This window comes from Alligator mississippiensis, chromosome 10, assembly GCF_030867095.1.
Source record: "Alligator mississippiensis isolate rAllMis1 chromosome 10, rAllMis1, whole genome shotgun sequence".
Classification (NCBI taxonomy): domain Eukaryota; kingdom Metazoa; phylum Chordata; order Crocodylia; family Alligatoridae; genus Alligator; species Alligator mississippiensis.
Window position 1 is genome coordinate 53,152,394 of NC_081833.1, and position 144,179 is coordinate 53,296,572.

Sequence of the window (144,179 nt, forward strand, 5' to 3'; positions counted from 1 at the left end):
AACTTTCAGAACTTTTCTTCACCTTCTGACTTTTTTGAGCCTTGGGATAATATTTAAAAAAAAATATTTGGAACAATTTGGGATAGAAACTTATTTTAAGAAAAAATCTTATATTGTCACATATTTGCATGACTCCAGAAACTGAGGCCTTAAGAACACCACCAAGTATCACAAAAGCAGGCAATACTGAATAGATTATAAATGTTCCTAGACAATTTTGTAATAAAACTTTTATATAATAGTGAAGAAACTCTCTGAAATATCTTTATGGCATCCTCTTTTTTGACTTTGTTATGAACTGGTAGAGTAGCTCATTAGAAACAAACAATTGCAGTCACCAGCAGGATATTGTTCATAGCCAGAAATCAAAATACATTTAATATAGCCTAGAAAACAAAGACTACATGAGCCCTGGATAAAAGCTTCTTAATATATGCAGGGGTGTACTTGGTAGCCATGTTGGTCTGAGACAAAAAGACATACAAAAAACTAGAACTCTTGGTTCCAAAATGATACCTTTTATTAGACCAACTGGAAAATGACAAGAAAAAGGACAATTTTCTTGCCATTTTCCAGTCGGTCTAATAAAAGGTATCATTTTGGAACCAAGAGTTCTAGTTTTTTGTATGTCCTAATATATGTTGCATTTAAGAATATAAACCCACTGTAACAGTACATTGGACCCTGGGCACATGTCCATAGCCCACTGCCTGCTACGGGTTCTCTTAAACTGGGATTTGTGGCTGCAGGACACATGAGCAGAAGCATGAAACCTACTGTACACATACTATTAAGCTTCTCATTGTTCAGACATAGAAGAAACCCAGGGTCCCATCTCCATCTTGGAGGTGGAAAGAGCTCTCCATGGGGCCAGATGGATCATCTGTGATAGAGGCCAGAAACTGGGAATGCCTTACCTTGGGTCTCTTAATTGTAAACCAACAGTCCTGTCCCTGGCTACTGTGCCAAAAGGTGGCTCTGCTGAAAGACCTAGGAGGCAGGCTGAAGAGAATGCTGCACTAGTAAGAGACTATGGGCATTTCTGTACCATAAGCTGACTGTAAGCTGACTGTGCTAGACAGTACTACTTAAACATGTTGTGTTGGTTTGTGTGGACTACCTCCTAAACCAGAAGCAGCACAACATACGTTTTGGGTGACCATGCCTACTTGCAGGGTTGCTTGGATGGGGCTACACTGGGCTGTTTCATAAACCAGACGTGTCCGCAGCAGCACAGTGTGTTTTGAGGGTACCACTGCTTGGCACAGTCAATTTACCATGTAGGTCTGGCTTGAGCCAGACAGAAGACTGAATTATAAAACCTAGAGGAGGCTCTGAGACTCTTTTTCAATGAGTGAGCGAAAGGATGAAGACCCAAATCCTTAAAGATACGTAAGTGACTAACTCCTATTTATGCACCTTAATCCCACTGAACACAATGGAAGTTAAGCACCTAAATTCATCTGAGGATCTGAGTGTGAATTTCCAAGGGCAAAAAAATCTCTTTTTATTTATGAACCCTTCCTGCTGCTCCAGTATAAGGCATGATTATGCTTGTGTGTGTTTGTTAAACAAGCAGCAAGCAGGTGATGTTAGCTGAATTATGAAGGTGAGTGTGCATTCCCCAGGGAACTACCAGAGGAGTATGAGGCACCAGGCACAAGGCTGAAGGCCACAATGGCTAGCACACCCACACAAAGGATATGAGCATGATTTCAAACAAAAAACCTTTCAGTAATGAATAAAGGTCATTGGTGATTAATTCTGTTTTATGTATTGAGACTACATATAAAGTTTAGTTCATGTATGGTTTCATTTGTTACTACATAAGGTCAGAGAGAAACATCTCTTTTCTTTACAAAATTAAAAAGCCATACTGAATAAAATCCATATTGAAGTCATGCAATCAAAATGAATTGCAGCATTATAAACAACTGCTACCTTCAGGGTGCAAAGTGAAGTTGTAGCAACAAAATATTCCCATGAAGTTGCTACCATCAACATCTTTATCCCCTGCTCACCAGTTCAGGATGTTTGTGAAAAGAAGGGCTTCTCTGAAACACAGATTAAATTACATATCACTGATGATGTCAGTTATAGCTCTTGATGGTAACACTTGCAAGACAGCTTAGAGCACTCCTTACAAATGGGCCCTGTGAAAAAAATAAATATTTTAAACAGAAGCAGACATTAGAAATATTGAAGTAGGTTTCATGGCTGCATGCATGGCGTGCATAATGGGACATGGGGAAACATCCACGAGGTAACAACATGGCTGTGAATTCCAAAGTGCTACCCATTGAGATCTATAGGAATGCAGGGGTCCAATACATGTACTCTTCCGGCAGGGTCCTCCCTTTTTACCCACAGTAGCCTGACTCCCTTAGGAACTAGGTTCTTGCAGGTATAATTCTGTGTGACTGTGCCCTTTTCTGGCTCAGAGATAGGATGGAAGCTACAAAAGGCTGTTAGCAGGGGGAGGCCTACAGGAGTTCACTAGTAAAAATCCATCAGATCTTGGAAAGAATGAGTCAGAAAGTGTAGTTTTCAAATGCATAAAAAATCAGCATAGCTCTATATACACAGATTTGGTGTGGATACACTCTGAGGGGTTCTAAGTGGGCAGGAAGGGAAACCAGGAAAAAAACAGGGATGCTGAATACAGTAGCTGTTCTCCTCTGCTGCCCCATTTTTGTCTTCTTTTATATCCCTTTGCTAGCGGGTAGGATGTCAAGAATAGGACTTATTTTTTCCCCTAACAAAACAGGACCAAAAGCATCACACTAAAAATCAAGTGAATGTTATGGTTTTAAACTAGAGATCCACTTCTTAACTGTGTCTAGTTCCTTGGAGCCTGATTCAGCTACAATTACAGTCAGTACAAGTACAGCGTGAAATTCTGTTTGGAATCTCACCCTAAGCACCATTCTTCATGTGTACCATTACCAGGTCCCACGAAAGTGGGGCTTCTCACAGCTCTATTTATATGGGTCTTACTGTAAAACTGGGGCCTTAATATATGAGATTTTTTTCCCCCTCAACATGATAAATAATTGTATACAGTTGATTAACTTAGGCAAATAATCTTCACCTTTGAAGGGCCTTGTTTATATAAACTTTAATACAAATCTCACATTACTTATTTGTGCAATTTACTGGATGAAAATTCTGTGTCAGTAATCTGCACATGGAAGCTGAGAATTGCATGGCATTTTAATTCATTTGCATATTGAAGTAACTTTCATTTTGAATCCAGTGTAAAGCTACAAACAATATAAAAAAAACAAGATTGTTTAAAAGATTTAACGCCTACTTGGCAAAACATTCACAAGCATTTTAAAAGCACTTTCGTAAGCCAAAAATTCTAGTTTTAGTTTATTTTCTCAATAGCTTGACAAATGATACTTCAGTTACCTGTGGAGAATAAATATGATCTTTTCCAGGCATTGCCAAATTAACAGTTCCGAAGAGTAATTAGGAATATCCAGAAGTAGCTACTGATGTATGGCATTAAGTTAGTAAAACATGTACCAAGGATTACAGCAGTAGATTGTGATCTGATAAGAGGCCTAATTTGCACTTTGATTTACATGTCTTATCACTAGTGAAGTGAAAACAAACAAATAGAACTGACAACACACAGCACAGAATTGTTGCAATTATCCCTACAATAACCACCATGCACCAAAGCATATTAGAAAGAATGAATTCAGCAGCCCCCTCCCTTCCGCTGCTGCTCCTGTGGTGTCCATTCACTTGTTCATCTCTACTTATGCTCCTGAATATACCCGTGCTTTCATTCAGCACTAAATCATCACGGTTCAGCTTTCACTTACCACAGGGCAAAAGTGGGCACTTTCTGTCATGAGATGAAAAATAGAGAGTATTTCATTGATTTACATGCTTAATGATCTTATAATTAAATTGTACAGACTTGATGAGTATTACATACCAGACCTCAAAGCTAACTTAATTGTAACCACCTACAGATCTTATTTTAGTTTGCTTGTAAAAGTATCATACCAGCAAAGTTCCACGTCATTGCAAATGGCTTATTTCAATAATAACTGGCTGATGCTCAAAATTACTGAAAGTTGTGCTTGATTACAGCTGCCAAACCCAATAATGATTTCTTAACAGCAAAAATACTTTATAAAAAATGACTTTCCCAGTGTGGTGAAGAATGCTAGGATCCAAATAGACTACCCTTAGCTTGCCAGAATTTTTTTTTTTTCAAAAACAGAGTGTTTTTATTACATTTCACTCGTATGTGCATAATTAAACTGTGTCATTGCCCATAATTCAAAACAGTAAGTTGGAGGAAAGAAAGAGAACTGAAGTTGGTAAGATCCGGTCATAAGAATGATGATGCATAAGATGTAAGTACACTTTATTCATACTACATTTCAATGTGTTATATGTTAAGAGTTGTCTTTATGATTTGGGGCCACATAACTCATGCCACTGTTTATGCAATATGCAAGTGTAAAAAAGGAAAAAGCCTCTAAAGCTTTACTCATTTGACTGACTCACTCCAAAGCAATGCTATAGCTTGTAAGTATTTGTTAAAGTAAAATAACAGAAACATAATACTTTGAGCTTTTCACCCATAAAACCTCAGATGGTTCATTTACTCTCAGAGATGAGCATATGACATGTATCCCTATTTTGGGATAAAGACATAAAGAAGTTAGGTAACTGGGCCAAGATCATACAGCAAGTCAGTGGGAAAAATTAGAAATAGCACTCACAGTCCAGCGTCCTCTCCACAAGACTGCCCTGTTACACAGCTGCTTCCAGATCCCTTTGATCAAGTAGTACAAAAGGACTTGCATGCAAGTAAGAATCGAGCACATAAATACATTGTGTTACTTGTATCTCCTTCTGAAATCCCTAGAATCATAGAAAATAAGGGTTGAAAGGAACCTGAGGAGGTCATCTATTCCAACCCCCTGCTCAAAGCAGGATCATCCCCACCTAAATCATCCCAGCCATAGATTTGTCTACCCCGGTCTTAAAAACCTCCAAGGATTAAGAATCCATAACCCCTCTGGGTAATCTGTTCCAGCGTTTTACTACCCTCCTAGTGAGAAAATTCTTCCTAACAGCTAACCTAAATTTCTCTGGCTGCAACTTGAGACCATTGGTTCTGATCTGTCACCATTGAGAACAGTTTAGCTCTATACTCTTTCAAACCCCACTTCAGGTAGTTGAAGGCTGCTATTAAATCCCCCCTCAGTCTTCTCTTCTCTAGACTAAATAAGTCCAATTGCCTCAGCCTCTACTCATAAGTCATGTGCCCCAGCCCTCTCACCATTTTTGTTGCCACTCTCTCCACCTCCTTTGTATAGTGGGGCCCCCAAAACTAAACGCAGTATTCCGGGTGTGGCTTCACCAGTGCTGAATAGAGGGGAATAATCACTTCCCTTGACCTACTGGCAACACTCCTACCAATGCAACCCAGTATGCCATTAGCCTTCTTTGCAACAATGGCACACTACTGGCTTATATCCAGCTTATTCTCCATTGTAACCCCCAGATCCTTTTCTACAGAGCTGCTGTGCAGCCAGTCAGCTCCCAGCCTGTACAGGTGCATGGAACTGTTCTGTCCTAAGTGCAGGACTTTGCACTCATCCTTGTTGAATCTCAGGGGATTTTTTTTGGCCCAATCCTCCAATTTGCCTAGGTTGCACTAATTCTAACCCTACCCTCCAGCATATCTACTACTCCCTCCATCTTGATGTTGTCTATAGACTTGCTGGGGGTGAACTCTATGCCATCTTCCAGGTCATTGATGAAAACATTGAATGAAACCGGCCCCAGGACTGACCTCTGGGGCACTCCACTTGATACTGGCTGCCAACTAGACATCGAGCCATTGATTACTACCCTCTGAGCCTGATGCTCCAGCCAGTTTTCTGTCCACCTTACAGTCCATTCATCCAGCCCATCCTTCCTTAGCTTGCCCGCAAGAATGTTGTGGGAGACCATATCAAAAGCCTTGCTAAAATTAAGGTACACCATATCCACTGGTCTCCCCATATCCAGAGCCAGTCAGCTCATCATAGAATGCAATCACAGATTCAGAGAAGTTCAAATAACCCCAACAAGGTTGATCAGGCATAACTTCATAGAATCATAGAAGTAGGGTCGGAAGGGACCTTGTAGATCTTCAGGTCCGACCCCCTGCCTGGGCAGGAGGGAAACTGGGCTCACGTGACCCCAGCCAGGTAGGCATCGAGCCGCTTCTTAAAGACCCCCAGGGTAGGAGCCAGCACCACTTCCCTTGGAAGTTGGTTCCAGATCCTAGCCGCCCTAACTGTGAAGTAGTTCATACGGATGTCTAATCTAAACCTACTCTCTAACAACTTGTGGCCGTTATTCCTTGTTATCCCGGGGGGCGCTAGGGGAAACAAGATGTCCCCCAAACCCTTCTGGTCCCCCCTAGTGAGTTTATAGACAGTCACAAGGTCCCCCCTCAGCCTTCTCTTGTGAAGGCTGAACAGGTTCAGGTCCCGTAGCCTCTCATTGTAGGGTCTGCCCTGCTGTCCCCGGATCATGCGGGTGGCCCTCCTTTGGACCCTCTCAATGTTGTCCACATCCCTCTTGAAGTGGGGTGCCCAGAACTGGACACAGTACTCCAGCTGTGGCCTGACCAGTGTCACGTAGAGGGGGAGGATCACCTCCTTGTCCCTACTTGAGATGCACCTGTGGATGCACGATAGGGTCCGGTTAACCCTGCCGACCACGACCTCGCATTGTCGGCCCATGTTCATCTTGGAGTCAACGATGACTCCAGGATCCCTTTCTGCCTCCGTGCTCTCAAGAAGGGAGTTTCCCATCTTATAAGTGTGCTGTCGGTTACTACTGCCCAAGTGCAGTACCCTACACTTGTCCGTATTGAAACGCATCCTGTTTTTGTTAGCCCACCCTTGCAACCTATCCAGGTCTTTCTGCAGCCTTTCCCTCCCTACTAGCATGCCCACCTCACCCCAAATTTTTGTATCATCAGGAAATTTGAACAGGTTGCTTTTCACCCTGTTGTCCAAATTGCTGATAAAGAAACTGAACAGTGCGGGCCCAAGGACCGAGCCCTGGGGGACTCTGCTGCCCACTTCCCCCCAGGTCGAATATGACCCATCCACCACCACCCTCTGAGTATGATCCTTCAGCCAATTAGCAATCCATCTGACTGTGTAGGCATCAGTGCCACAGTTGCCTAGTTTTTTAATGAGGATGGGGTGGGAGACAGTGTCAAAGGCCTTGCTGAAGTCCAGAACTTGCCCTTGGTGAATCCATGCTGACTTCCTAATGACCTTCTTCTCCTCCAAGTGTTTAGAAATGGATTCCTTGAGGATCTGTTCTGTGATTTTTCTAGGGACTGAGGTGAGGCTGACTGGTCTGTAGTTCCCTGGATCCTCCTTTTTCCCTTTCTTAAAAATGGGCACTATGGTTGCCCTTTTCCAAACATCTGGGACCTCTGCTGACTGTCATGAATTTTCAAAGATGATGGCCAGCAGCTCTGCAATCACATCAGCAACTCCCTCAGCACTTGGGTGCATCCCATCTGGTCCCATGACTTGTACATGTCCAGCTTTTTTAAATAGTCCCTAACCTGTTCTTTTACCACTGTTGGCTGCTCATGTCTTCCCCACACTGTGCTGCCAGGTATAGTAGTCTAGGAGCTGACCTGTTGCCTGTGAAAACTGAGGTGAAAAAGGCATTGAGCACTTCAGCCTTTTTTGCATCCTCTATCACTAGGTTGCCTTTCCCAATTAGTAAGGGACCCACACTTTCTCTGATCTTCTTCTTGTTGCTGACATGCTTCTAAAAACTCTTGTTCTCCTTCACATACCTTGCTAGCTGCAACTCCAGTTATGCTTTGGCCTTCCTGTCTTCATCCCTGAATGCCTGAGTACTACTTTTATACTCCTCCCCAATTGTTTGTCCAAGTTTCCAATTCTCATAAGCTTCTTTTTTGTAGTTTTGTAGTTTAGTTTACCTAAGAGTTTCATGCTAAGCCAAGCTGGTCTTCTGCCATACTTGCTAGTCTTCCTGCACATTGGGATGGCTTGTTCCTGCACTCTCAGTAAGCTTCTTTAAAGTACAGCCAGCTATCCTGGATTCCTCTCTCCCTCAAACATGACCTTCCAGGGGATCCTGCCCTTGAGTTCCCCGAGGGAGTCAAAGTCTGCTTTTCTAAAGTTTAGGGTCCTTAATCTGCTGCTCTCCATCCTTCCTTTCCTCAGGATCCTAAAGTCAATCTTCTCATGGTCACTGCTGCCCAAGTTGCCAACCACTACTACATTCCCCACCAACTCACCCCTGTTTGTAAGCAGCAGGTCAAAAAGAGCATGCCCCCTAACTGACTGCTCCAGCATTTGTACCAGGAAGTTGTCCCCAACATTCTCCAAAAACTTCCTGGGTTGCTTGTGCACTGCTGTATTGCCCTCCCAGCAGATGTCAACGTGATTGAAGTCCCCCATGAGAACCAGGGCTTGTGATTGGGAAGCTTCTGCTAGCTGTTTGAAGAAAGCCTCATCCACCACTTCCTCTTGGTCTGCTGGTCTATAGCAGACACCCATGACAACATCACCCTTGTTGCACTCCCCTCTAAGCTTAACCCAGGGACTTAATGTGCAGCCACAGTTCTGAAAATTAGTAGTCTGAATCACTGTACTAGTTATAGATTTAACGGTGTCTCTTAGCTATTTTATGTTCAGATTTGTACCCTAATTTTCTTTTCAGGTTTTGAGTTTTAACTGTAACATCTACTCTAAAGAATCAGTACAGTCAAAGTATTTTGTATACATGATATCTTGAACAGATGGCAAACATATGCAGTATGCAAAGCAGCCAACTGGATTGTACCTTGGGATTCAGGTCTTTAAAGAATGTACATTTTGCAACAAAAAGATTGTAGCACTTTGCTCCCACTTTGCAAATAAAAGCTGGTATGCAAGTGTGATATATGCTGTAATGCAGATGGGATTTAGGCAAGAGATGTGGATTTCCATGGGTAAAGAAATGGGCCTATATGAACGTAGTGTAACAATAGTTTTCATGTCTAGCATTCCTTATTTATGATGGCCATACAGTTCCAAGAAAGAATACAGTATAATGGGAAGGTAAGCATGATTCTATAGTCATGAAACAGTTACAATTCTCCATTGGCTAACATTTTATACAATCCAAGCAACAAAGAAATCCCTGCTCACTTGAAAAGCTTGAGAATGCAGTCACTCATTCAAATGCAAGAGCAAAAATAAAAACTTTTTGTTTAAAACCATGAAATGTAATAAATGTTTCTATGTCCTAAAACATGCTGAATGCTGCTAACAAAGTGTGGGTCATTCTAAACATAGACATGTGACTGAAGAATGACTCACAAAAAGGGCAATATTTCCCCTCTCAGCCTGCTTCTGACCTTCAAATGATCCCTGTTATAAATACCCAAGTCCACCTCAAAGTGATGTGTATCTTAGTTTTAAAATAAGCTGGTAACATGTATGAAGGGCATTTATGAAGAACTTCCCTAAATATAATAAGCAGGGATCCTGGTTTTCTCTGATTTAAAAAAATCCCCAATTTTTGGTTTAAAAAAAGTAACCCCAAATCCACATTTTTTGTGATTAAAATGAACACCACTATATACATCTATATATTATTATTGAAGATCTCCAGCACCTACCCTGGAGATCTCCAAAAGGAGACTGGATACACTGGTTATTTGACACCAGCAGTCTTTTCTGACCAGAACAGGGGGCTGGACTCAATGATCTCACAAGGACCCTTCCAGCCCTAAGCTCCTGTGAATCTGTGAAAACCCTGATAATAAGTAGGGATCTACTTAAAGCATGCAGAGGGAAAGGAAAAACTACAGGCTGTTCGTGCTGACAGGTGCCATTTTCACAGTCTTTTCACAGTGAGCCCTCCCCACTGCTCCCCCTGCCACTGATTGGACATACCGACCTGGTGGTCCTGCCCCTTGCTGCTGATTGGCCAAGAGGGTGGCCCTTCATGCAGCCCCACCCCTTGCTGCTGATTGGTGGAGAAATGTGGGGCCACATGAAAGTCAGCCCTCTTGACAAATCAGTGAAAGAAGGAGGAGGCAGTTGCCATTTTGGCTGCTCCCCTTTGTACTGGCAACTTCCCTTCCCTGCCCCTCCTGCAGGCTGCAAGGCCATGCTGCAGCAACTGTTGGGCCCTACTGCAGACCTATCATTTTACTTTAAGCCCCCCCCTCCCCCTCCAATGCATAACTGCAGGGAACTCCAGTTTTTTCAATGATCACAGAAGCTGCCATTTTTTTTGCAGTTTCTGCAAAAATCACAAAGTTGCAAACTGAATAGATCTCTAATACTAAATAAGACCTTTCTCAATTCTCATTGAAGCAGGAACCGCAAGTACCTCTGATTCCTTTTTTTCCAGGTTTGTAGATTCCGGGGTGAGAGAAAATGAATTAACAGAGTGAAGACCACAGGTTGGGGGATCCAGTTCTATAGCTGATTACTGGGCAAATCACTGAACTCCTCTGTGACTCAGTCTTTGCCCCCCGCAGTAAAATCAAAACGACAATTATCATCTTTTTAGCTTCAAGATCATCAGGTTGTGTTGCCAAAGTAACAAAGACTTTAGGTAAACGTTATGGGTATATTTATAGGAACATTAAACATGTTTTATTTTTGTGAGTGCCCTAGCCTGAAACTCTTTTTTTCAGAACACAGAATTTGTATCAATATAGGTACAAGTCCCATGTACAGGGCCTGATTCCTGTGTACATAAAGACATCTCCACACTAATTTGATTTGGTGTAATTCACACCCATTGTACAAACCCTTATCATGTAACTGTGGAAGAGCCTTCACGTAAGCAAAAAGAGTCCTAAAGAGTAGTAAGAATATACATTAAGTGCCACTTGCGCCACCTCTTAAAGACTGAATGCAGCCAGTTTTGAAAAAAATGTAGACTAAATATTTTGGAATTTATTTTAATTGGGTTTTTTTGCTCAAATGTAGAAAGTAAGTGTTCATATTTTCTTAGTAGTTTACTATAACATTGCATATTAATAGAACTCCAGTCTCTCTAGGTTGTAGCAAGAGTATTTTCTCTTACAGCGTCACTACATTGTGCAGGTTTAAGCCACTGCTTGCCTGAGGGCCCAGGGGGGAGTGCAGTCACTCAGAAGCATTGTGTACAATGTACTTTGGATGCTACTTTCAGGAAGCCTGTGGGAGAAAGGATGAGAGTGATCCCTTCTGTCATTAAAATCAGGGAATAATGATTAAGGACTGAAGGAGTCAGCCCCTATTTTTGGGCTGAAGACAATATTGTAAAATACTAGATGTGCTTATACTTTAGAATCTGGAACATAATAAATCAAATACAATTTCCTTGGCAAGTGCCTTTGTTTTGGAGTTGGATAAATACTGCGTATTATGACATTAAAAGAAAAAAAATCAGAATTATATCACATTCTTAATGGCTATCATGGTGCTTTTAAACCTAAGCACAAGGTGAAGTATGAACAAGTTGGTATCTACACAGATGGGGCATTTTTATATGTGCATGGGGAGCGCTTTAATTAGTGAGTCTCACTAATTAAAAGCACCCCATTGTCCTGTGTATCAGCATCCCCATGTTGAAAAAGTGGTGGTGGGGCACTTTGAACTAAAGCTCATTTAGTGCCCCGCTGCCATTTTTCAGCATGGGGATGATACATGTGAGGCTCGAGTCTGCTGGAGCGTATTAATTTCTGTGCTCCAGTAGACTCATTAATTGAGTCTGTTCCTGTTAGCACTCAATTTATGACCCAGATACCTTGTTCTGGGCAGACCCAAACCCTCAGGCTGACTGTGACCTCTCCATTCGTAAATATACAAATTTTATTGCTACACAGTGATAGCAGATAGGAATAATGCAAACAATTCTGTATCTACCAGTCCCAGGGTTCACAGAGTCAAGGTACATCTGGCCAGTATGTGAGCTTTACTCTGAGGTTCTCTCTTGAATGCCAGATGTCAACAGCTTGGAGGTTGGAGGCAAAGGCCCAAGGCTGCTTATATGACCTCTGACCATGGTGCTGTCGGGTTCTCCTCTTGAGGACACTTTGCTGCTCTGCAATCCCTCTTTTTATATTCTTTCCCTCTCCTGATGTCTCTTCATCTCTGGACATCACTGATTGGTTTCCCTGTGGTTGTCATATTGTCCACGTTCTGTCCTGTCAACATATTCCTTTGTTTCAGAAACCCGTCACATGCACACATCCTAATTTGTGTTTTTTCTGTTTCTCCTAATTTGGTCTGTTCCCCAAAACTGGAAATCCCAAGGGCACTGTGACCTGGTGTCACCTTATCTCATGTTATGGAACATGTCTTCAATTTCCCAGGAATATGGTACGTCTTCAGTTTCCCAGCCTGCGTGTTAGCTTGCTGCTTGCCTGTGTCAGACAGTGGGTCTTGAAAACACAAATAGGTTTTCAGAAATCAGTTAGCTCTTGCTGTTGCCCTGGACCATTGTTCTAATACATATCTACTTTACCTACAAGCTAGTTCTCAAAAGCAGACCTGTAAATAGCATTTTTCTAGCCATCAGCTCTGATTCATTGTATTTCCAGTGCATCAGAGTAGGCTCCTTGCATGTGTATAGGAGCCTCAGGTGTTTGTCTTGTTCATTTGAATGTACTATAACAAGAGAAATATATCACGTTAGTAAGAAAGTAGCACAAAAAAATAGAGTGGAGTCTATGACGTATACTGTAGGGCTGTGCTAAACAGCTCTGTTCCATTTTGACTTGTATTTCGAGGTTTCAACGGAACAGCATTTTGTTTAAAATTTTGTTTCGATTCAAAACCACCGTTCCATTTTGTTTAATCAAAACAGTGACACTGTTTTGATGCTGTTTCAATGTTTTGCCCATAAACTATAATGGGGAAGCTTGAAACAGCCTTCCTCCTCTGGCAGGTAGATTGGGGCCCAACCTTGGGAGGGCTGCAGGGGCTGTGTCCTTCTGGGGTTACAGGCCCCCAATCTGCCTGCCAGATGGAGGGAAGCTGGGTGCTGCCGCCTGGGACTGGGGAGCTGGGAAAGGGAATTGAGCCTAATCACTCAGTTCCCCTCCCCAGCCTCATTGTATCACTGGTGAGGGGAACTCAGCTCAGCTGGGCTGAGTTGCCTTCCCCAGCCTGATCATAGGGCTGGGGAGGGGAACTGAGTGATTGGGCTTAGTTCCCTTTCCCTTTCTGATCATAGTCCTGGGGAGGGGAACTGAGCTCGGGCTCAGTTCCCTTCCCCTGTGCTGCGATCGGTTTCCCATAGCTCAGCCACGGGAGGCAGGGAGAGCCAGGGCTGCACTACGTGCCTGTCTGAGCGACACGGGGCTGCGGAGCTGCTGGGAGTGCAGCCCTGGTTCTCCCCTGTCTCCCATCACCTGGCTGCTGGCTTCTTCAAAACTAAAAACATTTCAAAATTTTGAAATGTTTCAGCTAGCTTCATTTTGTTTCAAGGCTGTTTTAAAGCCCTTTATTTCAATTTCACTGTTTTGAGCTCAAAATGAGTTGAAACAGTGTTGAAACAAAACAGCTGGCGAAATTTCGCACAGCCCTAGTATATTGCATACACATATTCAAATGACTTGGGAGACTTCTCCTGCATTTGTTCTCTTGGTAGAAAAATTTATTCAGAGACACCTGAACAGACATTTGAATGCTAAGCCCCCAAAGAGCAGAGAGCTTGGAGTGTTGATGCTGCACAGCCAGGAGGCCACTGTGCACACATCTCAGCATGCTCTGCAGACTTCCTCAGTCTGCCTTGTCACAGATGGCAATGGGGCATAGGGCAGCCCCTGGTTGGTTGACTGAGACTGCTCAGAGTCAGCCTGTGTCTCCATGAAGCACAATGTGAAATTGTGAAGGGGCCATGTTCTGATTCCTGCTTGGATGAAGTAGTAGAATCCATCCCAAATGACACACTGCCTCCCAGGGGTGACAGGGTTGAGGAGAGAACAAAGCATTCTGGGATACTAGAGAGCTGTGCTGTGCCATGGATTCTCTTGGTAGGGTAAAGACATTTGCTGTCTCAGGGGAAACTCTCCTGGGAGTGATTTAACTCTAGTTGTTCCCAGGTTATTTTTCTCTAGGTGTGGCCATTTTTGCTGTGGGAGAAAAGTCATGAACATCTACACACTCGTGGTTTTTCTTAGGAAAGCAACAACTCTCTCAGAAAAATGGAATATCTGTACATGGCCTTAGTTCAAGTTCAAGTTGCTTTACAGACATAAGAACTTAGGGTGTAAACAGATGTCACCAATGAAATGGATCAGCTGTTGTGGGATTGCCAGGGATACATCTCTACAGATGGGAAACCTCAGCTTTCCTCTCTCATAGAGAGATGTCCCAGAGATTATCTGGGATGTATCTCTTTCAGAGGGGAAAGCTGGGCAGGTTTCCAGGGGCTAACAGGCCCGATTCTGCTCAGGAATTCACAGGGCATACTGGATCAGCCTCAAGTCCCAAGAGCACCTACCCAAGGCAACTGGAAAGCACAGGCATCTCTGGACTGCCTACACTGTTGAACTTTAAACTAAACAACTGTATGCTGCAATAAAGCAGAAGAAACTATTACCAGCTTTGTCACAGCCACATATTTTGGGTATTTGTGGTATGAAAAGGGGAATGGGACATTTGTTTGCTTGGCCTTTGTGCCACTATAAATTTGTTTTTATATGGTGGCACAAAGGCAATGACTTTTTCTATCCTTAGATAATTGGTTCCCAACCAGCATTATCCAGCCAGACTCTTACGGCTGGTACTCTAAGTCCCTTCTAGCCAAAGTCCTGTTCCTCTACATCCAGTTCAGCAGGGCTTTTGCCATCATCTTTAGTGGAAACACAATCAGGCCTTTAATGTTTCTGCTGCCTTTTGGAAGTTATGGTAGGGAGGACATTTCCCAAAGCCAGCACTGGAGATCCTAGAGTAACTCTATAACTTATGGGTCCAGTTCTAGTGCGATGCTTTACTGAAAAATACTAATGTCTTATTTGCAGCAATTTAATATACATGCTTTTATTGTGTATCATAAATAATGGACCATACCATGGCTTTTTTTGGCAGCTGCCCATCCTTTTATTTAGCACTAGCTTTTTCCCCCATGACAACCGCTCAGATAAGTTATAAATGCCCATTAGAGAGGCTGTCTCTCTCACCCCTCATATGCACTTCCTGCCCAGGTTCTGATTCTCAGAAGACATAGATAGCTACAATGTTAACAGACAAGAGAAGTATAATATAATAACTACTTCTTTCCAGACATAGATCTGCTGCCCTCTGCTCATCTTTGCTTGTAAGAGCAGAAGGTTATATTTTGCCAACTCTGTGGATTAAATTCCTCCATCAATGTATTATGAAGAAAAACAGCCTGCTCGGTATCAGAGGAAAATTGCTGACTTGAAATCTGAGGTGAGGCTCCATCATTTATACTAATGAGCTCACTGGTGAGGAATTTGTAAAATGTTACCATAAAAAACCAGCTGCAGTCAGTGTTGGATGGAACATATAACTCACAATTTTTTGCTGAAAATATATAAAACTACTGATAATTTTCCCATTCAAACAGAGGAGAGGAATCAGTACAATGAAAAGTGACCTCAGTGCAACCCAAAGGACTAGCAAAAAATTGAGTACTTAAAAGTGTCCCTGTAACCAGGGGCTGATCTGACTTCTTTTGGGAAAGTTGCAAATAACTGGCTGAAGAATCGATACATTATTTATTGGAATGACCTCTATGAAATGGTATTAGCTATATTTTAATTGTCTTTATAGTCAGTAGTTAGACCTTCAGAAACGGTGGTGATTTACTTAGTGAAAGAGTTTGAAATACAATGGAAGTTTTAATTCTGTCCTGGACTAGAGCCAGATTCTAGTCTTGCAACCATGTCATACAGGAATAATTCCATTGTGGCCAATAGGCCAGACTGAGGTCTACTCTGACTTCTTTGCCCAGCTGCTGCAGCATAAAGCAGCTATAAAACCAGCCAAACTAGCTTCCTGGATTTCCCCTGCAGTTGCTCCTATGCTGATTAGTGTAAATAAGGGGATGGGGGGTAACTAGGACAGTAGCCCCAGGCACAGACTTTTGGAGGGTGCAAAAAACAAATAGCAGCTGACACTGCTGCACTGACAGCCTGGCTATGGCTGCTGCTCCATGCACTGCTGTTGTCCAGGGCATAGAACAGTCCAACAATGCTTCTGCCTATGTCACCCTTGGCCTCTAATGCAGACTTCTGGCACCATGAGAAATAGTATGTTAGAGAAGTTCCCTGCTTGCTGTAATTTACATAGGAATCTGGACCAATATTCACTTCTCCCCAGAATCAGAAGAATAAAATAATAATTTTGAGCCACTTCTGCTCTACTTCTTCCAGTCTTGAGCTGAGCAGAGCTCATTCGGACCATATGATCTGGCCCAATATCTGAACCATGATCCTCCAAGAGAAAGGAAAAGGGAATAAGATTTACTAAGGGAGGATGGAACAGCCTCCAAGGTAAGAGAGAGAGGGGAAAAAAGAGAAAATGCCACCAGGCAAGCAGGTGTTGAATGGAACAGGTGAAATATCTGCTTTCAGTTTAGCCCCGCCCAATTCCATTCCCATTTGTCCGTACCTTATGACGCAGAAGGATAGAAAAATGGCAGCAAACTTAAGAAAGAACAAAAGCTACTTGAGGGGGAAGAAGCAGAAACTAGTCTTATTGCCACCTGTGGTGCAGTCAAATAGGCATCTCAGTATGGAGGGTGACCAGAATGTTATCCATCATTTGTAAACCAACTTGAGATCCTTCAGGCAAAATATGCTAAACAAGTACTAGTAGCAGTAGCAGTTTTGTATCCATAGTTCATGAGATGCCCATCTTGAAAAAGTCAAAAATAGGATGTAGAAAGAAATAAGTCTAAATTACACAGAAAAATAAAATTATATTGGTAATAAATGTTTTCAAATAAAACTTTATTTTGCATGTAATTATAATCTTCAAGTATTATGAATGTATAGGGGAGGAACCAACCCAACAACAGTCCCTGCACTTGCTCATCACTACCGTTAGAACTTAGATTGAATGCACATTACATAAAGCGCATTAATGAATGTGTAGACGTGCCCACGATGTCTTAGGTACAGCCACTAGGAAGATGATGTTTGAAAGTATTCCTGCAGTTCTTAGCAAAAAGTGGCAGCTTGGTTTCATATTACAATGTAACTATGTGTTTGAAGTACAACAAATTTCCTCTTTGAGTTAAGTTATTTTTAACAATACACTTGCATGTTTTAAAAGAGACATGAGACAAGAAAGAAGCTCAAGCTACTGGTTTCATTATCAACACTCATTAATGAAGTTATTTTTATTTAGAAGCATGGCAGCCTTAAATTACATCAAAGCCATGCAATAAGTTCCAAGTTATCAGTAAATCCAGGAGAGGATATCCAGGGATCAGACAAATCAGAGGTTAGAAGGTAAGGTAGGACAGGTCAGGTTGCTTTCTCATAGGAGTTAAACCCTGACACTGAAAGAACCAAACATCTTAGAAGGCACATTCAGCCCATTTAACTACCTAATTTTGAGTGTGTTTTTCTATAGACTTCAGCCCTGGTCTGTTTTACCCCTATACTGAAGTGCTTTCAAAATTCTCACCTGAATTTTTAAAAGTAGATTGCCAGTGTAACATATTATTTTTAGAATCACAATGTTTTTAAAAACTAACAAAAAGCAAGTAAAAAAATGAATCCAATGATACCTACACCTGGAAAGTTTAATATTAAAAATACTTCTACAGTATTATAATAGTAGCTCTCAAATTAGCTGCATAAAAAAAAAAAAAAAAAAATTCCCTTCTAACCATCCCGGGGTAATTGCTCATAAGTTTCTTGAACTTTCACTTTTGAAACTGAAGGCTCAAATTAGGCATTAAGGTGAATTTTTATTCTAGAGTTTTGACATTTATATTTAACATTTCTATTTAATGTTTGCTCAGACATTTGCAAACATTAAATATATTTGGAAGAATTTTTCCAGCCAAAAAATGGCTGAGAGTTGAAAACTGAAAATCACGGTGATGTGGAAATATCCTTCATCAGGAATCAGTATGTGATGATGTTCTGGAGGTAATCTGTTTTGACCAGACTAAATAATAAGAGTCTGAAGGTCAGGTTCTGAACATACATAGAAGATAACTTTAGCCATGTTTCTTAGAAAGGATCCATTTGCATAGGCTACACATCTATATTATTGGCTGGATCCTAAATTCAGTTATGGTTACAGCCACAGTTTATAAGCTGTAATTCCCTGGCCTAGGACAATTCCCTACTAGCATTTGTGTTGGTCTATGCCACTTACAGGCTCATCACCTGTTATGTACCAACCTGGATATGCTGATCTACTGCACAGCAAGCATCTCTGGTCTTACTTATTCTTTAGAGCATGGAATGCTGTAGATAATTTCTACTGGATAGGACCCTAACAGTTCATTTGCTCCTGCTGTGTCCTTCCTCCCTGAAGTCAATCTGGTTTTTAAGATATTATAATTGTTCACTGTGGAAATGAACCTGATGTCATAAACACATCATAAATTAATGCAAGCATTTCTGATAACAGTAAATGAGGGAAGTTGTAGGTAACTCACAGTGTGGATCTGCAAGAGCATTTTGGTTTAAATCTAATTCTTATATACCTTCAAACTTTTGCACAAAACTCAAACAGATGTTTGGATGAAAAATGAGACTTGTTTACATGGACATTTATCGTTCCTAAATCAGAGGCTTAAGATTTTAAAATTCTATTGAAGAATTGCTTATTGCTTTTTATCCTTGATAATGCAACAGTAAGCAAACTGCATTTCATATCAGTGAACAAATGGTATCATGCATGCTATCCAGTTATGGTCCAAATCTTGTAGTTCTTACTCAGGAAGGAACAAACTAGGAAAAAGATAGCCACTAGGAACTTTCCCCCCACTTCAAACTGAATAATTTGCCAACAGATAAAGCTATCTGGCTCTAGTCAGATAGAATTAAAATTTCCATTGTACTTCAAACTCTTTAGCTATGTGGAACACTACAATTTCTGATTCACTGGCAGAGTGAAGCAGTGAAGCTAGTACTGCAGCTGCCTGTGATTAATTTTCTTTGTGACTAAACTGAATTTTGCTTTCTAGAGATCTGCCTGGCACTTCTAATTAAACTCACTACAAAAGAGTGAAACATGACTTTTTGGCCTCTGGCATTTTTATAAACAAAATAAACAACACATTCATGGTCCAAGTGGCACAGTAATCACTCTTGAAGTGGTTCTTCATGGGTCCAAGAGACTCACTCAATTGCAAATATATTTTTTAAGATTCTTGTCAAAGTGTTTTATAGTTGTAGGCGGGGGTGGCGGGGGGGGAGGAACTGTAGAAGTTCTAAAGACCAACAGCCAGCAGCTATTTCCCCAAAGGGCTCTTTGTGGCTAGATGCAGCACAATGTGTCATGCTTAATTTTACTTTGCTCTCAGGAGTATGGTTTCCAGAGGGAAAGTTTTCAGTGAAAAGTAACAAATGTAGATCAATTTCCATATCCAGTGCAGCTCATGGCCCCTCTGCCGAGAGTCAATTTCATGCAAAGTGTAATGGTGTGTTTATGATGCTAGACATGGAATGGAGACCCTCTAAACTCACCTCATGTAGGGACCCACCAAATATCCATTAGGTGGAAACAGCTGTTGGTCCCTACCAAGCCAAGTTACATTCAGACTGGGAAGCTGCAAATGAAAGGCTTTGTAGCTCACTAGCCATTATCAAAGTCACTTTTCCCCAGTAATGTTACATAACCAGTCAAACAAACTCATGTTGAGAGAATGTCAAGGTCACGAAGTTAAGTACTTAAAAGTTAGGAAAGGTCAGAATGAAGGCATCTTTAATAGTTCTTGACATTTTGCCAAGACTGGTAGCTGTGACAAGTTGTGAGTGTCATGCAAGATATAAGATACTTGGCAGATCTGTTTCAGTTGATGCCAGTTAAGTGATCAACAGCAGAGTTACTTTAGGCATGTTGGTTCCCTACAAAAATATTGCTGTGCTAACATCCATTCTCAGTCAAGAGGGTCAATAATACTGACAGCATATTTGAAACAGGGTTTCCTCTTAAGCATAGCCAACACATTAAAAAATACTGTACATAATACAACCATTCTAGCTCCTCTCCACCCTTATCATGTACTCTTCAGTGTCTTAGGGATTTTTTTTCTCTCCACATTATTTTATTATTCCCCCTCCTTTCTGTCCAATTTCTCTTCCCTTTTATCCCTCAATCAAAGAGGAACTTACAAGTTTCTCAGCTGTTCTTGTTCTTACTCTCTGCAATGGGATATGAGTGCTTCAGACTCTCTTGCAAAATGATGCTATATAGACTGCCATGTCCTGGAGCCAGAACTCTCAACTTTAGGCCCTGCAAATATTTACATGTATCTGAGCAATTTTGCTGACAGGAACTGTTGCACACAGATCAACAGGACTACTCTTTACAGGATCTTATCCTTCATATTTAAAAAAAAGACTACACAATCATGGCATAGGCATAAGTGGGTCAAAATCAAGAGTCCTAAAAACTCATAATTTTCTACACAGAGGTATATTCCCTCCCCATAAATATCTTCAATTCTCTAAAGAATATACTGGGTATACTAAACCGAACTCCATATTTTACATGTTAATATCAGATTATCAGGCCTGGGGCCTAGGGTCGAGAGCGGGGGTCCTGTTTCCCAGGATGTATGATAGTACAGTTATACAGATAATAAAAGGTCTTGACCTCATAGTTCACTTTTGATATTCATCTATACCCATTTTTCTTCTGCTCTTCTAATTGCAGTTTTGTGACATCCATGCAAAATTAATTCTGGTAACATGCCCATTTGGCAAAGGCAACCTTTCATTTTACCAAATATGATCCATTCTATGATTTCTAAAAGATGTGATTTCCTTGGATGGTACTTCAGCTTCAGACAGTAGTAGGTTGCTAATGCTTTGAAGGAGGGTACTAGAGTGCCAACAACTAGAAGCCTCCTTAAGATCCATTTCCTGAGCAGAAGGATGGTTTGAAAAGCATGAAAGTCTCAATATGCTTTTAAAATTTCTTGCTGCAAAAAGCTTCATTGAGAGACAGCACCTACAGCTGGTGAAGTCCTGTTCCTCCCCTACAATTTTCTGCAAGGGTTGACTGAAGTACCAGGAGATCAAGTAACCTAGGAACTGGAACTTCTTGGATCCCACGCCTCTGCTCTGCTCTCCACAGAGCAAACCTTAAAAGGGGACCCAACTGCATCCGTAGTTGAGAGGGAGCAGAGGTTGCCAGTCCTGTTCTGTGCGTATTGTGAGGAGCTGCGCGTGGGTCTGGCAGCACTGCTCATACCACCTCTTTTAGGTTTTCCTCTTCCCTAAAGAAAGGCTGAGGACAGGTGAAGGGGCCTGAGCTCTGTTGAAGCCCCTGGCCCCTGCACTCTCTGCTTTGAATGGTTTAATAAACTCGTGAGGGGTTAACTCCCGCAAGCCCGGCCCGCTTCAGGGATTCTTTCCCCTCAAAACTGGACTCCCAAGTCGGAGACCTCTGGGCTGCGCCTCCGGCCGCACCGCTTCCCTCCGCCGGCAACGCAGGGCCCGGACCGCCAGCTGCCCGCAGCACAGAGCCGGGCGGGGAGGGGGCTTTCCCCTCCTCCCTCCCCCCCACCCAGGCCCGAGTCCCGGCGGCCCCGCAGAGAAGCGGGCGGGCACCCGCACAGCGGGGAAAGCCCCAGTGCCTGCAGCCGCCGCGGGCACCGGCCCCGCCCCGCCCCGCCCGCCACCAGGCCCCTGCGCCCCGCAGCCGCCGCTCCCCGCCGGGCAGCGGCTCCGACGTGCAGTGTCGCAGCCCGGCCCCGCATCCCTTCTGGCGGCCCCGCGCCCGCAGTGTCGGCAGCGGCGTCCCGCTGCCCCCGCCCCCGCCCCTGCCGCGGCCGCGGCCCCTACCTGTCCCGCGCGGCCCGACGGCGGAGCAGGCCGCCCCGTGCAGACTCGGGCGAGCCCGGCTGCGGCGGCACCTGCCTCGCGCACCTAATAACAAAAGCCCCGACGTCAGGTGGCAATAGACGGACTGGCCGCTCATTGGCTGCGGCGGCGAGCGCTCGCGGCCCATTGGCCCGGCGGCGCGGGGGGCGGGCGAGGGAGCGCTGACGCCAGCCGCGGGTTGGTGGGGAGGCGGGGGGAGCACCGCGCTTCGCCTTTGTGTTGCTCGGCGGCTGCGGGGATCTCGGCCACAGCCTGCACCGGGGCGGCGGCGGCGCGGGCGGCCGTGCTGTGCCGCGCTATGTCTGCGAGCGCTGCCGCGCCTGGGCACGGGCCGCTTCCCGCACGTCGGGGGGCCTCGCGCCGCGCTCCCAAATAGGAGCCCGAGCCGAGCCCGAGCGCAGCGCAGCCGCAGCCGCAGCCGGAGCCGCAGCCGCAGCCGCAGCCGGAGCCGGAGCCGGAGCCCCCGCCCAGGACGCTGGCTCTGCGGGGCAGGTAGAGCCGGGCGGCGCAGCGATGCGGGCGCTGGAGCTGGTGGTGCTGGGCGTGGCGTGGCTGGCGGGGCTGGCGCGCGGGCAGAACGAGACGGAGCCCATCGTGCTGGAGGGCAAGTGCCTGGTGGTGTGCGACTCCAACCCCACCTCCGACCCCACCGGCACTGCGCTCGGCATCTCCGTGCGCTCGGGCAGCGCCAAGGTGGCCTTCTCGGCCATCCGCAGCACCAACCACGAGCCCTCCGAGATGAGCAACCGCACCATGATCATCTACTTCGACCAGGTAGCGGCCGCGGCGGGGCGGGGCGGGGCTGGGCGGGGGGCTCCGAGCCTGGCAGCGGGTGCGGGACGGGGCGGCGGGAGGAGGTGACGGGGGGAAGGCGACACCGGCCGGGGAGGCCCGCCCTGCCCTGCCCTGCCCTGCCCCGCTCCAAGGGAGGGGGTCCCCAGCCGGTCCCCTGGGCACGGCGCCGCTGGCCGAAGCGGGCCCTGGGGGCGGAGGGCGGAGGCCGTCGGGGGCCGGGCCGGGCCGGGCCGGGCCGCGCTGCCCTCACGCCCCTTGTCCTTGCAGGTACTAGTGAATGTCGGCAGCAACTTCGACTCGGAGCGGAGCACGTTCATCGCGCCGCGGAAGGGGATTTACAGCTTTAACTTTCACGTGGTGAAGGTCTACAACCGGCAAACCATCCAGGTCAGCTCGGCCCCGCGGGGCTGCCCGGTCCCGAAGGCGCCAGACTTGTGCGGGGAAAGAGCCGAGCTCGGCCCGTGGCGCCTCCCTGAGTCCAGTCACCTGGGATCCGGGGCACCCTCCCCACGACGCCTCCCCGGGAGCCCCACGCACCGCCCGCGGCAGCTTCCCTGCTCCACCCCCGGACGCCTGGGGCCTAGGGTCGGGCGGGGTCCCGTTTCCCAGTGGCGGGAGGCTTGGCCGTGATCTGAGGACTGCGGTGTTAAGCCCCGACGCCCAGGCCGGCGGGTCCGGGGCCTTGTGTCTGTCTCTGCCCCTGCACGGCCGCCTTTGTGCCGCTGGGCAGGCGACCTGCCGGGCATCAAGGGGCACCGCCCCATCGGGGGCCTGTGCCCGCCTGGTCGATGGACGGCACTGGTGGGATTTGCAGTCCGCGCCGAGGTCAGGCAGGGAAGAGCCCACGGAGAAGAGGGAGGCAGCGCTGTGTTTTTCCGGGAGGTGCCCAGCGGGGGGAGAGTCTGGGCTCAGGGCTCATTGTCTGTACTATCTAACAAAGGGGAGCCGAGTCCTGAAAACACTTCAAATGCCCTGCCCGTATCTGCAGCGGCTGCCCCTCTCTATCCAGCCGGCTCGCGAGCAGCGGCTCTTTCTCCACCCTGAGAGCAGGATCGACCTCCCCTGTTATTCGCAGCCTGGGTTTTGCTGGGGCTGTCAATCGCAGGCTTCGCTGAAAGATTTCCTGCCTCTAGTCCATGCCCCTCGCTGTTTTCAGCCTCCTATTCCACTGCTCAACGCTTCTTGTGCCAAAATGACCCGAGCTTTTCCTCCCCTCCCCCACCCAACCCGGCGATTCATCCGCTAGGTGAGCCTGGGAGAGGCCGGGCAGTTTTGGCTCCTGCCGGGGTCTGACTTCGACTGACCGAGAGCTTTGTTTTTGTCTTGCTCTTTAGGTGAGTTTGATGCTAAATGGGTGGCCAGTGATTTCTGCCTTTGCAGGGGACCAGGATGTGACCCGAGAAGCTGCCAGCAATGGAGTCCTGATTCAAATGGAGAAAGGCGACAGAGCTTATCTAAAACTGGAGAGGGGAAACTTGATGGGCGGCTGGAAGTACTCGACATTCTCTGGATTTCTAGTATTCCCCCTTTAAACGACGGATCCCCCGAAGCGAGAGCGCGGGCAGCGAGCCAGAGCAATTTCTTACACGTCCCCCAATTGTAGCTGGGTGTAAAGAGCCTTGGAAAGCAAACTTTGTACGGTCAAATAGGAAAGAGGCTAAATCCTGCTTAGGTTTGTGTCCATCTGCTTTGAAGAATTCTTTTTTGTTGTCGTGGTTGCAGCCGACAGACAGGAGACGCTGCAATCGCTCCCACCGCCGTGTCCGCCTCTTTCTCCCCCACATCAATTCAGCTGAACGTGGCCCTCGTGCCCTCGCCACCTCCCCCCGGTTCTCCAGGCCGCTTCTACCTTCAGTATTTGCATTGTCCCTCACCACGTTTTGTGGGTTTGTTTTTAAAACATGTCATTCTCGACTCTTCCTCTGAGTTTAAAAAAAAAAGCGAAAAAAAAAACCAAACAAAAAACAAAAAAAGAAGTATTTTTTTGAATCCGTGGGTGCCACGACGAGAGAGAAAATGCAAATCTTGCTGTAACCTGGCTGACAAACGTAAACCGAAGAACTATTCCCAGCCAAGGCTGACTAGAGTACTTAAATATTTCTATGTAATTCTGAGTGATTGTGAAATTTAAGGCTGCTAAATGTTTTGATGCTTGTTTTGCTCTTGTACAATGTGGCCCGACTAAACGCCAGGAAGTATATTGAACTTTTACTATTACTCTGTAATATATGTGTGAATATCGGAAATTAATTTTTGCTTTAATTGAATAAAGTTTAAATGGGACTTTTATTTTTTTTAAACAGAAATAGGGTTTTTCTCAATGCAGTTATTGGCCCTTTATCAGGCGTAGGACCAGGTGGGGAAGCTGCAGGAGCAACCAGGTGCGCGGGGCTGCTGGCCATCGGGACCCTAGGTGCGGGACAATGGAAGCGGGAAAGCTAGAGCAGCGTGTGACATGGCCCCGGTGCAAGTGAGTCCCGCCTTGTTGGCGCCTCTCGAGCTCCGTTACGCGCTCTCTAAACAGAAGCGAGTCGCCCCGGGCTGGCGCGGCGGAGCCGGGTCCCGGCGAGGAACCGGCGGAGATGAACGCAGCTCCCGCTGGCAGCCCTCGCCCCCAGGCTTACACTATCGCCTAGAAAACAAAGCGCATCTATGCAGCCCTCAAGCCACTGCCGGCGTAGGCTGCCCTGCTAGGAGCAATCGGTTTCGCTAGGGTTAGGGTGTTTACAGCCTTTAAAAGATGGAAATGCGGGAATGGGGCAGCGCTCCAGGACATTGCGGCTGGTGTTGCAGGAAGGAAGGCGGGTGTGACCAAGCCCAGAGCTCACTACAGCGGTGGCAGAAACCCCGACTGGCGGGTCCCCAGGGCAGCTGGGACACAGCGACCCGGGCGGAGCGGGGCTGGCCCCGGGCACCGGAGCGTCCTTCTCCGGCCCGCTCTCAGCTCGCCCGGCTGCCACACGAGTAACATCTTGTGGCTCTTTTAAACCCCAGGTTCCAGGAAGGGATTTAATTAGCTCCTAGGGGGAAAATTACTAGTAGCATAATAAGCAAAGCTGCTTCATTTATTCACAGTTTTTGTCTTGGTAATAGTCTGCTAGAAGGGGTGGGGGAGCTCTGCGGAACCTTCCCCGAGTGCAGGTAGCACCTGCTTGTTTTCAGGTCGCTTGTTTTTCTAGAGGCCTTGAACCCAGCCCAGAGATGTGTCTTCTCCTTGTAAGGAGGGCAAGCGAGTTCACAGCGGAGAAAGCCTCCCGCTGAGCACGGAGGGGGGTGGGGGTGGGGGGCTGGTTATAGGAGATGGGTCATGAATTTGCTTTCTGAATGTCGATAGTATGATGGTATCTGTGGTCTCTTCTTTTCAAATAAAACACACCGATGACTTGACAGCACCTGGTCTTCTTTTTTCTGGAGCTGCTTGTGCCCACGCCCTGCGAGCTCGCGCTGCGCACACTGTCCCGCGGAGCAGCGCAGAGACCCGGCCTGACGGACTGGCCCGTAACAGCGCCCGGGGCCGGGGCCGGGGCCGGGGCCGGGGCCGGGCCTGGTTGGAAGAGGGGCCAGCCTCGGCTCCGTTTTCCGTGTGCTGCATAGCTAGGCTGCGGCCCTCCACGTGCGGCTGGCGGCGGCCCCCCGCCGGATCCCGGGGAGAAGGGGCCTGGCTGCTGTCCTGAGGAGGGAAAGGTGCGGCTGCTCCAAACACTTGACTGCGATCGCAGCCGCTCTGGGCACTTGCGGCCGCTGGCCGGGAGCCGGGCTAGGAAACAGCTGCGATCGATGAAGACGGCTTCATGGCTGCAGGAGGCTCCGGTTGCCCTCGCCCTTTGCTGAGGGGATTTCCCTCGGGGCGCTGCGCCCTCCCCCGCCCGGCCTCGTGGCGCTTTCCCCCTCGTTTGGGACCCGCAGCCTGGTGCTCAGCCCGGATCTCTTGGGGAAGCAGGACCCGCCTGCCTGGCACCGGACCCGGGCTGACAGGAGCGGCCGGCAGGGCGACCCACGGCAACTCCCGGGCACTGCGGCTGGGGGCCCGCGGCGGCTCGCTGCACTCGGGGGAGCAGAAGCGGCGCTTTCCCCGGAGCGTGTCCCGTGTGGGATTACCCCGTTTGCTGCCAGGCTCCTGCTGCTAAACCCCCGCAGCTGCCGCGCCGCCACCAAACGGGGCCCGCAGCTGCCCCCTGTTAGCGCGGGGCAGCCGCGGCCCTGCACGTGCTGTCGGGGCTGGGTGCGCTGCTCCGCGCGTCCCTCGCAGCGGCGGCCTGGCGGGCGGACGAGACGGGAAGGTTGCTCCTCCCGGGCTCCGCACGCCTCTGCCGGCACCGGCGGGAGGCAGGTTCTTTTTATCTTGCCCAAAGCCGGGTCAGCTCCGAGGGCAGTCTACTCTAGTAGACTCTTTATTATGCAGTATTAAGCAGCGGGCACGTGCCCAACTCGGCCCAGCACAGCTCGCCCCTCAAGTCCGCGGGCAAGTGCCCTCCCGCCGCTCCCCGTGCTCCCCCAGCCGGGGCAAGCGGCCCAGTCGCGACCAGGCCCGCGGGCCCCGGGGCTCAGGTGCCCCCTGCCCCGCCCGGTCTTGGCCTGACGGCCCAGAGGGACGTGACAGTATCCCCGGGGAGAGGCGAGCGGGCCGGGGCTCATAACTCCGCCGCCCTCGTCAAGCCCCGCCCGCAACCCCGCGCTAGTCTGGCCCCCGCTGGGCTCAGCCCGCGGCCCTCCCCACGGCCTCAGCGGGGCTGTTGGCTGGGAGCTGGGGAGGAAATACCAGTTTCGGAGGCAAAAGCAAGCTCAGGGCACGGCTCCACCCACCTCTGCCGCCGTTGAGTCAAGGCGCGGGGCAGCTGGGGGTGAGCGCGGGGGTCGGCCCAGGGCTAGGAGCCTCCTCAGCTTCCCTGAGGGTGTGTGTTGTGTGTGGGGGGCGGGGGTTGTGGCTACACGGAGGGAGCCTGGGGGCACCGAGCCCAGAGCAAGTGGATGAAGGGGCGGGAGCGCTGGGCAGGAGGCTGTTAAAGACAACTCGTGGTCGGAGCCGTCCCACGGGAGCCGCTTCTGCCCCTGCGCTGGGGCGACACTGAGAGGGTGAGCAAGGGACCTGGCACGTGGTAACATCAACACCCCTGGAGCTGCGGTGCCTGGTTGGGGGCAGGGCTGGGGCCGGGCTCCCACAGCCCAGCTCAGGCCCCGTTCAGTGCGGGACCCTGGGGAGAACGAGGCCGATCCTGGATCTGGGCCGGACGGGAGAGACGTGGGCATCACGCTCCTTTCCTGGGCACGGAGGCAGAGAGCCCCGGCCTGTCTGGCCAGAGGCGCGCGGGGGGCAGCGTGCCCCGGCGGCTCGGTTTGGGGAGCAGAGCCCGGGCCGGCAGGGCTGGCTTCTTCCCCTAATCATGGCCCGGCTTCTCCCCGGCCCTGCGCACTCCGCGCTTAAGATACTTCCCAGCCAGGGCAACTGAGGCACCGAAGCGGGAGGCGCCTGGTCCAGGCTGAGCCAGGACCGAGTCACCCCCGGAGCCCCGGGCGGCCCCCAGCGCGCACAGCTCCCGCGGCGGGGCAAACCGCCTCCCTTGGGCCGGAGCTGGGGTTTAAACGCGCCTGTGGCCCGGCAGGGCAGGACGAGCAGTCTGCGCGGGGCAGGGCTGGGGCCAGGGCAGCGCCAGGCGCGGGGTCACCGGGGAGGAGGCTGCAGCGCGGCGGTGGCTGCCCTGGCCGGGCCGTCCGCGGCCCACGGCGCTCTCGGCTCGCACGCGTGGGGCCGAGGCCGCTGGTGCGGAGGGACTGGGCCTGGCTGGGGAAGCCGGCGGGAGGGCGCTGGGCTCGGCGGGGTGAGCGCGGGGAGCTCCGACTTCCAGCTCGGCCTCTTGGTGTCACCGCCGGCGGGGCTGGCTCGGGTGCACAGGCCTGCCCGCTGAGCACGGACGGGCGGACGGGCGGACGGGGCCTGGCTCGGGCGGCAGGTCACACGCAGGCGGGAGCTGCTCCGCGGCCCGAGCGGCCCGAGCGGCCGGCCTGCTCCCAGAGCGACCCCCAGGTGGCCCCGTCCGAGCCCGGGGCGGCGCCTTCCCCGGTGCCGCGGAGCCCGTTCGCATGGACGCGGCGCGGGGCGGCGCAGCCGGGGCCCGGGCCCAGGGCTCGGGGCGCTCTGGGCAGGGCGAGGCTCCTTGGGGGTCCCCTCGGCCAGGCAGCGCGCGCGGGAGCGGAGCCTCAGCCCGGGCGGCGGGGCCCCTCCCGGCAGCCACGGGCTTGAGGACACTGGTGCAGGTCGGTCAGGCGGAGAAAACCCAGCGCTTGGCCCGGGAGGGCCGCGGCTGCCCCGCGCTGCTCAGACGTGAGGCTCCGGCCGCACCAACCCTGCACCCTGCGGCGGGTCCCTGCTGCGCCCGGGCGCGGCCACGACCTGGCCTTGATTTAAGCGCCCCCGAGGGGGACGAAGGGCTGCTTGCCGGGTGAAGAACCCGCGGCCTCCTGCCCCGCCGGAATGAAGGGACCGTGCTCAGATGCGCCCTCGGGGAGGCAGAGGGAGCGGGAGCCGGCACGTGGCTGCCGGAGGCCTGGCTGTTCCCTTGCACAGGGCATGTGTCCCCTCCGATCCCCGCAGCCTGCGAGCCCACGGGCCCTGCACCCCTCTGCCCTCCGAGCCTGGGCCGGGTCCTGCCTGGGTCCACGGGCCTGTGGCTCCCTATGCCTCTAACACCGACGGAGGCGCGGGTCGGCCTCCGTGAAGGAGCCTTTACACCCGCTTCCAGTCATGTCTGATTGAATTTACTGCCGATTAGAGCCGAGCTCCGTTTACACAACGAGGCGCGACGCTCAGTGCAGTTCATTAGCGTGACTGGCGCCTGCTTTATGAGCCATATAGTTAATGGTAATGACCAGCGCTGATTGATTTCTAATGTGAACATAATTACGCAGATGGAAGTGAATTTTAAAAAAATCCACCCGGTTAATTGCTATTTTTTTGGGGGGGGGGGGAGGGGAGGGGCCAGGAGCAGGGGAACAAACCCGCTCCGCTTGGCACGGGGGGGAGATGGACGCGAATATCAAGACTACCCCGGCTCCACCGAGTCCAGCGCAATTATGGGCGAGGCTGGAGCCGGCAGCGCCGCGCGGCAGCCCCCTCCGCCGGGCCCGAGGCGCCTCCCCGAGCCCAATAAGTTTGCTTAGCACGAGCCTCGCCGACTGCCTGCTCCTGGGCTCGCACCGCGCGGGGCTGCGGCCCGGACCAGGCGGCCGCCGGAGCAGCTGCCCCAGCGGGGCACGGGGCGAGGCGGGGCGAGGAGATGAGAGGAGAGAAGCCTTGGAGAGCACCGGCGCTTCGCCGGCCGCCGGCACCCGCGACCCGGGGGGAGACGGACGGAGCCGCCGCAACAGGTAGAGCGCGGCCGGGCGGGCGGCGAGGGGGAGCTGGTTTCTTCCCGCCAGGCGGGCCGGGGCCGGGGCCGGGGCCAGGGCCAGGCGAAGCTCGCAGAGGGGCTCGCAGGGCCGGGTGTGGGGGACGCTCGGGGGCTGGGGTGTCCGCCCAGCCACGCTGCAGGGAGGCGGCGAGGTCCGCCCTAGCCGCAGCCCCCTCGGAGACCTCCCGAGCGCGGCGAAAGCGCCTGATCCGCCGCGCAGCACCTTCCCCGGCCGCCCGGGGCGAAGCGGGTTTCTCAGGTCGGGGCCGCTCCGCCCTGGCCGCTCTGGGCGGGACGGAGCAGAAACCGGGGGCTCAGCACGGCCGCGGCGCGGCTCCCCTTCGGCCCTGCGGAGTCCGGTTGAGCGGCAGCCCTCCGCTCTCCAGGTTTCTCTTGGAGCCCTTGACCGAAGCCCAGGTCATGCTGTTCCTTGGCACCAGGGCTGAGCCGGCGGATTCTCGTTGCCCGTCTCCTCATCCCACCTGAGTTTGTCTCCTGGGGGAGAGTCCGGAAACCATGCATGTCAGCGTGCATCCATTCCCGGAAGCGGGGGGGGGGAACTTTAAAACAGCTAGGCTTCATTTCATCGTAATTTAAAGTCACTTAAGATATTTAACACTTCTAGTATCAAAAGTTCTACTTATTGGCAAAGCTTGAGGAGAGTTTCCCACACCCGGGAAGGTGCCTCCAGCAGTGAGTTGTTGCTTGTGGCATTTCCTCTGCAACAAATATTTTGTGTCACTGGAGAAGGGACTGATGCTGGCAGCACATACAAGTTATTTCTAGTTGGAAAGGAAATCAAGTGAGTGCCTAGGTGTTAGGCTGTAAGCTCTTCAGGGCAGGGACCAGATCTTCAAGTGGTTCTGCCTTGCCTAGACTAGCACAAAAGGGGTTTGGTCTTGGCTGGGGTCCTGAGGCACTACCATCGTACACACTGGTACAGAGGAGTTCCCTTCTTGGGTCGGACCTGAGGTCTGTTCAGTCCAGTTATCCTCTCTGAATGGTGAAGGTCAGGTGATTCAGAGGAAAGCACAAGATCCCAGCAGCAGGTGGATGTAGAATAATTTGCCTCTCCTCCCCAGTCCTCCCTCATTTGGTCTCATCCCAGCCTTATAGTCAGAGCTTGGCTTAAGTCTCAGTGTCTGAGGTTTATTATCTCATCAAAAGGAACTTCAAACTTCAGAAAAACAGGGCTAGAAGGGACCTCAGGAGGTCATCTGACCCAGCAGTGTGCTTGCCAACACCAGCTGCTTTTTTCACCCCCTCCTCAATCAAGTCAGTGCTTGGGGCAGGTGCCCCATGTACCCCACTTTAGTTATGCCACTGATTTAATGCAACCCCCTGCTTGAGGCAGGGGCATCTCTCTCTAAACCACCCCAGGCAAATGTTTGTCCAATCTTTTCTTAATAACTTCAGGAGCAGCCCTCATACAATAACTACCAGGCATAATGCCTGAAACATCAAAAAGACCTTGTAACTGCTACAGGTAATGCAGGGGGAAGACACTGTTAATGTCCTGCCACTGCAAAGACCAGACAGAAGTAGCTTCTTAAAATATGCTTGAGATCTAAGGAAGAGGCCCATGCCCCCACCCTGCTGCTACAGAGGAAGGCAAAAACTTGGGGTATAAGCCTGGAAGGGATCTCATAGAACAGTGGTTATCAACCTGTTGGCCCCCAGGCTATGTCTAAGAGGTCTGCAAAAGATGATTACAATCAATCAAAAGTATGTAAATACCTACACTAAAAATTCAAAGGGGTCTGCATCTCCATTTAAAATTTCCAAAGGACACTACCCTACAAAATATTTTAGGGGTCTACAAATGAAAAAAAGGTTGAAAATCAGTCATTGAACATTAAGTCCAATCCCCTGACACAAGCCATTGTATCGTATTATCCCTTTCTTAAATTGATCACGCACTATTTTAAAACTAGGTAGGTTTTTCTCTCCATGGAAGGCTGTTCCCAAATCTCACTTAACTGGATTGTTAGAAACTCGTCCTCTAATTTCCTAAATTTATGCATGGCTAGTTTATACCCATCTGTTCCTGAATAAATATTGTCCTTAGCTTAAATAGAACTTCATCTGCACTGCATAATGTTCCTCCCCTCTGATAGAGAAGAATCATATCCTCTTGCAGTCATGGTTTAGTTTAGGCTAAATAAATGAAAGTTGTCTTGTCTCCTTATGGGGAAAATACTAACTAGGTTGTGGGTATGATGAAAGCTACCATCATAATGAAACAAGGCTGACAAAACAGAGCAGTTACTTATGAACCTTCCCCCACAAGCTACTGTCCAAAAGTACAGATCATCAGGTCTGCTCCAAAGCCTGCTGAAGTCCATGAGAGTCCATTAATTGAGTTTGGTGCAGGTCCATAGAATGAAATATAGCTTCTGTTTTCAGTTATATATACAGCATGGTGATGCTACTATTAAAGGCATCTGGGGGTCAAGAAAAGATCTGGTCTTAAAAAAAGAGACCATTTAGCTCCTGCAGGATATTAAGCTAAATTCCCAGACGGTGTAAAATGGCATCATTCTATTGTGCTATGAACTTTTTCAAATTGCTTTTCACAGGAAGACATGGAAGAGGAAGCCAGGAAATAGGTTTCTGAAAGTATTTTCCAGTGTTATTATTGAGGTGTATAGTCCAGTCCAGCTGCCCTTCCTTACACAGTCAGTTTCTTTGTTTTTCGGTAGATTTGTTTGAGCCAAGGATTATTTAGATAAGTCAAGATCTGTATTTCCAAGTCCATACTGACCTTTAGTTCAGGTTTCCCTCTGCTTTGATCATTTGGCCTATAGTGTCTTGGGTAGATGATTTTTACAGTATTCTTTATATCACACAAAACTTGACAACACTGTAACAACCATATAATAGCTTTAGGGTCAAAGATCATGGAAATTGTGTAGTATTCAAAAGTATTTCTAGGATAGCTTAATGAACATGGCTGAAACATTTAAGTTGTTTCAATTCATAGACTTTGCATACAAAACACTTGTTTCAGACCAGGGAATCTGATGATGTAGTGTCAGTGCCAGGTGGGCTTTTTTTCTTAAAACAGCCCATAATGTTGTTTGTCTTTTATGCTTAAAGTATCTTACATATAGTATTACCGTTTTATACAAATACTGGAGAAATAGCGAAAAAACTTCTTTCTGTAACCAGCAGAACAAATCCTGGATGCTAAGGCCGGTGAGAAAAGTTGTATAGGTGGTAACAATTCAGTAGAGCTTTGTTCTTACCATTGTGTACCTGCCTGTCTTCCTTCCTTCTGCTTTGGACGCACCGGACCAGGCTCGCTTGGAGCTGCGTGGGGTGATCCTGAGCATAAGACTCCCCGGCTTCCAATCTTTTTTCTTTTCTGACTCCCACCTGTCTAAAGGTCTCTAGCTTCTGTTTATCTCGCTTTCTGATTCTTTTCTTGCATTTTTGCAGCTTTTTCCCCCCTTTTTCTCTCCTCTTTCTCCCCTCCCCACTGTACTTCTGGTTTCTTTGTCTGTGAGTTGCTTCTTTAGAGCCTTCTTTCTTATGGTCTCTTTTCTTTTCTTTCTTTCTTTTCTGTTTGCTTGTTGCGGGGAGTTATCTTTTCCATTAGCTTGCCTTCTGACGGGTGCTCTTAATTACTCCTCCTTCCCCCGCTTTGCTTTCTTTCATTTTTGCTGTTTCAACCCCCTCCTCCCCCCCTGCCATTTTTTTTCCTCCACTCCTTTCCCCCTCCCATCTAGAGTTTTGTGGCCACTTTCCCAGACACTTATCTTTTTAGTTAGTATAAACTTTTTTTGTTTTCTTTTGCTTTCTTTTGCTTAGTTATAACTTCAAATTAACCCAGTGCTAGGAGGAATGGCTGCTCCTACACCCAGCAGCTGGCTTGAGGATGCCTCTCAGAACCTCCCCATTACCCATGGCTTGAGGGTTCACAACCCTTCCTACGTTGGGGTCGAGGTCTGCGTCGATGCCCTTGCTAGTCTCCTGGGACAGTGTAACATACGTTATGCAGGTCGTGTTAACACGGTCCCAATGATTTACCTCAGTGATCCCACCTTAGTTAACAGGGAGTGCACAGAGGGCCTGGACATTGTGGGCACGCATTGTTTTGTCACGCCCCTAGACACTCCAGCACTGAGGGTGGTGATTTCTAATGTGCCCCTGCATGTGATCGATTGGGAGCTGGCCAAGGAACTCGAGCCCTATGGGGTTCTTATGAGTCCCTTTCGCTGATTGACAATAGGAAGTAAGAACCCCAAACTGAGGCACGTCCTGTCTTTTCGAAGGCAGGTTTTCATGCTTCTTAGGAAGGGCCCACGGTCTCTGCCTCAGTCCTTGAGCCTCATGTTCAGTGGGCAGAGGTTTGTGATCTATTTTTCCTTTGGGGAGACCACATGTTTTCAGTGTGGGAGCTCTTCCCACCTAGCAGCCCAATACCCGCGGGGGAGATCAGCCAGAACATTGGTGACTACAGCAGTGCCGATGGATGGCGCATCCACTTCTGGGATGCAGGCCCCACACAGTGAGGCCGGCAGCTTTTCCGGACCTCCTTCTCCCCTGTTCCATCTGAGGCGGCTGGAATCTCTGGCGTGAGAGTCCAGCGGAAGGGCTGGGACTAGGCCCCAACCCTCCCCCCAGCTCATTCCACCTACAGTGCCCACCCCCACCAGTATGGAGATGCCACCAGGTGGAGAGGCTGATGCTTCCACTTCCCCCCTTCTTGCCCTGACCACCCTGATTGAGGTGGCTGGGGTGGTTGGCGATTGTGGCACCAAGGCCCTGTCAGATGAGAGGGTTCAGGCCTCCACCCAGTTATCTTCCACCACAACTTTGTTTGGGGTGGATGGCCCTGGGGAGGCAGGCCAGAAGCAGTCTGACCCATCCTCTATGAAGGGTGGGCCATCTGCCACAAAGAAGAAGAACAAAGAGCAGAAAGTGAAAGGGACCACTCAGGACTCACCATCCCTGCTGAGACCTTCCTCAGCTGGTGCTGGGAGGGCCCCTGCTGGAGAGCCTGGCCCCACTCTGGCTGTCATGTCAATGACCCTGTTGACCGGGGATGACAGCTGCTTGGGGGGGGGGGTGAAGGTGGGGGTCACTGACCCCTCACCTGTCTCCCAGCTTCCGGAGGTGGGTGGCAGTAAGACCTATGCACAATGTCTCTCTTCTGGAGATCTGACCCAGGGGGCAGCAGAGGAGTCTGCTGACCTCTTGGTCACACCCCAGGCTACTGAACTAGATGAGGAGGCTAGTGAGATGGAGATCCAGCTTTCTGAGTGTCGCAAGCGACCTCGAGAGCAGGATGGCCTCTCTCCCCCCAAGAAAGTGGGGACTGCTCTTCAAGAGCCAGACCTTGACCTGGACGATCAGAGGAGGTTGATGGGCTTAGATATTGAGGGTGTAGAAGCTGAGCTCCCAACTAGGGAGCAGCCTCACCATGCGTCTGTCGGAAATGTGCAGCCCATGTTGGCAGACTCCCCCCCCCCCCCGGGTCTCCTGACATTTTTGAAACAGACTAAGGGACAGAAGAACATAGCGGGGTGCATCACCCAATGGTGTACAGATCCTAAAGTTTTTATCAAGGCTGCCAGAGCTGCAGCCAAACTTATGCAACAAGATCTAGGCACTCGGCAGATGGCTTATCGTCTGGAGAAGCTCACACAGTAGGTGAGAGATGAATGGGGCCTGGCGGGGTCCCTGGAGTAGAGTAGGGGATGATTGGCTTTTTTTTTGACCTGTCTCTTCTTTTTGCTCTGTTCTCGGGGGCTTGCTCTTCTATCTACACCTTACCTCATTCTTCCTCTCCCATACCCACACCCATGGCAGCCACAACTATTGGTACTTTTAACATCAATGGCTGTTGAGATCTGGTGAAATGGGAGGCCGTTCTGGAGCTCCTGCACCAGAAGCGGCTGGCTGTCGCCTTCCTCCAGGAGACGCATTCCAACAGGCTCAATCAGTTAGCTTGGCACACTGCCTGGCAAGGCCAGTTGTTTTGAGCCACGGCACCAACTGTAGCACTGGGGTTGCAACTCTTCTACCGTCACAACTACAGCATGACACGGTGGTGGCACGGGAGATTGTCCCCGGCCGCCTGCTGACTGTCCACGTCACTTTAGCACAACACCACCTGCTACTTGTCAATGTTTATGCACCTACTGATGGCCAGGAGAGGGTCACTTTCTTTGAGACCTTGGCCACCCTTTTGCGTGATGCTAGTGAGAATGATGACCTGCGCCTTGTAGGTGGGGACTTTAATTGTACTGCTGACACCCCGCTCGATTGTACAGGGCCTGAGCCTCACCTGCCCTCAGCCCGCAAGCTGCAGTCTGTCTTGGAGACTGCAGGCCTTGTTGATGTCTGGCAAGCCCTGCACCCCGACGCGCGCCAGTACACCTGGGCCAGGATGAGTGCTGGTGGTCTTGCTATGGCCTGCCTCGACCGTATTTATGTCACCAGGCACCATCTGCCACTCCTATGCAGTGGTCACATCATTCCCTCAGGCCTGTCAGATCATGGCATGGCTTGCTGTGAATTGAGCCTGCCGGGGAGAACCTGCACATGAGCACCCTATTGGTGCTTCAGCGTCAGTCTACTTCAAGACTTTTACTTCCGGGACTGTTTTGCCAACTTTTGGCAGGGCTGGGAGGCCACAAGACTAAATTACTTCTCCTGGAAGCTATGGTGGGATGTGGGCAAGGTACATATCCGGGCTTTTTGCCAGCAGTACACGCAGCTGGCCACCAATGAACTGCGCTGCTGTATCAGAGAGCTGGAGGAAGATGTGGTAGAGCTCGAGGCTGCCCTGCTGGCTGCTGGCAGTGATGCGGTGCTGTGCGAGAGCCTCTGGTTCCGTAGGAAGTGCCTGCGTGACTTGGCAGAGAGTGTGGCCCGTGGAGTGAGGATCCATGCCTGCTGCCAAGAGCTGGCCGAAACAGATGCCCCAACCCACTTCTTCTTCAACCTGGAGCGACGGCGGGCAGCAAGCAAAGTCTTAGATCACCTCAAGACCGTATTTATGTCAAGACCCCTGAAGACCCCTGAAGGCCAGGTAATGACTGACCCGGGTGAAGTACGTGAGCACGCCTTCTATCGTGACCTGTTTGTGGCTGAGCTGTCCTGCCCTGAGTCCATGCGGGAACTCCATGCGGGCCTGCCACACCTTTGTGCCCTGGAGGCCAGTGAGCTTGAGCAGGAATTGTCTCTGGCAGAGCTGATAGCTGCCGCAGCTGGCTTCACCTCTGGTAAAGCCCCAGGCTTTGATGGGTTACCTGCTGAGTTCTACAAGACTTTCTGGCCTCTTCTCGGTCCCTGTCTCCTGAGTGTTTTCTAGGAGAGTCTTGCTGACAAGGTCTTGCTGATCAGTTGCCACCGTGCAGTGCTCATGCTGCTGCCCAAGAAAGGAGACCTTGGCTGCATTAAGAACTGGCAGCTGGTCTCCTTGCTGTCTGTGGACTATAAGATTCTGGCCAAAGCACTGGCCACCCGCCTCCGCACTGTCATGGCCTCCATCACCGGGCCTGAGCAGAGCTACTGCGTGCCGGGCAGCACCATCCAAGACAACCTGTTTCTGCTGCGCAACCTGCTTACAGCCAGTGAACTCTTTGGCCTAGACATTGGTTTCATCTCTTTGGATCAGGAGAAAGCCTTTGACTGGGTGGACCACGCCTACCTCTTTCAGACCGTGGAGGCCTTTGGCTTTGGGCCCTTTTTCACCGGGGCCCTCCGGGTCTTGTATCAAGACACTTCCAGTCTGCTCAGGGTGAATAGGGTGCTTTGTGCCCCATTCCCCGCACGCAGAGGCATCCATCAGGGCTGCCCCCTGTCAGGCATGCTCTGTGCCCTGGCCATTGAGTCACTGCTGCATGCACTGCGGTGCTGCCTGGGTGGTGTGGCTTTGCCACCGGCCATGGGCCTGTCCATTGCCCCTTAGCTCTGGCTATCAGCATATGCAGATGACGTGACCATCTTCCTTAACACCCAGGAAGATGTGGAGGCCCTGACAGACTGCCAGCAAGCCTACGAACGCACCTCTTCAGCCCGTATCAACTAGGCCAAGAGTGTTACCCTGTTTCTTGGTGCATGGATCACTATGACTCCCCCAGATTTGCCAGGGGGCCTAACCTGATGCCATGAGGGCCTTAAGGTCCTGGGCATGTTCCTAGGGGCATCGACCTTCATGGCGTGCAGTTGGGACGGCCTTGAGGAAGGAGTGGAGGCCTGCCTACAAAGGTGGCATTGGCGCCAACCCAGCCTCTCCTATCGTGGACGTGTCCTCATCACAAGCAACCTAGCGGCGGTGACCTTGTGGCACCAGTGCACCGTACTCGATCCGCCACAGGACCTACTCGAGAGACTCCAGCATCTCCTGGTCAATATTTTCTGGGATGGGCGCCACTGGCTCCCACCAGCTGTCCTTTACCTCCCTGTAGCTAAGGGGGCCAGAGTTTGGTTGACCTTGTGAGCAAGGTGGTTGCCTTCAGGCCCTTCAACGGCTCCTGTATGGCAAGGAACGGCTACCTTGACAACAACTGCTGTGATGGTTTCTGCAGAGGGTGAGGGCCCTCGGCTTTGACCGGGAGCTTTTTCTGTTGGACCTCACGCTTCTGAACTGGGTGGTGCTTCTGGCTTTCTACTGTGGTATGGTACAAGCCTGGCAAGCCACTTTCCGCCTTCGGACCCAGGCCTGTCACCTTCAGTTCCCACATTTGCTGAGGGAACCCCTGGTGCACAACCCAGTTCTGAGGCACCCCGTGCCGAGCCTGGCCTCTGCCAGTCTCATGGCCGTTCTCATCCAGGCACGTGTCCTCTACCTGAGCCATCTCCTTGACCCCGCTCGGTTGGCCTGGCTCTTGCCCGAGGCCTTGACCACCCGGCTGGGCATGTGCTCCATCCGCAGTGTGGGCCGTCTCTTGTGTGACATCTGGGCTGCCCTCCCAGTGGAGGCAGCAGCCACCCTGAACAACCATCTCTGGGCGGGCCAGGTCCCCTGTGCTGCGGATGTCCCGAGTGAGGCTTTTCCTGCATTACCAGTCACCCCGGCCGTGGCTGGTGAGCTGGCCGGTGGCCCTGGCACCCTGCTGATGCTCCCTGTGCCTCCTGACAGTGACACGGGTTGCCCCTTTGCTTTTCTGTCGAGTAGAAGCCTATATGCCTGAGTGGTTCATGCCCGCCATGACCAAGTACTGGCGGGCTGCCCCGATACACCGTGGCAACGGTGCCTGGGGCCGCCAGTTCCCCACCAGCCTACCCGGCGTGGCACACATTGTATGCCAAGAAGACTGGTGACCTGCAGTGGCAGTTGCTGCACAGCATCCTAGCCACTGGCACGTTTGCATCCCACTTTGACCCAGCCACCTCGATGGCCTGTCCCTTCTGCCCGGGGGTGTTGAGGAGACCCTCTTTCATGCCTTCCTCGACTGTCCCTGCCTGTGGCTGCTCTTTGTCACCCTCGAGCCACTGCTGTGAGCGCTGGGCAGGAGCTTCTCAGAGACCACCTATGTGTGCTCCTACCCATACCGGGTAGCTGAGAAGGGCCCCGTCTGCCTGGCCAACTTTTTACTCGGTCAAGCCAAGATGGCCGTCCTCAAGAGCCGCCGAAACCGGCTTGCTGGGACCAGCTCAGATGATGCCCTGCGGCTTTTCTGCCTCCTGGTGCAGGCATGCCTCTCGCTGGAGGTTGAGTACACTGTGCTCTGGTGGGCGGTGACCGCCTTGGAGACACACTAGGCCCTTGAGGGACCGCTGTGCCATGTGGAGGATGGCTGTTTCAAATACACGCTCTGATGTCATGACCAGTCTGGGTGACCGGGCTGGCTTGGTGTCAGACTACGATTTCCAGCTCTTGCCATGTCCTGGGCCCTCACCAGGCTGCTTTTTTGCTTTCTTTTTGTATGGGAAGTTGAAGGTGTTGTCACGTGTATGATTGGATAGAGCAGAGTACAAATTGTTTATTTATAGTTATGACCATGTGGCCGGCACTCTGACCACAAAACTAGCATGTAAGACACGACGTGGAATGTAGCGAAGGTGTCTGTCACGGTGTGATGTGATGAATGCAATGACATGGTGTTCTTGGTTTGATAGTAATTTGTTTGTTTTTTTGCTTTGTAAGCGGACAACCTTTTTGAATCCCTGAACCCCTGAATAAAGTAGTTAAAAAGTCAAAGTCCTTCCTTCCTTTGTCAGAATAATTTCTTGAACACTGTATAATTTTCCTTGGCTTATTTCTGCTGACAATCATATTCTAGGAATTTTATAATTTCAGTATTTATTGGTTTATGGAGTTATCTGTAGATACTTTTGTAGAACTCAATGTAATGAATAATTTGCATACCTCTGTATATAATGTTTGTGTTGATTCAGAGAGTGTTGCAGCATGGGTGGGAAGGAATTGGCAGCTTTTGGAGGTGAACTGGAAGAAAAGACGTAGTAAGCATATCACTGAGGGAGCAGAGTTAAAAACGAGGCTTGGTTTGCATGCCGGATGGTGGTGAAATTAGTAGAGGTGATCGATGGCACAATGGAAGTGTCATGCAGGGGTCAGGCAGGGAATCTGGAAGAGAAAAGAAATGCATGCATGTACCTGGAAGAGAAAAGTAAGCCGAACCGTGTAGATGACTGACCTTGAGCAAATTTGCCTGGGCAGCAGGGGGTGGGAGAACAATTACCTTCCCGGGGAGCTGCCTGCTGTATGTGTGGGTTCTGAACTCAGAGTCCAGGCTGGGACAATGTCCCTGTGCCTTGGCAGCAGGTAGCTCCCTGCCCCAGCTCTGCTATCGGAGCGAGGGCTGAGACATTGGTTCTTGTCTCTGGGAGCTGCCTGATGCCAGGGTGAGCCCTTAGTGAGGAGCCCGGGTCCAGACAATGTCCCCCTGCCCCTGCAGCAGGCAGCTCCTGGCCCTGACTACGATCTGCCTGCTGTCAGGGCAGGGGAACATTGTCCTGGCCAGACTCTGCACTTGGAGCCCGCCACAGCAGCAGGGATCAGTCTCTCAGCCCCTGCTCTGATTACAGAGCCAGGGCTGGGAGCTGCCTGCAGGAGGAGAGTTCCCCACCCAGCCCAGAGCTGGCTGGGACCCACCCCAGAATAGGACAGTTCTTGGCCGGCCCCAGGCTGCACAGGGAAATCTTCACGTACAGCTCAGAGCTGGCTGGGAACTATCTCATTTTGGGGCAGGTCCCACCCAGCTCCAGGCTGCACATGCAGGCTTCCCCACACAGCCCAGGGCTGGCTGGGAACTGTTGTGTTTTGGGGCAGGTCCCAGCCAGGCCTGGGCTGCATGAGGAAGCCCCGGTAGGCACAGGGCTTGTCTGTATGTGCATGGGGTGGGAGAGCTCTGCAGCAGCAGCTATCTCCTGGCCTGTGTGCGTCACTGCAGCCGGCAGAGCTCTTCTGGCCCCATGCTGCCTGCCAGCCCTGGGGCTAGCACCCGGTGAGAGCCTGGAGCTCCCCCTGGCCGATGGAGAGGAGCAGAGCAAGGCAGGAGGAACCCTGTGCTGGATTGCTCCCATTGGCAGCAAATCGGCTTCCAAGAGGTAGCATATGTAGACATGCTTCCCAGTAAGCTTACTGAAGAGTATTTTACTGTGTAGTAAGCCTACTTGGAATTAATAGCACATGTAGACATGCCCAGTAAAGCATCATCTACATGTGCAGTGCTATTAGGCCAGGGTAAACTAATTAACTCTGCCATAGCATAATACTGCCTGATGCAAGTATTATCCTATGGTGGAGTTGTTTACGCTGCCATAACTCATGTGTAGACAGTGACCAGGGATGGCTGGGACATAAGGGTGCTACAGAGTGGGGCTACCTGCCGGCTAGTCCTGCACTGTAGCACCCTTGTGGCCCAGCCAGCTCCTTCTCAACACTTTGAGCTGGGGCAGGGAGCAATTCTGGCCTGGCAGGCTGACTCTCTGGGCCCTGTGCCAGGTAGGGCTGCATTGCCCCGGCTGAATGTGCTGTGGTCCTGGGACATGTGTAAATGCTGCACCCAGGAGCAATAAATTCCAGCATGAACTACACTAGGGTTTATTTAGGCACATTAATTGTAGATATGCACTGTGTGTGATATAGATACTTAGTTTCTTGAGGACAGCAAGCTAATACTGCAAGCCTTTTGTCATGACTCTTGTATACTAATGGTAGTTGTGATGTGGCTAAAGCCCTTTGGTTACAGTCTGGCAGTTGGAAAGATAAATGAATACTAAACAGCTGTAGGTCATCCACAGAATTGTAATTTGATTCTTTTTCTTCTTTAAAAACCTTTTTACCATTTAAGAATGTTTAATTCTTTCTTTATTGTAATGAATTTTGAATAAGTTGGAAGATGCTGAAAAGAAAGCTTTAGGGGTAAGGTGAGATGTGGGTGGTAAAGTGGGCTAGTTTATTATTTCTGCAATGAAATTCTAGTTTTCAAAGGGTATTGCTTGTAAGTTACTATAGCCAGAAACTGGTCTGATTAGTAAAATTAGTGTCAGATACTCCAAAGAAAGGAAGAAGATTCTCTCCTCAGGAGTTTCATATGTATTTTCTTACTATATTTACTCAAATACAAGAGGAGGGATTTTGCCCACAATTATCCTAGGGAAAAAAAACCCTTGTCTTATGATCACATAGAGGCAAATCTCACTAAATACATTGTCTATCATTAAACAGCTATGAAGTTGATTGAATGCAGCCAACACTGAACAAGACTAGAAAACACATGGCTCATATTGGGCAAACATGCTGATGGGAAACTTTTGTGTGTGTGTGTGGTCCTTAAAAGCAACGGGCAGTTGTTTCCCCAGAAGGGAACGACTATAAGCCCTGGAGGTACTCAGGGAGGTTGGAACAAGCTCCAACATCTTCCCCTAGTAACAAAAATGCTCCTCCCCCAGCCCTTAAAGATGAAACAACAAAGTGGGCAGGTGTTCCCTTCACAGGGAACTGGCACCAGGCCTGGAGGTACTGCAGTGCCAGGCTGGTATGTGTAGGGCCAATGCCAGCCTTTGTACCTTCCCTCCCTTTGGTGCTAAAAATGCTTGATCTTAGCCAGAAGGCTGAGATGCTGATGGTGCCTACCACCTTTTTGGAAAATATATACCATATATACAATAATGTGAGGCTGTAACAGTGTACAGTTACCCCCCACCCCCTACTTTCATATCCCTGTCTCATGATTAGTCTGTTCCACTTGACAGGAGCACAGAAAGCAAATAAGTTGGTGGTGCTTGGAGCAAGGGCAGAGAAACAGGGCTTATAGCAGGGCTTACAGCTGGTCTCTCTTTCTTTCTTTCTTTCTCTATAAGTATATGTATATGTATTCGTATTCATGCCTCAGGTCCATTCTGCCCTGCTGCCAGCTTCCCAAGTGCCTCAGCCCCTCACACCAAAATGTACTGATCTCTCCCAAGCAGGAAAGAGGACAAGAGAAGTGGGGCAATACCCAGCATCACCTTGGGCTCAAAGCTCTGGGCCCAGTTCAGCACACCCACTGCCACCCTCCCCCAACACTATGAGCCTAGAGGGTACAGAAAACCACTGTGTCACTGAGCTGCCCAGGTCTCCCAGCTACATGCCATGCACACCCCTTAACAGGAGGTCCTGCCTGCCTTCCTGCCTCTGGAGCAGGATAAAAGGGACAGTTAGTGACCCCAGCTTTAAGATGCAGGGACTAACAACTGGCTTGCTCAGGAGTTGAACTGAGGACCTTCTGCACTCTAAATAGAAATCATGCTACTAGACCAGCAAGCCTGAGCCACCCTGCTACATGCTGTGTATGTGTGTTAGGGCCTGTCAAGTGAACTGGACGGTGATGAGACAGGATGTAAGAGCAGAGGTGTGTACATGTACATATATATTATGTGTGTGTGTGTGTGTGTGTGCGTGTGTGTACATACCTCTGCTTTTAGATCCAGAAAGGTCCACTGATTAGCCCCAGAGAACCCTGCCTGAGGAAGATGGAAACAATTGATCTCCTTTGGTACTGCCTGTACGCAAATGGAAGTATGGAGGAGGGTAAACCTACTTCTCTGGATGGTGACAGGGGTCAAGACCATGACCAGAGGCAGCTCTGTACAGGCACCTGACCAAGCAACAAGGGATTCTGTCAGCCTGTTTCAACCAGTTCATTTCCTTATCAGGAGATAAACTGAGGCATGAGTGTGTGCATGTGTGTGTATATATACATACATATATAGTGTGTGTGTGTGTGTGTGCATACACACCTGTGCTTTTACATCCTGTCTCATCACTGGTCCAGTTCACTTGACATGCCCTAGCACACACATGCTGTTACAGCCTCAAAGGTGCCTGTAAAGAGCTGCCTCTGGTCATGGTCTTGACCCCTGTCACCATTCAGAGAAGTAGGCTTACCTACCTCCGCACTTCCATTTGCGTATGGGCAGTACCAAAGGACGCCAGTTGTTTCCATCTTCCTCAGGCAGGGTTCTCTGGGGGCTAATCAGTGAACCTTTCTGGGACTTACAACTTACCACAACAATAGGTAAGAGCAACCCACCTGAACAAGATGCTTGGTAGTCCCCATTAATTGCAGTCCCCCTGTCACTGTCTTTTTTTGTGAAGTCATGGTGAGCCACTACGTTGCATACATCTCAACTTCCTGTTCACTCACAGGGATGAACCTTTCCTTCCTATTTATAATAATTCCTGTTTATTAACCAGTTTTAAATGTTTTGAAACATCACAAAATGGAGTCCCATACAGTTTACCCAGAATCCCTCTGTTGCTCCCTCTCTCAGCCTGGCACATAGGATTAGCGTGGCCTTGCCCTCCATGAGATGAAGCCAGACCAGGTCGACCTATGCCTCATCTGCACATAAATTTTTGGAGCACAGAGTCATAGATTGTTAGGGGCTGGAAGGGACCTTGCAGATCATCGGGTCTAGCCCCCCGAAGTCCAGCCCCCCCACAAATCCAGCATCCAGGACTTGTCACAAGAACACCCAGGTCCAATCAAGAGAAGGGGCTAATAAGCACATGGATCCTTTGTAGGTAGTATCTAAAATATACACATGTACTGAGAAGTGCTGAGCTGTGGGATTGCCATGGCTTGAAATGCTGTTGACTCTGGTAGACCCGAATGAACTATGTGATAAATTAGGAGCTTTTGGTTTTGGACTAATATTATGCATTGGTTGCACTACATATAAGTAGGTGCCAAAGTGCTGCTCAAAATTGTGTTTATGGGGTACCTATGCTAAAACTTGTATCAGTTTCAAAAAAAGGAACATGCATCAATTCTGGATGAACTAAGTCCTAGGGGTATTATATGCAAATTGCTACATCCATCTTTATTTTCAAGGTTATTGCTTTCAAATTTGTTCCTCACTACTATGTGATCAGGGAGAGCAGGGCCTGATAGTAAGGAGGGGGGAAGGGGCTACCCAGAAAAAAGTTGGTGGGAGGAAGAGGGCAAACAACTTCCTGACATCTCTGATTTATTTTCCCAGAGGGGGACAAATTCAAGGCAAACCTCTGAATTTTATAAATTTCCCATTAATATAATCTAATAATTGGGGGGGGAGGGGCAGTCATTTTATAATCAGGGTTGTCTTCTATTCGAGTAAAAGCAGTAATTTGAAGTTATGTGAATGCACTTTCTATTTTCCGAATACATCTTTCAGATTCTACATTAATGGTGACAGCACATCATACCATACTGTGTTTTTGTCGCATTGTACCTACGGTACTGTCTAATGAATACCAGTGCACAATGGCTCTTGTACATATTGCACCTGACTGAACTCCTGTCTGACTCATAGATGGTTTTCATTCAGCCCTTTAACTTTCCAGTTTATTAATGTCCTTTCTGTTGCATTATGGGCCAGACTGTGTCTAGTCCCTTGTGAATGAGCTAGCCTAGGGAGGAGAGGCAAGAAGATAGCCTCAAGCTGTATGAGTTAATGCTGTACCCCCGAAGATAAGCTGTAAGTCCTATTTCTCTGCCTTTGCTCCCAGTACCACCAGCTTACTTACTTTTGTGATCCCTATGGAAGTGGTTCTCAACCTTTGGTACCTTACATACCACCTGCCGATCGACGCAGCAAAAGCGAAACTGGAAGTCCCACCGTGGCATTTCTGGTTTTGCCACTGTGAGCCAAGTCACGATTTTTCCTCACAGACCATGGCCCGGGTCAAAGCAGCTCATGTGGGGTCCTTCTCCTTGTGCCCCAGCACAGTGATGCTGGGGAGTGAAAGCCCTGGTGCACCAGATGTGGCAGGAGGGGCAGTGGCCGGAACTTGTGGCACAAACAGGCAAAGATGCCGCCAACCCATGGGGGGGGGGGGGGAACCAAACTCAAAACTTGGCACCTGTATACCCCCTGCCCATGTCTCGCATACCCCCAGGGGTATGCGTACCATGGGTTGAGAAACATTATCCTATGGATAGTCCTTCAGGTGCTAAATGTCTATTCGTATGCCTTTAGTTACTTTAGCTCATTACCATGAATGGTCATATCTATTTCTTATAATGCCATTCTTCAGTTTAATCTGGTTCATTGTTCTTCAATTACTGAGTAGTTTCAATATTTATAATTTCATTATCTAGTTTTAATAATCTTTTTTGTTTGAATCTATTGACAACTTATATGAACTTCACTTATGGTTCACTTTCTTCTTCCTTCTCTCCACTCCCAACTATCTGTTTAAACACTTCCTTTCCAGTTTTTCCTTCCAGTCCTTATCTGATTTGCTCTCACTAGTTTGAGTTCAATCCATTCTACTGTTCACTTTTCCCATTCAGTCTATCCTCACCCCACCAAGCCTGGGTGCTGTGGATCTGGTGGCAACAGAGGGAGTGGCCTGGCCTGCAGGAGGAGAAGCATGGGGGAGAGCATGGGGGAGCTGCAGCAGTAGGTGTTGCCAGGAGTCACGGCTGTCCTGGCCTGATAAAGTGGCAGGGAAGGCAGGCTGCCTGCAGCCAACACCCACTGGCCCACCTGCCCCTCTTGAGTGAGTGGGAATGGGGAGTCTCGGCTGGTGCCTGCCTGTGCTAGGGCCTGCCTGGCCAACTTACCATGGTTCCTGGGCACTTGTGCGTGCACAAGTCCTGATCTGATGCTGGGCAGTGCATAGCTTCCTGGTATGGTGAATATTATCTCAGAAATGTTGCCAACTCTCACAAGCAACCTCTTTTTCCTGGCTCTGTGGGTCTTGCAGCTGAATGTGGGGGAGAGGCACCAGGCCACCTGCACTGTCAGGGTCATTGCCAGCCTTGGCCTGGGCCCTCTATGTGTGCTGGCTCCGGTAGCAGACAACCCAGGACTGGACCTGGCTGATGGATTGGCTGGTCACCATAGCCGAGGAATGGCTGATGGACTCACAGGCCTGGTGCATGGAAGACCTAGTGTGCAAGTGGGAGAGGGACTGGGAAGACCAGGAGTTCTGGGATAGGTTCCTGGCCCTCAAGGAAAGGCACCTGGAAGCCCAGGAGTGGCAGGTTGCCATGGTGGCCAGGGCATTGAAGGCCACGGAGGAGGACTGCTAGGTGCTGGATACTGTCCTGGCCATGGCAGTTGCCTTTGTGCCACCTGGGTGCAGCCCTGCCTGCTCCCTGGCATCCACCCACTGCCCAGCAGCAAACCCCACAGTGGGTCTGGGCTGAGGTGCAGCAGTGCCTCCACTGGCCAGGTGCCCCTGCCTCAGCTGCTCGCTCCAGTTCTCTGTCAGCCAGCCCCCACACCTGGGCCCTGCCCCGCTGTTCACCCCAGTTCCATGTGGTCCCAGAACAGGAGCTGCCTGCAGCTGGGCCAGCAACATGTGCAGGCCTTACTGGCCTGGCCTGGTAGCTGCAGGAGGGCGAGCCAGCTGTGCCAGCAGAGCAGTGCCTGCTGTCACCACTGGGTGAACCCCCCACCCACTGGCCTTGCCACGCTGTGCAAACCCATGGTGGTGCAGCTGAAGGTCAGGGTGCTAGGTGTCTGTCCCTGGGCTCCACCCCTCGGCACCCTTAGCCTATGGCCTGACACCCTGGGAGGGCGCATACAGCAATGCACAGAGTCTGCATGGGGAAGAGGTTGATTTGGTGGGTGGGGTGGGTGGTAGAGGGGCAATCTGGGGAGTGGGGAGGCAGAGGGGGGCTCTGTGGTTTCTGAGGGAGGGGGAGGGGCTGTCTTGTTGGAGAGGGAGTGGGGTAGGGCTCTGCTAGGGAGGGAGGGAATGGGGTTTGTGTTTGTGGAAGGGAATAAAGTGCTTTTCTGAGACCTTTCTGCAATGAACATGGTGCTGGGGGGTGTGTAGTGGTGTTGGGGTCCATGAGTGACTGTCCAGGTGGACTACAGTGGGGAGTTCAGGTGGGGTTAGTCAGCCAGTGTCTCTCACACCCGGTGCCCTGGCCAGCACTAGCAGGTGTGCCGCTCACTCAAGGCCTGGGCGGGGGATCAGTGCTGTTGCTGATGCTGCAGCTGGTGCTCCTGGTGCCAGGTGTCCTCTGTCCACTGCTCCTTCTCCACTCAGGCCTCACTCAAGAGCTCCCCTTGGGCCTCGCAGATGATATGCAGCACACAGGCTGCAACAATAACCCAGAGGATGTTGGCCTCCTCGACCTCAAGGTGGATGGTAAGGGTGCGCCAGTGTCCCTTCAGGCAGCCAAAGGCACATTCTACAGGCATGTGGGTCTGGCCCAGATACCGATTGAAGTATGCCTGGTGGGGGTCCAACTGGCTGGTATAGGGCTGCATGAGCCAGGGGAGGAGCAGGGAGATGGGGTCCCCAATGAGGAGGGACAGGACCACCACCACACCCAGCTAGAAGTTCAGCACCCCTGGCATGAAGCACCTGCTCTCCACCGAGACTGACAGGGTGGAGTTGCGGAAGACGCATGCTTCATGGGTGTTGCTTATCCAGGTGGCATTCATGTTAATGAAGGCACCATAGTGGTTGATGACAGCCTGGAGCACAATGGATTGAAAGCCTCACTGGCTGTAGTAGAGGTGGTTGCTGTGGGGTGGGCAGGTGATGAGGATATGGGTCCTGTTCAAGGCCCTGGTGCACTGGAGGAATCCCAGGGCATGGAACCCCACCACCACTTCCAAGGGGTCATGTACCCAGAGCATGGTGCCTAGCATGTCTTGAAGGGTGTCACACATCTCCAGGATGGCCTCCCCAGTGGTCACTTTGCCCACGCTGAAGAGGATGCTGACCTAGCTCAGGCTGGTGGGTGTGGCCAGCTTGAGCAGGGCAATGACCAGCTGGCTGGGGAGCGGCTGCTGCATGGTGGTGGCCTGCTGCTCCAGGTGTGGGTGGAGATGCTTAGGGAGCTCCGGGAAGGTGGCCTGGGTCATCCAGAATGACTCCAGCCATGGCTCATCATCCCAGGTGCTCTGGATGATGTGCAGTCACCAGGTCTAGCTGGCCATGCAGGCACACAGACATTGGGGCTGGAGCCCCAGGAATGCACAGATGGCACCGATGGTGGCATCCAGGTTCATGTCATTGGTGTCCCTGCTGGGGTCCAGGCAGCAGCATGGCATCTGGGGGGCAGCCGCATGGTGCCACAGTGAGCCTGGTCAGGTAGCTGCGCAGCATGGGGGGGCTGCCAGGGCTCAGACTGTCTTGAGCCAGGCATATGTCATTGCAGTGGCACAGCACAGCAACCAGGTTGTCCAGCAGGAGCTCAGGGCACTGGACATCACTCCTGGGACCTAGGGATAGAGCTGCCATTATGTGGTGGGCAAAGGCTCTGGTGACAGTGTCGCAGAGCACTGTGCCAGCACGCTGTAGGCTGCTCCAGGCCAGAAATGCAGGCGTCCAGAGAGCAGCCTGTGGGGCTGGCTTTTAAAGATGTCCCCTGGCCACAGACAGCTATGACTGGAGCCTCCAGCTCCCCCTGGCTTCTGCAGGGTGCCAATACAGGGCCAGAGGGGGAGGAAGCTGGCTGGTGCCTGGAGCAGCAAATCTGCTTCTGAATGCCTGCAAGTGTAGACATTTGCCCTGGCTGGATTTACTCCACAATAAATTACTGCGGAGTAAACCCATTTAGCACATGTAAACACACCCAGAGAGTAGTGAGGTTCTGGAATGGCCTTCCAAGAGGAGTAGTTGGGGCATAAACTCTAATTACCACTGACACCCCCCCACCACCGACACCACCAGCGGCATCTGCAGGCAGTCACCAATTGCTGCTGGCCACTCCTGCCACTGCCACTGCCGGTGACATCTGCTGGAGTGCGCCACCTGCCAACGCCATACCCCTGCCACCGATGCTGCCACCGTCACCTGTGGGTGGTCGCTGTGCCCCCCCCCAGCATCCAGGGGCACGCGTCCTTTATGCAAGACATTATTCCTCAGGTCTCTTAAAGAGTCTTGAGGAAGAATGTCTTGTGTTTGAAAGCTTGTCCAACTTCATTTCAACTATATAGTTCTTCCAATAAAGCATATCACCCAAAGAAATCCTTGCCTCTTGCATAGTTTCTGGACCATCATAGCCACGACCTCACTCTTGCACTATCGTTTCTTTGTTACTAGCATTTTTACTCATGCTTGTCAATATAGTACCTATTTCTTGGAGAGGACGTAACAGTTTAATGGGATCTGGCAATGTGTGTAGACCTTCTGGGCAACCAGGAAACTCCTTACATTCCTTTGCATATCAGCTTGTGTGCAGCCTGATTTGTGATGGAAACTAAAGTGAATACAAATAGTTTTCCTTAGGTCCCAGGTTTGTAAATCCACGAAGGAAATAAAATAATATTTTATTATTTGTTATTGTACTAACAATAGTACAAACCCACTATGTAGTTATTTTGTTCAGGTGATATAGAGAATCACACTGTTGCCTAGAAAGCAGCATACATCAAACAAGAGGTCTTCCTTACTTTCTAGTTATATCTGTTCTATTTCTTTCTGAATGCTTCTGTTTCCACTCCTAGAGATAAAAAGATATAGTTCGCTGTCAGTAGATAATTCTTTCTCTTGGGTTTTCTGTCCTTGACCAGTAGAAATTTTTCTTTTTTTCATGGACAAACAGGAGGACTTCCTTTTATCCCCTGGAAGATTAAATTGCTTTGCTGGCAAATCATGTGGTAATGGTTCAGTGAAGAAATGGAGGAGGAGGAAGAGCATTTAGGAAGAAAGAGAAATAAATAATTTCAGTGCATTTCTTTTTATGACCTAAGGCTTAAGATGTCAATTACTTGCAGCTATCAACTATGTCACACATTCGAGATTTCTCATAGTTTGAAATGTTATCATTTTCTCAATTGGTAGAATATTTACCAATTATCTACTCTCTCTTTTTTATAGCTAGATTGATCCTTATTGTACAGATTCTTTTTATCATTAGGATGTCAAAAGGCCTAATATGTTCTGAGAGTTCTGTTGGCATTTGTAAAACACATCTCTAATTAACAATTTCTTGCCAATTTTCCCAAGGTCTAAAACTGGATTCCCAGGCAAAGGTTCAAGAAAAACAGATGACCTTTTCATTGTTTTAGTTGAAACGACTTTTTTTCCACTAGTTTTTCAAATGTTTTTGTTCTGCATGACAGAGGCACTAGAAAGCCAATTCTCAGTAATCTGGATTTCACAGTGTACTGCATTACTGTATGTTCAGTTTCAGTAATATTCTAAGACTTCTCACTGTGAATACAGAGTACAGGCCAACTCAACTGAAGGTGCTGATTTTTCCAATATGATCTTTAACAGGGGAAAGAAGACTGAAGAAACTGTTATTAAGGTAAAAATCTTGCTTGTCTTACTGACAGAAGAGGTTCCATTGAAGCCTGTGAGACGTGAGTGAGGAAAGAAGGATATGTATGGCCCATTATCTTAAATGGTTAGCAGTCATTGATAACTCTTTTTGGGAGACAGTTTTTTTTTTTTTTTGGTTATACATCAAATGAGCTTAACTTTTAAAGCAGTGCTTAAACTGTTTCTTACATCTACAAGACCCAAATTAACACAAAAATAAATAATAAGTCAGATTGTGCTTTCAGTGCGTAGATGTCTCTTGCCTGTATGGAAAATACAAGGTGAAGGCATTAGCAAGCTGTCTTTGTGGTTAACCTCTATTTCTTGAGCTCCAAGGAGCTTTTCCTTGGCCTAATGATGGGTGGATAGTGAAGTGTTGGCAAGAGGGAGAGGTTCACTTTTCTTCCCACAGCCCCACAGAGAATCTACTCCAGAGGCAATCCTATCTCCCGAGGTAGTATTGAGACCCTGCTCAGGCATGCTCCAAAATCAGCTTCTACTAGAAGCCCTGTATTGACCTTCACCAATTTTGCCATGAAGAGGCATGAGCTATTAGGTCTGTGCGAAGTGGCTAGTATTATCTTCAGATTCGGCTGATTTGGGGGACAGTGATTTGATCTGGGGATTCGAATCACTGTCCTGAATCGACTTGGCTGAATCACACAGGCTCATCCCCCAACCGCTTTCCCAGCCCCATCTCCAGCACTTTGAAAAAAAAAGCCCCGACTCACCAGTTCCTGCCTGTGGGGGGGAGGAGGAGGGTAATCCCCGCTGCCCTGCACTACCCCATGCCATGTGGGGGACTCTTCCACAAGCCCCCCGAAGCCCTGAGGCCACTGCAGAAGCAGGTGAGTCTGTTTTTTTTGTTCGTTTTTGTTTTTTCTTAAAGGGCCGGAGCTGGGTGGGTGGGGCAGCCACAGAGGAGGGGGGATTGAAGGAGCAGGGGGGGTTGGGGGGCTCATGGCAGAGCCCCCCATGCAGCGTGGGGCAGTGGAGGGCAGCAGGGATTGCTCCCCTGCCCAGCAGCACCCGTGAGTGGGGCCTTTTTTTTTTCTCAAAGGAGCTGGGGCCAGGCGGGATAGCCATTGCTAGGGCTGGGAGAGCAGGCAGGGGATAAGGCCTGTGTGATTTGGAGATTCGGTTGATTCAGCAGCAGCTGGGGAGCTGGGGCAGGCAGGGCAGCTATGGTGGGGCTGGGGGAGCAGATGGGGGTTGGGGGAGCTGGGGGGAGCAGGCAGGGGATGGGGCCTGGCAGGGGTCCCCCCATGGTCCCCTCCCCCCTCTTTCAGTCCCCCCTCCCCCACTCCCTACTTACCAGCTTCAAGTCTGGGTCCAGCTCCCTGCTGCAGTAGGTGGGGACTGCCCAAATCATCAAAGCTTTCCGAATCTTTTCTGAATTGATTTGGAGAGCTTCAAATTAATTTGGACCTTTTTATTGGTCCCCTGATTCAATTCGGATTTGGAGATTCAGCCACTGAATTGGGCCGAATCTCCTCTGAATCAAATCAGCACCTGAAGCTTCGCACAGCCCTATCTATAAGCTATCTCAGAACTATCTCAGTACTGTAGAGCATGGCTAACAGTTTTAAACACACATGCTTTCATTTTCAAATTTTGGCCAATTGATGTGTATTTTTATGCATATGCTTTTCTGAAGCATCCCTGTTGTTTTCTAACTGTGTGTGTAAACCAAACACTTGTCGCTTGTCCTTAGTCTTCCTTTGACAGCCTTGGTTTGAAAGCAGACAGAGTTAACTATGGACAAGGAAAAGGAAGAAAGCAGGGACACTAAACTTATAAACTGGAAAAGGGATACCCCCCCACCCCAAGCTGGTTTGAAAAGATAGATGATTTAAAAACAAGCCTGAGATGCAGAGAACAGAAGATGGACGAGGAGGATGGATAGAGGGCCCAGCTAAAAAGTAGCAGGTAAATATCCAAAATCATCTTTTAGTTCAGATTTGTTTATTATTCTCTCTTTCCAGAACCACCCACCTCTTTTCACAGTAGCTTTTCAACCTTTTTAGGCTCCCTGTGAATTGAGCACCACATTTCAATAACAAATGTATTTAATACTGCACTTAACTCCCTCCAGGGACAGAGGTGTGGAGTGTTGTTGGAGGAGTGAACAGTTGTCTCCTCAAAGCAGCAGGGCCAGGATGACTCCCAAACTTACCTTCTTGTACCAGAGCTGGGCATAGCTCCTTGCACAGGGGGAGAAGAGACAGAGAAGGAGGGAGCACACATAGAGGCAGGTCGGGACAAGTGTGAGCTTACCTCTTTGCACTGGAGCCAGGCAGTGACACGTCTGCACTTACCTCCTTTCATAGAGGCCAAGAGGGGGAGAGCGAGCACTTATCTTCTGCACCCCAAGACACCCTCAGAAGGATCTTGTGGCACCCTGGGATGCCACAGCACCCCTTTTGAAAACCACTGCCTTATCATGTACAACCTAGTTCCTACTTTCCTTTCAATTAGAGCACCCTTCTCTCTTCCAGCTTCGTGCAGTTGAATCCTCTCCCTGTTCTTTTTCAGATCTATTTCTTCTCTTTGTTAGCATGACTCAGGGTATTTTTTTTTTCTTTTTTTCCCTCTGTGTCACTTATTCTGGCTGGTATAGTGTCCTCCTTTATTGAAAAAGAAACATCAGTCTAGCAGGAGTATAAAAAGAAATTTTGAAATATATTCTTAGGGAGTATCAAACCATAACTAGGAAAAAAAAAGTAATGCAGTGCATTCCAATTATAGTGAACTTCATTTATGTAGAGTCTAACATAATTCAGAAAATATCAAAAAGTTCCTGTAAAGGCATAATAAAAGTCAGCAGTAGGAGTTACAAAAAACATACTAAAATCAAAAGCTAGGAGACTGTTTAAGAGATGTAAAATTATACTTCAAAATATTGTAGAAGAAAGGAGAAGGGAAAGGCCAAGACCAGCACCCAAAAGCACAGGTTACTTTGAAAAAACAACTCAAGATGCTTAAGAAAAACTAAAAGAAAAAATCCCAGCAACCAAAGCTGGGGAATAAAAAAAACACAGATGGAGACTATTAAAACCATCTCAAAGTGAATTAAAAAAAGGAGTGCATGGAATAGTGTTAAAGAAAGGTCAAACAAAAGTCAGTAAAAAAAACCCCCAAAGAACTCTCCTGATAGGTAATAAGAATCCAAGGGGAGTGTCAAAGAACCATTAGTTTCAGTGCTTTGTTGAGATACTGCAAGAAACCTGGTTCCATTAGAAAATAAAGCAAAATAAAATTAAAATATAGCCACCTAAAGACTGTTCTTTAATGTTATTAAATATCCTAAAAGACAGATAATAAAGTCCGTTATTAGTCTTTATTCAGCCAAAGTTCTTACCACAGTTTGTGGGAATTTTGAGTAAGAACTTCAAGATTTGGCCATGAGAGGATAGTAAAATAAGGAAGGTTGTCCCCTCCAGCCACTTAATATAGACCTCTGTGGGAGATTGTTAACTACTGCTGCTAGTGCAAAGACTCTTTTTTATCAACACAAAGAACTGTTTCTCTTGCCAACAATATTTGATTGTGTTAGCTTCTTGCAACAACTGCTTCTAGCCATGCCAAACATCAATTACCACCACCACTAGGCTGGAGTGATGGACTGTTTCACCCATTCGATGGAAATCTTATTACCAGTGAAGACTGCCTTTGTGAATGAGAAGTACTGACCACTACAGTTAAGAGAGAGTACTTTCTAGATAGAGCTCCAGAGTGACAACGCAAGGTACAGTATCATAACAAGTTGGTAGAAGACATTTTCCTTTCTTTCCTCCTGCTCCAGATATTAATCTTACAGGAAGAAGATTGACAACTATCAATTTTTTAGTTCTCACATCTATTTTCAAGTTTCTAGAAATCCAGTAACTTTTGAACTAACTTGGTCTACTGATTGTGTGGATTAGTTTCTGTGCATGCACAAGCCCTGTTGTTTAATGAATCAATTTCCATAAATGTTGAGACTCAGTTGTCTGTAGATTTACTGTTATATTTCAAATAGGGCTGGCAAACAATTAAAAAATTTGATCATGATTAGTTGTGTGATTAAAAAAATGTGTAACAATTGATCGTGATTTTAATCGCACAGCTAAAAACTCAAAATTATGTGCAGAAAAACTCAAAATTATGCAAAATTATGCATGTACTTTGTATGATTGGGGTGGGTGTAGGGAGTATGTGTGGGGGGGGAGGAATTTGTGAAAGTGTGGGGGGCTGTGGGTATGTGTGTAGGGTTTGGAGCCTGGGGAGGGGGATTGTCCACAGGGGGTCTGGAGCCTGGGGAGTGGGGCTCCCACACACCCTGGCAGGATGCCCAATCTGAGCAAGGTCCCTATGGAGCTGCCCCAGGCCCAGGGCAGGCCCCCTGCCTGAGCATGGCCCCAGCAGTGGTGAGCTCATGCCACCCTTGCTGCAGCAGTGGAAGTTGTGGGCAGCCTGGATTGGGGGCAGCTTCTCTGGACCCAGCCCTGTCCTCAGCCTGAACTTCCCTGTTTATTTGCTCAGCAGGTCCTGGGCAGTCCCAACCCATCCTGGACCCAAGGATCCCAGGCAGCCCTATCACAGCCTAGCACCACCTACCCTAACTGCTAGCCTGGCTTCTTGGGGCCCTGGATGGGGGTTTTGGGTGGGTGGGTGTGCCCCCCACTGCTTTCCTGCTGCAGCCACCTGGAGGCCACATTCTGCAGGAACCCGCATGGAGCTGCTGTGGCGGAGCTGCCTGGCACCCTCGGGGCCCATGGCTCAGGCTTGGGGTGGTATGGGACTGCCTGGGAGCTTAGGCATGAGCTACCAAGCTCATACTTGGGTCCAGGCTCCTGGGGAGCAGTGGTGATGGCAGCCCCATGCCCTGCGGCTCTGCAGAGGTAGCTGCTGCCAGCAGGTGTGGGTGGAATTCCCGTGGAGCCACCTCCCACGGCCCCTGTCCCATGCCATGCCATGTACCTGGCCCCAGCACAGTGTTGCCAAAGCCCGAGCCATGCCCAGTGCTGCTGCCACTGCCGCTGAGGTGGGCAGAGCTGCTGCTCTTTTCCCTACACTGCCTGGCCTCCAATGAGGACGTGGTGGGTCCAGTGGCTCTGTGTGGGTCCCGGCGGGAGCCTGAGGAGTGCAGGGAGGAGAGTGGTGACTCTGCCCAGTGCTGCAGCAGTGGTGGTGGTGTTGGACATGGCTCAGGCTCTGGTGGCACTGGGCTGGGGCTGGGTGTACAGTGTGGCACAAACTGGGGGCTGTGGGAGGTAGCTCCATGGGAATCCTGCCCCTGCTCACTGGTAGCAGCTGCCTCCACAGGGATGCAGGCAGGGCCAGACATGGGCATGGGTGAACCAGGCAGCTGCCCAGGGCCTGGACAGAAAGGGGGCCTGAAAATGGTAATTTTATTATTATTATTATTGTCATTATCTCTGGGGGGGGGCGATACTAAAAGTTTGCCTGGGGACACCAGGAGTCTAGGTATGGTGCTGGACACAGGACCACTGTTGCCACCACTCCTTGGAGGCCTGGGCTGGGGATGCACAGGGACCTGCAGGCCCAGAGATGGCTCATGCTGGAGCTCCTAGGCGGTCCTGAACTGTCCCGAGCCCAATCTGCAGGGCCCAGTGGTTCCAGGCAGCCCCACTGCAGCTCAGCTCCCTGAACCCCTGGTGCTGCCAGCCTGGCTGTTCAGGGCCCTGGATGGGGGTTGTGTGTGGGTGCACCCCACCTCCCCCCTTCCTACTGCAGCTGCCCGGAGCCTGTGCCCAGACTGCCCTATGGCTCCTTTGCACTGCCACCGCTGTCCCACCTGGCAGCCTAGAGGCGGTGGTGATGGCAGTGGGGCAGGGAAGTCTGGGTGCAGGCTCCAAAACAACGTGCATGATTAACATGTTAAAAAATTAACACATTAATTGGTTTTTGTGTTAATTGTGTACATTAATGGTGATTAACTGACAGCCCTAATTTCAAATAAGGTGTATTTTTTCCAATTAAAATAAGCAGGTGATAAAATGGGTCAATATGTTTTTCCTATTATCTGAGCAGCATTTAATTCATATGAGAATCATCAACTTCACCGTATTCCTAATCTCCTGAACTCTTTTTGTCTTAAGCACAAAGTTCTTCTTACTCAGTGACTCAGCCACAATAATACATTTTCTGAGTTAGTTAGGATCTCACTTTTCTTTGATGTTATCATGATCACTGTTTTGACGAAACCTGAGAGTCAGGGGTGCACTGATAGAGATTTTTGGGGCCGATACCGGTAGCTAATTTTTAAGGAGGAATATCGGCTGATACTGATATGATTTCTGATACCAGCCTGGCATCTTGAAAACCAGTGTCCAGCTTTTAAGTCTGTTGTGGTGGAAGTGGAGTGGGGAGGGAAGGGGCATCAGGGGGCAGATCAAGGCCCCCTGCAGTGAGGGAGGGAGTGGGGCTGGGGCAGAGACAGGGCTGGAGCAAGCGCTGCCCAGCTGGGGCAGGGCGGGTGTGGGATGGAGCTGTGGCTCATCTGGGGGGAGTGGGGAGGTTGGCTCCTGCCACTGTGCGTCACTTCTCTCGGAGGGCATGGGGGTGTCATGTGCCCTGGGATCTGTGTGGGGCATGCAGGGTTGGTGTGCACTGGGCTGCGCTCGGGGTGGGCAGTGGCAGTGCTGGGAGTGGGAGCTATGGGGGGCTATGGAGAATTTTGGGGTGGCTGCAGCCCTCCCTGTAGCCCTGCTCCCAGTGCTGCCACTGCCCACCCTGAGCACAGCATGGCACAGCCCCAGCCCTGCCCACCCCATGCAGATTTGGGGGCACACCCCCCTCATCCCCACCCAGACGAGTGTTGGAGCAGCGGTGGGAGCTGCTGGATGAGCAGGTGAGTGCCAGACAAGCTGCTGCATGAGCCGCCAGATGAGCAGCTCCCAGACGAGTGGTGCACAGTGACGCACCGCTCCACATCCCTTCCCTTCTTCTCCTCCCACCCCTTCCACCACAATAGACTTACTAGCTGGACACTGCTTTTCAAGCTTCCGGGCTGCACTCCTCGCTGCCAACGTGCTGTGCTGTGGCTGTGTGTGCACGGGCCATTTATTGGCCAAATTATTAGCCATATCAGGCTGATTTCCAATACAGACAATTTTTTTTTATATTGGTGCCGATCTGATATTGGACTGATATATTGGTGCACCTCTACTGAGAATATCGATCTTTTTATTTTATTATTTTTATTAGTGATGAAAGGAGTTGGGCACCTTGGAGAAATATGGGGTGGGAAATAGTACTTGCACATTGCAGATTTTCACTGGTCAACACACTTTATAGTTTGGTTTTTCAAAAACTCAGATCAGTTAATTTTTTCACAATTTAATTCAATTCAATTGCCAGCACTTTTGTGTTATCATGTATTAATAAGAATTACAGTTGTCATATCCCACAAACCATAATAAATGCACAATTCATATATAAAAAAATCAAACTCAGCTTTTTTTACCTGTTTTCATGCTGCAAAATGAATAGAGGGACTGAACACTCTTTCTTGAACAGCAGTATTTAATATATTCTCTTCCCAGAGTTGCACCAGTGGGACTGAAATTTTATCTCAGCATTCCAAGGGCAATAAAATTCTAAATTTAACTCACACCATCTTACTGGGGCAGAAGTACCCAAAGGCCATGTGCTGTGTCTTCAGATTTTGTTTGGGTCATAATTGTTTACACAAGTTAACTAGGCCTTCTGGGGTTGGTGGCAATGGAGGTACTGCTTGTAGCTCAAGTAAAGAAATTTGAATCAGAAAGGAAATATAACAAAGTTCCACTGTGGTTCAACATGTGGGATCTAAGCTATCTATCATCTTATTGTTTTATTGTATATTCTTATGGTCCTTTGATTAAGTTAGAGCAAGGGTGGGCAATTATTTTGGCTGGAGGGTCACTGTAGGAATTTTGGTGAGCTGTTGTGGGCTAGGGTGGGGAGTGCTGACCCAGCTTGGCAAGGTGGGGTGGGAGGTGAGGTATAATCGATCCTATCTGGCCCTGGCCCATCTGACCAATACCCACCATCAGGGGCACCAGATGGAGTGGGAGGGTGGGGTCTCTGTGGAGACTAGATGGGACCCTTGCAGGCTAGGTGTGCTCAGCTGGGCAGAAGGGATAAAGCCATGGGTGGTCAGGGAGTGGTATCCATGAGTAGGACAAGCAGACAGTGACCAGGGCCAGGATTACAGGGTGGTGACATGTGGGGAGTGGATCATAGCTCTGCCCTGGGCCCCAACTCCCAGCCCCATGTGTCATTGCCCTGTGATCCTGGCCCTGGCCCTTGCCCACCCATTTCACTTCTGAACAATGCACCCCACCCGTCTGCAGCCCCATCCCATCCTCCTGGATGGTAGTACACCCTGCATATGGGGGTCCTGGGCCAGTCTCCATGGAGACTCTGCCTGACTGCCCACCTGCCCCATCTGGCATCCCTGGCAGTGGGTGCAGGGTGGATAGGTTGGGGTGCCTGGGCAGCAGTGCCAGGGCCAGCAGTGCTGGAAACACTAGTGGCAGCAACTGGAAGTAGTTGCTGCTGCTGGGGCTGCTGGGAAGTGGAGTTCGGCCACTGTGCTGACACCACCCTGCCATGTGCCCAGGGACAGTGGGACTGGCCACGTGTGCCACAGCCCAAGTTGCCCCCTGATACCTGGGCTGGATGTGCCTGAGGGACCTGCCATGAGCTGGATAGAATTCCTTGGCAGCCTGGATGTGGCTCACAGGTCAGATTTTGCCCATCCCTGAGTTACAGGTTATTTATTGGTACTTTGTTTTGAAAATCACTTCTAATTAATTTTAGTTCAATCTATTGTTATTTGCATAGGTATTTGTACCATGTTCTTTACTGTGGTAGCTGAGGCTCAGTCTGAACTTTTTTGCTGCTAGAGTTACACCAGTTCCCCTGAACAGAAACCAGTATTTCCACAAGCTGGGGGCTTCAGTGTCAGAGCAATGTTGGCTACATGGTATGCTCTTTTCATTTGACGATGAAAAATTACACTTCCATGTTGTCTGTTACCTGTCATCTTGTATGTTCTTTCATGCCCTGGATGAGGGCTTGTAGCTTCTTAAAGTTAGCGCTTTTTCTCATGATGATTGTTTGTTTGTTTGATTGATTGCTGGAAGCTGCAGAGCAGATTGAAAGAAACATAGGAAACTTCAGCTTTTGGAGTGGATTCTTCCAGCATGGCAAGGTGGTCATGTTGTCTATTTCTCTGATCTACTTTTGCTGGCCAATGACTGTTGTTAAAAATAGTAGTAATTCACTGATTCTACTTCATATCTACTAAGCTGGCCTGCTCACCCTACTATTCCTTTGCAAAATGAAGCAGCAGTGATTTGTCCTCAAAATGACAAAGAACAGTTCAAGCAACAATATCAATCCATGGCTTCTACAGATATTGTGTTATTAAATCTGGAAGATGACACTGCAGCTGCTTGCAAGTGGTGTCCTTCTTATAGAGTACTTTAGAGTGGGAAACAAGTTCCAGACGGTGCCTTCCTAAATGGAGAAGCTGCTGCAGCATTCTGCATCATGAAACCTATGAAATGAATTTAGGAGAACCAACCACTTTGGTCAAGGCTGACAACTCCTCTGAAAAGGGCTATTTTTCTAGGACAAAATAAAGGACCAGAGGTAGGAGTTGGTGATACTAGTAATGATGCCAAGAAGTTGGAGCAGGTTAGCATGTCTCCAGCACCACACAGTAGTGCTTCTCCTGAGCAACAAAAACTGCAGAAAACTGTCCACATACCAGAAGCTCACACTAAAACTGAGGTACTGAGATAGAGAATTGTCTGACACCACCAATGTTTTCTATGATTTTGGTAGTGAAGTCCAGCATCATAGCTCAGTTATTGGTGAAGTCTTTTTGGAGTAAACAAAAATATGATATCAAACACCCTCTGGCCATGAAGCAGCCACAGAATGTGTACTTTTCTGACTGGGAGTAGAATTACTTCCTTTCATCCATGTGGAAAATGAGGACTTCAGATGCTTTGTGATTTTTTTGGCTTCTCTCCCTTAGGAAACTAAAAAGGACATTCCAGATCCATGTGCAGTATAAGAAGTATAGTACAATTTGACCTACATTGCTGTAGAGTGGGATTACACTTGACTACTGACATTTGGACCAGTGATTAGTCGAACACATGTTCATTACAGCACACTGTGACCTTGTACAGATGTTCAGTTTCTCCTGGGAGAGTTGCTGCTTGTCTCAGAAGAGGATGTGGCTTGTCTCAGAGGACATGGTCCTCCAGCAGAGAGCAGAACACACCCCCTTCACAATTCCCATATTGTGCTGCAGGGAAATGTGGGCTGTCCATGGGCAGTATAGATCAGCCAATCAGAGCTGCCCTGTGCACTGCTGCCATTTGTTGTCAGGCAGAGTAAGAAAGCCTGCAAAGCATGCTGAGATTCATGGGTGCCTGGTGCCTCTTGAGTCAGGGGGGGCATGTGCCCCCCCCGACACCAGTCAGTGACTGGGGAAGGGGGGTCCCCCAGTGGCTGATCCCTCTGGCTGGGGTGGGGGGGCAGGAGGGAATCCCGCGTGGCTGATCACTCACCGGAAAAGTGGTCGCACTGCTTCTGGAACTTCCCCGGCTGCTTCCATAAGTGGCATGGCTGCTTTTGCTGGTGGCCCCGCTCCCCGGGGGGGACTTATAATATTGTCCCTAACCATTACATATCCTGCTCCACAGTTTCTAGGATTTATTGTTACATTCTCTTACATGACTAAAAGTTCTTAATTTTCTTTTCTTTTAGTTTACCGTACCAAGGGCCAAATATTGAGGATGGTATGGCAACAAGTACATGCATAAAAGTACATACAGGTGGTCATTTCCACAAGCATTTATCAAGACTGCCTGTAAAACTGTGTGCAATTGCAGCATGCACACTTCTACAACCGTGACCCTGAATGGCTTTATATTCTCCATACATTCCTTACAGACAATTTCCATAAAGGACCACAGCATCACTAGAAGAGTTAAAAACCAACTGCAGTCACTTCCCTACTTTAAAAATTACACATCGAAATAATTAATTTAAAATAAATTATGTAAATTTATTATAGGTCATTTAGTGGCATCATGCTGCAAAACATGCCTGTTACATTAGACAGTTCAGGCCATAATCTCATCATGCTGCATTCTCCTTGGCAGTTGTATTTGTACTTAATTTCTTTTTCTTCTAATGCTGTTACTCAAAGAATTATGAGACAGGCATCAGCTGACAGCACCAGGGGGAGGATAGGTATTGGCAATGACATAAAAGCAGAAGGTGAAAAAAAGGAATAGCTATTGTAGCATTTATCAGTATTCCACTAATAGTCTGCACAGACACAACTCTGGAATAAAATATGCATTCATACTGCAATTTCTTTCAAATGTTGGGGCTATTTATTTGCAGTGTTATGAGTCTAAAAATGCCACATATTATAGCTGTTTTATCACCTTGTTATAAGTAAAAGAAACCTTCTAAAAGGCATTTTCTTTAATGTAAACAATCTGCCCAGTTTTCCTGTAAAATAAAGAATCAATAAAATACTTTTTCCCCAAATGTTTCATTCAAGAGTTCATCTCTAGCTCATATGTAAAAAATAGGCACGTGTAGCACCAAATGTTCTGGCTCTCAGTAATGCAGGCAGAATGATCTGAATTTAGGACTTGATTCAAAGATTTCTATTTATTTCAGTGTGAGCTGGATTAGGTCCTTAGTAACTCAGTACGGCTGTGCTGTGATGTATTCTATAGGGGTTCCCTCCTTATTACCGTGGAAAGGCTTGGGAGAGACAGGGGGCGTGTCCACATGAGCGCGCACGTGCCTCTTGCCCTGCCTCAAACCCCTTTGAGGTGGGACAACAGGCATGTGTGGGAACAAAAAAATGTTCCCTCTGTTGCAAACTTGCAGCGCGGGGAGAAAATTAGACCCCTGGATATCCAGGGGTCTAAAAAAAGCAAAGTTTAAAAAAGTGGTGCAGGGCATGATCCCTGACCATGCCCTGATGCAACTGGAGTCTGGGTCCTCCATAGAGATGCTCTGGCTGCCACAGTGTCTCTATGGTTACCCCTCGCCCTGGTGCTGAAACACACAGCCGGCCAGGCCATGTGTTTCAGCACCAGGGCTCCGGTGCTGGTGAGTAAGGGGTCACGGGGGCTGGAGGAGGGGGAAGGGACTGTGGGGGGGACGCCTGATGGCCTGCCCACTCCCCCTGCCAGCCCCTCAAGCCCCCGACCCCTGCTGGGGCTGGCCCCTCCCCCTGCCAGCCCCCCCTCCCCTGTAGAGCCCTACCGGGGCCAGTCCCTCCCCCCTGCCAGCCCCGCTTCCTCCCTCTCCCCCTGCCGGGGATGGCCCCTCCCCCTGCCAGCCCTTCTGAGCCCTGCCCTGGTTGGCCCCATCCCTGCCCCCCCACCCCATACTTTAAACCTCCCCCCCCAAAAAAAAACACCAAACCCCTGGCACTTACCAGCAGTTGGAGCCTGGGTCCTCTCCTGCACAGTGTGGGGCAGGCTGACAGCCCCAGCAGCCCCAGCCTGAGCCCTCCTGCTCCTGCGCTGTCCTGTGCTGCCCAAGGGGCTTGGCCAGGAGGCCCTGGAGCCCACCCTCCCCTGCTTCTAAGGTAAGCAGAGGCTTTTTTTTCCCCATTTTTTTTCTGTTCTTTGTCTGGGGTTTTTTTTTTAAGTGATGGTGCTTGTGGTTGTGGGGGTAGCCTTGGGGGCCTGGGGGTGCAAGTTGGGGGGTGAGGCTGGGTGGGGCAGCCATTGGGGGGGCTGCAGCAACTGCTGCGGGGATGGAGCCAGGTGGGGCAGCAATTGGGGGGCTGGGGTTGGGCATGTGGGCCTTGCAGTGGGGGTGGTAGCCCCTGTGGGGGCCATTTGGCCCCTGTTGGGGGGGCCATACCCCTTAGTGGGGGATGAACACCCTGTTGGGGGCTATACCCCTTGTGAGAGTGCTGAATCCCCTGTTTGGGGGCTGATCCCCATGTTGGGGGGCCGTAGCCCTTGTGTGCAGCAAAACATGTATTCATGAATTCATGAAATCTCTATTTAGAGTTAACTTTATTATGATGAGTCTTGCTTTAACACTGTAGATATACCAATAAAATATTGTCCAACTGATTGCTGTCTCTGTCTCTGTCTCTCTCTCTCTCTCTCTCTCTTTATAGTGGTCTTTTGTTTTACTTGTGGAGGAACATGGATTTGGGGGTATTTTAGAGAGTGATTTTGAGATTTTTTTTTATTAGGCATTTTTCAGTTTTCCAATAGGGGACACCAGAATTCCGGCTAGGGCGGCCAGTGGCAGGACCTGCCTGCTCAGAGCTGGCACCTTTGACCCATCTGGCTGTGGCTGACCTGCTGGCCAAATGGGGCCAGGAGGACATGCTTTGACAGTTCAAAGCAGGCCACCACACCTGGAACATCTTCCAGGCAATTGCTGCCCAGATGGCTGGGCAGGGGCACACATGGCAGTAGTGCTGCACGAAGTCCAACTCTGCAACCGCAGTCCACTGGCAGCTGGCCCAGAGGGGCAGATGCCTCTACTGGCTCTGCAGTCCTCATCTGGGTCTGGCAGGTGCGCAGCAGGTCACAGCCAGGCAGCAGCCCCCACTGCCAGACTGCTGCAGTGGGTAGAGGGTGCAGGGAACTCTCAGGGCTGCTTCAGCAGTCCAGCTGGCACAAGGGGTAGTGTCCGCAGGTACCAATTGCTGGGCCCTAGAAGCTCCTGAGAGCTAGTAGCTCTGAGCTACTTGTCAGGGAGGCTTTTTATACTGCTTGGGACAGCACAGGTGCTGGCCCTGGGCTCTAGCTCCCCCTGGCCGAAGATCCGGGAGGAGCCAGGCAGGGTTATTTTGCCCCTAATAGCACAATTTGCTCCACAACAAAGTGTATGTCCAAGCACGTGCGCTGAGGCAAAAAGCCCTGGCTCAAATTTGCACCTCTTCTATTTGAGCTACTGCAAGCACACCTGCTTTGTTGACGTGCCCAGGATGGGGAAAGTATGGAATGGTATCTGCTGCATCAATGAATACACAGATCCAGACTTGCCTCCATATAGAACAGTCACCATAGCCCTGAAGCTGTAAACTTAACTGTGGAGCAGCCTATAGGAATCACTCTCTCCTTAGGCTGCCATAGAAACTTGAGCCTATGTTAGGAAGGGCGGTGTAGAAATTGAACAAATACACAAAACCCATTCACTCAGGCTTTTCTATGTTCATCTTGTGGTCTATACAAAATAATTATTTTACAGATTGTAAAACCTAATACATTTTGAATAAACTACATTCTTATTTTAAGATGCAAAAAGTCACTATAGAGCACATCTACATGTTGCCCTATGGTGACACAGTGATGTGCTACATCTCTGTATGGCATGCTGTGGTGATGTAGTGATCACATGGGTATACATGTGATCAGCAGCTACGTTGCCATAGTGGCACTCTCCCCCATTGCAGAATGCCACTATAGTACCAGAAGGAAGTACTAAAGCACAGTGCTGTAGGAACATTACCATATGGCAATGTGTAAACACGCCCCTAGAGTACTTTTTGATTAGGTGTTAGAAGAGCTGGGTTCTATTCCCTGCTCTTCCACTGTGCGCACTTGCAAAAGGCCATCATTTTTTAGTAGCTTATGATATGTTCATTTTTGACCAGGGCCTGATTTCTAGAGATGTTTAGCACCACAGCTCTCCTCAAGAAGTTTTAATGTATACAGGAGAAACTCAGCACTGCTGCTAGTGCAAAATGATAGAAATGGGTGAAATGTTTTCAACAAACAGTAAATTTACTAAGAAATGGAGTTTCAGGGGGAGCATCCTGTGAGGCAGGGTGGGAGGGTTGTGTGGGTGGTGCAAAGCATCCTGGGTTGCTGTATGACTGTGAGTTAACTTGAATCTGGAGGGGATGTTGGACAGAAGTTCAAAAAAACAATTTAACATGAATGAGTTAAGTCTGATACTACATCCATCCAGGTTTATCCTAAACCAGTTTCAGCCACTTTGAAAGTGGTTTATGTGCACTAAACTTCTGTTCTGTTACAGATTTGAACTGGTTTCTGATCACTTATACTGTTTTATGTGTAATTTCTGTCCCTAGCCAAGAAGAAAGAAAAATGGCTTCAAAATACTTTAAGTAACCCCAACGAAGCATTTTATTTTAGCTTGAACTGAACTGAAATAATTTAGAGTGAAATATTTGTGTTTTGGTTAAACTGGAATCAATTTTATTTTTCAATTGGTTGTCACCAAACTGAAAAATCCATTATTCACCAAGCTTTGCTGCCCAGTAATGCAGGTGGAAGTCACTGGAAAAATAATGCTACGAATCTTTTCTTGGATTATTCCGTTTTGAAGCTATTGTCTTTAATCTTTTGAGAAGTCCCCCCTCCCATTTTTTTAACCCTAAAACTGTACCATGTTGAATGTTTGATTATGTTATTTTAAAAAAGCACTAAAAGATTGAAACCATTAACTGGGGCATATAACACCCATCTGTTCTTTTTTTTCCTCTTAAATAAAATGGGTTTGGATTGTGTTAGAAGGCCAGTATTATAAATAAAAGCTACATTTTACTTTTCATTACTCTATCAGAGGAGATGGAAAAAGAACAACATACTTTATTATAACTAATGTCTTCATCTTTTCATTATTTACAATTCCACATTTTAAAATAATACATTCTAATATATTTAGCTACTTGCAGACATCAAATGAATTAAATACACATAAGCCCAAATGAAAATCTGTCTAACTGAAAGTTATATCTTCAGACACAGTGAAGTTCCATGCTATGAAGTGAATGGAGTTTATTAGATTATACTTAAACTAGATGACAAAAAGGTATTTTAAAGGCAAATTAAGTGGGGAAATACCACACAAAAAGAAAATCAGGACAAAAGACATTGCTATTAGCAAATGTCTAGTGAGGCAGAAAGGTAATGCACAGATACATACCTTCAGTTTCTTGTCCAGGGCATAGAAAGAAAGAAAAAGAAAAAAAATAACTATCACTCCCAATGAAGTGGGGTATTGAACACTTTCTCCTTTAGCTTTGCAACATTGATCCATACTGTGGATTTACCTCAAGTACTTGGCTGTTTTACATGAAGGTTAAATAGGATTTGCCATAACGTATTTTTGACAGAAAAATGGTAATCTTATTACACGTAATGAATGAGTCAGGAAAATTCACCTTTTTAATATTTCTGAAATGTTTACATGTTCATGGGAAAAAGGTAAAAACGAAACAAAACAAAACTGTTTACTGGCAGAAGTCCATTATTTTACGATGGGTTATTTTTATAATTACTTACAAAAGTAATGAATCAAAAAAGGGTAGTCTTATGCAGTCTTATGTCCTTCAATTGGCATGGGGAAAAAGCCCTTCGTCTTATAATCGCATACAAACAAATCTCACTAAATACATTGTCTATCATTTAACTGCTGCCAAAAGCAGCATGTACTTAGCAATGAAAACCATCTATGAAGTTGATTAAATGCAGCCAACATTGAGCATGTATATAGTACACATGGCCTATGCTGGACAAACATACCTTTTTTTTCATAAAAAAAAGGGATACTGGATCTGGAGGTACTGCAACACCAGGCTGGCACAAGGAACGCCAGAGCCACCCCTGACACCTTCCCCTTGGTGCCAAAAATGCCTGATTTTAGCCAAAAGGCTGAGATAGTAATGACGCCTAATACCTTTTTTTTGTTTTTGTTTTTTTGTGTGTGGCCCTTAACCCCTCCCTGCTGTCCCCCATGGGCAGGTGTTTCCTTTGCAGGGAACTGGCACTGGAGCTGGAGGTACTACAATACTAGGCCAGCATTGGGAGGTTCAGAGCCAGACCTGAGACTCTCCCCTTGGTGCCAAAACTCCTGCATTTGATATGCTGATGGGAGCTTTTTTAAATTTTTTGTTTTTACAAATGTTATTAAAAACACATTTATCAGCCTACACTTACAAAGTCACACATATTGAGCATCCTTCCCAGAAGTCCCATCTATCTTAGACTCCTGTATCATAGGACCTAGGTTAATGTGCTGTTGGCATACATAAAGCAAGTGGAACATTTTCTGGATGAACCTGTTTTTTTTTGGCAAAATGGAAGTTATTGAAAGATAATTATTTCTTCCATTGATTTATTCTGAATGAAACAAATTAACCTTTAAAAAAATTGATGAAAAGGAAAAAAATATTTTCACCTAAGCTTTTCATGAGACATAAAACAGATTTCCAGTCTGGCTCTTGATTGGCAATAAATTATATTATTTCTAGACCTAGAGCCTAGTATTGCTATTATTTACACCATTATGCATCTGGAGTAAATACACTGAAGTTGCCGGTCAGTTTGGCTTTATTAACGCCAACTAAAGCCTTATAGTAGGAAGGACTTTGTGTGCCAGTTTTCCATTTTATTACCGGGGTAGTCATTAACAGTGGTGCAAAGTGTTAATACCAAAATGCTACAAAATTAGTGGCAGCTGTTTACACTTTTTCTGCCTCTAGCTTGCACTGGTGGACAAGCTGAATGGCAACAGGGAATGTAGCCTGTTTGGAAGTCCTCCCCCTATTAAAGCCAATAAAATGTATTCTTTGGGTTATTTCATGTGGGATTCTATGATTCTGGGAGAATGGCCAATGAGCCACATGCTCATCTTTCATAGTTACTGACAGGTAAACTTCATAGACTGGACTCCAGGTTATCTTCAGGGGACTGATATAAAATTCCATGCAGCCATCAGTGTGAGGGAGAGAGCTCACAGGTATATTCTGCTTCCAGTCATGCTGGCAACAATGCCTCCATCATGCCTCCAAATCCTAAGAGCAAGCTCTCATTTCTTTTTGATAATTATAGTAACAGAAATGGTTCTGCCTATGGTATAATTTCAAATGAGGATTCTGGCACTTAACATTAAAAATTTGAAACAATTCATTGACAGAGAGTGTCTGCTTTGTCAAACAGACTCATTGTAATATTTTATAATAAATTGCCTATTTAATAGTTTTTTTTAATCAAAAAGGAAGAAGAAAATGATAATTTCCTTTTTTTTTTTTTTGACATATTTTACCTTTGCAGAGTTACTGAGCTTGTGACAGGTACAACAAGACGTGTTCTACACTTACACGCTATTAGTACTGTGGGGTTTTGAAAAATGTCTAATGCATTGGCATATCTGACAATTTAAGATATTAGTTAACAGTCAGACTATCTGTAAATGGAACAAGTTTTAGCCACAACTGCTGACTTGAGCATTCAGTCAACATCTGCAATCCACAGTTGAACGATATACAACAAATAATGCCATTTTCTGCAATAGGGATGCAAGTTGGCATTCTAGAGTATGTATTGGTTGAGTCTGAGTGCAGTGGTAATTGCAATATATTGAAGTTTGGTATTGTAATAAAAATAGAGACCATTAGTGGATACCATTTATGTCATTAGTATTTAGTGGTTGTGTGTTGCAGCTTTTTTAGTACTCATAAAACTGTCTCTGCTTGCAGATATGTCACAGCACTGATATAAATTTAAAGGTTTAGAAATCCATAAGTCATAAAATATAGATAGTAAATAGGAGCATAACATTATGGACAAAAATATTAGGCATGCAAATGTTTATATATTTGCATGTCTAGTGCAGAAATTAGCATAATGATGATCATGTCTATATTACAGATGGACTTGATTACATAGACAGTTGTAAATAAGGTAAAAACTCAGTACATTAAGTAAAAGCAGCAGATCCTTTCTATGCTCCTGAAATAGAAATTTTCAGATTCTGAAAGTATTACCTTGTGCAATTAGGGTGTTTTGTTTCTATTTCTAGGCTCTTTTAATGGAGGTATGACCACTATTATACTTATATTTCAGTTACTTCAAACAAATGACTGGTCTCTTTAACCAATAAGCCTAAGACTAAAATATTAGAGGCAGCTTTTGGAGAGGCCAAAAAACCTGTCAGGTAAGTTCAGGGACAGCAGTAGTGAAGGTGCCTGTGTACATGCATTGAAGCTGTCTGATGTTAGTCTAGCACAGTGATTCTTAACCAAGGTGCCATGGCACCCTGCCATGTCTTGAGATCCTTTCGAGGTGCCACACAATGTTAATACTGTTAGGTTTACAACATGACTCACTTAGAGCTAGCACTTTCCAAGGGGTGCCTTGAGTCTAAAGAAGGTTGAGAACTACTGGTTTAGGGTTTGTAGCTGGGCCATTCAGCCTAGAGGAATTTGCATAAGGATTAGGGTGGCATAGGAACCATGTGTCAAGAAATGGAGGCTGATATTGGACACTGAAGAAGGAGTTATAGTGTAGAAGATGGCTGAAGAAAGTTGCCTCTGTAGAAGGGACTTAAAAATACATATATTTAGAAGGGGTACCCAAAAACAATAAAGTCTTTGGACACTTTTATGATCTGCAGCTGACCATTGGTGTGGGCTACTCTGCCTAATTACTAGTAACTAATTCAGGTAACCTGGATGTCATACAATATCCTCTGTATAAGGGCTACCACCAAACCTTCCTATCTGTTGGATTTCAGGAGCATGACATTAGGATTCTGATGAAAGTTATTCTGGGCTCTTCACAGGTCATTTACAATGGGTTTTTTCTCTTTCCTGGATCCTCAAAGAAGAAATCCGTTGTGTCCATTTCCCTGCAGTTTTCCTTTGCTTTTCTATAGTAGTGAATGTTTGTCTATACTCTCTTCTGGGGAGGGTGGACCTCAGGCTTATCTCCTGCAGGCTGTCTTCCCCCCCACCCCACTCAGCTCTGACCTTTACAGATTGGAAGAACCTTGGAGTTTTATGTCACAGAGTGCGTCAGGAGATTCAGAAATCAAACAAATTACACAGGCACTGAAGAGAACATATGAAACTATGAAAACATTTCAGTCATTAAGAGTGAAGTGACAAGGAGCAGCAGTTAGGGACTTCACTGTTCCAATTAATTTCCCTTTTCAAATCCTTTTTTTCAACATTTTAAATTCAAAATCTGTCAAAATTTTGGTACCCTTGGTTTATCTTTCAACAGAGAAAAAATGATAAACCCCCAAACTCTAATTAAAGGAAGATGAATAAGATTCAGGATTTCTAGGGTATGATCATTAGCTATGTCACTGAATTGATAGCCACAAGGGATGTTTCTACATGTGCTATCAATTTGACTGAATAAACTCCGGTGCAGTTCATGCCACAGTTTATTGCTCCTGGGCACACTAATAGAATGTGCATCCAGGACCGGAGCACATGGAGCCAGAGTGGAGCAGCCCCAGCTGATAGAAGGCCCCAGGAGTTAGCCTGCCAGCCCAGGGCTGCTCCCCCTGGCTCAACGTCCTGGAGAGCTGCCTGGGGCACAAGAATGCTTCAGTGTGGGGCTAGCTGGCAGGCAATAACTCTTCTGTAGAATAGTACTTGTGTTTGGCAGTACAAGCAACCCCCACTTAGCGCTCTCAATTGGTTCCCAAAAAAATGAGTGTTAAGTGAAATAGCGTTCAGCGTAATCAATTTTCCCATAAGAATTAATGTAAATAAATAGAATTAGTTACCAGGGCAGTTACTCAGCAGCAGTGATGCGAGCACCTGGTAGTTCAGGGCCAGCTCGGCCAGTGCCATGCTGTTGCTGCCCACCCAGGCCCTAGCCCGGGTGGTGGAGGCAGTACTGTTGGTCCCCTTCATGCAGGGCAGTGGTCACAGTCACAGTTGCAGTCACTCTGGGTGGTGGGAGTGGGGCATGGCTTCCGGGGCTCCCCCAGCATGAGTTATAGCATGAGTCATAGCCGTGCCACGCCTGGCCTGGGCGCTGGGTGGGCAGCTATATAGTGTAGGCGGGCTAAATTGCACAACAAGACTGTACACTGCTGATGCACTGTGGTGCTAGTGTACGCTCCTTGCTGATAGCCGTATGATGACTGTGAGCGCTATAACAAAACTTGCTGAGCACTAAGTGGAATTGGGTATCAATCCAAGATGAGCATTATAGTGAAATAGGACTAAGTAAAACAGCAATAAGTGAGGGTTGCCTGTACTATCCTACGGTGGAGTTAATTAGTTTACTCTGGCCTAATAGCACCACACATGTAGACAGTGACATTTTACTGCAGAGCTTATTAGACAGCTCTGCAGTAAATGTCTTGTGTAGATGCGCCCAAGGATAGCATAAAAGGTATGGGTGGACTACTAGGTGTTAACATCTGTTAAAACAACCAGCCAAAAATGTCTGGTGAGGGTTACAAATGAGATTGGTTTCATAGATTCATAGATGTTAGGGTTGGAAGGGACCTCAATAGATCATCGAGTCCAACCCCCTTCATAGGCAGGAAAGAGTGCTGGGTCTAGATGACCCCAGCTAGATACTCATCTAACCTCCTCTTGAAGACCCCCGGGGTAGGGGAGAGCACCACCTCCCTTGGGAGCCCGTTCCAGACCTTGGCCACTCTTAACTGTGAAGAAGTTCTTCCTAATATCCAATCTAAATCTGCTCTCTGCTAGCTTGTGGCCATTATTTCTTGTAACCCCCGGGGGCGCCTTGATGAATAAAACCTCACCAATTCCCTCCTGTGCCCCCGTGATGAACTTATAGGCAGCCACAAGGTCGCCTCTCAACCTTCTCTTGCGGAGGCTGAAAAGGTCCAGGTTCTCTAATCTCTCCTTGTAGGGCTTGGTCTGCAAGCCCTTGACCATACGAGTGGCCCTTCTCTGGACCCTCTCCAGGTTATCCGCATCCCTCTTGAAGTGCGGTGCCCAGAATTACACTCAGTACTCCAACTGCAGTCTGACCAGCGCCCAATAGAGGGGAAGTATCACCTCTTTGGATCTATTCGTCATGCATCTGCTGAAGCATGATAAAGTGCCATTAGCTTTTCTGATGGCTTTGTCACACTGCCGACTCATGTTCATCTTGGAGTCCGCTAGGACTCCAAGATCCCTTTCCACTTCTGTGCCAGCAGGTCATTTCCTAGGCAGTAGGTGTGCTGGATATATTTCCTCCCTAGGTGCAGCACTTTGCATTTCTCCTTGTTGAATTGCATTCTGTTGTTTTCTGCTCACTTGTCCAACCTGTCCAGGTCTGCTTGCAGCTGTTCCCTGCCCTTCGGCATGTCCACTTCTCCCCATAGCTTTGTGTCATCCGCAAACTTGGACAGAGTACACTTCACTCCCTCGTCCAAGTCGCTGATGAAGACATTGAAGAGTATCGGTCCAAGGACCGAGCCCTGCGGGACCCCACTGCCCACACCCTTCCAGGTCAAAACCGATCCATCCACCACAACTCTCTTGGTGCGACCCTCTAGCCAATTCGCCACCCACCGGACTGTGTAGTCATCCAAGTCTCAGCCTCTTAACTTGTTCACCAGTATGGGGTGGGATACCGTATCGAAGGCCTTCCTGAAGTCTAAGTATACGACATCCACCCCTCCTCCTGTGTCCAGGCGTTTCGTAACCCGGTCATAAAAAAAGACTAGATTAGTCAGGCATGATCTGCCTGCCACAAACCCGTGCTGGTTTCCCCTCAGCATAATTTGTCCTGCTGGGCTCTCACAAATGTGAGCCTTGATAATTTTTTCAACGACTTTGCCAAGGATGGAGGTGAGACTGACTGGCCTATAGTTGCCCGGGTCCTCCTTCCTCCCCTTCTTGAAAATGGGGACCACATTGGCCCTTTTCCAGTCCTCCGGGACTTGGCCCGGGTGCCACAAGCGCTCAAATATTCCCGCCAGTGGCTCTGCAATGATGTCGGCCAGTGCCTTCTGTACCATCAGATGGAGCTCATCTGGGCCTGCCGACTTAAAGGCATCCAGTTCTTCCAAGTGACTCTGCACCATCTCAGGGTCTACACATGGTTGTCTGTCGCCTTGTTGCTGCCTCTCTACAACCCCAGTGAGAGACTTGTCTTGCCCCTTGCTTAGGAACACTGAGGCAAAGAACTCATTGAGGAGTTCAGCCTTGTCCCCCTGTCCGTCACCAATTGCTTCTGCCCATTTAGTAGGGGTCCTATTCCTCCCTGGGCCTTCCTTTTACTCCCTATATATCTAAAAAACAATTTCTTGTTATCCTTTACTTGGGATGCCATCCTCAGCTCCCTGAATGCCATCCTCAGTTTCCCTGAATGTCTAGTAGTAGTACGGGTGAAGTGGAACAAAGGCTTGATGAATTTCACCCTTATGTATTACAAATAATACAAATAGTTATTACAAATAATACAAATAACTCTTCCTATGATTTTTTAATATTGCTGAGATACCAACAGTGGAAAGTATTAAACTGAGAAAAAGCATATTTTTGTGCTGTTTATATACTTGAAATAGACTGAAATGTAAATCTCTAAAATGCTTTGTATCTTCAAAGCATTCAATGAAGCTATTTATATCAATTTAAATTCTAAAATCTTTTTGAGAAGTAAAACTTATTTCTGATTTCTGGATTCACAGTGTAGCTTTATACTGTATTGAATACCACATGTTTTGAATGTACAGCATGGCACAATGTGCTAATTTAGCACAGAGAGCTACCCTGCTATGAGAAAATTCTAAAGGAAATTATTTTAATATTAGGGTTTGGTTGATTTCAGAATTAGGGAAATAATTAAAGAGCATAACATTCTATCACTAAGCCCTTTGTACACCATTAAAGTTGTGCTTGCTTTATTTGTCAATTAATTTGATACCTAGAAGCTGTGGACTGTGTTTTGTACATGAAACTCCTATTGAAGTCACAGAGACATTGCTATCAAAACATCAGACAAATGGGTGAAGTACAAAATATAGAATACTGGTGACTAGATCAGACTGTATGTATTAGACTAATGTATTTTTGGAGGGGAGAGGCATGTGAATAGCTGCATTGTTTTGTAGTTTTTAAGGGAAAATGGATATCCTTAAAACTGTGTCAGTGTCTTTTTGGTTCCTCCACAGTTCCCCCTTAGCTGGGATTTCTGCCAGTAGAAAAGGAGTAGAGGGCTGAATCTAGCTTGCTGTGGCTAAGTACAGACAATCAAAAAAGCCCAAGACTGGCTTGCTTCAGTCTTTGCAGATTAGTCTAAACTGCAGAGATTAAATTGAAACAGAAGTGAACAGACATATACCTTTGATTCAGAAAATGCAGCCACATGCCTGCAGTGGCTCATGCCAGAAGCCAGGGGGTGCTAAAGCACAGCTCTCTGGCATGTAGCCAACAAGGGCTGTTTGATCACTTCTTCTGTCTGCTGCCCCCGAGGTCTCTTGGATTTACAGTCCAGAATTACAGCAGCAGGATTCTGCAGAGTTGCTTATCTCTTCCTCTTCCTGCTTCCAGGTGTCTCTGGGATTTGTAGTCTACAGTCATAGCCAGCAGTAAGTTTGAGTGGGGGCAGGGGTGTTTAACTCCCCTCCATGCCCCATACTTCAGCAGGGTTTTTTGGGGGGGTGGGGCAGTCCCCTGTCCCCACCTGCAGACTGGGCTGCAACCCCAGCCAGGCTTGCCCCCCTCCCCATGTCAGCCAGCCCTCACCATTCCAGCTCTGGAGCAGAGGGGCAGGGCCAGCCCTGCTCTCTGGAGCAGAGAGCACAATCCAGCCTAAGGCTGCAAAATATGCTGGGGGTCTGTGATTTAACTTGAACCAGGAAGGGATCTGGGACAGAAGTTTCATAAACCGGTTTGACCCAAATCAAGTCTGCTACTACATTCAACCAAGTTTATCTTAAACCAGTTTCAGCCATTTTGAAACTGGTTTATGTGCACTGAGCTTCTGTTCTGTTACAGGTTTAAACCAGTTTCTGATCACTTAAACCAGTTTATGTATAACTTCAATCCCTAGCTGGTTCCTATAACCAGGCAGACCAAATAACTGCAACATATCCACATTATGTAATATTTTCATGGTGCTAGCATTGCATAGGATTCTGTGTTAAATAGATCTAAATGTAGCCTACTTCACCAAGCAGGACAGGTCCCTGATAATGTTTTGCGTCTGAGTCTGAATTTTGAAACTATGATGCTTGAGAGTGTCCACAGTTCAGTACATCCCATTTGCTTATATTTAATAATGGTATCCTTTCTATACCTTCTTGCACATGGATCTTAAATTCATTGAGTCTATGGCTAGCACTTCCCCTGTTAGTTGATGGCTCCCTTTGATGTCCAGCTGCTCACTGATGCTTCATTTGTTGTGCTGCTTTTAGACATTATACTATCCCAATATTCCATTGGGCACAAAGTCTTACTGGGTTATTTCAGCTACTAATCACTACAGGTCAGGGCTGAGGTACATTAGTGAAATTTAATAGGAGAGCTAGCACAATGTTGGCTCTGCACTATCTGCTATTGTCAGTATTATCATTTTCATAAGTAGTGGAGATTACTGAAAAGCATGTCTATAAAGTGTACTCAGCACACATGTTAACAAGCTCACACCATATACCACAGTTTAAGCAAATATTCAAGCCTGAGGCATCCAGGCGTATAATGTGGTCAGTACTAGAGGTGCACTGATACATTGGTCCGATATCAGAATGGTACCAATATAAAGAAAATTTACTGTATCAGGTATTGGCTTGATTGGGCTGATAATTTGGCCAATAAATGCCCTTGCTGTGTGCAGCTGCAGCATAGCATGGAGCAGAGCCAGCAGTGTGGAGAGCTGCCTCCAGCTGGTAAGTCAGAATGGGAAGGGTGAGGGAAGGGACATGGGGGGGTGGAAGAGCAATGCCCCCTCAGTGAGGAAGGGGGCGGGGCAGGCACTGCCCAGGTGGGATAGGGGCGTGGGATGGAGGTGGGGTTTGTGAGGGGGGTGGCTCCCACCACTGCTTGTACCCTGGGAGGGTGGGGGGGTGTGCTCCTCGGATCTGCGCTGGGCAGGTGGGCAAGCAGGAGTCAATGCTCCACAGGGCTTTTCTCAGCAGGAGCTGGGCTTACAGTGGGCACTGGTGGTGCTGGGAGGGGCTGCAGCCCCCCCAAATTTCACCGCAGCTCTGCTCCCAGCACCACACCACCAGGCACAGACCAGGTCTATGTCCCACCTCCACCCATGTGCTGGGAAGAGCCGAGGCTGTGCTGAGAAGCTGGCAGCAGTGGCAGCACTGGGAGCAGAGCTGCAGTGAAATTTGGGGTGACTGCAGCTCCCTCCCAGCACAACCAGTGCCCACTCCGAGCCTAACCCCTGCCAAGAACAGCTCCACACAGCCCTGGCCACATCCCCCCCCCCCCCCCCCCGCCCTGCCCTGCCCTGCGCAGTTCTGGGAGGAACACCCCCCCCTGCCCTCCTGGGATGCAAGCAGTGGTGGGAGCTGCCCCCACCATGAGCTATGCCTTCATCCCATGCCTCTGCCCCCCTGGGCAGTGCCTGCCCCTGCCACCTGCTTCTCTAACAGCGAGGGGGTATTGATCCCACCTCCCCTTTCCCTTCCCTCTCCACTTCCACCACAATAGACTTACCACCTGGAGGCAGCTGTATCAGATATCGGTATCAGCCAGTTGCCTCCTTAAATATCAGCTATCAGTATTGGCCCCCAAAACCTCTATAGGTGCATCCCTAGTCAATACCAAAGTTTGTTGCATGATGTTGGGCAAATAGCTTTATCTCCTTGAGTGCTGACAGACATGCAACTCTTTGCTGTAACTCATGGCACTTTGCAGGAAGCACAATGAATTACAGTGATCCCACGGACACAGTAGACATTTGCTGTTTGTGGCAGTGCACTGTTTGTGCCTGCCAATTTAAGACCTGGGGCCCAGCAGCCAGCAGGTGCTTAATTGCAGTGGCCATTTTAGAGCTCTGGCCGCCCATTTAAACAGGGCAGTTCACTGCTGGCAGCCCAGGTAGCAACATTGCCTGACTGAGGCTTCTTAGAGCACACTGGAGGTAAGGGAGGAGCTGTAGGGGATGGTCTGGAGACTCCTGGTCCTGGGCATGACCTAAAACTGCATCCTGCTGGCAGTGGGTGGCCTGGTGGGGCTCTCAGTGGTGTGGGAGACCCCAGGAAATGCCAGGCCAATTACCACCCGGGGAAAGGCAGGTTGGGGTGCCTTAACCCCAGCTCCCACAACTGGGTGGGTTAACCTGGTTGGCAATCTGATGGTTGCACCAGAGGAAAAGGCAGATCTTTTAAATAATTTCTTTACCTCCATTTTTTTGTACAGGGACTGGGACTCCCCCACTGAGATTCAGAATGGACCCAGGAGAGACTCTGCCAGGCCTAGGGTCAGGGTGGACTGAGTTAGGGAACTTCTGGAGGGGCTGAACGTGTTCAAATCAGCAGGTCCAGATGATCTCCAACCCAGGGTTCTGAGGGAATTGGCAGGGGTTATTGAGGGTCCCCTGGCATGGCTTTACGAGCACTCATGGTGCTCTGGCCAGGTGCCAGACAACTGGAAGAAGGCCAATGTGGTGCCCATTTTCAAAAAAGGGAGGAGGGAGGACCTGGGCCACTATAGGCCCATTAGTTTTACTCCAATCCTGGGAAAGCTCTTTGAGAAGATTATCTAGGAGCACATCTGGGAAAGACCAGGAGGGGGGATGATGCTCAGGGACAACCAGCATGGGTTCATTAGGGGCAGGTCCTGTCAGACCAACCTGATTGCCCTCTATGATCAGGTCACAAAGTCATTGGATGCAGGTGTTGTGGTGGATGTAGTCTTTCCGGACTTCAGAAGGCCTTTGACACTGTCTTCCACTGCATTCTCTTTAAAAAGACTGTGGTATTGATGTCTACACAGCCAGATGGGTTGCAAATTGGCTGAGGGGCTGCACCCAGAGAGTGGTGGTGGACGGGTCATATTCGACCTGGAGGGATGTGGGCAGTGGAGTCCCCCAGGGCTCGGTCCTCGGGCCCACACTGTTCAATCTCTTTATTAGAAACTTGGACAAGGGGGTGAAAAGCACCTTATTCAAATTCGCTGACGACACCAAGATTTGGGGCAAAATGGGCACATTAGAAGGGAGGGACAGGATACAGCTGGATCTGGACAGGTTACAGGGGTGGGCAAATGTGAATAGGATGGGATTCAATACTGACAAGTGCAGGGTGCTGCACTTGGGCAGTAGGAACCATCACCATACCTATAGGCTGGGGAACTCCCTTCTCGAAAGCACAGTGGCAGAAAGAGATCTTGGAGTCTTTATTGATTCCAAAATAAACATGGGCTGCCAATGCGAGTATGCGATCAGTAAGGCCAACTGCACCTTGTCATTTATCCACAGATGCATCACAAGCAGGGCCAAGGAGGTGATCCTCCCCCTCTATGCAACATTGGTCAGGCCACAATTGGAGTACTGCATTCAGTTCTGGGTGCTGCACTTTAGGAGAGATGTGGCCAGCATCGAGAAGGTCCAGAGGAGGGCTACTCATATGGTCCGGGGACCCTACGAGGAGAGGCTACGGGACCTGAATGTGTTCAGCCTTCACAAGAGAAGGCTGAGAGCGGACCTGGTGGCCATCTATAAACCTACTAGGGGAGACCAGTGGGGAATGGGAGAGACCCTGTTTCCCCATGCATCTCCCAGAGTAACAAGGAATAATGGCTAGAAGTTGTTTGAGAGTAGGTTCAGGATGGACATTAGAAGGCGCTATTTTACAGTCAGGGCAGCTAGGACCTGGAACCAACTTCCAAGGGAAGTGGTGCTGGCTCCTACCTTGGGGGTCTTTAAGAGGAGGCTTGACAGTTACCTAGCTGGGGTCATATGAGCCCAGTATTCTCTCCTGCCCAGGGCAGGGGGTCGGACTTGAAGATCTACTTAGGTCCCTTCCAACCCTACATCTATGAATCTATGAACTCTGAGTAGGGGCCAGAAGGCAGACCCCAGGAGTGAGAGTGGGGCTAGAGACTCTGACCTGATTGAGAGAGTACCCTCGACTGGTCCGGGCTGGGGCCAGGACCAGAATGGTCAAACGGGCCAGGGGCCCACAGTGAGGGATGCCCAGAGCTTGGAGGGCCTGCGGTTCCCAACTGGCCTTGGAGGTGGGGCCAGGGCATGTGTGGCCAAAGGTCCCGGGGGGAAGGGACCACACACGAGAGGGGAAAATCATTTCAGGGAGCTAGTTAGCCTGAATGAGGGTGGGGTAGGCTGCCAGAATGGAGGGATCTAAGAGGGGTCCTGATTGGAGGATTCTGAGGGCCAGTGATGAAAAGAACAGCTGGATGCCATCTGTGAGGCATGAGCTGCAGTGTAGGGAAGGTATGGAGCCATAGATGGTGCCCCCTGGCATCGGGGCAAGAAAATGGGCAGCTTCCCACCTAATTAAGATAATTAATTAACAACAAGGCATGGCAGGAGAGAAGTGTGGCCCAGAAACAGGTGGGCAGGCCAAAGGTAAATTGGCCCTGAGAAGGCCCCCTGTTACACTGTTGGATCCCAGAGTTTGGGGGATTGAGCTGCAGTTTGGAGTGGCTGTGAGTCAGCAGCTGCTTTCCTTTATTCTTGTTCCCCCCTGCCCCCTCAGCCCCTGCACTGTCTTCAGAATGGGAGGGGGGAAGGGAGCAGAGGAAGCTCATTCTGGGGGTTGCTCAGCCTGTACTGGATGGTGGGGCGGGTGGATTGGGTGAAGTGTAGGGGGCTGCAATCCACCCACCCCACCCTCCAGAGCAAGCTGGGCAACCCTCAGACCAAGCAACCTCAGCTGCCTTCCCACTGCACCCATTCTGAAGACAGCACCAAGAGCAGGACTGGACTGTGTCAGCTCAGCCCTGCTCCCAGCATGCACTGATACACAGTAATGAAAGCGCTCTGCTTTAGAGTGCCTTCATCTGAACGGTCATGTAATGAGAGTTCAGATTGCCATGGGATCGGGCCCTTTTAAAGCACTTTGCAGCTGTACAGTCCTGCAAGGGCACAGCTGTAGAGCGCTTCAGGGGGCCAATCATGTGACAAAATGTCAAGTGTGTCAGTGCCCCTTGTGGCTTACTTAATCCATCTGCAAAGCTGGAAAGAGGAGGACCCTAGTTAAAAACAGATGCTGCCTCTGAATCAAACCATCCTAGGTAAATAAATTACAAACAAACTGATGAAATAATATAAGGATGAATAGAAAGAAAATGTAAGCCTCTTTGTGTCTTACGCATGTTTACCATTAACCTAGCAGCATACTGTGTTTATCTTATTGGAGATGTTTAATCTCATTGGATATCCAACAGAACAGATGTGGGGTCACTGCTGTTTCCTGCAATTCAATGCAATAGGAGTACTATATGCTTAGTCTCACTGGAGTGGATTCAGGCAAGCTTTAGCAGCTTGCTGATGAATCAATAAAGCATCTTCCCTTAGGTTTCTGATTCACCCAAGTCATTAAGAACTGAATTGGGTAGTAGAAGATTGATTTTTTTTCGGGGTAAATCAGAATTTTTTCAAGTTCCTCAATTAGGATCTGGCTTTGTGGGATTTACAGAGTTTCATAAAAAATATTTTTAGGCAGACTGCACACAGTATTTGGTCTGCAACAAGAATATTGATAAGTCATCTAAATATTCTTTTCCAGAAAGCTTTTCTGAACTCCGAATCATACAGGGCCAGATTTCCAGCCAACAGTACTGCTGTAATGAAATCAGTGAAGCTATGGTGATTTACACTGATCTGGCCCATGGTATCTTTGACTTAATGTAAGTGTGATCACTTTTTGAAAATGGAAGTTTTTCACGGCGTTTAAAAATAATTGTTACCTGCTTGTGTAGGGATGTGCCTGACAATCCCTTGGCATCTTTTGGCATATCACATGACATCACATCAATCTGGCATATCACAATTGCTTATGACAGATCTTGGCAGCTGGGGTGTGTGACATAATTACATTTAACTTTAAATCCTCTCAAAGTTCAGAAACTTCTAAAATAATGACTGCTTAATAAATTTCACAGGCTAACTTATTTTTATCTGATTTATTTTTTGGCATAGAAAAGCTATTTTAAGGCGTGTTGGGTGCATCTACATGACAGGCTTTACTGTGCTTTAGACTAATCTAATACACAGTAAAGCATCACCATCTACATATGCATGTCAATTACTGAGCATTAAATTAGTCTGAGCCATTTGCCAGTGCCAAACTATACAGGCAGTAGAAAAAAGATGCGTTAACTAATGTGCTGAAATGCACGTCTAGACTCTGACTATGGGACTATGGGAGCAATTTGCTTCCAGTCAGCCCAGGCACCAGGGGGCCACAACTGCTGCCTGACTAAGCCTCAATCTCCATGGGGTGGGGGGAAGCTGTCCTGGATCCAGTGCAGCTCCCTCCCAGCTGTGCAGAGATAGGGGCTGATCATGAGCCCTGGGGTGGTGGTGGTGGGGGGGTGGTGGTGAGAGGAGCCGTTCCTGCTCTAGGGCAGCTCCCTCACAGTTGTGGGGTGATTGGCTAGCCCCAGGACCCAGAGGGCAGGATAAGATGTCCCTGCTTAGGGGACAGCTCACTCGCAGCTGCAGGACAGCTCCCCCTGCACCCCAGAGTTCGGGGCTGGCCCTGATTTCCCCATAGCTACGAGGGAGCTGCCCCATGAGCAGAGACAGCTCTCCTCACCCTCAGGGGTTAAGGGCCAGCCCTGATCTCCCTGCAGCTGTGAGAAAGCTGCCCACAGAGCAGGGATAGCTCCCTCCTCCCCCTGGGGCTTGGCACTAGCCCCAGTCCCCATGCAGCTGCGAGGGAGCTTCCCCCAGAACAGGAACAGCTACCCCCAGAGCTTGGGGCCAGTCCTGATCTCCCTGCAGTTACAGGACAGCTGCCCCTGGAGCAGGCAAATGCCCCCTGCCAACCTGGGGCTGGCACCCAGGGGAGCCTGGAGCTCCCCCTGGCTGCTGCAGGAAGGCAGAGAAGGGCAGGAGCAACCCTGGACTTAACTGCTACAGTCGGGAGCAAATTTGTTCCCAAAAGGTGCACATGTAGACATGTTCCCAGCCAAAGTTTTAATGCACCTGAATTTACTGCACAGCAACATTCAGGTGTATTAATTGCAGATGTAGATGTGCCCATTAAGAGCTGTTTTACATCTATTGGTGTGAATTCTTCTTTTCCTGAGTATCCTGTAGAATTGGATGTATAAGGCTGTGCGAAACACCATCGTTTTGTTTTGACATGTTTCACCATTTTGAAAGGACAATATTTCATTTTGTCATTTTGTTTAATTTTGAAGCACTGTTCCATTATGTTTCGTCGAAACTGTTTCACCATTTTGACGCGTTTTGATGTTTTACCCGTAGGCAATAATGGGGAATCATGAAAATGCCTAAATGCCTTTGTCATTTCTTGCCTGATTCAGAAGAAAATTGCAGAGATCGTAGCCCCTTCTGAGGGCATGAAACCCACCAAGTTTCAAGGAGATAGGTGCAGAGGTTTCTGGGAAACTGCACCTCAAACTGTTCAAAGGAAAACTCCTTACACTTGCCGGCAGTGACAGCCTTGTGTCATCTGGCGCACAGATCCAGGGGCTCGCATCCCGGGAGGGTTGTGGGGCTGTGCTGCAATTTTTCTGGGGGTGCGGGCCCCTGGATCTGTGTGCCAGATGACAAGAGGCTCCCCTACCACCTGGGACTGGCGCTGGGAGCAACCCATGCCCAGTGCTGCCAAAGATTCATGGGGCTCTGCAGCCCTATGGAGCGCAGCCTGGCAGCTGGAGGTGGGCTGCACTCTGCCTTCTGCTGCCGGGCTGAGGTCCATTTGGCTGAGGAGTCACTTGGAGCTCAGCCTGGTGGCAGGAGACGAGCAGAACCAGGGTTGTGCTCCACCTGCTGTCGCTGAGCTGTGCTCCATGGGGCTCTATAGCCCCATGGAGCACAGCCTGGCACTGGGAGGTGGGCAGAGACAGGGCTGCACTCTGATCAGCTCTACCAACCCCATGGAGCTCCACCCGGCAGCAGGGGGCGTGAAGAGTCAGGGCTGTGCTCTGCTTCCTGTCGCCGGGCTGAGCTCCATGGGGCTGTGGAGCTGCTTGGAGCGCAGCCCTGGCTCTCCCCTGCCTCCCACTACCAGGCTGCTTCAAAACTCCAAAATGTTTTGAAACTTTTGAAACATTTTGAGTGCCCTCATTTTGTTTTGAAGCTGTTTTGAAGCTTTTTGTTTCATTTTTGCTTTTGCTGTTTCAAGCTTGAAACACATCGAAACAGCTTTGAAACAAAACACTAGGTGAAATTTTGCCCAGCCTTAGTGGCTAGTATACCTTTCTTTACAAGAAACAGCCCATTTTAAGAACTATAAAACATTCCTAGAATATTAATTTTGTAACCTGTGCGGCATTTGTAAATTACATTGTGGCACAGTATCAACATTTAACACTAATGTGTTCGAGCTGGCTGGTGTAACTCACTCATGGGTAACGTAGCACAAATTTTGGAATCCACTATGACCTTTCTGCCATGGAATGTGATCATATTTATTGCATGAATATTTTTTGCACCTTCTTATATTTTATGTACATGCATACACGAATGCGCAGACACACACACTTAATTTTTTTATCAAATTAATTGCATACCAAAGATGGAGACTGGCAGAAAAAGAACTGTGTTCAGCACTCGCCTTAACCATCTCATAAAGTAAGAAATTGTATTTACAAGTGTAGATCCAAAGGTATCTGGGGAAACATGGATGAGCCATAGTGCTGAGTACAGACAAAAATAGGGATCAGGGACCAAAATCAAGAGAGCAGCAATGACAGTAACACTCGTAAACCTGGTGCTTTATTAATAATTGATCAATGAGTACTAGACACTTCTCTCGCCTAATATAATTTTATAAGATGTTCTACAGTTATTGATAAATAATTGTACATATTCAGCATAGATATGCTTTGGAATAGGTTATTTAAAACATCAACTGGTGTCTGCTTCATTTTACATGTCAAAAGAAGCATATTTCACTCAGAAAGCAATTCCATTAGTATTATATTAATTATTATTAAAGGATTTATGTTACATTTATTTTAAGTACTGGTATCTACAAATCATATAGTACTTAGTGCAGCCTGACTTCTGATTCTGCCTTGTTGTTTTCTCTTTAGGGTGGCAGTGTATGTGAATGTGTCTCTCCTCTCGTTATCCTCCTACATAGCTGTAGGAGTGTATGTAGTTACATTTCTCTCTGAAGGATGGCTATAAATGCTATACATATAAAATAAAATGTTATGGTGCAGCTTGTTACTGTAATGCAGTAACAGATGCTGCTGGTACAGTACCTTAGTGGGTGTTTTTTTAGTTCAGTTTCCTTTGTTGCACAATCATGTGATACTGCTTGTTGTGTAACAAGCTTCATTGATCAGGAATTTATTTATTGGTGGTGAGTGAACTTCACAGGATGCAGAAGGCTAAGATAACAGAAGTCTGAATGATTATCTGAAACTTAATGAAACCTTCTGGGAGAGAGTGCCTCTCCTCTCACCTGCCCGCTCTTCCCTTTTTGAAGTAAGAATCCTCCCTCTCTTCTGATGGAAGCAGTGACTTCTGAGAAAGGTTCAGTGGCCTTCGTACCCCTGCTTACTGAAGCAGATGGTAGTGGTGTGAGGCTTGATGCTTTCTTTTTCAAACACTGCATTTTTAGAAGGAACAAATAATGAATGTATTTGGGTGCTTCAGTGAGTTAGAACCCTACTGATATTTTGTGCTTCCATTGGTAAAGATATGCTTGTCTAATGTATAGGGTTGTCTGGAAAAGTTAATAATGTATCTGTGATAAGTGTCACACTGGATATCTGTTAGGAGACTGATCTTTCTTCTCAGGCATATGACATGGGTCACATTTACAAGGGCTTACATCCTTTTCCCATGAAAGGAGACAGCATCCATATACTCCAATGGTTACTGCTGCAGTAGCCAATGGAGACTCTGCAATTAATTTATTTGAATTTTCAAAAGGTTCATCACAAAAGAGGCCTGGCTCCTGAGTCTTTCACCTCTTCTTAATCAAAACTACCACAGAAATCAATGTTTTGGTTGAATAAAGATTGAATAAAGACAACAAAACTTGATCCACGTAGAAAAATATGAGAGGAAAATAGTAACATTTTGTTTTAGACTTGAAAATTAATTTGTGCCAGGAAATAAAGGGAGTGAATTTCGGAGGGAGCTTAATGACTTATTGCTGCAATAGTGGTCATCATCCTGAAAAGTATTATTTAACATACTAGCCATATTTATAAGCAAGGATCCTGGTTTTCTTGGTCTAAAAACTGCAAATTCTCTGATTAAAAAAACTGTACATTCTCTGATTAAAACCCCCTCAAATCTGCATTTGTCCATGATTAAAATGAAACACTGCTATATATATATATAGAGAGAGAGAGAGAGAAAGAGTAGTTGAATACAAGTTTTTATTGATATATTTACAATTTTAAAGCAATTTGGAAGTCTACCAGTGCCTCGATCACTAAAATAAATTCTAAATACCTATACATTTTGGTGTTTGATTTTGGTTTTTTATCATGGAAAATCAGAGCTCACCCTGTCCCCTTCACTCACCAGGAGGTGGGACCAGCTGCAGCTGCCCCCCCCACCACATGAATGACTGGTGCCTCCCATGAGAACTGGGGGGGAGGGGGGGGCACCATGGCAGTGAGTGGCAAGCGGGGACAGCCTGCAGCCACTGCCAGTGGTGGCAGCAGCAGCGAGTGGTGAGCAGGGACAATCTGCAGATGCCACCGGCTGCATTAGTGGCAGGGGAATGGGCGGGGTGGGCGGGGGGTGTGTGAGCAGTGACCGGTTGCAGAAGCCGGTGGTGGCTTCGCTGGCAGCCAATCTCAGGGGGGACATGTGCCCCTCCGTGCCCTCCCTACATGTGCCTATGCCCCCCCACTGCTTGTGGCACTGAGCATCCCTGATACTCCAGTGCCTTGCCCATGCCATTGCCCCTCACTTGGACCCACTCCTGAATGTGAGGGGCTGGTTGGAAGGAGCCAGGCAGTTAGATATGGGCTACAGAGGGTCAGAGAGACTCCAGCAGTAGGGGCTGGCAGAAACCAGATGATTTTCTGATAATTTTCTGGAAGGCTGATTTCTGGTGATGCTGGCAAGACTCTCGGAAAGGCTAAGGTGTAGCTAGATGAGAGAGTAAAGAACTTTCCTAGTTTTGGTTTTCTGTCTCCAAATCTATAGTCCATTTTGCTTGTGTAAACCTTTTATCCCATGCATTAGATCTTTTTGTCATTTGGCTCTTTACTGATTGCCTGTGGAAAGAGTGATTTCTAAGAGAGTGGTATTCTAGGCTAGCCCTCTCTACAGAAAGGGGGGCCTAAATAATTCTTTAATTTCTTTCATGATCCATACCTGGGACTGGCAGAGATTCCCTCACTGTAAAGACGGTGGAGCTGAGGGTTGCTGGGGTAGGGTGCTCTCCCAGTGCAACTTTGGTCTGTTCCTTCAGGCAAGTAAGTAGCAGCACAGTGGGGAGAAACAGGGCTGTGCCCCGTCCCTCCCCCATGATTGGATCTATGACAACTGGTATCAAGGGTTGAAATGTTTTCACTATGTTTGTATGAATTTGTATGTGCATTTTAAGATATTTTAAGACATGTTGAAATCAACACAGTTTTTTTCATTTTTTCACCAATGAAACATTACACTTATTCCAAACCAACAGTTCTCGATGAAATGACATTCAGAAATTTAATTTTGATTTTTTAAAATTTCTTATATTATAGTAGAATTAACAAACCCCCCATGAAATCACAGAACTTCCTATGAAATGAAAATATATTTCCAACTTAGGTCTGCCCCACACATGAGCTATATATTTTAAAATTAGCACAGGAGTTTGTTTGGAAAAAATACATGAATGACTTTCATAGACATTTGTTTTATGGCCACTAGGGTATATGAAATACGATAAGATTATAACAGATATTCAGTTTGACAAATGTACTGTAGACTGTGGGCTGTATTTGGATTCATATTTGGGTTATTCACACCTCTGTGAAAATTGTTTTATTAATTCATTATTATTTTATCAGTGTTCAATTGATGTCTTAGTAAGTCTAAATTAAGTATTTGGGAATAATGTAATGGGCAATGGTTAGTGACATCCCCCAGGATAGTTTATAATGAAGTTCCTAAACTGTTAATAATCCTTAATTCATAAATAAAACATTAAATTTGAAATTAATGCAAAAATACTAAAATAAGATGTGAAAACTTTAAACAGTAGCAAATACAGACACACAACCTGCTGGGAGTTCCATATGATAATGCACACTTGGCATTTAGCCATGGGAGTCAGAAATGCTCCATTGCAGTCCGCTCTCTTCAGCCCTTTAACATTTAAATCACACTGGGACTCATATACCCTTCCCTCCACGTTTTCACTGCTCTGTGCCATTCTCTGATACGTGATCTCACATGACAATAGGGTTTTTTTAGAATACCATGCTGGCCTCTAGGGCATTTTAATGTGCCAAAAGCAGTGGTTTACAACAGACTGCAGCAGAATGGTTCTGCATCTGGCTACTAAAAAATAAAGGCCAGGTGGATCACTTGCTTCTCCTGAAATTCAACTTTTGGAGGGACTGGAAAGAAGCTGGCTTTCTAGTTGTCTTGTGCATATTCAGGAGGAGGTCAAACCCCCATTCCTACCTTCACACAAGGCTTTGGGGGGTTTGCCTGGGCACTGTCTTCTGAGGAGTCAGTAGCTGGGCTCTCTCTGGAGAGAACATGCCATCTGTGTGAGACTAGGTAGAAATGGGGAGATGGAGATTGGGATAGGGTTGGTTAGCTCTAATATTTCCCTCAGGGTGGGAATGAGCAAATATATCAAGAAAGGCTGCATTACCAAACACTCACCACCCTCCTTTTATTTTCTTCTTTACTACCATTGTTCATTTATTATTAGTTAATAGTTTCATAGTTTCATATAGTTTTGTAGTTGGTAGGATCAGAAGGGACCTGAGCAGGCCATCAAGTCCGAACCCCTGCCATGGCAGGAAAATGTACTGGGGTCAAACTACCCCGGTAAGGTGTTCATTCAGCCTCCTCTTAAAGACCCCCAGGGTAGGAGCCAGCACCACTTCTCTTGGAAGTTGGTTCCAGATCCTAGCCCCCCTGACAGTGAAGTAGTGCCTTCTGATATCTAGCCTGAATCTACCCTCTGCCAGCTTGTGCCTGTTATTTTTTGTCACTCCTGGTAGTGCTTGGGGGAACAGGGACTCTCCCAATGCCTGCTGATCCCGCCCCGACTAGTTTGTAAATGGCCACTAGATCCCCCTCAGCCTTCTCTTGTGGAGGCTGAACAGGTTCAGGTCCCTTAACCTCTCCTCGTAGGGCTTGCCCTGCTGACCCCGATCCTGTGAGTGGCCCTCCTCTAGACCCTCTCAGTGCTGTCCACATCCCTCCTGAAGTGTGGTGCCCAGAACTGGATGCACTACTCCAACTGTGGCCTGATCAGTGTTGCATAGAGGGGGAGGATCACCTCCTTGGACCTGCTCGTGATGCATCTGTGGATGCATGACAAGGTACAGTTGGCCTTCCTGACTGCGTCCCCATAGTATCGGCCCATGTTAGTTTTGGCATCAATGACTCCAAGATCCTTTTCTGCCTCTGCACTGATGAGAAGGGAGTTCCCCAGCCTGTAGGTATGCTGCTGGTTCTTCCTTCCCAGGTGCAGCACCTTGCACTTGTCAGTGTTGAAACCCATCCTGTTCTCATCCACCCACCTCTGTAACCTGTCCAGATCTGATTGGAGCCTATTCCTCCCTTCTAGTGTGCCTACTTCTCCGCACATCTTAGTGTCATCTGCGAATTTGAACAGGGTGATTTTTATCCCCCCGTCCATGTCGCTGATGAAGACGTTGAACAGCGCATGCCAGAGGACCGAGCCCTGTGGAACCCCACTGCCCACATCCCTCCAGGTCAAATAAGACCCATCCACCACCACTCTTTGGGTGTGGCCCTCCAGCCAACTAGTGACCCATTTGACTGTGTAGGTGTCCATGCCACAGTCCCCTAGTTTTTTAATGAGAATTGGGTGAGAGACAGTGTCGAAGGCCTTCCTGAAGTTCAGAAAGACTACGTCCACTGCGCCACCTGCATCTAAGGATTTTGTGACCCGGTCATAGAAGGCCACCAGGTTGGTCTTACAGGACCTGCCTCTAATGAACCCATGTTGGTTGCCCCTAAGCATACTCTCCCCTGCTGGCCCCTCGTGAACATGCGCCAGAATAATTCTCTCAAAGAGCTTACCCAGGACCGAGGTAATAATGTTGAACAGTTACAAATGTCCAACTCGGGATCTTTAAAATTCTAGTTTATTAGGTGGATTGAAACACTGTAATCATAAACCTTGGGGCTGGTCCACACACACACATGCACACACATACACACACACTCAGTAGCAGGCTACAGAGTCAGGTATACCTATCCTACAAGCGCTGGAGTCTGTCGTTGAGGCTTCTTTCAGTGTGGTGTTATCTTCCAGAAGGGGGTCGCCGGCTGGTCCTTCTGGCTGGACAGGTCTGGTCAAGTTGGAGATCAAGAGGGCGCCACTGAGGGTCACTTTTCACTGCCTTTTATCTGTCCCTGGCAGACTTTGGTGACTCCCCAGTTTTCTGGTTTGCCCAATCCAGGGGTCATTGACCCTCGTGGGACTTCCCCCCCTCGGTGGCTACTGGACAGCATCTGTCAGCCCCAGGGGTCGTCCGCATGTACGTGCAGGTTTGGGAGTCTGTTGATGAATTTAGAATAGGGCTCTGGGAGTGGTCGATCTGGAGATATTCAGCCCAAAAGTTGGTCTCTGGTGTTGATTAAGTCAGGCCAGGGCTTCTAGCCCTTGATCAGTGAGGTATAGAGATTTCCCGGTTGTTACACTGTCTTCTATTGAGTTCAGCTTCCAGGTGATAATTGCTGCCTGCTTCCATGTTACACATTCAATCACTGATTCACTCACTCTTTCAGAGGCCAGCCTGATACAGGGAAGGGCAGTTTGATTCCTGCCTTTGTTAACAATGTTACAATGTATAACTTACTAAAACACATTTAGTTGAAAGTTGAAAGGTGAGGAGTATAAAATATAAGCTACAAATGCCATGGCACACAAATAGATAAAAATACCAAACTACAAGGGGAGATACAAAATGCACACATACAAATTTTAAAATACAATTCCTTATCTTAAAGTGAAAGAGAGAGGAAGGAAGAAAAGGTAGAAAAAGAGAAACATATCCAAAGAGGGGAGAACAAATGCAGGCAAGAGGAAAAGGGGGCTTTCTGCTACATTAGAGGAAAAGGGGGCTTTCTGCTACAAGACTAATTGGCCTATAGTTTCCTGGGTCCTCCTTCCTCCCTTTTTTGAAAATGGGAACCACATTGGCCCTTTTCCAATCCTCTGGCACCACGACAGAGCACCACGTGTGCTCATAAAGCCGTGCCGGGGTCCTGCAATGACCTCTGCTAATTCCCTTAGCACTCTGGGGTGGAGATCATCAGGACCTGCTGATTTAAATATGTCCAGTCCCTCTAGAAGTTCCCTAACTATGTCTCCACTGACCCTAGGCCTGGGTGCAACTCCCCTGGGGCCTACGGGGGTCCTGGTGGGGCTGACCTGAAATAATATTGCTTTTCTTGTTCCTTCTGGCTTTTTCTGGGTCTCCAGTGCTCTACGCAGATTGTAAGGAACCCCAAATGGCTGCTTTATCACTAAAATCATTGCAACCTTTTAGAACCTGCAAAAACCTGGATAAGCCAGGGGGTACTGTTTACCTACACTTCCTATTGATGATAGTGGGTGCTCAGTACTTGCTACTCTGTGGGTGTGGCTACATATGCAGTTAATGGCCATGCCCAAATGAGTGTGGTTGTTTGGTTCTCCAGGGACAAGTAGCAGTGGTGCACCTTGTGCTGCAGCTACTTGTCCCTGAGGAACGCCCAAGCCATGTGTGCTTTGGTGCACGGCAAGTTATCTGGGGGGGGGGGTAGGAGAGGCTGGGGCCAGCATTGTGCTGGCTCTAGCAGCCTTACCTGGGGTCCTGGAGTCCTCTGGGGGCTGCAGCAGTGGTGATCCTGCCAGGTGGAGCCTGGCCAGCAGCTGTAGCGTGGCTCTGGATGGCCCGGCTCCGCTTTTCAGCAGCGTATGCTGCCTGTGCATATGTTGCTCCTTTTTTTCCCCCACAGGTTTTTTTTGGATATCCAGGGGTTAAATAAAACCCATGGAAGAAACACCCAGAGCAGTGCACCTGAAACTAGATTGAAGCACACTTTAGGCATCTTAAAATTATGCTATTCCAAGGTAGGTTGATTTCTGATCCATGTTATCCAGCTAATGTTCCACTGTGTGCTCACTCCCCACAGATAAGCTGCCCAAGTTGCAGTCCTCCAGCATCCCAGGATGCAGCGTTCCCTTCTCCACCTTCCTGTTTTGTGTGGATAAACTTTCCACCCCCTGAAATCTTCTGCCCAGTGGGCAGTTCTGGCACCAAGCCAACTCCCTTCTCATCCCTGGGTAAGGGTAGGACCTTCCTACCCCAGAGGTGAAACCCCATGAAAACAGCCTGCAGAGCACATACCAGCTACTCAGGTTGGAATACCAGCACAGTTGGATCCAAGGGTGGGGTGTAGTGATTGTGGGAAGAGGGAATCAAGGTAGTGCCCTGGATCAGGAACCCATGAACTGGGTCTTTCTTCCTAGGGCAGGGTCAGTAGCTCCCCAAAAAGTACCTTTCCTCACTGCTCCCACCTCCCAGTCACCCCAGGAAGCATGGCTAGCTGCCCCCCCACCACAATCCCAAATCCCAGTGTATTCAAACATGCGACCTTCTTTAAATCACTTCTCCTTTATTTCTTTAAAAAAAAAAAATACTGCTTTTTATTTTATCCTCCAGAGGCTTGCTGACTTCATTTCACCACCCCTCCTCCACCCCTATTTCCTTTCCACCCCCCATTTCATAATCACCCCCTTGCATTAACTCTCCACTTCCCAGCTTCTTGTTCCTCCCCCCCCCCACCAATCCATCTGTCACACCCTCCCTCCTAGATCAGGGATAGAAGTCTGACTTTGCTCACCTGCCCTATAGTGACAACTCACAGCTGTAGCTCTTAGTCAGGCCCCTCCTTGCCAGCCCTCTAATAGAAAGTCATAGCTGTGCAGGTGGGGGACTGTCAGAGAAGGTGTTTAGCCTTAAGGTACGACTACTTCAAACTTGAGCTAGCATTAACAATGATCAACATTTGCGCAGCAAATAATGCAATGTGTAACAAGGCTCTTACAATGTTAAGTCATCTAGTAGATTAATAAATATGTGATATAATGCAAAAGTTTTTAAGCTTGAGGCTTAATGCTAGGCCTACAAATATAGCCTTTGGAGGGAACACTGGAAATAAAGCAGATCTGAAAATTGGTTCAGGTATCTGATTTTAAACACGTTTCAGATTTCTGGCCTAAAAATCCTTCCTGATAGCTGCTAGAAGTGTATTTTAAAAGTGTAATGTTAAAACCAAGAGCATTCACATTTGTTCTTCACACGATGTGTCTTTGAAAATCTTACACATCTTTTAGAAAATGAACAATGAGATGGCTCCTTCACTGGGTAGGACTGTCATTGGTTTTCATGCCTCAGAATACTAATAACTGGCAAACTGCTGAAGGGTCATATGCAAGAAATCTGGTTGCATATGAGATACAGAAAACAAATATGATGGTTTGCTGACAAAAGACCTTGGTTGCTAGGAAGAGAACATTCAAGTGTCTCCTTTACGGGTTTTATTGTCACTGTGGAGTAAATGCATTATGGTAGGCTTTTTAAATGATGTTTGCCTAGACAGCAAAGCTGGATTTTTTTACCCAATCTAATGAAAAAATAATAGTAATTTCATAATTCTTCAAACATTTATGAGAATTAAAATATTTGTAATTAAAATGCTTTATTATGCAAGCATAAAACTGCTGGCTATACATTTCTATGTATTTCTGTAATCAGGATTTTGATGAGACAAAATTGCTGCAGAAAAGGAGAAAGTTATGATTTTTCTTTCCTATGAGATGAGGAAAGATGTAAAAATTATTTGATTGATAGTTCATAAAAACATACTCTCCCTCCTGCCATTGCCTGCAGTCACTCCTGCACATCTGTGGGAAGATCTGTAATTGTGGAAAGCATGCCAGCTATACCGTAAGCCACTCTACCCACTTTTCCACATGGGTCCCCTTGCTACTGCTGCCTGTCCCTGCACAAATCTGATGTGTAGATGTCTGTAGGAATAAAGCAAAAGAAAAGAAGATAGTCTTGTCCTTGGTTCAGGCCTGAGTGAACCAAGTATTAGGCCTGAGAATATCTGCCATTGTGCTGTATATGTGTACCTTCAGGAGCTTAAATGAAGGCAGTAGGCCTTAGGCTGCTATGGTCTTTCATAGATTCATAGATGCTAGGGTTGAAAGGGACCTCAATGAATCATTGTGTCCTACCTCCTGCCCATGGCAGGAAAAAGTGCTGGGGTCTTGAATTAGGAAGGTATTTAGGCAACTCTGGTAGGATCATAGCTGGATTCAGGATTTTAAAAAGTGTTTTAAAAAGTGACTGGCAATGCAGAAGTGGCTTCCATCCCCCACCCCCCACGGGGTGGCCAACCATGCAGCTGTAGACATTTTAGTCTCCAATTAGGTAAGAATCTCTCCAATCCCTTCCCCCTGGGAACCACCTCTTTTTGCCTCCATGTTCACTATCACCCCACATCGATTGCCTTTTCCTCCCCTTCTATTCTCCCTGCCCCCTCGCCTTCTCTACTTACAGGAAGGAGAGACCTACCTACTACCACTGTCCTGGCCACTCCTGCCCCACTTCAGCTGGGGCTGTGGGGGAGAGGGGGGCAGCTGTACAAGGATCTGAGCTCAGCTAGGAATAGTTGCAGTGGTGAGTAGGTTTTCTCTCCCTACAACTGGTCCTGGGATGGCAGGATGCCTGTAGAGTCCAGGCAGGCAGGGGAACCCACCTACCACTGCTGCTGAACCTGACTAAGCCTTGCTCCCTGTATTGCCTGGCTGGAGTGGGGCAGGACCAGTTCTTAAACTCCCCCACCCCTGAGTCAGCCAGGGATAGTGGTAGCAGGTGGAAGGGTGGGGAAAGGAGGGGAGGTGCCACTTAGCATGAAGGAGAAGGGACAGGGTGCTGAGAGGGGGGAGATTCTTACCTGCTTCAGGATCTTAAAAGAGTCCCTGGTTGCTGATTCTGCAGTGTGGATCCAAAAGGGTGGTGTGACTGTGCCACTACACCCCCTCTGCCTCCATCCCCTTGGTGGGATGTATAAAGGTTTGTGTCGCAGGGCACCTCGGTGCCCTGCTCCTAGAGAGGAGAAACTGCCAGGGAGCGAGTGAGCGCGCCCTGGCCTGACATAACGAGCCCAGCTGAGGCTTGCTCAGGTAATGAGCACAGCTGCGGGTTGCCGGAGCAACCAAGGGGAACCAGCTGCCTGTAGGAGGCAGGGCCTGGCCCTTATAAAGCTCAGGGCTGAGGCCAGGCTGGCAGTTCTCTGCCAGCAGCCGGGGAGGCAGGAGCTCCCTCAGCCGAGATATGGGGAGAAGCCCGACGGGCAAGTACAGCTCATGATAGCCCTGAGAGGATTGGGCACTAAAGGTTTAGCCAGGGGGCTTTATGTTTATGTTACAGCCAGGAGGCTTGTGTTTGTTTGGCTCTGTTATTACACCCGGAGGCTTGGGTGAGGCTGTAGGGGTTGGAGGAGGCCTCAATTATAGGGACCCCAGAGAGTGTGGGGTGCCCTAGCGCCAAGAGGGCGCATTATTTTCATAGCGCCAGGGAAGGCGCAGCTCACACGCCAGTGCGTGAGCAACTGGCGGCGAGGAGCGCAGCCAGTGGGTCGCGGGCGCAACCCGTAGGTTGCGGACGGGGACCTAGACCCCGGATTGCGTGTGGGGGAACATAGACCCTGGCCCCAGGAAAGGGGCGGTATTATTGAGTAGCCCAGTGTGGGCACGGCGAGCCCCAAAGAGGGGGGAGCGCCATACTGAGGAGCCCTAGAGAGAGGGGCAATTACTGAGAAGCCCGAGATGGGCATAGCGAGCCCGGCCGCAGGCTAGTAAGGTAACACCCCTCAGACTGAGGCAGGGCGCTGCGGTTGCCCCGAGAAGACAGGGAGTAGCAGTGCGGTGAGCCAGGGTCAGAGAGGGTGCCCGTGCGGTTGGCCCATAGGACCGGAGGCCCGCTAGAGAGTCCCTGAGCAGAACCACACCAGCAGGGGAGGCCCAGAGTGGGCAAGACAAGAGTTCCAGCAAGAGGCTGGGCATGAGAGAGGGAGCCCAGAGTGGGCCACAGTAAAGAGGAGGCCCGAGAAAGCGGGCTTACAGACCGGACAACGTCCATTACATCTGCGAGGCTTGGGGCGTGGTATTAGGGGTTGGTAGGAGCCACGCATAGCCCATAAGGCTAGGGTGTTCGAGGAACACCCACCGTATCGGGAGACCCCCAGGGGGTCCGGAAGAACCGCGGGGACAGAGGTCCCAAGTAGCCGTGCCCAGGGAAGACACAAGGCAGCCTCCCAACATTATATTGACCAACAAGACGTGGCGGGCGAGAATTAGAGGGTGTCTTGGGCCGGCCTGACACGGAGCGAGGGACCTCAAGGAGATCACGGCCCTCCGCGAGGACCCCGCCGTGACAGTTTGGAAGCAATTCAGGTGCTCAGGTGTGTTTAGCTTCAGTATTACTGCATAAGCTGCCTTGGCACTTTCACATATCCCACCAAAAACTGTCTCATTTTTAGGTGCCAAAATTTCTTTGCACATCTGGCCCTCAGCAATCTAAGCCAGGGCCAGGCAATTATTTTGGTTGGAGGTCCGCTTACTGTCAAGGGCTGCATGGGTAGCTCTAGCCCTTGACAGGTGCCCTGCTCCCTGGTCTCCATCTTGGGACCAGAAGCCCCACCCCTAACCCCTGATCTTTGCCACCAGAAGTTCCTCCCCTTGTCCCCGGAAATACTTCTTTCAGCAAGGGGTTTGGCATCTCGGAACCAGAAAAATACCAAATTATATTCTAAAAATTGAACATCTAAAACATTCATTAATTTTATTTCAAAAAGTATTTTTTCCCTGGTTTACATGTGTTTGTGTAGTGTACATAGAGGTGATTGCACAATAGCTTAAAAGGAAGTCTTATGCTTATATATTGTGGGGGGGTGGGGATAGGTTTGTGGGGAGCTGTGGGTGTGTGGGTATATGGGGTGAGGGTGCATGTGGGTGTGTGTGTGTGGATATGTGGGGTGTGGGTGAGTATGGGGTTTGTAGGGGACAGTGGCTGGGGTGCATGAGGAGGTGTCAGTGTGGGGGTCTGTGTGTATGGCAGTGCAAAGTGGGGTGGGTGTGTATGTATGGTTATAGTGTCATAGTGTCATAGTGCTTAGGGTTGGAAGGGACTTAAACAGATCATCAGGTCCGATCCCCTGACCCGGGCAGGAATGGGTGCCGTGGTCATAGATTCATAGACGTTAGGGTCAGAAGGGACCTCAATAGATCATCGAGTCTGACCCCCTGCATAAACAGGAGAGAGTGCTGGGTCTAGATGACCCCAGCTAGATACTCATCTAACCTCATCTTGAAGACCCCCAGGGTAGGGGACAGCACCACCTCCCTTGGGAGCCTGTTCCAGACCTTGGCCACTCTTAACTGTGAAGAAGTTCTTCCTAATGTCCAACCTAAATCTGCTCTCTGCTAACTTGTGGCCATTGTTTCTTGTAACCCCCAGGGGTGCCTTGGTGAATAAATACTCGCCAATTCCCTCCTGTGCCCCCGTGATGAACTTATAGGCAGCCACACGGTCGCCTCTCAACCTTTTCTTGCGGAGGCTGAAAAGGTCCAGTTTCTCTAGTCTCTCCTCGTAGGGCTTGGTCTGCAAGCCCTTAACCATACGAGTGGCCCTTCTCTGGACCCTCTCCAGGTTATCCGCATCCTTCTTGAAGTGTGGCGCCCAGAATTGCACACAGTACTCCAACTGCGGTCTGACCAGCGCCCGATAGAGGGGAAGTATCACCTCTTTGGACCTATTCGTCATGCATCTGCTGATGCACGATAAAGTGCCATTGGCTTTTTTGATGGCTTTGTCACACTGCCGACTCATGTTCATCTTGGAGTCCACTAGGACTCCAAGATCCCTTTCCACCTCTGTGCCACCCAGCAGATCATTCCCTAGGCTGTAGGTGTGCTGGACATTTTTCCTCCCTAGGTGCAGCACTTTGCATTTCTCCTTGTTGAACTGCATTCTGTTGTTTTCTGCCCACTTGTCCAACCTGTCCAGGTCTGCCTGCAGCTGTTCCCTGCCCTCTGGCGTGTCCACATCTCCCCATAGCTTTGTGTCATCTGCAAACTTGGACAGAGTACATTTCACTCCCTCATCCAAGTGACTGATGAAGACATTGAAGAGTATCGGTCCAAGGACCGAGCCCTGCAGGACCCCACTGCCCACACCCTTCCAGGTCGAAACCGACCCATCTACCATGACTCTCTGGGTGTGACCCTCTAGCCAATTTGCCACCCACCGGCCTGTGTAGTCATCCAAGTCACAGCCTCTTAACTTGTTCACCAGTATGGGGTGGGATACCGTATCGAAGGCCTTCTTGAAGTCTAAGTATACTACATCCACTTAGACTTCAGGAAGGCCTTCGATATGGTATCCCACCCCATATACCATGGTCATATCGCCCCAGCCAAATATCTATCCAGCCTCCTCTTGAAGACCCCCGAAGTAGGAGAGAGTACCACCTCACTTGGGAACCCATTCCAGAGCCTGGCAGCCCTAACTGTAAAGTAATGTCTCCTGATTCATAGATCCATAGATGTTAGGGTCGGAAGGGACCTCAATAGATCATCGAGTCTGACCCCCTGCATAGGCAGGAAAGAGTGCTGGGTCTAGATGACCCCAGCTAGATGCATATCCAACCTCCTTTTGAAGACCCCCAGGGTAGGGGAGAGCACCACCTCCCTTGGGAGCCCGTTCCAGACCTTGGCCACTCTCACTGTGAAGAAGTTCTTCCTAATGTCCAGTCTAAATCTGCTCTCTGCTAGCTTGTGGCCATTATTTCTTGTAACCCCTGGGGGCGCCTTGGTGAATAAAACCTCACCAATTCCCTTCTGTGCCCCCGTGATGAACTTATAGGCAGCCACAAGGTCGCCTCTCAACCTTTTCTTGCGGAGGCTTGTCCCCCCTGTCCGTCACCAATTGCTTCTGCCCATTTAGTAGGGGTCCTATTCCTCCCTGGGCCTTCCTTTTACTCCCTATGTATCTAAAAAACAATTTCTTGTTATCCTTTACTTGGGATGCCATCCTCAGCTCCATGGTAGCCTTGGCCTAACTGCCTCCCTACAAGTGCGAGCAGAGGAGGTATACTCCTCTTTGGTGATCTCTCCCTGTTTCCACTTTTTATGTGCTGCCCTTTTGGCCTGTAGGCTGCCCTGGAGTTCTCTGGTCAGCCAAGGAAGCCTCCTGGCCCCTTTCCCTCTTTTTCCTCGCATTGGGATCGTCTCCCTCTGTGCCCGAAGGATCATTTCCTTAAGGCACAGCCACTCTTCCTGGGCTCCCATCTCTTCAAAACTCCTACTCTGTAGTGCATCCTTGACTCATCGCCTGAGTTCATTGAAATCAGCTTTCCTAAAGTCTAGCACTTTCACCCTACTAGTTATCTTACCCACTCGACGTCTTATGAAGAATTCTATTATTAGGTGATCACTGTCCCCCAGATGGCTACCGATCTGTAGGTCCCCTACCATGTCATCCCCCGTTGCCAATACCAGATCCAGTAAGGCATTCCCCCTAGTAGGACCGTGTACCTGCTGTGTCAGGTGGAGGTCCTGTACACAGGTTAGAAACCTGCATGAACGGTGGGACTTTGCTGTCTGGGTAGTTTAGGTCCCCCATGACTACTGCCTCTTTAGCTTTTATGGTCTCTGAGAGCTGCCTCAGGAGCCCTGAATCTAGTTCTTCCCCTTGGTGTGGGGGTCTGTAGCAGACCCCTACCACCAAATCTTTCTCCTTGCCCCCCATGTAACCTAACCCACAATCCTTCTACTTCCTCATCCTTCGATTCCGTCTTGATGAGGGTCGATGTATATAGCTCATTGACATAGAGCGCAACCCCTCCCCCTTTCTTCCCCACCCTGTCCTTTCTGTACAGCCTATAACCGTCAATATCTACCACCCAGTCGTGGGACGAATCCCACCAGGTTTCTGTTAGCCCTACTAAGTCATAGGTGTTTTCTGCAAGCAGGAGCGCTAGTTAATCCTGTTTGTTCCCCATGCTCCTAGCATTAGTATATAGGCACTTGAGCCCTGTGACTGGTGCCTTTGCTGCTCCCCAGCTCTGAATCCCAAGGAGCCCCTTATTTCTTACCTGCTTATTGCTTACCTGTGCTGTACTGCTGGCCTCCCCATGGCTTGCAGGTTCCCAATGTTCTCCTGATGTCTAACCAGAACCTTTTCTCTAACAATTTGTGGCCATTATTCCTAGTAACCCTGGGTGGTGCCTGGAGGAACAGAGCCTCCCTCAATTCTTGCTGGTCCCCCCGGTGAGTTTGTAAATGGTCACCAGATCCCCTTTCAGCCTTCTCTTGTAGAGGCTGAATAGGTTCAGGCCTGCCCCGCTGCCCCTTGACCATGCAAGTGGCCCTCCTCTGGACCCTCTCAATGCTAGCTACACTCCTCTTGAAATGCGGCGCCCAGAACTGGATGCAGTACTTCAACTCTGGCCTGACCAATGCCACATATAGGGGAAGGATCACTTCCTTGGACCTGCTTGTGATGCATCTGTAGATGCATGATAAGGTGTGGTTAGCCTCACTGACCACTTCCTCACAATGGCGGCTCATGTTCATCCTGGAGTCAACAATGACTCCAAGATCCCTTTCTGCCACTGTGTTGACAAGAAGGGTGTTCCCCAGTCTATAGTGTGTTGCTGGTTCCTTCTCCCTAGATGCAGCACCTTGCACTTGTCTGCATTGAATTCCATCCTATTCTCATCCACCTCTGTAACCTGTCTAGATCTAGCTGAATTCTGTCCCTCCCCTCCAGTGTGCCCACCTCGCCCCACTACTTGGTGTCATCAGGGAATTTGCACAGTGTGCATTCTACATCTACACCCAGATCACTGATGGTGGGGTGTGCATGTGGAACTCGCCCTATGAACATACACACACATTTTGCCGGTGCTTGCACACACACACACACACACACACACACACACACACACAATAATGAACATTTGAAAATGTAAGTTGTCCAAGGCACTCCTTTGGAATTAAGTATAAATAGTGTTTTATGGCTGAACATTGCTATGTTATTTCAGTCCAATCTCAGAACCTTAAGCCTAGTAGCTTTTAGTTAGCAAATGGTCAGGTGTTAGGGGGTCTGTCAATAGCATATGCTAGTTAAAAATAATAATAATACAGTGAGCCAGATGTGATGTAAACTACATGTTTGGCTTAATTCTCTGCTATGTTGCGATGCCCAGTTGCTCTGCTCTGTTGCAATGCCCAGGGCAAGAAGTTTGAAGGCAGTTTGCTGGGAGCAAGAGGAGGAAGGGTAGGGGAAGAGAAACCAGGCACCAGATCCTGCCCAGGGAAGGTAAGTGAGCCAGAGCTGCCTGTGCCTTTGACTTGCTGAGTGTTTGTTTGTTCAGTGGGCTATGTGTGTTTGAGTCATGTGCTCTGAGAAGCTGGGAGTGTTGCTATCTGAGTAATTACTGCCTATGCCCGACAAGACCTACTGAGGGCCCAGCAGGGTATAAAAGGAAGCTCCCAAAGTGACCAGGGAGCCAGCAAACAAGGGCAGGAAACAGGGCAAGCCGTTTGCAGGCCGTTCACTAGTCAGTTTGCAGGCTTGTTTGCATCCTGCTCCCCTCTTTGAGGGAAAAGCCTTTTAGCTTGGTGTGAAGAACCAGGGAAAAAGGAACCCTTTGGGGCCTATCAACCATAAACAGTTCAGCTTCTGTAGCAACCCCCCCATTTTTTCTTTTTTTTTTTTTTCTTCTTTTAAAATACATTCCCTCCCCTTCCCCAACCATTTCTGACTTTGTCTCTCCCTCTCTATTCCTTATAGATAAGTATAAGTAAGCTAAGATGTAGGATAAATGTTAACATTTTATTTTAGGTAGGAAGTTATATTTCTCTCCCCTCTGCAAATAAGTGCCCTGCTATTTTGATATAGATATCCACTGTTTTATAAGTGATAATTATTATGTTTGTATTGATTTATTTTTTTTACTGTTTTTATATTGTGTGATTACTGTTTTAGGCCTATATATGTAAGTTAGCATAAGTCATGTCAAGTTTCCATCTTGTAATGTCAAGCCTCCATCTTATCCCCATGCCTGGTTGTGTAACCTATGACTCATACTACCCCTCCTATGTAACTTGGTTCCTGAATGACTGAGGATGAATAAGGGTGCTTGAAAGACAATGGCAGTAGGTCTAAAAATAGCTCTCTCTGAATGACCAAACCATTAACACCAATACCTGGACCAACGACCCAGCCCTTGGAACCACCCTCAGCATTCAAGAAACAGAAGATGAGGCAACCCACCATTGTGCCAAGGCTGCACATGCTCAGTAAGAACACCAGGAGCCCGCTGGAACAGGACTGACTTTGCCTGGACAGGCCCTCCCCATAGGAGATCAGAGGTAGACTGCCCCATAAAAAAGGGTAGTGAAGACTCCTTGGGACACCATCTCCATCTGGACCAGCACCATGCCACACCACCTATCCACCCAGAGGCTCTGCCGACAACCCCCCTCTGGGCAACACCTTCTGGACAAGGACCCCTTTTCAGCCTGGATGGGTAGCTATGACACCCTATCCCATCTCCAACCAAGGACTTGGACTCTGCTTCTCTTCCCTACCTGGACTCCAACCCTTCCACTGAGTCTCTTTCTCCTGCTGCCATTGTGAGCATTGGTGAGTGTGAGTGTGTGAACTAATAACTTCATGGGGCTGTGTAGTGTGTTGTCTGTTTAATAAACCTGTTATTTTGAAACCCCGAGTTGGGTTTTTGTCTGTTCCCTGACTGTTTCCTCCTTGCCAGCACTTATCTGCTGCCAATCTGTAAGCTGTCAACCTGTTTCCAGCCCCAAGCTCCCAGGTTTCTGCCTCTCTCTCTTTCCTGGCTGTCTCCTCCTTGCCACCACTTATCTGCACCCCCCCCCCCCCCAAATATCTCAGCTGCCTGCCTCAGTTTCCAGCCCCAATCTACGTTAAGTAACCCCAAGCCTCAATTCTTCAGCCAGCTTTTCTCTAGTCCATTGGTTCTAATCCCAGTTCTGGCAACTTTCACTCCCTATACTTTAACTCTCTCTCTTTCTCTCTCACCTTAAACTTTCTCCAAGTATCCCAGGTACCCCAAGCACACACATACATACTGTACTATCCAAGTTAGGAACTTACCTATGTGTAGGTGGGTTGTATGTGTGTGAACTGGTGAGTGTGTGTGTGTGTGTGTGTGTGTATATATATATATATATATATCATTGTGTGCATGATAAATGAATTAGTGATTTGTGTATGCGTACTGAGTGTGCGGGTATGGACAATTGATTTTTGTCTAATTTTTGGAGTTTATAGTGTATGTGCTTGGATTGGTGATAGGTATGCATGTGCCTAGGCTAGTTTGGATGTGTATGTGCCTGAGTTGGTAGTGTGTGTGTATCTACTTGATTTGTGTGTTTGTATATGTGCAATTGTGTCACACCCTCCTGTCTAACAGCTCAATATGGAGATCCTGAGAATTGGCCTGACTCCAGAGGGCAACACTTCCAGATGAGTTTGCTAGGGAAGGTGTGCTTGGAAGAAGAGCAGTAAAACAGAAGAGCGAGATTAAGAGACCCATGGGAATGGCTGGAGGATGTCGCAGTGCCAGAGCCACTGACACTGTCTCTGCTTGTGCCTGTTAGGTTTCTGTCCAGGCAGGACGGCTCACTATCGAGGCTTCCACCCAGGTCCAGGTTTGGTGCTGTGGGGACTGTGGCTCACAGGTTCCTTTCAGTGACGGTGCTTCCTGGTGGTCTCTCTCAGGGAACAGGTAAGAGAACTACAGAAGGAGGTGATGAGGCTCTGAAGCATCCTCTGCAATAAGGAGTTCATTAATTTGATGCTGGAGGAGACCGCTGGGACTCTGGAGGAAGAACTCCCAGAGGCAGCACTAAAGAAAGGGGAGGATATGGACTCCCAGGAAGCTGAAAGCTGGAAGCTTGTGACCTCTGGCAGCAAGCAGAAATCTTCGTCTCCAGCAGCAGCAGTTTGTATGAAGAACAGATATGGAACCCAAGCAAGAGAGGGTGAGGAGCACGTTTCATTGGTGACAGATGACAAAACAAGGAGCAACAGTCTCAAGTTGTAGCAAGAGAAGTTTAGTTTAGATATTAGGAAGAATTTTCTCACAGATAGGAGGTTAGTAAAACATGGGAACAGGTTACCCAGAGAGGTTGTGACCTCTCCATCCTTGGAGGTTTTCAAGACCCAACTAGACAAAGCTTTGGCTGGGTTGTTTTGGTTGTGGATGGTTCTGCTTTGAGCAGGGGGTTAGACTAGATGGTCTCCTGAGGTCCCTTCCAACCATAATTCTACTAAGTGGCTTGGGGGCAATCTCTTTGGGAAGACTCTTCTGACTAGCCATTAAAGGAAAAGTGTTAACTCAGATGCCGCCCACCTCTCATCTTCATATCAGACTGATTTAATTAGTAATTTAGCAAGTCTGCTACAACTTAGCTATATAATTTGTGATGATGTAATTTCAGGGCAGTACAGTTGTCTGTTTCAAATATTGTAATTTATATCAAGATAGAAGTGGGTTAAAGAAGTCAGACAGTCCAACCAGTAACTGTATATAACAGTGGAAATTGAATTACCATGGAATACAAGGCACAGAGGAAAATCCAATTTACTATTTTGTGCACAAAAACATCTGGTTAATCACAGGACAAAAACAAAGAGTAGTTTTTGTCTTAGTTTGCCCTTTTTCCTTTTCCAGTGTATGCCAGTTTGGAAAAGCTAGATTGTTGGCTGCTTTTCACTGTATCATCTTTTAGAGGAATTAAACTCATGGCAGAGGTGATATCTTTTATTAGACCAACTAGATATTTGAAAAACAAAAATGTATTAACAAGTTTTTGGGCACAAATGCTCTTCATCAGGCATAGGAGATTGCCCAAAAGCTTCAAATAAAAACAATTTTTTGCAAGTATCTAGTTAGTCTAATAAAAGCTATCACGTCTGTCACAAGTTTTGATTCCTTTTGCCACTAGACCAGTGGTTCTGAATCAGGGGTACATGTACCCCCATGGGGTATGTGAGATATATTTCATACATTGTCTAACACAGGTCGAAGGGCCTAAAAATGTCTTGACAATTAAAAGGGGGTACGTGAAGTTTCACTCTGAGACCAAGGGGTATGTCGACTGAAAAAGGTTCAGAACCGCTGCTCTAGACCAATACGGCTACAACCTGGATACCTCAGCTTCTAGAGCACTTTAGCATCCATAGAAATCAAACTTTGTTTTGAGATTTGTGTTATTACCCCTGATTTATAGAGGGAAACAGAGGCACAAAAGCCAAAGTGATACGTACAAGGCTGTCCAGGTTGACAGAGCTGGGACTAGAACCTGCATTTTCTGATTCTCCTTGACCATGTTTGCATCCCAATACAGTCCAGAGAAAACTTAGGAAAAATGAGTTACTTTACAGAAAAGTATGTACATTTGGCAAACTCCCACACATACTGCACAAGTATAAGTAGCATGTCTTGTTAGAAATGCTCGCATGATGAGGGCATGATCCAGTTCTGTGAGTATGAAAACACACTAAATATCAAACAATTTGCTAGAGTGACAATATTTACATAATCTTACAGTTGCAAAAATGTCAAGTGTCTTTGAATAGCACTCTTTGTGATCACATTTATAAAGTCTCCTAATGATTATCTAATGCAGTGCAAAACACTTGATAATTTAAAAGTCCTTTTAAACTGTTTCTTTGAGAATATAGCCAGATTCCATCATTTTTAGGCATCTTCTTTCCCCTTTTTGTACTTCATTCCATTGTGAGTTGTGCACACACCAAAAGAAAGATGGAACTTTCCATAATCCAAAAATAGTAAGAAATTTTGGCAAATTGATTACATAAGAGGTTCACCAGGCTGCCAATAATTTTTATATTCAGAGTTACATAGAGCAATAAGATGGAATTCAAGCTTTAGTGCAATGGATTGAGGTTCTTCAGTCAATCAAATTATAGCTCAATCAGTTCATTTTAATCACTTCTCTGGAGAGAAGTAAACCCCTATGTTGAAGAATATGCAGCAATTTTATTGATGGAAAGTTTAATTGTTTCATTTTTCCTTACTGTCTGTAACACACTAGACTTTTAATCAGTGGGAACTGAAGTTATAATGAAGTAAAGTCCACTTTCCACAGTTCACAACTAGCTGAAAATAATTGGGTTGAGACTCCCATCCAGACAGCGTAATGCCTCTGGCATTTTCCTGAAAACTATACTTAATTGCTTTGCTGATGTTGTTAAGTGGTCCTGAGGGGGATGAAGTAGTAAAGCTGCCCACATATGCAGGGAAACAATGCACAAAAAATGTCTTATAAAGTCCTTAAAGGAAGACCAACTAGTGACTAGAAGAAAATATATAGTGTGGGTTTTTTTGTCTTTTGTATACCAGAGAGAGCAGTGAGAGTTTGGTAAAATAAACTGTGAAATTCTATAAACATTAACCACATTTTTATTTAAAGATGGAAATTTCAGGACATTATATGCAGGAAGTGTTCAGGTAAAACCCCTCACTATTGAAGCTGTGGACATATGAATAGACTGATAAAGGACTTAGGCATTGTAATGGAGAGTGTTTCAGTGCTTGATTTTTAGGCACCTTCCTGATGCCTACTGGAATTTCCTGTCCCCTGTTAGGCACCAAGGCTAAATGCATAAGAGTGTGCATGGCTGTATTTTAGGCAGCTAAGTGCACATCAACATCCCTTTAGGCACTTCAGATCCTCAGTCACTTTAGATCAGCAGCTGCCCAACTAAGGGCACCCAAAAACAATCAGAGTCATGGTTTCTGGACATGCCCAGAAGTATGTTCTATGTGCTGGGCAGCTCAGCACATCGTTCATGCCTAAGGTCTGTTGAGAGTCTCAAACAAGATGCTCCACTGCCTATTTTGCTTGTGGAGCTCAATCTGGTAGGTGTTCTCAGAGCAGCCTACCAAACAAGTTTGGCTCCACACAGAATTGGCTAGAATTGGAGACCTTCTAACCAATTGCTAAATGCCAAAGCATTGACCATTGTCATAGGAAATATAGTTAATTTTCCTCTTCTGCCTGAGGGGATTCAAACTCTTTTCTCCTACTTCTGGGAGAGTATCCCAACCAGCGGGATCAAGGCTGTTCTGGGCTGGGAGTAAGATATTCTCATTCCCTTCTGTTGAAGCTTTTCCACTTTGCATAGAATAAATAAAAATACATTGAACCAGTGATCCTGTAGCTTTGACATTCATCTGGCAGTGGGCTTCAATATTTCACTATTTTTGCTGAACACTCCACTAATTTTAATAAGTGGGTTAAGTACTGAAGCCCATTTTTCCTATGCCCAAATGAAGACCCTAGTAACTGAACATAGAGATATGTGTGTACTCTCTCTCTGGCCCAATGAATATAAATTAATTCATAAACTCTAGAATAGCTTCAACAGAAGGGCATGAGAGCAGGCCTAAGTCTAACTCCTCCCTATTCTCATTCCAAAATCTTTTTTTTTTTTCCTGGATGGTGATCTTCAGTAACGAGGGGTGGGAGACATAAAGATTTAAATTCCCTCAGGCAGAGGAGAGAATTAAACCTGGGTCTCCCAAATCCTGAGTGATTGCTCTGACCACTGAGTTATTGAACAAAAGTGAAGGAGAGTATTAAAACCACCACTGCTACCAGCTGTGTTTTGAAAGAAAGCATTGCCTCACCCCATCTCAGTTTCTGAAAGGAAGGGCTGAGGCACAAAACCCCAGGAGAGACTTCAGTGCCGTGAATCCTGAGTGGATGCCTTCCTTCAGCCCAAGATAAGTACTTAAGTCACAGAGAGTAGTAGCATTTTAGAGAGGCATCAGCATGATTCAGTATTGTGCAGGGAACCTTGACACCTACCCTGAGTGCTGTGAATTCCACTAGATGCTGAAAAGTTGGGGGTTGCAACCCTCCATGTTGTGACCACAAATTCTTCTCTGTAGATCTGTCTTTTCTAGGCTTCCTGTGCAATGCACTGGGAGAGTTAGAGGCCTAAAAATGGGATACACTGAAGCTATCAAGTCCCAGAGTACAAATTCTGTTTACAACCTAAACTGCTCTTTTTAAAAGGCCAAATCCAAAGATTAAGCGCCTCAAACTTTAATCCAAAGCTTGAATTCCCATACTGAAATCTGAGGCTTTGGTCAAGGTACATTACAGAAATGTGGGTGCTGATCTGCCTTTCTTACCCTGGCTTTACAGCATATTAACTTGTTATTTACAATGGTTTATGAGAGAAAAGTTTCAGACCGATGACATTCAACTCCTGATCCTGCTTTTGGATTCAGGATTCAGTTCCAGGGCTAGGGTTCAGACCCATCTCTAGAGTAGTTGTGCTACAGCTGATTTACCTTTTAAACAAAGAGGAGTATTGGGATCAAGAACAGCAGCCTGTTTACACACTTAGCAGCAGCAAAAGTCTCTCAGGACAGACAACCTGTCTCTTCTGAGCCAATATACATAGAAGTTTGATAAGGACTTTGCTTTTTTTTCATTTCCAGAAGCTCTGAGTTAAAATCCTGTTTCCCAAGGATTACATCGGCTCTTTTGTCTTGTGCTAACCTGTGTTCTTCAGGTTATGCTCTTCCTCTGGTGTTTGGAACACACGGCCAAATTCATCTTTGGTATAACTCCACTGAAGTTACCAGAGGTTCATTGATAATGAATGCAACCCATAACAGAGTCATAGAACAGTAGGGATGGAAGAGACTTTAGGATTATATACAGGACCAGTCAGAGTATCTGAGTAACCTGAACAATGTTTCAGATGATTTTTTGCTATGGAAAGGTCAGTCTGACCTTTAGGTTAATTAAGTTATCTTAATTCTTTGTGAAGGAAAATATTAGGACCCTACAAAGAGGATAGACTTGCTGTAGCCAGTGGGTTAGTACTGCTGTTCATTTCCTGGGAAGTCTGTCATTTGGTTTTTAAAATTTAGATGGTCAAGACCAAATTCTGCAGTTACGGCAGATGCATTACAGTCACATATACAAAACACATCCAGGTTGGTTTTGTAGTATGGCCTTGTTGTGTTTCTGGTAGACTAAATTTTGGATCCATCCAAGGTTTTTGGGATGGTTCAAAGACACGGTTATGAATTTATCCTGAAATATGTAGACACCCATGCTGCAACTGAGTCCCTGAGACAAGAGTAATTAATGAGTACTTCGGCTTGTGGGTACTTTGGCCCTTGCACCGATATAACCCTGGAGTAATTTCACTGAAGTCACAGGGCAAATTCTGCTCTAGAATAACCCAGCAGGATTATCCAGAATTGTTAAATGACCATTACTGCTATGGAAGTTCTGTAAGGCTAAAGTAGCAGGAAATGAAATGTCCTTAATTATTTAGCATAGGCTTTCATAAGTAGAGGGATTATTTCATGAGATGCATCAGATCTGCTGATGAAGTAAGTCCTCTGCTTATAAAAGCTTATGCTATAACTCTGATTTAGTTAGTCTGTAAGGGACAACTTTACCCTTCCTTCTTCTGACTTCAGACTAACATGGCTAAATACCTCACCTTGTATTAATAACAATGCTCCAAATGTGTGGGCCAGAATATCTGCACACCTTTGCACTATGGAGTAACTCTTCTTAAGTCAGCAGAACTACTCTGGGCACATCTACATGAGATGCTTAATGCACAGTAGACTAATTCTACTGCACATTAGTGTGTCACAGCAAAACTCATGCTAATGTACACTAGAATTAATCTACTGCACATTGTCATAAAAAGACAGTGCACCATTGCTACTGTGTAGTAGTGCCAGCTATTGTGCATTTAGTTAGTACCTCATATTTGAGATACTAAACTTAATGTGCTGTAGCAACAGTACATTAATACACATGTAGACATGCCCACTGATGTGAAAGGAGTAAGGGGGAGAATTGGGTCCATTGCCTTTAAATGTAGCATACATTGCAGCTTTCATAGAGCTCTCCATTTCTTAAACCATAGCTGTCAGTTTGGCAACTGTAATGGGAGTCCATAAGGTCTAAACGTGGCTCAAAATCATTTCATATAAGCTGCTTCTAAGTTTGATTTTGGCACTCAAAATCATCTACTGAACCAGTACCTCCTGCAGAGTGTACATCTCTAGTGAAAAGTTGAAAAAGAGGACAAACTGTTCTTGACTTCAGATTTATTGTTCGTAGCAAATGAGTTTTCAGCATAGGGTAAAGCTTTGCCATTGATTCTTTGCACTTGCAACATTTTTAAACTAGGCCACCCAATTCATTGAAAAGTTCATCAGTCTATTTTTTAAGAAGATGAACAAAGTTATCCTTGTTGACATTAGGAAAAGGTAAGTGGTTTAGAATTGGGTACTTGTACAGCTATCAATGTGTTACTAGTCTGTTGCAAAATGATAGCTTGATCACCCATTATCATCTAGTATATCATACAGTTATTGCACTACAGCAGGAAATCTCACTTAGGGAAGATATTCATCTTTTCAGAAAAAGAGCAGTTCCGCTTATGATACCAAACAGAAGTTGTATTCACAAATCAGTAGATATCTACCCAGTTTAAATTATTTGAATGTGCAACTCCCATTTGCACAACTCAGTTTATTTTTAACATGAGATAGATACTGTATATTCAAAAATAGGAACATCCTTAAGTGCCAGGTAAGACACTATTGAAAATGCAAGGTAGCACTGAAACTCATATGCAAGTTAGTATAGGATTAACTGCTGCACACTAGGCAGTGGTGGTTGTTTAGAGAGTGCCTCTGAAACAACTCCTCATGCCAAAGGAAGTGCAGGAGGCATGTGAATCCTATGACCTGGTGGTGTAGGAGCAGGTGAACTATTGCTCTTACTTTCTGCCACACTATCTCATCTCAGTAGAGTGGTCAGTGCAATAGGTATTCTTGTATTATGACATCCCATGAATCAGGTATCCTTTGTGTCTTGCCTCTTAGTAATATAGATGCCTTGCTATCTAGCTTTTTAGTAAGCATGGAGAAATGTGTGTGTGCTATGCTACATAATAGCTAATAGGAGAGAGTATAGACATGGAAAATATACTGTTTCTAGCTTTGTATTTTTACTCTTCCAGATTCTGCCTATTCTGAAGAACAACACTTCCCTGCACGATGCTTCATCAAAGAAGAAGGAAAAAAAAGATGAAAAAGAAGAAGGGATCTACTAATGCCAGCCTCTGTGTCAGTATTTGAAGGGGTAACCCTTTACCCTGGTTCATTGTGCAGTTTCTTTGCTACTTAATTTTGAAGAGAATCCTGATTTTTACAGTGCCCCTGTTGCTGTTCTTTTTGTGAATTCCTCTGTATTTACTGTCATAGGAATTGCACGATATCTCTCTCTGGCACCAACCCATTCTAAGCAAACCCAACAGCTAGATTCTCTGTGCTTTCAAGACCTGCAGTCTGGGCAGAAACAAGATGGGGTTCACAGTTTGACACAGACACATCCCCATTTGCTGTTTGTTAACATTAACAATATTGCAGTGTCCTTTTTCTCATCTAACAAATCAAGAAGAACTTATCTGTGCTACAATAATTCTGATTGGCTGATCCAAGATGCCTGCTGTTTGTATTCATGGGCTTAAGTTAGCTCAGTTCCAATCATACTGGAAACTGTGCTTGATGTAATATCACAGTGCATTTGGGTTAATATTCAGTGGCTGTATCTACATGAGACAATAACTGCACAGTAGTTTAATAATGATGCGCATTCGCATGCAGGGCATAAACTGTGCTAATACGCTACTGCACAGTATTATTAGGCTACTGTGCAGTTAGCATCATTAAAAAGCTATGTGCCAGCACTACTGCACAGTAGCACCAGTTACTGTGCATTGATTTAGTACTTCATTATACAAGTACTAAATTTAATGTGCTGTAACTGTGGCGCATTAATGAATGTGTAGACGCATACAGTGGGTATGTTGATACAAGACACTGACTGCGCAGTAGCCAAAAAGTACTACACAGTAGTGTGTAACAGCATGGACAGTGCTAATATGCTACTGCGCAATATAATTAGGTTACTGCACAGTAGCATCACCTAAAAGATGTTCATTGGTGCTACTGTACAGTACGCCAGTTACTGCACATTTATTTAGTACTTGTTAGTACAAGTAACAACTGTTCTTACATAAATGCATCCAGTCAGGTCATAAAATAATCACACCAACATGTCTTCAGTACTAACAGGATACTCTACGAGATTTAATTTTTAATATTTATATCTGTAAACAAAACTAGTTTTATCACATTTAAATGCTGTTTTAATTTAATTAGCTGGATTACATAAAAAAATCTGTATTTAGAGTTTTATCAATTCAGCTGGGATATGACAGAGGTTTTAATCCTGTTACCTTGAAAGCCTTTTCCTGTCAGCATTAAAAAAACAAACTAAATCCAAAATATAAAATAGTTTTGCTTAGATTTTTAAGCAAAAGTCTTTTTTTTCCCTTGGACAATTAAAGGTAAATTGAATGGAAAAATAAGAATTTTTATCTTGTTTCTTGAAAACCAAGGTTTTTATTGTTTCATTTTTTCCCTCTCTTTTTATGGAAGACATGCAAAGTTCTTTAGATGGGAAGGAAAAAAATAGGAAAAAATAGAAAATGATTGTTTCTGCTTTTTGAAAATGAAAACACTTCTATTCAAAATGACACGGCTTAATTTATTAATTTTCAGAGAAACAAGGATTGTTTTTTAACATGTTAACTTCAATGAATCCTACAAAAATGTTATTTCCTTCAAAAAATATTATCTGAAAAATTTCATCGAGCTCTACATACTCACCTTGTAAGTAGATGAACCATTAGAGGGGCAAAAAGTGTATGCAAATTCCCAGCGATATGCCTAGGGACATATAACAATGGGAATTTGGCAGTATGTAGGAGACAGTTGGTTCCAGGGATGTGAAAGGCATATACAGTGTACTCCAATTTCTTTTGTTATAGCACAGTCTCTTGTTTTGTAAGGTGCACTTCATGAGAATGAAGATGGGCCACAGGAGCAGGAATGCAACAGTATTGTTTTAAAGGGAGCTAGTCCATTCCAACAGATAGATCAAGGCATGGGGGCTTGGGGACTGACAGAAACCAGAAAAGCAGGTTGCTGGGTGCAAAGTACTTTAAGAATATACTTGTAATTACTTAAAAGAGAGCAGAGGGGATAGAGTAGCAGATCTGGATAGACTCTGGAGAGAAGAAGGGAGAGTTAGGAATGCAGTGGCCAGGTCTACGCAATCAGCAGACTACATAGTTGTTACTGCGCAGTCATTTAGTACTTCCATAAGTAAGTCCTAAATGACTGCACAGTAACTAACCAGTGTTACTGTGCAGTAGCATTTCCACATCTTTTCAGACGCTACTGTGCAGTAGCATTGCATCATGGTTAGTGCCTGCCAATGCTACTGCTCTGTAGCATCTCATATAGATATGCCCAGTATTCCTTTTACATGGATGGCAAGTCTACTATTCTGTTTTGCACTCTCCAAGACCAATTCTGATTGGGTCAGCTAGCTGCCCCCATAACGATGACTACAGCATGGCCTCATTGCATTCTCACATGCATTTTCTTCTTCACAAAGACCTCCAACAGACCCATAGAAGACTAGGCTGTACATGTGTGCTATTCCAGAGATAAAAAAAATAAGCAAGCAGAAAAAAACCCCTGATCTTTAAGTTGTGACCTCCCACACAACTTTCAGGCCTTTTTTATATTTCTCAGATAAGGCACATGTTTTTCCCCCCCAGTTACCTTTAATAATATATTTTTAAAAAGCCAAACCTGAAATCAACAGCATTAAGGCAAATTGATTTTTAGAACACTCACTTATAATGCAGTAAATATGCAAATTTAGTATCATGGAGGAGGATGAAAATATTATAACATAAAAGGTTCAGAAGATTTTATTTAAATGGTCAAGTAATGATAAATGATTATAATAGCTGAGATCAAACTGTTCTAAGAAATAATGGGAGCAAAAAACCTAATTTAACTTGCAGAGAAACTTACATAAGTTGAGTGTATGAATAGAAAAAAATTCTAGGATGTATAGTAAAACAGCAAAACCACAAAAAATTTTGAACTGTGAGCATTCTATCTATCTATCTATCTATCTATCTATCTATCTATCTGAATGACCTTAAAATGACCTTAGGAAGGTTCAGAATCAGCTGTTATCTTTTTTTTTTTTTTTTTTTTGCAGATTTAACTCCGATTTCTTTGTGCTTGCCAGTTTTTGCTTCCAACAAATCTTATATGCAGTAAGGGGGGCCCATTAACCACATGCTGTGTAGCAAAAATAAATAAATAAATAAAACCTGTGTGTAATATGTGACTGCACACCAGTTTATAGGCAAAGCCTGCTGAGGGTGGATAGCAACTATAGGTACAGGAATGATACATCAGTTGATTTCTAGGGAGGTTTGCACATCTTTATATCTGCCTAATACAACACACAGTATACAACAACAGCAATGTGTACATAGGGATCCATAGGTTTTATTTTATAGTGGAGGAAACTACAAAGGTTTCATGCCAGGATCCCTGGTATGTGCATGGATGCATGCAAATACAGATTCACTTTTAAAAGGAGAGGTACTAGCAGTTGACAGGAGGTGGGGAGAGGAGATATTATTTTATCTGAACTGCTTGCAAAATCTTTCTGCCCAGCTATTTTTATTTATTTTAGTTTCTAATGATAATCGATTCTGTTATCAAGACAATATTTACTTCCTAGAGACAGACCAATATTCAGTGTAATAAACCAGTGTAATTACTTGGCACATTGCTTGCTTTATACCTTTCCTAAGTCAGGCAGAGATTTCATTAAATATTTTCTTCTGTTTTGTAATAAAGAGGAATTTAAAAAAATAATTTCATTAACCTTATGAGAAAATCTCAGTTGATCTCACTTTTTCAGAATCTATTCTGTTCATAACATTTATACCTTAAGAGACCCTAAAAGTAGTTGGGGGTTTTTTTCCTGCTTCTTTTAAGTTAATGGCTACTAGGGCTGCATCCAGATGAGCACGGACATTTGGTTCCCAGGGGACAAGTAGTATACACCTTGTGCTGCTCCTACTTATCCCCAGGGAATGCTTGTGCCATATGTGCTCTGGCGTGCAGCAGGTTACCCTGGGTGGGGTAGTGGGGGCTGGGGGCTTACCTGGGGTCCTGGGGGATGGGGAAGCTGCAGCTGCAGTGCTCCTGTAGTTGGGAGCCTGGCCGGCAGCCCTGGCCAGGCTCTGGTTTTAGGCGGTGTGTGCAGCCACCATGTGTGCCACCCTGCTTTTTTTCCCCACAGGTTTTTTTAACCCCAGGATCTCCCAGAGTAAAAAATACAGCCCCCCCCCCGGCATTGCAAAGTAGCAGCATGGGGAATGCCTGATTGTGCAGTGTGTGGTGCTGGAGAGAGGTCTGTGGCACCACATACTGCATGGACATGCTTGACTTGACGTGGTCTAGAAGGCACGTCATTTGATCAAATCAATGTTAGGCCTCACTTTCTCCAGACTTCAAGCTTGGAAAAGGAAGACATTTTGCACTGATGCATTTATATTATACCTATGAAAGAGAAACTTACCCTGTGAATTAAAAGGAGTAAAAGGTATATTTTACATAAATTTGCCTCTTTATTCCAAGCCAAGCATCCTTTTTGGGTGTTGCTTAGGCATAAATATGCTAGCTCAAGAAGAGACACTCATTTTCTTTTATTTGAAGAGTCAATTGACCAGAATTGTATTATTAAAACACAAACATTCCTCATGTTACTCTGGGTTTCTGGAAACTGGCCTTGCAGCATGCCTCACCATCTTACTTGGTGACTAGGGGGGTCTCAGGGCATTCCTCCAGCTGAAAAACCCAAAACAGGGGAATCCAGAGGAAGAAATGTTCACATGATATACCTAATGGAGATCCCCTAATATTATTCCTTCCAGTTGAAATGAGGCTTGCTTATAGACCTGAATCCCCAAGGAAAAGTTGCTGGACCCATGCCCAAACCCGGAGGTCCTCCAGGACCAATAGAAAGTCTCATATACACTTGTGTTTAGGCTTTATGCTTCTACTCTTCCCCAGCTTCTGATGTGTCCCCTAGTTTCCTGTCAGTGTTGTTGCACTGAACCTGCACTAGCAGGTTGCAAAAATCTTGACCACTGCTTCTCCTGCACAGAATCTGGCCATTGAGAAAATGGCTTTGTTGAGGTGCAGGAGGAAGGGATAATGCTATAGCCATATTTTCATTAACTTAATCATATTATATTCCATCCAATTTAGCAATAGTTCCATTTCTGCCTGCTGCCACAGTGAACAGTGAAAAAACTGTTGTCCTGGTGGACCTATTTGCTAATTAAATTATCTTGCTTTTTCATCTCATCAGCACCATTTTGGCCCTTACAGTTTCTCTGTGTAAATAATTTCCAGTAGTTTATCCAGGGTGCATATAGAGGTTCAGTAATGTGCCATAGTTACTGTGTATTAAGTTTAGTACTTGGATAACCAAGTACTAAATCAATATGCAGTAACTGTCACTGCTGCACATTAGCACCAGCTCATGGGTTTTTACAGACACTAACTGCGCAGTAGCTTAATATTACTGTTCAGTAGCATAATAGCACAGGTTTTGCCCTGCACGCTACTGCACAGTGTTATTAGGCTACTGTGCAGTTACTGGCTTGTGTAGATGCACCCCCATGGTCCTAAACTACTTCTGCTATTTGTCTAGCTAACCATTCTAAAACTAAGGCAACTACTTCAACAAGTACTTCTAAAGTATGATATTGCAATAACAAAACTGCTGATTAGCAGAAGTTTTGTCATCATTTCTGCTGGAAAAATTAGGTCACATTGTATTACTTAAGAGTAAGGTACATTGCACATTGATGTTACCAACAGCAAATGGATATTTGCCAGTTGGGTTATATCTATCAATTATTTCTTTTAGAAATAAATAAAAAAAAATTAAACATTTTTTAAAATCTTTGTATTAGTCAAGATTAAAAACAGCCTATCTTTGATCAGGTGAAGTTAGTATCTTCAAACTACCTGATGCAGAATCAATGTTGTTTCTTCACACTCAGCTGGAATACATTACTTTAATTTTTCTGCCCCCTTTAACCTTTTCATTCTCTTAGTAGACTTTAGTGATGTTTTAGGGCATCCACCAAAACTTTGCCATCTGCAAGACTCAACTTTGTCACTTGAAAGACAACCATTGGTGGCCTTCTTGGTGCCCTTTTAGCCTTCTATGTTTGAAATGTGAAACAGCTTCTCTGCTTTTACATAATCTGGACTTTGTCCTTCAAGCCATCTGCTCATTACAAAATCCATATTATTAGCTGCAATGTGCCATGCCAACATCTGGTCAAACGTCCATATATCATCTAGATACTGAATCACCTTGAGCTGTCCTTTTTATCAAGTTTACTGTTTTATGGCTTCTTTTGTTGGTAAGGAAGTTTTCCCAGTGTAATTACTCTTTAGTTCACTTTGAAGAACTGGTCTAAGATAGTTATTTTTATGAATTTTCTTCTTGACATATATATATATATATATATATATATATATATATATATATATATATATATATATATAAAAATATGGGTATGTGTGTATGTACACATAAAAGCACATTACCTAGTAGGGTTGTGCGAAGCTTCGGTCCCTGATTTGATTTGGCAGAGATTTGGCCTGATTCAGTGGCTGAATCTCTGAATCCAAATTGAATCAGAGGACCCTTTAATCTCTCCAAATCAAATCAGAACCCTCCAAATTGATTTGTAGAGATTTGGAAAGATTCGGAGATTCAGACATAGACACAGCTTTAAATGTTTTTTCTACATACTTCTAGGTAGCAGGTGGCTCATGAATGCTATGATGCTGAGGCACATGGAGCATCCCACAGCAGCACAGGGGGCTCCCCAGCATGCTCGGCAGGAGATCTGGAAGTGGACCAGAAGCACTTCCGGTCCACTTCCAGGTCCAATGGGGAGCATGTGGGGGGCCCCCCTGACTTGGTGACTGGTGCCATCTGGGTCCGGGTGAGGCACTCAGGGTCCCCCCACGGCCAATTGCTGAGCCAGGGAGGTGTGTGGGGGGGGGGAGGGCAACGTGCTCCCCAGTGAATCCAGAAGTGGACTGGAAGTACTTCTGGTCTACTTTCGGGTTTGCCGCTGAGCACATGGAGGACCCCCCATGCTCCTGTGAGACGCTCCATCTGACCCAGCATTGCAGTGTTCACAAGCTGCGCTGGTACCTTAAGGTATGTAGAAAAAACTTTTAAAGCTGTGTTTATGTCCAAATCGCTGATTCTCCGAATCAGCATCAAATCTTCAGATTTGGATTTGGCCAAATTGAATCAAGGACAGTTATCCGAATCAACTAATCGAATCACTGTTCCTGATTTGGGCTGAATCTGAATTGAATAGGGCCCGCTTTGCACACCCCTATTACCTAGGACAATAAAGGAAGCTATCCAATCTATAAACATAACATGGAAACCTGAACAAGCATAAAACCTGACCAGCATAAAACTGAAATATATGGCAGAAAATGGTGGATGCTCTATGTATTGCTTGGTACAAGAAGATAAAAAAGAAAAGAAAATTATACATATATTTAAAGTTCGGTAAGAAGTTTGTAACCAGAATGTCATGTTGTATCATCCACATGGAAACTTTTTACTTCGCATTGTCTCACAGTCCTAAAACAATTTTTTTTTGGATTCTCATGCATTCTCCATGATTTACCATGGCTAATAGCATTTCATGTGGAATTCAAAGCTATGACAGATTATTTCTTAGATCTTCCTGAGCTACTGAAGATGTTTTCAAACAAAGTGAATTTCTTGCATTCCCCCATCCAGAATACTTGCAGCCAAAAGGAAAACTATAGCTGTAAATGTTTCACTCCAGTCCTTGCTCTGACAAATTGTGCACACTTTAGTTTCCAAAATTCCTTTCAAGTCAAATAGACCTACTATGTATCCAGGCACACCGCACAAATTGGGGTGTGTTTCTAGTAGCGCAAGAGTTGTACCTGTGGTCTCCGGTTTGCAGGATTATGAAGGAAAATAATATTGTAGTCTTTAATAGCACAAATATCAGTATGTTTCATGTGTAAAAATGTGCAGTTGATGGGGCTTTAGTAGATATATGAAGCTCCAAGTAGTTAAAAGATCCTGTGGATATATTTATGCAAGACTTACTCTCATTTACATTTATCACTTCAGCATGTAGAGGGGGCTAATGTCAACTCAAGACTTCCTTATGCTCCTCAAACCAGACAAAGGGTTCTAGTAGAAATGAAGGGTACCTATACATGTGCTTGGGAGGGGGAGAGGAGGTACATTTTTGTACCAGTTCCTAGAGAGCATCTCTAAATAAAACACTATATTAGCAAGTGTATTAAGCCCCATCACATTTAAAAATGGCCGTGGGATACTTTAACTAAAGCTCATTCAACAAGCTTTAGTTAAAGCGTGTTCTAATTAGAACGCGGAGCAGACTTGATTAATTGAGTTTGCTCTGATGCATTCGAATTAGAATGGGTCGGAGTATGTGTATAGGTACCCAAAGATCCATGAATCCAAGGCTTCCTTTGACTAAGAAGCCAATTTTCATGATTCTGTATTTGAATATTCATTCCCCTCTTGAATCCAAAGTAATTTAATAACTGTTTGCAGCAAAAAGCCTTAGATGCAAATACCATTTTTTCATGACTGGAAACTGATGAGAATGGGTAGAGCAAGTGCCCTTTAGACCACTTTAGACCATGCTACTATTTTTACCCCTATGCAGTACTAATGCGGTTTGGACCCCTTGGAGGAAAAGCAAACATCACACATCACTGCACAGCAAATCTGCAGCTAGACTCAATGAATACCCACAGAGTCCTGGGTCTGCTTCAAGTGTCCAAAAACGTGAATGCTTATCTTAACCTCATAAAATCCCAGCTCCCTTCTTCGTAAGGAGGATGAATCATTTTCATATCACTAACTTGGACCCCTGAAACATAAGGAGTCTTTTCTGCTTCTGCTCTGAGGAACAGTTTTGGAATAACTCATTCAGTTTTAGAAGTTCATCAAACTGAGTGCATTAGGGTCTCATCTTTGAAAGCCCAAACAATATAAATAGCCTTCAAGTACCAAAATGCTAATGTTGTTCTGAAATAGTGCCATCTTGTGGGAGTTTAGTGACAAAAATCTTCACTCAGAAGGTAGTAAAACTCATCTTCTTGTGCATTAAATTAAGTTCTAAAAGCTACATACTTTAAATAGTATAAATCACAGCAAGAATATGTAAATTTGGCCATAACTTTAGCAGTTTTGCATGTAGTATCTTACCACCTGAATGATTAACGAAGGATATGCCTCCCAATTATGGATTGCTGAAGGTGCACAGATAGCTATGCGCATATCATTATATATCCAAAGAGCAGATGGAAATTTTGCAACATCAAAACATTCTCTCATTATTTGCTGTTTCCTACCTTTGTGAATTTCTACGAAACCATGGAGTGCTGTAGGCTTTGCTATGTAATTTCTGAGTAAAATATCAAAATGAGCTAAAGCTTTGGACATAACACAGTGATTTATCAGAATGGTGTCATCTTTGTTAATCTCAAAGTGTCCCAGAAAACAAAGAAACATTGGGTAGCTATTTTTTTTTATAACCATGGATAAAGCATGGTGCTTGCATTATGATTTAAAAATGTTTCCAAATACATTGTACACCTGATTTTGAAGAACAGAGTTAGTCTACAAGGACTTAGATCCACCATTGCTCTACCTGTCTATGAAGCTTCTGCTCTCTAATTCTGATACCTACTGCTCAGAAAGAATCATCTCACTGTCCCTTCCCAAATTCCAGAGCTTAGTTGTAGATCACAGAAGACAGGATCTATTTGGGATTAGATTTGAAAAAAATTACTTGCAAGTCTAACCAAAATTGCCCAGGTTGACGGTGCTTAATTCACAATGAGGTGAAAACTTCTCCCCTGCTCAGGTGATTCCACACATTTTATAAAAGGATCATAATTTCCAAACTCGTGTTCTGAAAAATTCCTGACAAGAGATTTCAACATGCCAAAAAATTATTGTTGTGTTTGACACAGCATTATGCCTAAGCCTAAGGACAAACTAAAGAGCAGATTCAGAAAGAAATTCAAATAGATTTCAGAAGAATGTTTAAGACAGATGACAGAGCAGACATTTAGCCGGGTGCAGGTAATGATCTGGCCACAGGTATAAAGTAACCCCAGAAAATTAAATGAGAGATTTTTATGGCAGATGACAGAACAAGGAGCAACGGTCTCAAGTTCCAGCAAGGAAAGTTTAGGTTAGATATTAGGACAAATTTTCTTACTAGGAGTGTAGTAAAATACTGTAACAGGTTACTCAGAGGTGATGGCATCTCCATCCTTGGAGGTTTTTAAGAGGTGGCTAGACAAAGCCTTGGCTGGAATTATGTAGTTGGAGATGGCCCTACCTTGAGCAGGGGGTTGGACTAGATGACCTCCTGAGGTCCCTTCTGACCCTAATCTTTTATGATTCTATGATTCTAAGATGTGGTGGTTGGCTGGAGCTCAGTAATTACTACACTCCAGCAGACTCAATTAATCAAGTCTGCTCTAACACACTGTAATTACAGCACATTGGAGAAGCTGCCTCGCTTGTGGATAGGCATCCATTTTTACTGGATGTTATAAGCAGATATGAGCTATTATTAATTGATGGTTATAAAATATAGCAAATGATTGTAAAGCATGGTTATAAGTAACCCCTTGGACCATCTGTAATGGTCTATAGTAACTGATTAAACATTGATTCAAATGCGTATCAATCATTTATAAACCCTTTATAAATGACTTGGAATGGAACCATCACATCAGGTATGACCTGTGTTACTAGACTCTAACACTTAAGCGTACATAACTCACACTGGCCACATACTTAACCAAGAAAGGAAAATGAAATCACTACATGAGAGGAGTCAGTTCTGACTCATTCTTAAACTGACCTGCCAAGTGGATATTACACTCTTGCTCATATGGATCTACAAGCTTGAGACCATGGAACACTATTGGGTTAGCTGAGATGTCCTTTGCCCTCCATCAGTAGCACCTTTTTCTTAATCTCATTTTATACTGATATTCTGTTAGATGAAAATGGTAATATTCACGCTGCTGCACAAAACTAGCACAAGGCATTTGCAGTGCTTAAAGGAGACGTAAACGATGTCCAGGCCTTATGCCATCTTCATTCATTTAATGCAATTTTAGTCCTTAAACCTTTGGCTGTTTGCAGTGACCTTAAGTTGCTTCACTGGAAGCTGGAGTAAATAAAAGTAATCATCACCAGGTGTGTCAACTCTGAGCTTGTGCAAGGTTTGCTGCATGGCTACTTGTAATATTAGACACACTCTGTTTCAGTATATTGGATGGAATTTGATTAAAACACAATCACTTCAAGAGAGACAATGTTTATGTACATTTAAAGGCACAATGGAAAGCAAATTAGGAAATAATTTTTCAACATTCACTTGTTTAAAATTAGAGATAAATAATCCCCTAGCTACCTTCTTATTTTGTAATATTTTTTGCAGTTTGTTACAAAGATGAATATTATGTTTGCTGTTCAGTAACAGCTTGAAAAAGGTACTTAGGTTTTATTTTCTACCTCAGACACATGATGCTTTTTATCTTACATTTTAAATGGGAAGCCACATTAATAAACCCTTAGTAACCACACAAATAGCTAGAAGCTGGTGTTAAAAATACAATATAACTAATTACAAATGCACACAATCTTTTTTATCAAACTGTTTCTAATTTTTAAGAGCCTGCAAATTCCTTCACAATCTTTCACTCCCTCCACTCCCTGCCATGCACAATTTCACATCATCTTTGTTTAGCATTACTGAGGATATATCAAATAGTGGTATCACACAGACATGAGTACATTAACCAGTCCACACCAAACACATTGCAGCTAGATCCATACAGAGAACCCACAAAGCCCCTCTGGACTCTCCAGGGGTCAGCCTACTTGGATTTAGTTACAGAATTGGGGCCTAAAATAGAACAGCAAGGTTGTCTGCTCAGACACATACACAGGTAGTTTAACAGATAATGAAATGAGTCAATTCGCTGAATATGGTGCTTCATATCCAGCTCTCAGTGAACTCCTGATCTTGCATTTTTTTAAAACCAGTGCTAAATTTCTCCCTGTGGATGCGTTTATTCTTGATGAGAATTCTAAACAATTCTCCCGAGTTTTCCCTTAATAACTAATAAAAAGATGCCAAGTATTCTGTTCTCTTAACGGTATATGAAAAAAAAATGAGTTGAGCCTTCTCGTGCAAATGGTAGACCTTTCATTTTTCCAATGTGCAGCAAAGCGTGCAGTGGGCAGAGTTGGTTTCTCTCAGCAGTAGGTCTAGGGGTTCACTTTGCCGATCCCTGAAATGTGAACAGGCTGATCAGGAGGACACTTGTGAGGATCAGTGACGTAGTTCCAGTCTAGTATTCTTTATTTTTTTTACTCCTTCTCTTTGTTACTCCCACAGTAAATCTACAGCACAGGGTGATCTTAGTTCTGTATCTGAAGGGGTCTTTTGAGCAAAAGTCAATTTTTCTTGCTCATTTTCCTGTCCCAGTAAGACATCCCAGAGGCTTGAGCTTTAAAGGGGCTGGAATTTGTTCTATTCTCTCTTTCTTAACGAGCCAGTTCAGTTCAATGATAATATTCAAGTCATAGTTCTTGAAGAAGTGCAACATTAATTTGGGGTTGTGGTACTTCCAATGAATGTATCCAATGGAGGGATGCACATTTGTGGTATGTGTGCCCTGTTGCTGAGCAATGTTTAAACAGGGAGTGTAAAAAATATTGAACATGGGACTAGGATGCAAAATCTGAATCCAAATCTAGGTGAATTTTGCACAGATACAATATTAGAATATTCCTCCTGCTGGCCTTTGAGAGAAGAATCCCTTGCAAAATAGGGTGCCTACCAAAACTCCCCACAATTTAGGTATGCTTTGTACCTTGGCTTTTGTTCAGATTTTGCAAAGGCAATTTCTGTCATTTCTATTACCCCAACTTCAGTGTGTCCACAGACAGGGTTCTGATTTTGACTGCCTTCTCTACAAACTACTGTCACAAAAAGACTTCACCTTGTAAAACTAATCACGAAAAGCCCTGCGTTGTCTATTGGACTCATTGACAAGGTACAGTTTCTTATATAAGGCTTGGTTTTGAGGCTGGCCCTGGGAGAGAGAATATTTCTCCTTTGTAATGATTTTATCATTGGAAAAGTTCATTTTGGAAGATGCCTGGAAAACAATGGGGCCACATGGGGAATTCTTTACCTCTTGAAGAATCTATTACTCTGTGGTAGAAGAGTCAGTGGGCTGTGTTATCTCACTACATCCTCTATCAATCTCTGTTTGATTATTATGTTATTGAATTGATTGTACCTTGAGAGATTAAAACACAGCTAGGTGAGAAGCAGAGAGCTACTATACTGACTTTGAATATAAGTCAGACATCAAAAAATTTTTGAAGTGTAGAACAACTGAGCTTTCACTTCGTCACAGGAGCAGATGTTGCCTTAGGCAAGGAGGAAAGGAGCTATATATTTTATATTTTTTTTAATCGGCTGCTGAACCTTGCACTACCTGAAGAACCATGCGTTTTGTGGAGCTACTGGTTAGATGCTTTTCAAACCAAACTTCTGCCTAAGGGCTATCAGATGTGCAGCTGAGGTGAAGAGCTTTTTCTATTGTGAATCTTTGTAACTTGGGCACCTGCTGCTCACTACAGTAAGTAAATGGCTGGGTTGCTTTGCATCAGAACAGGGCTTTATTAATTTAGGAACATGACAAGAGTATGCTTTCATTTTTTTCTAGTTTAAGAAAAATTGTTCTGCTCCAGCAAAATTTGGCTGAAATGTGAGTTACTAATGAGCAGAGACAAAATACCTATTCTGAGCAGAAAGATGTCATCCTGAATAAAGTCATGCAAATCAGAAATCAGGTTAGCTTAGCTTACAAGTTACACCAATATTCTTTAATAAATTTCCTAAAATAACTGTCAGTCCATAGTATACTTATGGCAGCTCCATTTGAACAATACTGCAGATTTGTTAACCAGAAGATTCCCCATTCATAACACTTTTCTTCTTTCACTGCTGAGGTATAAACTTACCCAGCAGCACCTAAGAAGCATTCCATAGGATCTCCAGACACTACTGGTTGGTTATACACCCAAAATCTCTATCTAGGGTCTTTATGTGGTCCTCAGTATCATTGTATCTGAGAATCTCCTAGTTTTTAACACTGGAATTGAGGTAGAGAGAGAGAGACTACGTCTCAGGAAGAGTCAAGTGTTGAACTAATTTTACAGTTAAGTCCCAATAATGTGATGTGCATATAGTTGGAGAATACAGTTGATACATGTTCATATCTCTGGAGACAGCCACCTTTAAAAATATAGCCCCTCTGTTTCATCTAAGAACAGGCTGCATATGGCTGTAACAACATAGAGATTCAGGCTTCAGAACCCAAGCTCTCATACAAAAGAATAAAGACTAAGAATAAAATTATATATATAACCAGATTGTGAACGTGCTTGTAGGGGATAATAATTATATTTACAATACCAGTTTGTTAGATATATAATCCAATTTAAAAATCTTAAAAACTTAATAGTGTAAATGTGTGTGTGTGTATAGTCTTTATTCTTTTCATATATCTTTTTGCTAATTGCAGAGAGTTCCTTTAGACCTATACTCAAATATATTTTGCTTTTATAGCAATTTTGTTATACTATTAAGTCTTTAAGATTTTTAAACCATAAATATATGCCTGACAAGCTAGTACTGTAAATATAATAATTATCCCCCATAAGCATGTTCACAATCTGGTTATTAACTAAATATTGCCCGAAGCCATACCAAATAGGGGAAAAGCAAATAAAAAAACCTCATAAAACAAAAATCTCTGACTTGAAAATAGAAAGCCTATTTAAAGATATGAAGGCTTCCTCCAGGCAAACATCCTAGCATTACTTATTGTCCTTGTTTAATATCACAGTCCTTTGTGCAATTCACAAATGATTTCCAAATAAATTCCCCCATATTTTAAATGTTATATTCATGACTATAAGTAGTAGAGTGGGTAAATTCATTAAGTTTTGAGCCCATGCACATACAGCAAGTCAAAAACTTCAGCTTAGACTAGAACACTATAGAGAACCCAAGCCACTTAGAGCCTGAAAAAAGTAGAATGGAGAAAGGAAAGGAGAATGTCATTGATAAAAATGTTTAACTGTCAGTGCGTGGACAGCACAGCAAACAAATAGCAATATTATGAAAGGGGAGAAAGAGAGGAGCAGGAACAGTTCAATAAAGTGAGATTCATATCCAGAGAGGAAGGGTGCGGTTAGGATACTAGTTTAAGACATGGGAGAGCTTGATTTGAGTCCCAGTTTGCCACAGCCTTTTTGTGTGACTTGGCAAGTCATTTAGGCTCAAATAATATACATAGGTGTCTACTAGGGCTATGCGAAGCTTCAGGTGCTGATTCGATTCAGAGGAGATTCGGCCTGATTCAGTGGCTGAATCTCTGAATCCGAATTGAATCAGGGGACTAATTAAAAGGTCCAAATCAATTCGAAGCTTTCCAAACCGATTCAGAAAAGGTTCAGAGAGCTTCGGTGATTTGGGCAGTCCCCGTCTACTGCAGCAGGGAGCTGGACTCAGACTTCATGCTGGTAGGGAGGGGAGGCTGGAGGAGGGGGGAGGGGACCATGGGGGGACCCCAGCCAGGCCCCATTCCCTGCCTGCTCTCCCAGCCCTGCCCCCCATGGCTGCCCCGCCCACCCCAGCTCCTGGTGCTTTAAAAAATAGCCCCGACTCACAGGGTGCTGCTGGGCAGGGGGGTAATCCCCATTGCGCCACGCTGCATGGGGGGCTCTGCCACGAGTCCCCTGACCCCCACCCACTCTCCCCCCCCATGGCTGCCCCGCCTACCCCAGCTCTGACCCTTTATGAAAAAAAACCCAAACAAACCCCGAACTCACCAGATCCTACAGCAGCCTTGGGGCTTCTGGGGGCTCATGCAGAGCACCCCCATATGGTGTGGGGCAGTGGAGGACAGTGGGGATTGCCCCTGCTGGGCCGGAACTGGTGAGAACAGGGTTTTTTTTTGGGGGGGGGGGTTCTTAAAGGGCTGGAGCTGTTTTTTTTTTCTTAAAGGGGAGCTGGGGCCAGGCGGGGCAGCCATTGCCAGGGCTGGGAGAGCAGGTGTGGGATGGGGTTTGTGTGACTTGGTAGTGGCTGAATCCTCGAATCAGATTTGGCCGAATTGATTCAGGACAGTGATTCAAATCACCGAATCGAGTCACTGTCCCCTGAATCAGCCAAATGTGATGGGAATACTAGCCACTTTGCACAGGTCTAATTTCTACCTGGATCTGGATTTTCAGTATCTCTGTTGCCCCCTGTAAAACTGGGGACACTAGCACTGTTCTATCCCACATGACGGAGTACCTCCCACAGATGGAGGTACTTAGAAATTATAGTTATGGGGGCCATATATGTACTTAAAGTAGATGGACTCCTAAGCCAGTGTTAACTGTAGTGGAGCTGAAGAAGCTGAGATCCTGGTTCCACATGCTATACTTATAACGTTTCATCAGGTTAGGTGCTCTTTTGAATGATGGGGGACAAGGGAAGTTCTCCTGAATTGTTCCTTGAGGACTTCATCAATGGTGGTATTTTAGATGGAGTTAGTCTTGATTATCAAAGGTGTATATAAGTGAACAGGTACATGATCTTGATGTAAATTGGTTCAATCAATAAAAATTTAAAAAAATTGGGAGAGCCTCAGGTTTCACACTGACTCCCACCTGTAATTAAGATACAACACCTACAGCTCTCTTAGAGCCTTGTTACTTGTTGCACTTTGAGCTGCACAAATGTTGATATATGTCAGTCCTAGCTCGAGTTTGGAGCAGTCACACTTTGAGGTTAAATACCTTCTCTGACTGGCCCCCACCTGCACAGCTGTGACTTGCTACTAGAGGGCTGGCAGGGAGGGGTCTGACAAGGAGCTACAGCTGTGAGTTGCCACTACAGGGCTAGTGAGCCAGGACAAGTTTCTATCCTGCTCTAGGCAGGAGTTTGGGTGAGATGGGTTGAGGGGAGGGGGGAGAAACATGAATCTGGGAGGTGGAGAGTTAATGGATGGGGGTGAGTAATGAAATGGGAGGTGGAAAGGAAATGGGGGTGGAGGAAGGGTGGTGAAATGAAGTCAGCCAGCCACTGAAAGATATAATAAAAAGCAGTAAAAAAAAAGGATTTTAAAAGAAATTAAAAGGAGGTAAAATAAAGAAAGTCTCATGTTATAATACTTTGGGATTGGGGTGAGGGGTGTAGGTGATGCTTCCCGGGGTGGGTGGGAGGTGGAAGCAGTGAGGGAAGGTTGCTTTTGGGGGAACTACTGCCTCTGCTCCAGTAAGGAAGTCCCTGCTCAAGGGGACACAATCTAGCCCCCTACCTTGGTTCCTCTTCCTCATCACAGCCTAGACCCTACTCCTGGACCCATCTGTGCCCTGCAACTGGCTAGCTGGCATATATGGTCTGCAGCCTACTTGCATGGGGGTTGCACCCCTGGAGGTGGGAAGGTCACACTCCCGGGGATGGTAGGGGGAGTTGGCTCGAAACCAGAACCACCACCCGGGCAGCAGGTTTCAAGCGTGGAAAGTCTGTCCACACAGAACTGGAGGGTGAGGGAGGGAACACTGCATCCTGTGATGCTGGAGGACTGCAACTTGGATAGCTCAGCTCTGTGGGGTGGCCACACATTACTGGAACACAAACTGGGTTACACAGATCAGAGATATACCTGCCCTGGAGTGATGTAACTTTAAGTCCCCTAAAGTATACTTAAGAGCTCCAAGAGCTGCCTAAAATTCAAGTATAACAAGGTCCTTAGGGAAAAACATCCACCACTTATGCTCCTCTAGCCATAAGCATTTGGATTCATACTTGGTGCAGTACATTGGATATACTACAAACCCATAAAAGTTTCATTTTCTTAAATTCCATATTTATTGCTTTGCATAAAGAAGTTTATTTACTAAGGTAACAGTACCGCCAAACAAACATCAAGTTGGTCAGAATAAATGGTATAATATCTGAAAAGTGGTTTTATTCAACCTGGTTAACAGGGATATTAAATATCAGCGGACTGCATCTTTTTCATACCTATTACAGAGTTATGTCCATTATTTGCTGAATGCATACCTATGATACTTTGTGTGTGTGTGCGTGTGCAATAAAAACCCTTAGTTTATTAAGCATTTTTTTCTATTTTGCTATGTCAGTCTAAATTCACTTTGATGGCAGGGATGATGGAATTGTTCAATATATTGTTTGCAGAGGGTTATGACCTCCGCAATCAACCCCAGAACACTATTGTCTTTTTACTTCTGGGACAGCTGAAAAGATTTATACGGTAACCTCATAAATCCGTAACATTTTGCTAAAGCTGAGGCATCTGACTATGCACATTTAAGAGATTTTCCCCTCATTTCCAACTTCTATATTTTTTCTATAATTATATATCTTTGCTTCTGTAATTTATACATTTATACTCTCAATTATGAAAACTTGCATAGGGTATTCTTTTTATAAGTAATATCAGATGCCTAATCATTCCCTTGGTCCTGCTAATGCTTCTGATGCAAGTAATTGTAGGTATGTGAATGGTGCATTGAGTTCATACACTTGGGTACTAAGTATCTGCAGGATCTTAAAGTTATAGTTATACTACATAGGGGGTTATAGCATCCTTGAAATAGCCCTCAGTTATGCTGAGGGAAGGGAACATTAAGTACAGAGATGTTCTCCTCCTTTCTGCACAAACTGCATCAAGGATGAGATGGAGAACTGAGGGTGGAAATCTATTACTTTGTCTCCAGAACAAAAATCGTGAAAAGACCGTAACCATCACTAAGATAATAAGGCAGCAGGAACTGTAATCATAGCCCAAATGCTGCAAGCATTTCAGCACATGCCCACTTTAAGCATTAAGAATTCAGTAAGATTACTGTGTTGGGTGCCTACTTTACAACACCACAATGCCTGTTCTAATTGGCCAGTACCACAGACACCACCAAATTCAAAAGGACTTGGGCCCATGCTTAAGTGCTGTATTGAAATGGTTAAATCAATTACTTGGAAAATGAGGTTGTAGCTTTTCTGCTTCCCTGTTTAAACTTCAGTAGACATTGAGCTTGCCAAACAGTAGAAGACTTCTATTCACTGCCATGCTATTAATTCCATGTCTACCCTGGTCTTCTGAAGGATGGGGTTAAAATAAATGTAGGCTTAGAAAAACAAGAGTCAGATTGGGCACTGTCTGCTGCTGTTACCACTAATACATACAGCTCAGTAAGTCATGGGTTAGATCATTTTTATTCCTTCCTGAGTGTACCTAGTATATAACAGGCCTCGATTCCTGCACATTGAAAGTGGAATCACAGAGTCCACCTGTTCAAAATAGGCATTTTCCCAACCATGTGAACACCATAGAATTGACTTGCTAATGGCACTTGTGAGATTTCCCCTTCAGAGTTCTAGTTTAGCATAGTTTGGCAGGGATACAGAGACTTCAGAACAAAGCATTAGTTATTTATTCTCAAAGGTACAAAGACTTTGGGAATAAAAGTTAGCACACAGAAAAGCCATGCTGCATATTTTTTTACCTAAACCTAACATCTCCATTCACAGATTAGGGAGGTTAGCTTATTGCTATTTTTGAGTTAAGAGCACCTGTCATGTTTTTAGCATGTTCCCCTTCTCTCTGTCTCTGATAATATGGGAATTAGCAGTCATAAACCACTTCTCCTTTCAGATGTCAGTATTTTTTATGTTTAGAATTCCCTTTGACCCTAGGCTTAGACTTGACAAGAATAAACCATTTTATTTGGGGTGAAAACCAGTACTTATTCCCCAATACAGAGTTTTTTTCCCAGGGTTTCCACCATGACTCTTATCAGTGTCGTTTAATTTCCTGTAGTTTTCTCCTTTAATAGTCTCCTTTGATTTAACTTCTGGCCGTGAGGAAGGTAAAAATATCAAACAGCCTAAGGGATATATGATATTTATAGAAAATAATACACATTCTCCACAGTACGTATGACCAAAACAACGTCAGTGACCATAACAACAGTCTCTTTTCTTTTATACCTCTGTTGGAGATTTTACTTTACATCTGTGCCACTGATAGGAAAGCAAGAGCAGCTGCAGCTGGAGTAAAAGTCTTAAGAAGGGAGTTAAGGTCTGATGTCTAGCTTCAGAGCTGAGATGTGTCCTGGACTGAGTAATGTTGGTGCTGGGTCCTGTCAACTGGTCTGAAGTATTGTACTGCATTGAGAGGCTAAGTACAGGCAGTTAAAGTAACAGTAGGCTACGCTACTATCAGCAGGGCTGTATCTGTGCTCTGCTTTGCTTACTGCAGTACTCAGTGTTTGTGACATTGTCTAACACTGATTGATTAAGACACAGACACTGTGGCATTGTCAAGAAGGAATAAAGAGGATGCACAGTGCCCATTTCCACTCGCGGATACCAACAGGGCAATGTCTAGACTCCAGTTCACTTCAGCATTGTGAACTACCACCTTTTCTGGAAATATTGTCCAGACCACCTTTAAGTAAGCAGGGATGGGCATTTCTGAACATGGTCACTGCCTTGCGAATGATCTGATGTGCTCTGCCAGAAATAAAAAAAATCTCCATAATAAACCTCATTACAAAACCACCATGATTCATGAGTCCTCAGCAGACAAATAAATGATTCATGAAGGTGTGAAACTGATCTTCTTGTGTAACCTTTGAGATGGTGAGGACAGGGGCACTTGGGCAGAGTGGTAGGAGGAAGTTTGTGCTTCTTCTGTAAACAAGGCAAATCTTCATTTTCCAGGACCTCCGACTTGGCAGTCCTCTTAAATGCTGAATTTACATTCTTTCTCATGCATGCTTTTCAATGGGGGCTCCACAACCGGTACCTCAAACAATGATTACAGTGCCTGCAGTTAAATCCATTGTTGTTCAATGTATAGAAGTTTATTGAGACGTGTTTGAGTGACTAGAAGTAATAAGAGTTATTAATTCTATTGAACCTTGCTTTCAGGAAATTTATCTCAGGAAATTCCACTTCTTTTCCTTCTAGTTTCCTGTCATCCTTGCAAAAGTTACAAAATGTCTGTTTTTCTCTTCTGTGATGGCTGAGCGGAGGAGGTTAGCTGAGTAAAGCTGTATGCATTTAGGGATAACTCTGTGATTAGATAGTTGTCTGGCCAAGGCCTATATTATTTTGGATTTTTCTCTCCTCCCACAACCAATGTGGCCAGAGATGCAGGAGGAAAATGATTCTCCAGCCCTATGGTTGCTTGCATCCTCCCTTCCCCGCTCCAGTTTTGTGATGCAAGAAAACCTGGAAACTTCTTTCCTCCTGGCCCATGGAGAGTAGAGGAGTCTACAGGGGTTTTGTTTTCCTACTGCAAGACAGGCGCTCTCTTCCCATCCGGTGGTGTTCCAGAGAATTGTTCTTCATGCTTCGGCCTGGTTGTTCCAGCTGTCTTATTTAATAGGTGGTGGGTAATTCAATTTTTTTTCCTGCTCTGTACAACAGAGCTGATTATTGCTCAGATCAGGTGGTTCCATAAGCTAATTAATATTTACAAGCACTGGTAGAAACTAAGTACAAACCCCATCTTCTCAGTTTTAATTACAATATCAGTGCAATCAGATTCCTTGTGGATACACCTCCCACATCAGCTCCAAACAATTTCAAAATTGTATAGCAGTATCCACAACATCCTTAACTCATGATCTCCTGTCATTACAACATAATTACTCTAATGCATCTTTGCTGAGCAACACCCTCCAAAGCCAAAAGTAATTGAGTATACTATATAATTAGGGAATAGAGATGTTAACATAAATTATTGTCTTACCCTGATGCACTGTAATACTTCTGGCTCCAGGATTTTGTGTATTTAGGCAACTTGACACCTATCTGTTTGCACTCCCGCTTCTTGTAATGGCTAACTGCTTCTCTCTACTCCCTTTTCATGTTATTATTATTATGTTAGGGCAGTGCTAGAACCCAGCTGGTAAGGAAGTGCCACTGTGCTAGGCTTAACACACATGGAAAACAGTCATTCTCTGCTCTGAAGGCTTTATAATCTGAAAACATCAAAATGAACCCAGTGAAGAACTGAAGCAAAATTTTTAGTGCTTCAGACGGCAGCAAAAGGAAAGAAGGGGAAGAGGAAAAATCACAGCTCATTCCTTCCAAGCTATGATCAGCAGGCTGGGCTTTGTAGATGTCACAGCAAAGGTGAATCTTAAGGACAGAGCTGAAGGAAAACCAGCCACTGGCTGTTTGGATTATTCAAGGAATAGTCAGCTTCTAGCCCACGCAAAGGGCAATGTGGAGGAACATATAAAGATGTTCAAGGAGGTAGCTGACTGGTGTGTGGTAAAGGTTCAAGAAACTGCATGGTAGCAAAGGGCAGATGGCCATGGCCATTCAGTCAGAAAGAGAAAATAAGGCTGAGTGAGGAAGTGCCTTAAAGATAAAGATAAGCAGCTTCATTTAGTGCATAAGGGAAAGGGTGAGCCACAAGAATAGTTCAAAAGAGCAACATGGCAAAAAGATGATTTCAGCAGCAGCTTGTCTTCCTACTACCACTGTAGGAAGAAGGAACACAGTCTCCAATTTGTGAGAATGAGAACAGGATGGGTTTTTCAAAGGGACTTTGGGTGAATTTGGGTGCCCTTAAGCTTGTTTGAAGTTGCCAGCCATGGTCATTATTCACTTTAGACATGAATACCCATTCCATTATATAGTGCATGTCTCTGCTATTCCTAGAACTTAAAAATATTCCAGTAGCACCTCCACTTGGATTTAAAAAACTGTACTTATTTTTAACTGTATAAAACCACTAGAACACATCAAGGTACTCATGCAATATTCATAATAGTAGTCCCTATAACTGGAAAATGCAATTACTGATAAAAAGGCATAAGGGACAGAATCATTTTTGGCATTTCCAAGCCACTATGAAGGAATGTGCAGTGAGAAAAACAGAGAAGAAATTACTGCTGTCCAGAAATCTTGAGGACAAGAAGGCCAGGATGAACTTGCACCTGAAACAGCTTTAGAGAGAAGGAGCAGACCTAAGCTGGCTGTCTGCAAGCCACGTGATCCTTCCACAGGGCTGTGAAAGCCAGTGTGTGGGAGAAGAGCCACTGTTCGCTGAAGCTGTGTCTTATGGGAAGGTGTCTCCTGGATGGAGAAAAGGGATTCAGAGCTGTTTATTGGTGCCTGGGTGATTTACACCTGCATATATTAGCTGTCATATTCATGTTTTGTGTGTTTGTTGATGTCCTTTGGTATACCATTAACCCATCTGTTTGATAATTAATTGTCATGCTTCCCAGGCTCTTGACTCAGTGAAAAAAAACCCTAATTTTTTTAACCAAAGTTGATCCAAATAAACCCATGTTTCCCCATACATTGTCCCTTTATCTCCAGGAAAAAGACCAAAGCAGAATATTGGGCCAGAAATCATGTTCTGAATAGCAACACACAGGGAAAATATGTCCCATAATGGGGATCCTTTGATGACGGTCACTTTGCCTCTGGTCTGAGTTCAAATTTTGTGTTCAAATTTAAGGATGGTTAATTCAAACATCCCCAGTGATCTCAGCTGTCAAGATACACAAAAAACATTTTCCTATGGCTTAAGGCACAGTTGAGATGGGTGTTCAAATTTAGAACAAGAGAAATATGTAAAATTTGGACCTGTATCCCGGGTCAGATTTCAAAGTCAGGAAGTCTTGGGGTTTAGTGTTTTGCTGTGGATCATACTCTGACTTTCAAGGGAAGTCCACTGTATCTTTTGCAGAAGGCAGGGAGTTCCAGCATGTAAAAGGGAAATATTGTTCTATTATAACATTACACTGGCATTGTCAGATGATTCATAGGCTCTGGAGAACACAGGCATTACCAGCTCAGCACATCTATATCACACTCATCATTTGTCATGTGTGAAAACCTCCTGTGGTCCTAAGAAGGATTTGTTTTCTGTATTAGCTGTAGGAAATGTAACAAACTTCATCCTGAAGAGAAAAATAAAAACAGCATTTGATCGTTTTATTGAATATTTGCCTATTTATTTTGGAAAAAACACATTTTATCACTAGAAGAAAAATATTTCTGTTTAAAAAAAAAACAACCCAGAAAATGTTGTCAACATCCAGTATCATCTGCATCTTGAGTGAAATATTTGAAAGTTCCAGCAGCATTTTAATGTCTGAGGTGCTTTTCTCTGTGTGTGTAGATGCCAAAAAGTAATTTTAGCCTCGTTTAAAAGAGCTGTATGATGGATCTCTTTTTTTCAGGAGAAGAAAACTGCAATTGTTTCTGTTTCCTCCAGCCCACACCTAGTCCCTTGTTTGCATGGTCAGTGTGTATATGAGAGATTCCACCTGATCCAACTGAAGACTTTTCCTTTTGCTCTCTCCTTACAATTTACTGGCCCAAATAGAAGTCTTTAGATTATATTTATTTTTATCTAATTTTTGCAAAATTTACTAAACATGTTTTGGAGAGACTTCACTATTGAGCATGTAGCAATGAATGTCCTTTCATTTTCAGATTTTTTTGATGGCAGGAATTAATGGCTTCTAGCCCTGGCTCTAAATGATACATACCCAGGCCTTGATACTGCAAACCCTTAAACACACATGTACCCTAAATCACATAAGTAGTCCCCTTGCAGCCAGAAAAGTAATGTTAGGGATGCAATATGCAGTACTTCATTCTGTGAGTGAGCGCAGAATCAATTTATTGTCTCTGAAAGTATACAAGGGTGCATACCTCCTTGTGCTGGTCCCAGACCAGTCAGTCCTTATGTCTGCTGGTACTAGAGACCTCCATTGATGTGCACATTGAAAGCATAAGGACTGCATAAGGAAAGCATATGCCTTTATAAATGAATATAAACAGGCATGCCCTTGACTGCCTTCTTCCCAGGCTGACACCAGATCTAGGCACAATCTAGCCCTGGATCACTATTGTTTAAAATTCCATTCCATCATAATTGGATGACTATTTATTAGACAATTATTAACTTTTTATTAGACATACATTTTGAGAATTATAATGATCTTATTTTGACCATACCAAAACCTGTATTAAATCTAATTAAATATGTACTGGGAATATTAATTTCAAGCACTGTTTGCCTCTTCTACACAGGAGGGGACACCAAACATTTCTAGTAAATGTAGTTACATTTCCTAGTACAATACAGAAGAGCTTATTTCTTCTACAATTATTAACCCAGATGTAATGAAACATTGTTTTTATGGGTAGCAGAAAGAATCTTTAACATCCACAGCTACATAATATTTTCACTATTTCTGTCAAGAGGAAAGATTATAGCTGAGAAGATGCAGGGAGGTTTAGTATAACAAAGCCACAAAGCTTTGAACTCTGTACCCCCAATGATTTAACATACCATACATCTGCTTTATCACATACGTGCAACCATAAAACTGAGAGTCATGGTTCTGAAGCAGGATTTCTGAAGGTTACAGAACATTTAACAGCTCCACTGTAATATATTAGCAAATATTAAATAACAACCATCTCTACTTGCCACGGAAGGTTTGTTTTATTTCACAGACTAAGTAGAGTCAACCCATGGCATATGTGGATGGGAAGCCCCCATGCAAAGCTTATAAGGGTCCATGTTGGTGGTTCAATACACAATACTCTTTCCTACAACTAAATGATGATTTACTGGTCTAGCATGACCCTGGGAACAGAGGTGGGCAACATTTGGAATTCTTCTTTTATGGGAAATATGACATTTCCAGGGAAGGCTCTAAGCTGCCCCTTGGGACTGACTGACTTGAGCAAAGACTCCTGATTCAGCACTCATACTAGAATTTGTGAAATTTTCCAAAGAAGGAAATTTTTTAAAAACTAGAAAAATCAAACTGTTTTAATTTTAAATACAACCAACTGCCTTACTCTTGGGATTCACTAAATCAGCTCTTTCCAATGGAATTTGGGGAGATTCCTGACCAGCTCTTTTTTGGGGGGTCACTATGCTAATGAAATAATGCCTTTAGATGAGATGAGGGGATATTATATTTTGTTTCCTGGCCAAATTCCAGGGAGGTTAAAAACTCCCTGTTTTCTTAAACCATGTTGTAATTTCAAAGGAACACAATGTTTTACCTCAGTTTCTGTCTTCCAACTGATGTATTTTTAAATAGATTCTGCAATCATCTAATTTGCAGCTGCGTTTCTGTGGGCTAAGTGATCTGTGAGCGTGCATAGCTTCTGAGCCTGTGAAGAAAACGTGGGTTCCTTCTGTCACAACCCAAAGTTGTGGTTTTTGTTTGTGTGTGCTTCAGCACCGCTAAATTATTTTTCCCGCCAAATTGCAGCTTCTTTGCACGGTGGAGTTTTCCGCTACAAAGGCGAACTCCGGATGCAAAAGGCTTTCCCGCCGTTTTGTAGCTTCTTTGCAGGGTGCATTTCTTTGCTGTATACTAGTGATGCACGTTGCAAAGGAGTTCCTGCCATTTGTATTTAGATTTGCGCCACATTATTGGCCGGTTCTAAATGTAGGCACACGTGGCAGCTAGCTATTGGCTTGCTAGCCATACAAAAGGCTTGGGTAGCTTCCGCCCAAGTCGGAGAGAGAGGAAAACTGGAGGACTTTACGAGCCCCAGGAGGAGGAGACTTCGCGCTGTGTGAAGATCTCTAAGCGATGTGGACCCTTGTGGACCCAATGTGCCTCTCTTAAGCAGGCAATAGAGGCTTAATAACCGAACCCACGGAGCTTTAACAACTCCGGAGGGAGAATGAACCGCCTCTAGCCTCTCCCCGTCGCCGAGCGCAATCCTAGACATATCCCTTTCCTGTAAACCCAATTTTTGAACCCACAGAGCTTAAACAACTCCGGGGCCTGGGAACCGGATGGCCCATGGAGCTTCGACAACTCCGTGGGAAAAAATTGCTGAACCCGCGGAGCCTAAACAACTCCGTGGGAAAGAATTTGTCGTAGTCCTCCAACGAGGATTTAAGCAGAGCTGCACCTGGAAAGCTGTCCAGCCTACACCACTACCATCTTTGGGTGTAAGTAAATAATCTTTTGATCAACCACTACACGTTTGTGACTAATTCTAGCTCACCACCGGTTTTCTCTGTCCCCGCATGCCTGGGCTGCTGGCCACAGCCCGCGTGCGCAAAGACGGGCCGCGGATCGCCCCCCAGACTCGCACTTGGCGGCTGGATCGGGGCCCAGCCCGCACACCTTCAAGACCAAAGATGCTATACAAATGTAAAATATTTTTGCTAGTTGAAGACTTTTCACTTTACAAGGTGTAATTCCATAATTTGTGTGCCTATTCTGTATTAAGTCATTCACTCCATTTTGGTATCTTACCTACTCCAGAGTGTTCATATATTTTCTTGTTGTGCCTTTCTACTGCCTTAGTGATAAGAAGTGCAGATGTATCAGTTCATAACCAGTGGGAGACATGGCCTGTGGGGTTGCAATAGCAACTCTGGCCTCAAGTCTTCCTTCCTTCCCTTTTGGCTAGGCAGTAACGTGTGGGAAGAGGATACTATTTGCCCTTCTCTCCATAGTTCTGGCTCAAAAAACTCCTTGTCTAAGGGAAATGCCTGTGCTGGAGAGAACCAGAACGTCATTCCAAAGATATTGGTCAAATAGAAATTAGAAATAACATTCTCTCCTATTCTGAAGTTAGTGCTGTTGCCATGTTGTACATTAACAATAGATCACATCACTTCAGCCTCCAAGTCCCTATGGAGAGAAAGCCTGGGTAACTTTTCTTTTACCTGTTAGAAGCTATACCAGCTACATTCTATCACCAGTTCTATGTTCCTCCTTTCCCATCCACACCTGTCTCACACCTGTTGTTTCCCACTCCCTCAGATCCTCACTGCCACGCATTTGCATTTTCACAGATCTGCATTTTGCATATTGGCCTCTAGTCTACCTAGGAGAGCACACAAACACCAGCAGACTCTCCCTATGCCTGAAGAAGGGTGTTTGTGCCTGAAACTTATTTCCAACTATTCAATTGGTCTAATAAAAGATATCATATCTACCCAAAGAACCTTGTCTGACTATTTCCTTAGACCAACATAGCTATAGCCAGCAGCCCTAAACTATATTTATATTTATTTATTATAATACAAACAAAAACAGAGGCAAATGTTACTTCCTGAGTTGTCAGGCATGTTTTCTAACTCTGAATGTGATGTAATGCTCGAGAGGTTCAATGTTACTCATTTTTGTACCTCTCAGTTTATCATAAGATTAACAGTTTTTATTATTTTGCAGAACAATCAGCAGCACCTCACTCAGAGTACAATAGCCACCATCAAAAGACAAATAAGCTCTTTACTAAAATATCCTAAAAATAAAGTTGAGACACCTTTGATCTCAAGCCGCGTGATAAAATAGATTGTGTTGACTGAGCAGATCAGCAGCTGCTGTTCAGGCTCCTTCTTTTTGGCAAGGCTTGTCCTTCTTTCTACCAAATTTAGCAATGATGTCAGCATAGCCAACCCCAGGAGTTAGAAAATCAGAAGGCAAATCAAAAATAGAATCACAAGATTGCTATCAAAGCCGAGAGAGTTATTGAAATTGAATCTGATCATTCTGGGGGTCAAGCTTTTGATTTTTTAATTCAGAAGAGCTAGTCTACCCCCTTGCTAGGTCTGTCTGTTCAGTTTTCCAGGTTCTGTCCAATGTGTCCTATTTCACAGAATAAGAGGCAACACAGACTAATGTGGAGAGCAGAAAACTGTGAATCTCTTAAAGTTTCTATAAAGCACCTCTTACCACAGAATCCAAGACCTTAATCATGAAAATACTTATGTACACATCAATGTTTACTGAAACAAATAGTCGCACTGAAGTTAATGGGATTACCCATATACTATTAATAAAACACTGTGTAAATGTCTGCAGAATTATGGCCCAAATATGCAAAAAGTCTGAGCCTGTTCCTGACTGCACTACTGACTTCCTGTGTGACTGAGGGTAAGTCCTTGATAATTCTTCACCTCATTTTCTCTTTCTTGAAAATGAGGAAACGATTTATTGTTTGAAAGTGCTTTGAAACTCCTACCTATAGGTGTGGAGAGTAACTAGTAAGTAAATTAAATCCAAGGTAATCACTGCTTGGAAGAAGACCTACAAATCAATACTGAACAATATTTTCAAAACTAGATTTCCTTTCAAAACCAAACTCACACAGATTTCTCCATTATGGATCATATTCTGGTCAGATTATTCATCATCATTTAATCAAGAAAAGCAGGGGTCTCATCCTATTAGGTGTTGAGCATGTCCTGAGAAGGGCTGATTGGGAGTGAAAAATATTCATCCACTCAGAAAAAAAAAGCTTCAATAGGGAGAGTTAATTTAAGATAATTTACGCTATTTCGAGTTTCACATGCAATATCTTACTGCAGAGTCAAACAGTTCTTCACTTTTTTTTGTTTAACAAAATACTTATATTTGGTGACCAGTGGTAAATGTGTTACGATGAAGCAGGGCATTAGAAGAGCAATGTGTTTGCTTATTCCAGATAAATGAAGGTTTTCGTCATTATTAAACATTTAAAGTGGTTAGGAGATACTACCTTGGAGTGGTTTAGCTTAAAGAAGCAAACTGATACATTTTGTTAATTAGGCCATTAAAAAACTCATTTAGGTGTAAATAAGCATGGGTCATTAAATCTTAATGTACAGGGTCAAAATGAAGCTTTGGTCTTCACATTCTTCAGTAAATGTTAATTCACGACCCTGAAAATTAATTAAAAGTAGAACTAATACCAAATAACGTTTCTTTTATTTCTCTTCTGGAGGGAGTATGGATGTCTAATAGTAAAGAAAGTAGCATTTCCAAGTCAGCAATTATATTATGCATTATCACTGCCTATAGGAAAGTGCTAGAATCAGAGTAATTTAAGCAATAGTTTAAGTCAGTAGCTCTGATACCTGTATTTTTTTGGTAATGTTTCAGGGGCTAAGCAGGAAAGGATAAGTGGTGGGGTATTCATTAGTTAGTTGTAATAAGTAATGATTTTGCCATGGATTTTAATTGGAGCAGAAACAGTGATCTTTTAAAGAATCTGTGTGATCTTTTGTTAATGGCAACTAAGACAATAATTTAGTTAAAATATATTATTTTGTGTGGAAATTATAGTCAGAGCAAGTAGCGCCTTCTGTTAAGTGTTACCAGATTTGCTCATCACTTTGGGGTGCATTAATTTATTAGGGATATGTTTCTAGCGTCTTTGTAACTCTATCAATGTGCTGCTTGTGTTACTTGTGTTTTTATATGGAGCTGTATCTTTCCCTTCTGCAAGTCCTCAACCCCAATGGAGCTATCTTGCAGGACTCAGTTCAATGGGGCTGGGTTCCTCCAGCCACCACATCAGTCACATACATACAAACACACACAGATTAACGTGACATGCCTGACTCAGCCAGGTTGATCAGCCTGGACAGGCGGATACCCTCATATGCCAGGAATCAGTTCATTAAGGTAACAATACAATGCAGTCAGACACAAGCACACAGGTAAAAAGGATGCCTCTGAATCTGGCTGGGTGTCCAGCTGACCCCTTCATGGGCCAGCATTCAGTTCACTAGGGCACATCTGAGCCAAACTGGGTCAATCAGCCTGTACAAGCGGATCCTCTTATGTGTCTCAAACTCAGCACATCCCAATCTTTTGGCCTAACTGTCCTAGTAATGGTAGCCTCTTGATGAGTGGACCCTACAGTATTTTGGGCTTCACCAGGATCTTTGGCTTAGGTAAAAGAAGCGTTGCTGCAGAGCAAGTGGGGAAGGAAAGTAGAGAAGGAAAAATACACCTGGTTACCACCAGTTTGACTATAAAAGTTATTTATTGCTAAGTATATAAAATTTATGATGGTACTAGTAATAATAGACATGCAAGGAAAAACAGACAAAACAATTACAATATTACCCTGGTTTCATTGAGGATTTGGGGAAACCTAGCTCAAGCTTAACTAATACATTTCAGGTTTAGAAAGCTATGCCTAGAGAGAAAAAGAAAGAGAGAGAGAGAGAGAGAGAGAGAGAGAGAGAGAGAGAGAGAGATGGGATTTCACCGTTCCAAGGCACTCAGGTGATTTGTTGACAAGCAAAGTTCTCAGCACGATCCTTGAAGGGAGACAATCTGTTTCTCCCAGCTTCTTGAGAACAACAGTGTCAGAGAGATTTCTTCCCTTTGAAGCACACTGTTTGCTGCTTTTACATATGTTTATACCCTCAGTTCAGCTTCTTGAAAGCATTCTTTTAATTGTGTAAATAATTATCTTTTCTATTGACAAGGGGTTACCTGGTTTGGAACATCTCAAGAAACTTGATTAATAACCAGGAAAAACATAAGGTTAAGGAGTAACCGGACACTTAGGAGGACCCAGCTTGAAATTCTTATGGATAGCAGATCTACTGGATGGATTACCACATTGTTTCTTCTCAGATGGCTTAGCTATGCTTGCAGCATCAGGGTTTTGTATTTTTACCTGTTGTGAATAAGCCTCAGTTTAGCATGAGTGTTCATAAACTTTGTGGGGAGGACTTCCACCAGTCATCCCAGGAAAAGTATGACAGCATTTTTGGTCAGGGCTCCAACAGGTTGGACATTGTGATGAACCCTTAACCATTGTTCAAATGTTGCCCATACCCCCTCTGACTTGGTCTCTTGCCTCAGCAACCTGGCAACGGAGTTTTAGTCAATCAAGTTTAAATAGGCCTCCCATAGTGGGACCGGCAAATGTACGGCCCAAGGTGCCTATTAAACTTTTTTTCTGCTTAGTTCCTGTTAGGTATGTGTGTGTGTGGGGGGGTGGGGGGGTGGGGGCACTAAATAGAAAAGGTCTGTT

The 144,179-nt window shown here is 46.1% G+C and overlaps 1 protein-coding gene and 2 long non-coding RNA genes across 3 annotated transcripts in view; 2 read left to right on the forward strand and 1 right to left on the reverse strand.

Annotated features, from left to right (window-relative positions):
- Positions 1-2,178, reverse strand: part of LOC109285668 (uncharacterized) — an 18,152-nt gene extending 15,974 nt beyond the window's left edge. Inside the window, exon 1 of the long non-coding RNA XR_002093477.2 lies at positions 2,022-2,178. This is a non-coding gene — a long non-coding RNA (uncharacterized LOC109285668). The remainder of the gene's footprint in view (positions 1-2,021) is intronic.
- Positions 2,179-22,309: 20,131 nt separating this feature from the next.
- CBLN1 (cerebellin 1 precursor) lies at positions 22,310-25,150 on the forward strand. The gene is made up of 3 exons (XM_006273198.4): positions 22,310-22,840; positions 23,129-23,248; positions 24,196-25,150. Exons 1-3 carry the CDS (start codon positions 22,580-22,582, stop codon positions 24,391-24,393), a joined length of 579 nt encoding a protein of 192 aa, XP_006273260.1. The 5' UTR covers positions 22,310-22,579; the 3' UTR covers positions 24,394-25,150.
- A 4,705-nt stretch (positions 25,151-29,855) lies between these two features.
- LOC132243601 (uncharacterized) lies at positions 29,856-112,395 on the forward strand. Its single transcript, XR_009455278.1, has 2 exons — positions 29,856-30,223; positions 112,200-112,395. It is a non-coding gene; the product is annotated as an uncharacterized LOC132243601 (long non-coding RNA).
- Positions 112,396-144,179: the final 31,784 nt, after the last annotated feature.

Excerpts from the sequence above, each read along its gene's own strand:
- CBLN1 (XM_006273198.4), top strand. The coding sequence starts at position 22,580 with ATGCGGGCGCTGGAGCTGGTGGTGCTGGGCGTGGCGTGGCTGGCGGGG. Across the intron at positions 22,841-23,128 it reads TGATCATCTACTTCGACCAG|GTACTAGTGAATGTCGGCAG; the intron begins GTAGCGGCCGCG and ends TTGTCCTTGCAG. Across the intron at positions 23,249-24,195 it reads ACAACCGGCAAACCATCCAG|GTGAGTTTGATGCTAAATGG; the intron begins GTCAGCTCGGCC and ends CTTGCTCTTTAG.